Source organism: Mixophyes fleayi, chromosome 4 (genome assembly GCF_038048845.1).
Source record: "Mixophyes fleayi isolate aMixFle1 chromosome 4, aMixFle1.hap1, whole genome shotgun sequence".
Classification (NCBI taxonomy): Eukaryota; Metazoa; Chordata; class Amphibia; order Anura; family Limnodynastidae; genus Mixophyes; species Mixophyes fleayi.
Window position 1 is genome coordinate 160482005 of NC_134405.1, and position 144179 is coordinate 160626183.

At 38.3% G+C, this 144179-nt stretch overlaps 1 protein-coding gene across 3 annotated transcripts; it reads left to right on the forward strand.

The window, feature by feature from the left end:
• The first annotated feature begins 24008 nt into the window (after positions 1 to 24008).
• HGF (hepatocyte growth factor) lies at positions 24009 to 107885 on the forward strand. Of its 3 annotated transcripts, none has more exons than XM_075208706.1 (18): positions 24009 to 24163; positions 40351 to 40516; positions 41531 to 41643; positions 43317 to 43431; positions 46406 to 46548; positions 60694 to 60814; positions 73675 to 73793; positions 77125 to 77290; positions 86278 to 86405; positions 89491 to 89593; positions 89898 to 90031; positions 91442 to 91480; positions 92591 to 92684; positions 93922 to 93996; positions 95160 to 95303; positions 101495 to 101601; positions 103829 to 103974; positions 106389 to 107885. In XM_075208706.1, exons 1-18 carry the CDS (start codon positions 24115 to 24117, stop codon positions 106557 to 106559), a joined length of 2133 nt encoding a protein of 710 aa, XP_075064807.1. In that variant the 5' UTR covers positions 24009 to 24114; the 3' UTR covers positions 106560 to 107885. The 3 variants fall into 3 exon arrangements, with proteins under 3 accessions (XP_075064807.1, XP_075064808.1, XP_075064809.1); XM_075208707.1 differs by having other exon boundaries at positions 46421 to 46548; XM_075208708.1 differs by lacking the exons at positions 101495 to 101601; positions 103829 to 103974; positions 106389 to 107885 and adding an exon at positions 94538 to 94603 and having other exon boundaries at positions 95160 to 95231.
• Positions 107886 to 144179: the final 36294 nt, after the last annotated feature.

The window sequence follows — 144179 nt, forward strand, 5'->3', positions numbered from 1 at the left end:
GTTTGCAGAGAAATGTGAGTCATATGCTTTAATATAGCAGAATGTATACAAAATATTTGCTATATTTGCAATATGTAGTATTTATTAATGCAATGTATATCCATAGACCATGAATATTTTGGTGTATGCCAACATTTGATTCCCCTATTAAAATCCTATTCTTGTAGGATGGGTATTGGAAATAATTCACAGACTGATAGATAGTTTAATGGGCAGTGTGACTGGATCACTCATAAATAACCTATGGTATCAATGTATTTAAGGGAAATAGCGCAGGGCGCATATTTATATAATTGCATATGCACTTATTTTTTGTATTGTATATATTCTGAGATAGGAAATCGATATTTCTGAGACGAGGGTAGAAACTGTTTTTTCCTGTTTTCACCTTACTAAAGGATATGCCTTAATTCTGATGCATATATCTGATACAATAGGCCATGGGGAATGGAGGTCTTGTGTGTATTGGGATGTATTTAGTATGGAAGTGTCATTGATTAGGATTTGTAAGGTTGCTAGTGGAAACCTCAAATTAGGCATATGTGCAAGGGAGTCTGATAGCAGAAAGTGCTAATGAAGTTTTGTGATGAAGTGTCATGCCTGCTCTGGCCAAACTCCCAGCAGAGGGTCGTTGCTGTGTGGCCCTTGTTAGCTTTGCAATGCATGTAAATCCATGTTTGTGTAAATAGAGTATATCCTGATGCTAAAAATAGCATGTGTCTGAAATGTATAAATGCACTGACTTGTACACTGAAATGTGTTCTTCTGATATCAACTGACATGATCACTGGGACTTTTAACCAGTGAGAGCAAATACCTTATTATAGTAATCTAGATCCCCAAAGTGAAGTATTGATTGTGCACTGCTCTTCAAAATGTTCTAGGTGTACTTGTCCAAACCGAGGCGGGCTCAAATATTTGAAAAACAATTTGCGCAGCCCAACAAGCATTTTGCGCTAATTTGGCTCCAGCGTATATAGAGAAAATCACCAATACTGTATATTGTGATTGATATAGATAACACCAGGTCATATTAAAATTACATCAAATCTGTTTTGGTTATAGACACTTTATTTTAAATGTAGCCAGTTTTACAATTATATGAGACCCATTTTCAAAATACTCCTGTAATACATGACAGTCAATTCCAAAATGATAGAAAAAATAAATCAGGTTCCTCTTCTGCCTCTAGTATTTTTAGAGAAAGAAATTGCTAACAGTCATGGAAAGGATCAGGAAAGAGTGTAAACAATAGAGGACAATGAGGACAAAGAGGATACAATTACCACATGACGAAGACCAGATCATGCACTAAGAACTAATGGCAAATATATCTTTCACAAAGTTAACCTTTGAACAACTGAACGTGTTATGAAAAAAGGATTTTATTGTTCTCACCAGTAACAGAGATATTTTAAAATGATGATGAGAACATAATAGAGTACCTTTATTTCCGTTGCCCTGATTTGCCTTTTAGTGAATTAAATAATTTAAGTCAAAATTTAAATATGTTCCCCTGGCTGCTGGAATGTTTTGGATCAGTATATTTCTTTTGTCCAAGGAGAAGCAAATCCTTTCTGTAAACATGTCCAATGAAAAGACATAGAATGTGCTGCTCACATTCATACCTAGTCAAACTTTCGCTATACAATCAGCACATAAATGAGGGGCTATTGTGCTATTTAATGAGGAAGTCTAGGGCAAGTATTAGCCTACGTATTTCAAGACTTTAATTATGCCATGTTTGCTGAAATGCCCTCAATGGAGATAATGCAGCATTACAAAATGGTCATGTTGGATGTGGGACAAATTATACTGTTCACTTGAAAATTACAAATTTTCACCAATGTTGGCTAAGAGACAAAGGTCAGACATGGTCTATACATTTTTACAATTTATATATATATATATATATATATATATACGCATTGAATATGTAATATTCATATTTTATTGACAAAGATAAAAAGAAATTAGCATTTAAAACAAATCTGATAAGTCACATTTTAATACAGTAAACATAAAAAAATAGAAAATGAATATAACTGTTAAATTATTAGTTTACAATTTAGAAAGACAAGTATAAAACAGCATATGTAACAAAAAAAAATGTGCCTTCAAACAATGTATGCTTAATATAAAATATGAGAGTGCCACAAGGACATGAAAAATATGCTCAAAGCCCTCTGGACGTGAAAGTGCATTACATCTACAACACTGAAAATGTTTAACACTACCCCCCTCCCCTCAAAATAATGTGTTGCATTGGCAACACTGTGTGGTAGAAAAAGCAATTGCAGCTGCACCATTACAGACATCATATTCCACCTGAAATGGCAAAAACACCAGACCCTAGGTTTGTAAGATTCAGGGGTATATTTACTAAACTGCAGCTTTGAAAATTGGAGATGTTGCCTATAGCAACCAATCAGTTTCTATCAGTTATCATTTGTTTAGTACATTCTACAAAATGACAGCTAGAGTCTGATTGGTTGCTATAGTCAACATCTCCACTTTTTCAAACTCGCAGTTTAGTAGTACACTTACTGAACTCCATCTAACACAGAATTTTCAGTGTTTGGTAGCGTACTCTTTAAGTTGTCAGGATTACCCAAACAGAGAAAATTCCTAGCTACACTGTGGCTTATCCACTGACATTGTGGGTGTGTGTGGCCCCTACAGCATCTGGAGTAGAGGGACCCAACAATGCCACTCTGCTCTCCTGTCCAATATGCAGTGGCTGCCAGCCCCAGCACATGCTCAAAAGATCAGAAGGTTGCACATTGCTGTCCTCTCCCAATTTGCTATTGGACTCTGTTCATTCATACTCACTATTGAAATGCAGCCAAAACTCCTCATGACTTAAAAATGAAAAATAAATTGGTCTAGGATCGCTGCATATTGATTGTTCAGGTTTCTGTCTTAGGTCAAAATTAATAGCCTGCCACCAGATAAAGGGGACTCATGTTTTGAAACATTAATAGTAAATGTATAAAGCAGAGACATGAATGATTTATATTAGTCACTATCTTGCCTTCCACTCCTTCTTCACAATTGCTTGTTCCCTCTTTCAATAAAGAACAAAATAAAAAGTGTTCAAGCCTGACAAATTAGTGATCAAAACTAAATGAAAACAAAAAAACACATGTCCCAAAAGTCTCTATTTCAATTAGAAATGCTCAGGCTCGGTTCCTTGAGAACCGAACACACCCGAACTTAGGGGATGCGAGTACCAAGCCGAGTCAGCTCGGTACTTTCGCGCTTTTTCAGAATCAAAAATGAGGCAAAACGCCATTGTTACGTTGTCGGATCTCGCGAGTTTTGAAATCTATAAATACAGCCCTCCATGGCAGTCTAGCGCCATTTGAAAGAGAGACACAGAAGGGGTAGCACACTGTGTAGAGCAGTTGGTCAGCCAAATAGATAGAATTGAAAGAGGAGGGTGGTAGCAGTGTTCAACAAAGTCTACAGTGACATTCAGGAGAGCTCCATTGCTCCATGGCTAATTCTCATTGTAGGAAAATACAAATACTAGTGCTGTCAGGGTTGGTGTAATTCTGCAGTCAAATTCTATTGTGTTATATAGGTAACACACAAAGTGGAGAGCTCCATTGGTAATTCTCATTATATAAAAATACAAATACTAGTGATGTCAGGGTTGGTGTAATTCTGCAGTCAAATTTTACTGTGTTATACGGGTAACACACAAAAAGGAGCGCTCCATTGGTAATTCTCAGTGCAGAAAAATACAAATACTAGTGCTGGCAGGGTTGGTGTAATTCTGCAGTCAAATTCTACTGTTTTATATAGGTAACACACAAAGAGGAGAGATCCATTGCTAATTCTCATTGCAGAAAAATACAGATACTAGTACTGGCAGGTTTTTCTTCTGACTTTGCAGTCAAATTGTACGGTGTTATATAGGTGACACACAAAGAGAAGAGCTCCATTGCTCCATTGCTAATTGTCATTGCTGAAATACAAATACTAGGTCTTGCAGGCTTTTCTTCTGACTTTTCTTTTCTGTCACTGCTGTGTGCCAATGTTTTCTAGATGTGCTAGGAACTGCCGTGTGTTTGAGTCATTGCTCTGTCGCTTAGCATCCAGCCAGGAGGCTGCAGTATTTGTCCGAAAGTGTATGAAAATAATAATGTGACCTGTGAGGTGGTCCAAAATTGACTGCAAATGGCTTGAAGTTAGTGTTATCGAGGTTAATAATAATGTAGGATCAAAAAAAGAGCAAAATTATGTGATTTTAGCAATTTTTCTAAAAAAATACAGATCCAAAAGCAAAACCAAAACACATGAGGGCAGTTTTGCCAAAACCAAAACCAAAACACGAAGCTAATCCAGATCCAAAACCAAACCCAAAACCACTTCACAGGGGTCAGTGAGCATATCTAATTTCAATTAGTCCAGTTGGATGTGGGAAATCAAACATACCACAAGTGAGGCAACCTCATCTAGAACATGGCACTCTGAAATGTAATTACAAAGCAGAAAGAGTAAATACCTATTATAATATTGTCAATAGCTCTGTAACATTGTTAAGTAACAGGACATAACTGTACATCATGCTGTGCGGTGCCTTCATGCACTAGGCAGTACAGTTATTTTGTGTCGAATTTCAATAGTGCAATAGTTGCAGTAACATGCCAACAGTACAGGAAACAGGCTGTGATTTAAATCCACTGCTCTTTATGTAATGTCGGGAAAGATCTCCCTATCGGAGATTAAATAAAAAGTTAAAAAGGGTAAATACAGTAAAAATAGCAAACAAACCACACTCGCCATTTATATGTAACATTTATGATGACACTAATTCATTACTCTGTGCAATCTGCAATAAAATACACATATCCTTATAAAAGTTAAAAGTAATAGAATAAATATATTTGTGGGGCCATACAAACTATATAAAAAGGAGCAAAACTATGGTCATGTATATATTTTGTTAATTTTATCCCTGTAGTATCAAAATCATAAAAATATATTTATCCAAATATGCTACCAAAAGAAAGTACAACTTGTCCTGGGAGAAATTGTCTAAAATTACTCTAGGTAGACTACAAAATGAAAAACGCATTATGGTCATTATGGTTAAAAGTGACCTAGAGACAAAATTAAAAAAAATAGTCTGTGCTGAGTTGAAGCACATATGGTCCTAAATGGGTTATTAAAGACAAAAAACAAACAAATCTCAAGCTTAGAGCCTATAGTCAGCCTCTTGGGAATATAAGTCTATAAACAAATATCTCCATACAGGCCATGATCAAGACCCTGGCAATGGCCATGGACAGATCAATGAGGCTTTAGCCAGTCATACTGAATAATTTGACCACACTCACCATATAAATAACTAATCAGAAAAGCGGATTTGTCTTTATGCCTTTCAAATAATCTACTTTCATCCAGTTGTGGAATTTACTTTGAATGATCTAACCTAAATACTTTTCTTAACCTCATAACATACAGATGTACATATAGGAATTTGTTTAAACTGTTAAATAAGAATTTGCACAAAACATATACTGTAATTAACCACTTCATTAACAGGGATCTGGTGTTGGTTAAGACTAAAATTATTTTTAACTACTTTTTAGTTTTTACCTTTTTTCAGAAGAGAGGAGTTAGTTTTAATCAAATAATTAAGTATTTAAATATTTAACATCTTTACTTTAAAATCGTTTTACAGGCAAAAAAATATTTCATATTTATGTTGACTTAAATAGTGCAATTCAAGAAGGTACCCCAAAATGAATTGGCCAATTGTCCTCAGTATAGGGATAGTATATTTCTGTATTTTACGTAAGGTGTGACTCAGTTTAAGAGCCTGTAAAAAAAAACAAAAAAACTTTTTATCTTATTAGTTTTATTTTTAGCTTTATCTTTCTGTGGGCTCCACTATTGCAAGGATTCATAGATCCAGTGTAACCTGGATCTAACCACGGCTGATATGCAAATAAAACTGGCAATGCCTAGTTCACTGGACTTACACTGAAGCTACTGACCAGGGCCTAATTAAGGGTTCAGGCTACCCTAGGCTAATACACTAATACTACCCCCTGACTGAGATCAGGAGCAGGTTAAAGCAGAATAAAAAACAAACACTTTGGAGCAGGTTCAATTCTAAGTGAAGTGCCCCCGGAACCTCGAGTGATGAGACTCTGTGGTCATGACCGGCATGAAATTTCCACTCATAATTGCTTGGACCTTTATATTATGTATACAAAATACAGAGATATTCTGCAAAAGGACTATGTTCAGTTCACAGAATTTAAACAGATATTTGCGAGACTGAGCAAAGGTATTCAAGTTTATTAAACATGATACTAGCTAGATATCCATATAGTTTTAGTGATCTTGATAATAATGTACTTTTTTGATACTTTAACCTGCTCCTGATCCCAGTATTTTAGGCTGGTGTGGTGGTATAGGTGCTTGTTACATATGCACCTATCTCTTGCTGTGGTTACTTTTAGACTAGCTTGTGCTTTTTTTCTAATCTTTTTAAGCTTTTTAAAGTGTAAAAAGACACCTACACAGCAAGTCTAATAACAAGTTCACTAGTTGGGATGACACATGTGTATTAGTGCAACACTAACATAGATATTACAGATATTAGGAGGCAGACTATTTCTCAATAAAATTGCACTACTTTATTTCCTACTCCGGCACTTGTTGTGCAGGTAATAAATAATATTGTCAGTGATTCACAGGTTTACATCAGTTAACTCTAACCGTGGGGATTGTCCCTCTGTCTCTTGATTCCTACACTGTTTCACTCTGTCATGTGGTCTCTTTCTGTTCAGGTGGGCAACACATTTTACAGCTCCCGGGGCTTTGGTCACTTTACTTGGTAATCTGTCTCTGCATTCTCTCGGCAATACATCCTGACATTAGTGGACCGAGCATGTCTGTTAGTGATGATAGCTAATAAATTAATTATTATCAGCTGGAGGCCAGACAGTGCTACTGGTGTCATCATCATTATCACATAGTTACTCAAGGCCTCCAGTACCTTCCAAAAATATGCCACCCAAAAAAGCTTATCTGTTATGTGTCCATGTCTCATTGAGTCACATCTCCAGGGAGAGTGTTATACTTATGTGAACATGCCCTTAATGAAGTCAAATTACACTAGCCTGCTCCTATTGAGCCTCTCTGTTCACAAGTAGCTGCACAAACAAGCTTAGGCATGAACGCATTTGGGTACACATGCACAGAATGGAAATGTGTAAATTTACGCCACAAAAACTCTAAATCAGGCCATATGTTCAGCACACAAGTGTGTGACAGGATTATATATGGGGCTTCCAAGAGGAATTTGGACCCCCCAAACAGCAAATTCATGGGGCCCCCTCAATAAGTAGAAAAGTTGTTCCAAGGGGCATAGCCGGATTAGGGGGGGGCACAGGGGGCACGTGCCACGGGCCCCCTCTCTCCGAGGCCCCCCCGCCGCCGTGCGCATAACTTCTACTGATTTTTTCTTACTTTTTTTTTTTTTTTTTTAATGGCGGCGACGGCGGGGGGCCCTCGGAGAGAGGGGGGATTGCGGGCGGGTTCAGGGCTCCGTTTGTTGGTGGGGGGAGCAGGGTAGTGAAAAAAAATAAAAAAATAGATACACTACTCACCTCATCGCGGCGCCAGCGTCCCTCCTCCTCCTTCCTCTCTGCACTGTTAATACTGAATGACGTCATCAAGTCACGCCTGTCATTCAGTGAGGAGCAGTGCGGAGAGGACAAAGAAAGAAACAAGAAGACAGAAGAGAAGAGAAGAAAAAAGCTAAAAGAAAGGCAAGTAAAAAAAAAGGGGAAGGAAAAAGGGGGAGAAGAGAGGCACTGTATGACGGAAAAAGGGGGAGAAGAGAGGCACAGTATGGAGGAAAAAGGGGAGAAGAGAGGCACAGTATGGAGGAAAAAAGGGGAGAAGAGAGGCACAGTATGGAGGAAAAAGGGAAAAGAGAGGCACAGTATGGAGAAAAAAAGGGGGAGAAGAGAGGCACACTATGGAGGAAAAAGGGGGAGAAGAAGGGCATGCTATGGAGGAAAAAGGGGGAGAAGAAGGGAACACTATGGAGGAAAAAGGGGGAGAAGAAGGGCACGCTATGGAGGAAAAAGGGGGAGAAGAAAGGCACAGTATGGAGGAAAAAGGGGGAGAAGAGAGGCACAGTATGGAGGAAAAAGGGGGAGAAGAGAGGCACAGTATGGAGGAAAAAGGGGGAGAAGAGAGGCACAGTATGGAGGAAAAAGGGAAAAAGAGAGGCACAGTATGGAGGAAAAATGGGGAGAAGAGAGGCACAGTATGGAGAAAAAAGGGGGAGAAGAGAGGCACAGTATGGAGGAAAAAGAGGGAGAAGAGAGGCACAGTATGGAGGAAAAAGGGGGAGAAGAGAGGCACAGTATGGAGGAAAAAGGGGGAGAAGAGAGGCACAGTATGGAGGAAAAAAGGGAGAAGAGAGGCACAGTATGGAGGAAAAAGGAGGAGAAGAGAGGCACGCTATGGAGGAAAAAGGGGGAGAAGAAAGGCACGCTATGGAGGAAAAAGGGGGAGAAGAAAGGCACAGTATGGAGGAAAAAGGGGGAGAAGAGAGGCACAGTATGAAGGAAAAAGGGGGAGAAGAGAGGCACAGTATGGAGGAAAAGGAGGGGAGAAGAGAGGCACAGTATGGAGGAAAAAGGGGGAGAAGAGATGCACAGTATGGAGGAAAAAGGGGGAGAAGAAAGGCACAGTATGGAGGAAAAAGGGGGAGAAGAGAGGCACAGTATGGAGTAAAAGGGGGGAGAAGAGAGGCACACTATGGAGGAAAAAGGGGGAGAAGAAAGGCACACTGTGGGGGGAAAAGGGGGAGAATAGAGGCACACTATGGAGGAAAAAGGGGGAGAAGAGAGGCACAGTATGAAGGAAAAAGGGGTAGAAGAGAGGCACACTATGGAGGAAAAGGGGGGAGAAGAGAGACACACTATGGAGGAAAAAGGGGGAGAAGAAAGGCACACTGTGGGGGGAAAAGGGGGAGAATAGAGGCACACTATGGAGGAAAAAGGGGGAGAAGAGAGGCACAGTATGGAGGAAAAAGGGGGAGAAGAGAGGCACAGTATGGAGGAAAAAGGGAGAAGAGAGGCACAGTATGGAGGAAAAAGGAGGAGAAGAGAGGCACGCTATGGAGGAAAAAGGGGGAGAAGAAAGGCACGCTATGGAGGAAAAAGGGGGAGAAGAGAGGCACAGTATGAAGGAAAAAGGGGGAGAAGAAAGGCACAGTATGGAGGAAAAAGGGGGAGAAGAGAGGCACAGTATGAAGGAAAAAGGGGGAGAAGAGAGGCACAGTATGGAGAAAAAAGGGGGAGAAGAGAGGCACAGTATGGAGAAAAAAGGGGGAGAAGAAAGGCACAGTATGGAGGAAAAAGGGAGAGAAGAGAGGCACAGTATGGAGGAAAAAGGGGGAGAAGAAAGGCACGGTATGGAGGAAAAAGGGGAAGAAGAGAGGCACAGTATGGAGGAGAAAGGGGAGCAGAAAGGCACAGTATGGAGGAAAAGGGGGGAGAAGAAAGGCACAGTATGGAGGAAAAAGGGGGAGAAGAGAGGCACAGTATGGAGGAAAAAGGGGGAGAAGAGAGGCACAGTATGGAGGAAAAAGGGGGAGAAGAGAGGCACACTATGGAGGAAAAAGGGGTAGAAGAGAGGCACACTCTGGAGGAAAAAGGGGGAGAAGAGAGGCACAGTATGGAGGAAAAAGGGGGAGAAGAAAGGCGCAGTATGGAGGAAAAAGGGGTAGAAGAGAGGCACACTCTGGAGGAAAAAGGGGGAGAAGAGAGGCACAGTATGGAGGAAAAAGGGGGAGAAGAAAGGCATAGTATGGAGGAAAAAGGGGGAGAAGAGAGGCACAGTATGGAGGAAAAAGGGGGAGAAGAGAGGCACAGTATGGAGGAAAAAGGGGGAGAAGAAAGGCATGCTATGGAGGAAAAAGGGGGAGAAGAAAGGCACAGTATGGAGGAAAAAGGGGGAGAAGAAAGGCGCAGTATGGAGGAAAAAGGGAGAGAAGAGAGGCACAGTGTGGAGGAAATAGGGGGAGAAGAAAGGCAAAGTATGGAGGAAAAAGGGGGATAAGAAAGGCACACTATGGAGGAAAAAGGGGTAGAAGAGAGGCACACTATGGAGGAAAAAGGGGGAGAAGAAAAGTCACACTATGGAGGAAAAAGGGGGAGAATAGAGGCACGGTATGGAGGAAAAAGGGGTAGAAGAGAGGCACACTCTGGAGGAAAAAGGGGGAGAAGAGAGGCACAGTAAGGAAAAGGGGAGAAGAGAGGCACAGTAAGGAAAAAAGAGGGAGAAGAGAAGCACAGTAAGGAAAAAAGGGGGAGAAGAGAAGCACAGTAAGGAAAAAAGGGGGAGAAGAGAGACACAGTAAGAAAAAAGGGGGAGAAGAGAAGCACAGTAAGGAAAAAGGGGGAGAAGAGAGGCACAATAGTGGAGACAATTAATTAATTTAAGATGGGGTGGTTTGGGCAATACTGAATGTGGGGGTGAGTTTGGGGAGAATGAGGTCCCTTTATTAAATGTGCCTATGAATTATTTAATGGCAGTGACGGTTGCGGGAAATAGGTATATTTCTGAAAAATGTAAATACTATTAATTTATTGCTGGGGCTGTTTGTAGGGAGGGAAATAGGTTTATTTAATAAATGTGAATACTATTATTTTAGTGTTGGGGCTGGAGGAAGGCCTATCTATTAATCATGGGTGGTACTGATTTAAAGCCAGGGGTGGCTGTAATTTTCTAAATGTACCCATTTTTTTTTCCAAATAGGGCCCCTAACATTCCAGGATCCAGACAAGCCGCAACTATAGAAACCTGCAGCACAGGTGGTGAAAGTGAGAAGAACAGTAGGAGAGAGCAGCAAAGTCTGTGAAATGTTGTGATTCTAGTAATTCCAATTTTTGGTGACGTTCAATGGTGTACACAACAATGCAGGTTTTTGTCTGTAGGAGGGTGGCCTGGCCATGCCCAATGATGCATTATCAATGGTATTTTAATTTGCGGTATCATTGCTAGTTTTAATGTGCATTATAAATTTTATTTTTAAAGTTCGGTATCATTGCTAGTTTTAGAGTGTGGTATCATTGCTAGTTTTAGTGTACATTATCAATGGTATTTTTAATGTATGAGATCATTGCTAGTTTTAATGTGTGGTGTCAATACCCATTTTAATGTGGTGTTTTGATGATTGTTTTAATGTGCAGTATTTTAGTTTGTGGAAGCAATAATTTTTTTTATGCAGACAACCTAAGCGAGCCCTATGGGAGAGCTGTAAGTGTCATACTGTGGGCTGTAGGTGATGTAATACAGGATGTGTCACTATGCCCTTAATTTTAGATCTTAGGGGCCCCCCTGTCTTAAGTGCCCTGGCCCCCGAAGCCTTAATCCAGCTCTGCCAAGGGGGTTATGATCAAACCGTTTTAGGGGCTGGCCACACTGGGTAGTGGCTGCTCCTTTTTGGACATGACATATTACATATTTAAACTCTGTTGCTCTCTCCTACCTGTTATTGAAGCTTTAACAAACTGCTACTTGATTCCTGTCTGGTTCCTGGAATGTTGGAGTCTGTTTGGAAAATGTATAGGTACATGAGATATGGAAAGATGAGCAAGAAGTGAACACAGTACATAACACAGGTAATGCAGTATATAATTCATCATAACATCAATTTATTACACATAGTTTGTAGAAGCACACATCTGTGTTTGCTGGCTGACAAGTAGGGGAGGGCTGACAACTTTTGGCCTAGGAGGAAAACACAAGAGAGAAACCCAGGCTCTTCTACCAATACGCTAGTAACAGAAAAAATTAAATAGCGTGTGTGCCACCACTGAAGGGGCATGACCAGCGACAGAGCCATTGAGGACATTGTTATTGCCATATTATATAGTATAGTATAGTAAATAATTATTAGAATCAGAAGTTTGTACTTACCTGTCATCCCCAGGTTCAGTTATGTGGCTAAGTTTGGACACAGTAGTATCTTCATTTATCCACACCACTTTGATTGGCAGCCACCCGGACTCATAAACTTCATCAGAAGAAGAGTAGGGAAGGTAAGTGCTGATAAAGGAGGGGTGGCAGATAAAGTGGGAGACATGAGATGGTGCAGAGCAAGAGGAAAACTGCGTTGTGAGGGCTACAGGGTAAAAGTGTTTGGTGGCAGCAAATAGTAAAAGATGGTGGGTCGATAAATATGATAAAAGGGGTAAAGTAAAAAAGACAGACACATAAACAGTGAGAAAAACAGGACAGACATCAATAATGCAGAGACAGAGACACATCAATACAAAGGGCTGGACAAAGAGAGACAGATGAGGAGACAGAGGTATACATAAAATACAAAGACAGGCACGCAAAGAGAGGGACAGAGGTATACATGGAGAGCAGGGCCGGTGCTAGGGTCCATGGCGCCCTAGTTATTTTTACAAAATCGGCACCCCCCCTGCAAAAATCTGCGCCGCCACCCCCCCTCCCCGCAAAAATCGGCGCCCTCCTCCCTCCTCCCCCCTCACCCCGTCTTTCCTTACCTTGTCTCACCACCGCCGCCTCTCTGCTCCGTCTCCTTCCCTCCACTCACTGACACTAGTGAGTGGAGGGGAGGAGACGGAGCAGAGAGGCGGCGGTGGTGAGCAATAGCCTCTTCCCCCCTCCCCGTGCATCTGAATGCTGTGCGGCGGCCGTGACAGGTATAGTCAGCGGTCGCCGCACAGTTTTAAAGTAATTTACCATTCTGTGGCGCCCTCCAGGAGCCCTCCAGAGCCCGGCGCCCTAGGCAAGTGCCTAACCTTGCCTAATGGGAGCGCCGGGCCTGATGGAGAGACAGACAGAGAGAGAGAGACTGGCATAGACATATCAGCTACATAATTGTGCATTGTGCAGCAAAGTCATGTTAATGCAGTATATAATTGTATTCTTGGTGGTTTTTCTATGTGACATAACAATAAAATCTCTTTTTTAAATTGTCCTTTGCATGGATGTGTAGCTTTACATATGTTTATCACATTATACTGATACTCAATCATCCATGTAAGATGAATAGATGTGATAGTGGCAAATTTATCTTTGGTTCTAAATGACATACAGCCCCAATTTTATTGTATTTTGTTAGTTTATTGTCCACATGGCTTGTTATATCAGTCTCCTCACTTTGACTTGCTTTAACTGCCTCTTGAAAAAAAATGAATTGACTTATTTGTCATACTTTATATTAGCAGCCAATTGTGGTTGAGCTTCTACAGGCACTCTTTTGCTCTGTAAACCAAGGCTTCAAAAAACAAACTGGGCGATTGTATATAAGTACTAGTTCCATTTTTGTTTAAACACTTTCCATTAAATTCCACTATAATGATTTCTTGACTCCTGAGAAAGTAGAGATAACAAGAGAACCTTTATTTTTAAAGCAACACATGGCATCTATTAGTATATCCAATATGTTGTTTTGTCCTTGACACGTATGAAAAAAACGAAAAATATATAAGCCTAAATCTGATCCCATATTTTAGATCAATGTACATGTTTGAAAGTTACTTTTAAATCTAATCAGTCTTGCATTTTTACTGAATGAATCAGTTTCTATAGTTTTCTTCAAATCCAGTTCCAATTTTAAATAAGCTTTTCCAATGGGGATTAGTCTTCAACATCCATGCAATGTGGTATAACCCAAACTTTATTACAGATGACCTGCTGGTAAGGTTAGTAAGTTTAAAAAAATAATAAATAAAAATTGTGTGTCCAATTGCCAATTTTTCCAACAGGGACCAAGTTGCTGGCTTATTTTACATATCCCCACTTTGACAATTGAAAAGTTATATGCTAGATAGGACTAAATTACTATAATTTAAACATTTTGAATTGCTTCAGTGATTTCTGAATAATCCTTTGTAATAAGATTTGAGATAACATGTCGACACAGTCTCTGAAATATTTGGACTGTTTCAAACATGAAAAAAAGACATCACAATTGAGGAAATAATAAACTTGTCTCTTAAGTTGTGCCAATATTAATTTTCAAATAGTAAGTACATCTTACTAATTTTCAAACGCTGTACAGTTTGTAGAATTTAGATGTATTGTGTATTGTCACTAATGCAAAAACAATGACTCCATTTCAGATGTAACTAAGGGGCATATTTAATAATTAATGATTTTTTTTGCCCCATTTATTAAAAAAAATGGGGCCGAAAAACACATTGGATAAGAGGCTGTCCCAGCAATGATTTCACTTACCTTAAAAGTCCTGTTGTCTGGCTCTCCTCTCCAGGCACAAAATGGCCGGGGTGGGGGCAGAGCGGGTAAGCTGCAATGAGGGATTCCTCTACCGCAATGCTCTCCCCATAGCCTTCAATGGATAACATCATCTTCAAATGGCAGTAGCAATTGCAGAAAAGTTAAATTTTGCTAAATCACACAAAATAGGAACCTATGGGGACTGCTTTTGTATAAAACAATAGTGGGACTGCAGCAGGTATAACTAATGCAGCTATAAGGCTAAAGATACCTTAATAAATAGGCCCCATAATACCATATGGGGTAATTACCATTATTTAACAAAAAAACTTGGAGATGCAGTGCAAAAACTATTTCTTCTTTTGTGATATGATTTTTGCAGACAAGTGCATGGTTTAGTTTTGCAATATGGCATTAATTACAAGGGATCAATGGAGTGGAAAAACCTGTCTGGAATCCCATGAAGAATGCAGGCTAGCCAAAGTAATGTGCGAAAATGTAATGTGCACACAGTGCAAAAACAAGATATTGCTTTGCAGGACAATATATTTTAATTCATTTCAAAAGGTTAAGATTGCTGTTTTTTTAATGTACTTTGAATTTAGTGGATCTCTGCGGAGCATTTTAAGTTAAATCACCTTCCCATACCCTGGGTTCATACCCTACCCTCCAGGTTAGAAAGCTATTCCTCCATTTTTCAGCACATGTAGGATGGGTCCCAGCTGCCCAGTGTGCAGAGACCACCTGCAAAGCATGTTGTGAAGCATAATGTATGTTTGACAGGTAGTTGAGACACACTTATAGGGTAGGGGCACATGGTGAACGTACAGCTCAGGGACCCAGATCATCTTACCCCAACAATGCACAGGGGTCATTTAGTGTCATTGGAAGATAGCCAGTACCTTGGAGAAAGATAGCACCAATTCCTGTACGTCTGTAGTAAGACTTGTAGAAGTGCGCATAGTGCTCATAATAGCCATTTGTATTCAGACCTTAATGTGTCTCCAGTGCAAAATCATTGTACAGTTCCTACAAAGCTCAAATTATCATCTTCTTTAGCATAAATGTGAAAGTACAAAATAAATATGGGAAGAGCGACATTAAGTGCACAAAAGAACAATACATTATATTAACTCAGACAACAATATAAAATGAAACGGAATAAGAGCCTGCAGGACCACACAAGGCGTATCTTAGAGATAGTAGAGCACCTACATGGCATTAGAGAAGAAATAAAAGACTTCCATGTAGTTACCACCCAGTGGTCTCCCAGACAGCTATGAAACATTTGTGGCCGCCATTGATGCTTGACCAGACTACAAGCTTGTGTTAGAAAATGTTAAAGGCAAGCTTGAAACAATATTAAGGAAAGCGGGAAACAATGTAAGCAATAAAAATCGAGCAGTTCATTATTGTCACATTTGTTTTCATTATTGTTAACTTGGAGATTATCTTCTTCTTGTCATTTGTACAGACAACTAAATGAAGAACCAAACAAAGAGGATTACATAACCGGGACACAAAGGTCTTGACAAAGGACAACTAGATGTGAGTTGAGTATAAGTTGTATGCACCCTTATGTATAGAAGGTACGTGACTATTTTTTATTTTCCTATGTTTGCTCTTATCATACCTATAATGAGGCATGGGAAGACATAGCAGTTGGGAATGAATTTCGTAACAACATCGTAACAACATAAACATTTTGAAGACCCCTTCCATCACCTCTGCCTGCCATAAGACCACATTATGGAGAACTTGTGCTCTAGAGAGATATCACCTAATCCCTACTCTGTGTTTCTGATTCATTTTGTCACTCAGCCTCTATTATTTCTTACCATTATCCCTAATTCAACAGTCTGTTGCTTACCATTATAGTGATTGCAGTGTTTGATTATTATATACATATACTTTTCCCTAATGTAAGCAATGATAATGTTCCCAGAGCAGAATCAGCATTAAAATACAGACAATTGGGTTAAGAACTATAGTAAGTAGCTTGAAACATGAACATATTTTGTTTGCAAGAAAGCTATCCCCCTACATTTTAATAATCAACACAAAGCTACAAGTGCTATGGAAGAGAATCACAACACTTCAAGTATTGAGGCTGCATTTAACACCAGTGTGGCTGCAATATAAAAGCATTTATTATCTATTGACTCCGGACCTTCAAATCATATGACCAACGATACAAGCTTCTTCTCAAACCTTGACCAAAATAAGATTGAAAGAGTTACTATGGCTAATGGACTGTATGTGACCTCAGAAGGTATGGGAAAGTTTGTCTTCACTGCCCAGTCTCCCGAACACTTCTTAGAAAGATACCAGTAAATAATGTATTATATGACCCTAATCTTGAAAGTAAACAGTTTTCAGTGGAAATCTCACAAATCAAGATAATTGTGTTAGTTGTGACATTTAAGGATGACAGCTGCATCATGAATTATGCCAGCTGAAGTGAAGATCAACACTATTGATGACATGTTGTCCTCTTCAAGTGACTTCAACTTGTGCAGTGTGTTACAACCGGGATCATGTTAAATACAACAAAATACTTTTTAGTGTCGAGTGGCAGGGTACATCCCTTTCAATAACAATTACCAGTAGATTAATTTCTGACAGCATTTAGCTGCCTCTTTTAATCACACTCTCTTAGATTATTAATAAGTTATTGTTGTCTAGAACAATAAACCTGAACTAGTAAGAAAACTAGCTATTAATATCAAATTATATCAAAATTCAGTGTGGGATGGTCCCAAAATCAAACCATTGTGGGCAAAAGTATTCCTTCATCAGATATTTAACATACTGTAGATTAAGATGATTAAGGTAAATCTATTATTTTTATCTGGATATGTTTATTATGAAACACTATCATACAATCCCTGCTGATCGTGACTCAAATACTAATAGCAACAAGATCAGTCATAGAATTAGAGATGTTCACTGACCCCCGTGTTTTGGTTTTGGTTTTGGTTTTGGATCTGGATTAAGTTCGTGCTTTGGTTTTGGCAAAACCGCCCTCCCATGTTTTGATTTTGGCTTTGGTTTTGGATCTGCATTTTTTAGAAAAATAGCTAAAATATGCTAAAATCACATAATTTTGCTCTTTTTTTGTTCCTACATTATTATTATTAACCTCAATAACAGTAATTTCCAGTAATTTCCAGTCAATTTTGACCACCTCACAGGTCAAAATATTATTTTCATCCACTTTCGGACAAAGACTGCTGCGAGCTGGCTGGATGCTAAGCGACAGAGCAACTACGCAAACACACGGCAGTTCGTAGCACATCTAGGTAACAATGCCACACAGTGGCAGAAAAGAAAAGTGGTGCAAGATGGAATTGTACTTGGGCCCTCTCACCCACCATTATGTAAGATATTGAAAAGGACATGTGCAGTTTAACAAAGCAAGCACTCCAGCGACAAGGAGTGCCACTTTTGTGGCTGAAGTGCTTGGTTTGTTTGGGCCCCACAAAACAAGCTGCCAATAGCTTAGCTGCCTCAAGCCAAACAGTGCCGTCAATGAACTCTGCATTATTAAACCATGTCTGCTCGTGCTGCATCTTTAATCTCCTTCTACTCTCTAGATACCTCGCTCTCATTCCTGAAAAACTGCCAAACTTATGTAGACACAGGAATGGATATTACAACTGGAGTGGCATTACATCTGCTTCAGACAGACTGTGACACAGAACATGTGGGCAGCATGGAATCCGTCATGTTGGAATACGCTACATTGAACAGAGATTTAAACTAATATATAAATGCAGTTGAGGAGACCGTAGCTGAAAGGAAAAGTGGTACAACATGGAATTGTCCTTGGTACCCTCCTACCCACCCTTATAATGGATCTTAAAAAGGACATGCACACTTTAACAAACCAAGTACTTCAGCAACAAGGAGTGCCACTTTTGTGGCTGAATGCTTGGTTTGTTTGGGCCCCCCACAAACCAAGCTAACAATGGGCTTAAGACAGCTAAGGTAACAGTGCTGTCAATGAACTCTACAGTGGCAACATGTTGTTGTCATCATCTTCAGCCTCATCCTCACCCTCATCAGTGTGTACATCATCCTAACACAATATTATTTCATCCCCTCAGGAAACCACCATTACAGAAGTCTCTGTAACATAAATGTCAAAAACAAAAATGTAAAAATAAAGCTTTTACTTTTTTAAAGAAAAAAACACATCTCTAATAAAGGTGAAACTTTACTGTAGAAAAACATAAAATTGTCAACATGCCATTTTACCCAAATATTAATAAGCATTCCAGCATCAGCTACCTTCCGTCTCTCAGCTAGATCCCAGCACCTGCAATTTATACTGTCATCATCCTCACCCTCATCAGTGTGTACATCACACAGTGCTAATTAGTCCCTGCTGGAATCCACCATTACAGAAGTCTCTGTACTTTGATCAGTAAAGGCCTTCCTTGTGGAATTTGTAGTTCATTTTTATGAACATCATCTTTTCCTCATTTTTAGGAAGCAGTTCCCTACACCAATCGCCGACAAGGTTTTCGGCTGTGCTGAAAACTCTCCCTGAGTACACACTGGAGGGTGGCCAGTTTAGGTATTGCAAAGCGAGCTTGTACATGGGTCTCCAAATTGTCTTTATTTCCTCACAGTATGTAAAGGGACTGTCTGATGTGTCTATTTCTCTGCTGTCATTAAAATAATCCACCAATTTTTGGATGTTGATAGTAGGATCAGTTGGCGTTACGGCACTGGTGCCATGATTTTTTGGGCAATTCTTTTAGACCAGACCAGATGTCAAAATGTTCTGCTGAATCATTTGCATCATCATTGGGTCTCTTAGAAAACCTTAGTTTTTTTCTTAGCAACAGTAGCCTGAGAAACTGAAGGAGGGGACTCCGTTGTGTCAGGTACCACTTCAGCTGTCAACTTGCTCACCAGGAGCTTTATTTTTTGCATTTTTGTTTCCCTGACTTAAAACCATTATGCACTTGAACATAGGCTTCAGCACATGACGTAGAGTGATTAATATCATCATGACTGAGACTGGAGAGTGAGAAGAACAATGTTACTGAAAACTGAAGAGTGACAAGGACACTGCCATCCCTCCTGCCTCTGTATGAGCTATGGCACAGTAAAATGTCACTGGAGACTTTTAAGAACATTGCTAGACCTATTATCAGAATTTCTGTTTCAGCACTGAACCCTGCCACCTCCCCTGTTTCTGAGTGAGCTATGGCACAGTAGAATGTCACTGGAGACTTTTAAAAACACTGTCAGCCCTATTATTTGAATTTCTGTTTCAGCACTGAACACTGCCACCTCTCCTGTTTGTAGGTGAGCTATGGCACAGTAAAATGTCAAGGTAGACTTTAAAAAATACTGCCAGCCCTATTATGAAAATTTCTGTTTCAGTACTGAACAATGCCACATCTCCTATTTCTGTGGGAGTTGTGGCACAGTAGAATGTCACTGGAGCCTTTGAAGAACACTGCCAGACCTATAATTTGTCTTTCAGCACTAAAAAATGCCACCTCATCTGTTTCTGTGTGAACTATAACTCTGTAGAATGTCACTGGAGACTTTGAAGAACACTGCCACCCCTCCTCTTTCTGTTTAAGCTGTGACGCTGCTCAACTACAATGGAGACTGCCACCAACCCTGCTACCCCTTCTGTGACTCTCTGTGAAATGGCGCAGCATCTCCATGGAGGGTGGTACTTATTGCATCCAAAACTTGCGAGATGCGACGATGCGACAATAACGTTTTGCCTCGTGTTCAGATCGAGGGTGCTCGAACGTATTGAGCCGATCGGGTTCAGGTGGGCTCGGTTTTCCAAAAACCGAGCCCGAGCATTTCTAATTAGAATCAAATGTCTCCACCTGGTATGAATACGGTCAAAGGACAATTGAATCAGATTTACCGGCTGGAGTTTTAACATGCAACTGTCTCTAACACTTTATCAGAGATTGACGTTCAATGGAATAAGTAAAATAGTCAACTACAAATTGATTAGAAACATTGGCATTGAAATGTTATGGGGACAACTGTAACTTTAGTAAAGTGTAATTCAATCTTTTGTAGTATCTGATGTGATGCCATTATTGTTATTTATCATTTTTTATTTATAAAGCACCAAGAGGTATGGGACAATTTAGTACATAAGGTAGCAGAATAGCAAATGTAGCTTCTAGTAGGTATTCATGTTTATGGGTACTGTTCTCAGTGACAGACTAGGGCATGAAGGGCCCACCAAGGGAATGCAATGATAGTGGCCCATGAAATTTGTGGTGTGCACTGCTGAGGGGACATGGCTAGCTGCCAGAGAAGGAGTGTGGATAGTCGCCAAAGACAGGATGTTGCTGACATACAGAAGTCATGGCTAGCGCCATAGTGCAGTATATAAAAAAAACTAGGCTGGATACCAAGCAAATGATGTGACCTTCCTCCAGATGAAATGCACTGGGTAAATGGAACTTGTCAAAACCACACCAGTGCCAAGGTGACTTAATTTTTCAAAAATTTTTTGATTCTTGTGACATCATTGGATAGAAGGTGGGGCCTTTGATTCCGGTGGGCCAGTCTGACCCTAAATGTGCTATGGGCAGTTGATAATTACAAGTACAGGACTAGTTCTTCGCTTCAGGAGGTTGGCGATTACTTGCATTGTGCTAGTTTCTGGTTCAGGCAGCTGGTGATTTAACAATGTATAGCCACCTTATATTGTATCCTTCTGTTTGATGATAAAAATGTAAACTAAAAAGCTGCTGATAAAGAGAAGAAATCTATAAATTCTCTCCAGACCTGGGATCTCATAAGCAGGATGAGACTTAAATGATAAACAGTTTTCAAGTGGGGGCATTGAAGCTATGTTTATTTAGTTACTCACTGCTAAAATTGCTGTACTGTATGTGTTTTTTAATGCTGTTAATAAAGTTAAAAATCAATGATACAGAAGACAGAAAACTCAAAGTCACGGGTGATGTTGCTACAGTGTAAGAAGAAGGAGAGGGCTGGCAAATTTTATCCTGGGGGCAAGACTCGACTCAGCAGTCTATTAGGAACATTTTAAGGAACAAAAATACAGGTGACCCAGTGAGACAGCCTAAGGTAGCCCACTATGGGACTGGCCCGGGGGGGGGAAATGCCGCATGCACTCCAGCCCAGCCTGCCCCTGGTAAATCGGAGCTTGAATATTTGCTATATAATAAAAAAAACTTTTTTTTAACATAAACCTGCGTAGATAATGCCCTTAATTATCTGTTGTTAACAAATACAGTGCACAGACTACAATACTGGTAAGCAAAAGAGGGTGAGCAGCCCAGTGAACCTTCACCTGCGGCTCGACAGCCAACTGCTCCCTATCTGAATGATGCAAAATGGGGACAGTCAACGTCCGTGTCGCGTAGCCTCCTTTGCACAGTGTGTGCAGCACTTCACCTAAAAGAATTTGGTCGTCACTGAACTACAGATTGAAGCAGGTTCAACCAAGGGTTTGTGAAAAAAGTTACAGATAGGGAGGTAGCTTGAGGATCAGTAAACAAAAAGAGATGGTTTCTTTAGGATGAGATTAATCAATGAGTGGTTGAAAAAATAGAAAATACTGTAGATGAGGAGTAGTTATGGACCTCTAGTAGATGATGAATTAAAGCTAAACAATATGTGAGGGGATGATCAAGCTGTGACAAAAGGGGATCAGGAAGATTGGTTATAGTTGGGGACGATATATAAAGGAAAAGGTTTTATCTTCAATGACAGGATAAAATAGAGAGGTTCATGAAGGTGCAGGCTAAGAATAAGAAAGAGTGTTGAGAGCATACCTCAAACAATCTTGATGTTGACTGAGCAGTTCTGATTTCCTATGGCCTTAAGGGATTGGCCTGCCAGGAATCAGAGCATGTACTAGCAGGATCTTGACCTGAGCCGATTGGAGCATGGTCTATGTGGAGATGTGGCTACAATGGTTTAGCACTAGTGAATTTAATTTCTTTAAAGTCTGTGTTAGTGTTACGAATCAATGCAGGAAGACAGCTAAGGAGCTAGGGATAAGGTGAAAACACACAATGTTTATTGCTGGAAGTACAACCTGATGGTGTAGAATTGAGCATTACAGGGAAATGCAGCATTAAATACCCGGTACATGGCTGATACAGGTAAGGTCCCAGGCAACAGGTAAACCACAAGCACAGCAGAATGGAAAGCAACAACAATAACCAGCAATGTATGCTGGGAGTGACAGGTATACATAGGGAAACACCCAGTTGCAAGGGATAATAGTACAACAAGGTTAACTTCTAAAAGACAAGAAGCAGGCACAATAGCAGCACCTCTGGTGATCAAAGTTACTGCTGCTAACACATGAAATGAAATGAATAATGAAGTTCAATAGTCCAGGAGACAGGAGCTGCCAATTCAAAGCAGCAAGCTGTAGGCAGATCATCACAGTTAGTGTGATCATTCATACAGCCCTTCATGTATAGTATATATAAAGTGACACTTGACAAAAGTCCTTATTTGGGAATGTATTATCAACCACAATTTATCCTGACCAATAAATTATTATTTGGTATTATATAGTAAGTGCTTGTTTCATTGCATATATATGATGTCTAGTAAATGTATGAGCTTTTGATGGTCTAGCTCAGCTGCTGCAATTAATAACATGGGTGCACATCTATCTATCTATCTATCTATCATCCTTATTATCAATCTGTGGATATCATTAAAAATAATTTATTTACATAAATCACTGTGGCAGCCTTTAAGAATACTAGTGGTGTTTACCATTTTGCTTGATTTGTTTATTCAGGCTGCTATTAATAATTTATAAATCTGCACAGTGTCAAACAAAGTCACAAGGTATATGATGTAGTGAGCAGAGAGGCTTTGAATGCCCCTCTGAGCTCTGTTTGCTCTATGTACTGTAAAACATTGTGCTTTCTTCTCCCCCCTCAGTCTTCACATAACATGCTGAGAACTGTAAGCCTTTGTCTGTGTCTGTGTAACAGACAGACAAATTTTGCAGCCTCCAGAGAAATTTTGAAAAGGAGATAATGTTTTGTTTAAAGGACAACTATTGAAAAAGGCTATCAGATGCATTTTTAAAAGGTATTTAAGTTGCTAATTAAAGAAATTAAACCTATGTGAGTTTGTTGCTGTAAGTACATAAATGTAAATCTATGCATCTGACAAAATATTTCAAGTATGTTGCTTTAAAATTGGAAAAATGTTAAAAGTGTTGATTGTTATTTCAATGTCTTGATACAGCGTGCCCCTCACTCAAAGATAATTGTGCAACTGTGCAAATCCCAGCCACTGTTTGCACTTTTTTCTTAATCTTATGTTTAGACCGTCAATTATTTCCTTATTGTAGTCAACCACCAATGAAGAGCTTGTTGTACACTTGCTGTCATCCAGGGCTGATTGCTAAGAGCAATCCAGTTTGCTGTTCTCTACTGTGGGTGTGGAGAAATTGAAACAAATACTATCTGGATAAAACACTTCCCTGTTTGAAGTCGAAATGATCAGATTTCAGATAAGATTTCAATACCACTTCCTCAGGGATATATATAACCCTGCAGTACCAGTGGAGCAGCCTTTAGGGGATGCTGCTACTAAGCAAATATTCAATGTATCTGTTACATGCAAATCCCTATAACAACTGACATTGTAACCTACAAGCAACTGAGAACTTTTTTTTACCACTGCTCAGCAAAGAAAACCATTCTTATTATTGCAATGAAAAAGGGGAGGAGGAGCCACTCAGCCACAGCCAGAGTACTAAGAGGAGCAGCTGAGAAGCACATCTCTTTACTGAATGGTGCTCTGCAGTTAGTCAACATCCCTATCACATCTGCCAGGATCAACATGTGGGCAGCAAAACTCCTACTTGTTTTTCTACTGATCCTATGTACAGGTGAGTTACCACTTACATAGTGACTATTATATTTCCTTCTATGCTGCAAAACTGGAAAAACGGCATTCTGTATTTTGTTTTAAATATATTATTGTGTTTCAAAGGGTAATGGTACATGATCTATTTTTTATTTTATTTTTTAACCCTTGCATTTAAAGAGATGTCATTATAACTGAAGCTTTAATCGTGTATTTGTAAAACTGAACTAGTAAACCCATTCATTTATTACTTTAATACCACTTTCATTGAAATTTTAAAAACGGAATAATATTAAATGTTATTCACAAATTATCAAAAAATTGTAGCTGTAATGATTATTGTAATGATCATATTTGCATCGCATTTATTATGCATTTCTGATATCAATGGAACTTGTAATGATTAGCAATTTAAGGCAAATGTTCTGTAGTGTCAGTGATTCACTGTTATCAGACAGATAAATTAGTTCTTACAGGTGTAATGCAGAATTTTCATGAACTTATATGTTGATATAAATCTATTGGTAAATAAGATATGCATTTCATTATATTATCTTAGATCTGGATTGCAGATATTTGCAGTATTTTATTTTAAAAAATATCTGTCGTTTGTTAGATTTTAAACTTCTGTTTCTTAATGTATGATACATTTCATAGTTTTATACTCACAGCAAAACCAAACTTTGTGAAAAGTTGCATGGAATTAATCAGACAGAAAATTCCCCTTTGGCTGGAATATTTCCCCTTAATAAATCTGATGTACATTTCACCATAGTTGTAGAGCAAGTTAAGATTGATACGTTGTTGACCTGCAATAAAAAGAGGTCATTTACTAACTGGGTGAACTAGCGCAACTGAACTGTATACGATTTATCACACTGAATTCTCCCAATTATCAAAATAGAATATTTCTTTATATCATGCTTTTGGCTTTACATCGTTCCAATGTTCCATCAAGAGAAAAAAATGTGTCAAGTTTCTCTACGTCTAAGTTACATGCATGTTTGGAATACCTATCTTGAGGCTATTTTTTCAAATCAATAGAGTGCGTATAGGTGCTATTACCAGCATCAGTACATATTTAACAGCCTGTATAATTTACCTGTGAAAATAATAACACATCAAAGGTGGAATTTAGATATGCTATTTTCTCCGATTAGTTTTGCTGTTAAAACATTATTTTGTTTAACTCTCAGCAGTACACTCTGGCAATAAAAGAGTTGAAAAGAGGTTTCTTTGTGGAAAAAGGCTACATACAGGACTGCATTAACCAGTTAATTTCATCTATGAATACAGATTAATAATGTTATATATGTGATCTATATTTTCTCAATGTATGGCTAAGAAGGAAAAATATACATGATAGTTTATCTCAAAGCAAGGCAATGAATTGCAAATAGAAAATGCAAAATCGTGCCATTTTTTTCTGTTGTGTTTAAACGAAAGTGTACTCTGAATGAGAAATGTGGTTTTGTTCTCTCATTTAACTACCAATTTACATCATGGGGTATTTGCAGCCAGTATGCAGCATTTGAAATTGTTGCCACAGGATTTGCAATGGTGCAAATAAATGTAACTAGATAATAGAACATATTTACTTATTTCATTTCTCTAAGCAACAGGATAACTATATCTTGGTTTTATGTATCCAGTGTGCAATTTATAAGCATAATAGTAAATGCAATATAAGATAAAATATAGTGAAATAAATCCTATGATATTACAGATATCCTATAGAAAACCCATAGCATATATATGTCTGTATATTTACACATACCAATTTTTCATGTTTACATTTATTGCACGTCACACAACATATTTTGATACTTTGTTTTATATTTTCCTCTACAATTTACTGCATAATGCATTTAATTTGCTTAGACATTTGGATAATTTTGGCTTACAGTAATAAATGGACTTTATTATTTTAGATTGCAGTATTATTTATAGGCATGTACACAATAACTAAGCTATGTCTATATAATACATGTTCTGTGGAGGTGACAGCAATTCATTATGATTAATAAATTATTATTATCAAAACTGTTTCCAAATTTGCTAGAAAAAAAATACATCTATCTTCTGTGTTTATAATGTGTCAACATATAGTTAGAGTTAACGGCAGTAATTTAGAGAATCCAGTTAGTTTCACACTTTTCAACAGTACAGATAACCGGAAAAAAAATCTCTTGCAAAAGAAAAGATTAACTTTTTCATGCATGCACAGACAGGCACACACGTCTTTAACGTCCTCAAACGCAAATTACTATACTTAGCTATAACACCACAAAGTACTAAAATACTTAATAGCTTTCAGGAAGGATGGTATTATAATGTTACAGCTCAACTGAGAACTTCATCCATGCAGGTTTGTAACTTAGAAGAATTAATGATGGTTTCTAAATTAAAGAATGTTTGTGTAAAAGATGGAATATGTGGTACCCTTGGCTCATACCCATCTATAATGTGTTACTTTGGGGAGAATGTCTTGTGCTTTAACACATTGCTAGGACCAGATGTTTATGCAAGATAGACATTATTAGTCTTTGAAAAGATGCATCCTTGAACTTGTACATTATTGGAGACAATTCTCATATGTACTTTGGTGTCTTTGTCTTAACCAATTTCGCTACACAACACACTAAGGAACACTTTTAAACTGCCATTCTGGAAGTGGGAGGACTCAATGAAAAAAATAGATAAGGAAAATACAAAACATGATTCTTGTTTTAATAAAACCATTTAAATTCTGCTTACATACTATAAAACCACAGTAATGTATTTTTCTGCTCTAGGATGATTTTTTTGGGTGATACTATATAAAAACTCTTCCAGTGTCAGTGTATATCATTAAGAACTTTTCATATTTTCTATGTAACTTTGGTGACTTGGCTGTTTATGACAATGGAACTGTGCTGCAAATTGTAATGGAATACATTGAATTGTCAGAAAGGATCATTAATTAAGATGGTGTATTTATGAAGGCAGCTTAGCCTTGGTTATGTGTAACGATCCGTGTTGAGCAAATTGACTTGTTCCGAAAAAACAGAATATGGAAGTGCCATTACTGTTAATTGATATGTTATGTGAAATGTATTTGTTGTGAAAATATGCTGAGAGCATTCAGCAGTAAACTATCACATATTAATGTGTCTAAGCTCCATGTAATGAGTAAGAAATGCTCAACATCAGACATTCTGATAATTGTGTGTGTTACACTTAGTGAAGCTAAGCTTGGCATAATGCCAGTGGCTTGGGCTTAGAGCTGTAGTATCTTGTTATCTGTTTAACATATGAATGTAAGTAATGCTATTTATAACATTTTGAGGTTACAGAAATATGGCTTGAAGCTTTAAGAACAGAACATTCCCTATAGAATTAGATCACTGTATAATTCAATTAAAAAAAGACAGAGCATCTTTTTGCATTTTCAGGCATTGTCAATGCACATTTTTGCATAGCACAGTTCACAGCATTTATTGTTAATGAAAGTTAGATTGAATTTTTGAAATATCTATTAACAATAATCTTACTTCCCAACAATCCCTAAAGTCAGACACCGAAAGAGGAGGGAGTCACATGACATAGATATATGACATATGATGATCTAGACATGCTTTAATGGGATTGTGCTTATGCTGGTTTGCTCCAGGTTTGATTGGAACATGGGTGGGGATTATTTTTATTCTGGTTTGCATTGTAAAATGTTGGGTGGTAATATTAATTTTTATGTTTGTTAACAGTCAACCTTGTAATAATAATAATAATAATAATAATAATAATAATAATAATAATAATTATTATTATTAATATTATTATTATTATTATTATCTTTCATCTATAAAGCTCTGAGTTATTACACAGCACTGTACATTGAGGGAATCATGACACAAACAAATCACATACAAAGTGATGAATCAGAAGGCAAAAATGGCCTTGCACAGGTACTTTGGGGGTTATGCGCCAGTTTGACTTTTATTCATTATTATTCTCACTGCTGGAAACAAAGCCAGGACAGTTGTTCCCCATGATTTTTGGAGGGGGCTGCTGTCACCTAGGAGGCAGTAAAGTTCACCAAAGTAAGAAATAGCAATGACAGTTGATCTTCTAAATAATCTTGTCCTTGGAGTGGTGACACTTCCCAATAATCAGGGGCGGGCTGGGCCGGGGGGGCAGGGGGGCATCGGCCCCCCCGGGCCGCTCAGAATCACGGCTGTTAGGGCCGCCCGCTCCCCGGAAGTAATATCAATGTGACGCGGCCGCATCACGTGTCATGTGATGCGGCCGCCTGTGCGGAGTGTGCCCCCTGGGCTGACGGACGTCAGCCCGCGCCTGCCAATACTCATACTTGCCAATTCTCCTGGAATGTCAAGGAGACAACCTGAAATCCGGGTAGGTCTCCCATACTCCCAGGAGAGCAAGCAATTCTCCCACATCCTGCCCACTGCCTAGTGAAGTGGTCAGGATGGGAGCCTCAATGACGCGATTTGTGAAGAATTGCATAAATTTTATCACGGTGGCGGGTCCATAAATGATGCAGTTGACCGCACCCGCCTCTTCTGCCCTCCCATCTCGCCACGCAAGTATGATCCCCTCAATGCCATCTCGGTCTGCAAGTTATGCCAATACTGCCAGATAATGTTCCTTCACAAATATTTAGCTGTTTTAAATATGTGGGAATAAGATTATGTGCGAGATGGAGCACAGAGCGGATCTTAAGTGCTGTTATATCTAACTGCTGGCCGCATGCCAATCAAAAATTCATATTTTGGTGATAAGTTGGGACAACAGTGCTTACATTGGTTGCCTTTTTACTCAATTTCCTATTATTCCTTCTACTTGTTTACTTTTTGAACAATAGAACACTGTGATAAAAACCTTACATGTTGGAAAAATAACTTCCCAATTCCATACATTACTTCAGTGCAACATTGGAATTGTGAGAACAGATGAGTATAGTGAGTCCTTTCACACTACTGGAAAATGCTTTTGAAAGTTTTTCATTTATTTTTTTTGTTTTTATTTTAGGCTTGACATAATACATTTTGTCACGCTGATCAAGCACACAATGTATTACACTGTTTGGAAATAACAAACCCGGCTTGAATACAGATACCGGTATTCTGAAAGTTTCTGATACCTAGTGTTTCTTTAAACGGAACCTGTCACCAGGTTCTGAAATCCCTATCCCAAGACACTATGCAATATATAAATACAATAGGGAGTCCTGAACCAAGTGGCAGGCTCTCCTTAAGTGACAGAATGCAAAGGGAGTCATTTATAAAGATGCCCCACAGTGCTTCCAACCCGAAACTGCTATTATGGTGCCTCTAATCAGCAGAGGGTTGTATGCATAGCTCTACATGACAGCACATGGCTCTGTGTGTAAAGGTAGTGACTATTATGGAACGTGCAAAAATTGCATTTTCTGAGGGTTTGGGGATAAGTTTTCCTTGCTTACAGTCAAATGTGCAATATTTTAATAGTATAATTTTAAAGTTTAAAATAATGAGGTGGTAGTAGGTAGCACTGCGCACTACGGGCCTATTTATTAAGTAGAGAAATTTGCTATGTATCAATGGGGCGGGGTGAATACCTTTTAAATAAAGTAATGTTAAGCAACCTCCTAGAAGGTAAAACTCTTGCATTAAAGTTATGAAGCCAGAATGGCGTGCTCTCCTGGATTTATACATACTATTATACTGAATTGCATACATATTAGTCAATATACTAGTTCATTTACAAAGAGCATATACACATTTACTGCACATGTGTATATGCGTATGTTAATTTTACAAGTACACATATTCATACAATAGTACCGGTCCACATTGAGCAAGATAATAATCAACTTACATCCAGTCGATGTGCAGGATTACAGTGATTTTAAAGGTGGAACTTATAATCAAATGTCTCGCACATGCGAGTGTGTATTTTTACGTCTGGTAGGGAATTATGACTGAATCAATCAATATTTCTCTCATTTTAAATCTCTGTGCAATTTGTTGGTCAAGTAAAACAAATATGATGATGATCATGATGATATTAATAAAAGAAAGCATCACCAGTAAGTATAGCTTATTATCACATGTCATATGATATGAGTTGAAGCTTCCATACAGCTTAATTGTACAGTGACCTTAGTGGCCACAATATAACAATTGTAGTATGCTTGCTTTGCTTACTGGGAGTAACTTTTCTAGGCACCTTCGAGACACATACTATGTCAAGAGGGTCCATAAAGACGAAGGCACTTAAACGACAGACATGTGTGCTTTTCGTTAATTTTACACTAAGGGTTAAATTATCCCTGTGTCCAGGCCGACCAATAAGGGTAAAGTGGAAGTGCCATGGCAGTTTATATAAGTCCCTAGGGAAGAGTAGTCTGTCCCAGTCTGCTTCACAAAATCCCGCCCACCTTCCGTAACTTTAGGATTTCGCCTGCTCCCATTCCACGTATTTTAATCAGAATTTTCCCGCATCTCAGAGCAAGCACAGTTGGTAGGAAGGGCACTGCGAGCAGTGGCTGATAAAAACGGTGCTATCGCTGACTGACCTCAGGTCACTGACCCCCTCGAGATAAAGTGACTCTTGGTCCTTTTTGTGTGAGGGATCCCGTAACTTGCTTAGAAGCACGTCATTCTAAGTTCAGAGGGGGTGGGATCACTTACCGCCAGCGCTGGCCAAGCAGTTAGGGACTATCCCCGGTTTGTTAAGTGGATTCTGGGCCAGTTTGCCATCCACACTTGGTTCCAGTTATCAGTTCGTTAGCTGCCCCGCAGTGCACATTCTCTGCCACCAAGTTCTTTATATATAATAAACTGTGACCTATTTTTGCCACATATATAGTGTCCGTGTCCTTTTATTTTAGTTAAGCATGGTAATGCAAGGTATAGTAAAGGTAAGCGAAAAGGCATTCAGGATATGTTGTTTAAGACATATGAACTATTAAAATAGTGCAAAGTGTGTAAAACCAGACTTGCCTTCTCTCCTAGAATATCCGGGAGGCTCCCAAATTTCCCCGAAAAGTAGGTATCCTCCCGCATCGTTTTAGTGGAGGAGCTTAATGACGTGATTGCGCTGTTAAGCCCCACCCACCGCTATGTAATGCCATGAATTTAGGCATTTCATAGCATGGACGGGGCCAAAATGACGCAATTCATCGAGTACCTCCCCCACATGCCTTCACCTGGAGCTCCTAGAGGCCAGCTTATAATGATTGGCAAGCATATGTAAAGCATGTTGCCACTTATTGTAAAAAATTTTAGAATATATAATATATATATATATATAATGAAGAAAATAGGAAATGAAAAAGGCAATAAAGACAAGTCTACCTTTGATAAAATATATTTAACAGAAATACCTATACTTTGGTGATCTTATAGAATTCTGCGACTCTGCTCAAGCACCAAGATGCGTTTCCAGCTTGCCCACACGTGTGAGTCTGCCAATTGGACATAAGTAGTTTAGTATTCAGACCGAGAGCCTAGACTACATAGGGCCCCATTAGTGCAGACAGCAGGTAACTGCACACACAGAACAACATAGATGATCTATTGAATGGATTGTTCAAAATATCTGAATAATATCTGTTTGGTTGGTCTCAAACATCACATTCATAGCTATACCCATCTACTTTAGTTTTAGAGATACACTCATAGAGATTGTATTGGACGGCTGCATATAATGCACCTATTTTCAATCCTAGCTCAGATGGGTGCTTTCTTGTTAAACTAAATTGTATTCAACAGTTTTCTTAATTTGAAAAATATATATTTTTGTATTAAACTGTCCTAGAGTTATATTTAGAGTGAAGTTTGGGGTATCAATAAATTAGTCATCTCATGGGAAGCATTTTCTATGATAGGGTAGGAAGAACTGATACAAATTATTATTAGCCATAAGATGTGTGTCAGTTCTTTGCTATGAGGAAGTACAAACATTTTTAGCGGTATTTATCTACCATCTTAACTGCACTGAAGGTCAGAAATTGTGAGAAAAATATCCCTAATTCTTCATAAGGTTGCACTGTTAGTAAGGGTGTAATTAGACAATATTGGGCTGCACAGCAAAATTTGGTGACAGCCCCCATGTGCATGAGGGAGTATGACCAGAAGTCAGGCTCTCTCCTTGAAGTGTGAGCAAAAATCAGCCATGTTTTAGTAGCCTAACATCCTGCGAATCTCAGACGGGACTTCACTTATAATAGCGATATTTCTTGTGTGGTCAGTAATCAGATAAGATGTATCAATACGGCCAGCCGGAGAGTTAACGAAACACACAGGTCTGTCGTTTGCAAGAGCTCTGATCTTTAATCAACAAAGACATCACTTTTTGCAGTTCAGATTATAATAGACATATCACAATCGCGCAAGCGTATAATATATGGCATTATATCAATAAATAGAAAAGTACATATCAAGGGTAAGCAAACTAGAGAAAATACATTAGATGTGGGTATAATGATATTTCTATGTATTAAAGAGAAATTTCGCTAATAAGCACGTGCCTTATCTACACACATCATAGTACCTTACCAGGCACTGAACTAATATATCATCTATACAAACCTTAAGACCTTGATTGTAATAAGTGACAAAATAGAGATGCATGCTATGAAACTGAACTGCTAGTAGTTTCATTTCATATTTCTTTTTTTTTTTAAACAAGAAAAACGTTAACTCTTTCACTTAGATTTGAATTCCCCCATTAGTGTGGTGTCTAGTTATATACATTCTCCTTGGTATGCTTAGAGGTTGAGATAACTTAAAAAAAAAACCCCACAAACAAGAAAAGAGTCTAAGGGCTAGATTTACTAAGCTGCGGGTTTGAAAAAGTGGGGATGTTGCCTATAGCAACCAATCAGATTCTAGCTGTCATTTTGAAGAAGGTACTAAATAAATGACAGCTAGAATCTGATTGGTTGCTATAGGCAACATCATCACTTTTTCAAACCCGAAGCTTAGTAAATCTAGCCCTAAGTGTAAAGCATAATAAAGAAGAATCATTTGTATACAGTTATCATTGTCACAAAATAAATACAGGAAATTGCCAAAACCAGTATTTATCTGAGGAACGTGCATCAGTAAGGATGGAAAGGTCACGTAACAGTGAACTCGGAGCTGCTAGGAAGGTTTACATGCTAATTGCTTTTGCTTTTAAATAAATAATAGTATTTGCCAATAAGAGATGAAATCATTTGGGTCTTGCCAACAAGGAACATATGATGTTAATTGATTTGTAATACATTTTTGTAACAAAAAATGTCATGTCATTGCGGTAGCACAATTTAACTCACTGGAAAAAGATGATAATGAATGAATCATATGGTAATGTTAGTACAGTTTATTGGCTTGTCTGCGTAATAGTGTGGTCAGTACAACAATGTCTCCAACAGCTGATTTTTACTAAATAAACCATATTTTACTTTAAGTGCATTTCATGTTGGTACAAAATAACAGTATATAGTCTAAGTATGTAAAATCATAATTGATTGGAAATATGCGCTGTATTGAATTCATACCTTTTCTTTACCATAGAACTGTTTATGATAAATTAACAGAACATTACTTTTAAAAGGGATTGACCTTAATGCTTGTGGCACCATTCTACAATCATGGGTCTTACAAAATGTGAATGTTACAGCATACCAATTATCAGCAATGTTTTGGGTCTCACATATTCTTCTTTATCAAGGAAAAAAATCAGATGGTACTCAGGAATGCAAAAAAAGAAGTAGCAACATTTCAAGACTAATTGAGTCTCTTTCAAAAGGAAACACCTACCCCAAAGTAGCAAACACTGAGTTTGTTCAGACTATGGTAGAGAATATTGGATTTTGCTGGTTGTTCAGATACTACTGACTGGATAAGCTGTGACTTTCCACGGCTGGTCCAAGCAGCAGCACCTTGACAACCTGCTATGTTTTGATTTCTTTTGGTGATGAAACGAGGGGGTCTGCAAGGCTGCTCTTTAGCAGTCAAAGCGACTCCCGCAATTTAGTTTCGGGGTAGGAAATAGTTTTTCTGAATGTTAAGATTGAAAAACTTTTGTTCTATGATGGATGCATAGACAATGGTCACGACACTAGAGAATTGGAAAAATGAAACTGTAAGAGATTATTATTTTATTAAGATAAAGAAAGTGAACATATAGCATGAAAGTGATGGCAGTTTAAAACTGAAAATATTGTCCCAAGGGTTATGTAAACTTTAGCCACACTTCTCCACAAAAAGAAAAAAATTATGAGTAGCGCTGCAGAGTAGGTGTACCTTTAAATAATGCAGGGTGATTGTTTTATCAATTTATTAATAAATTATATAAAACAAACATCTTTAAAAATGCATATTTATAAAGGATCAAATTGCCTCTGTAAAAAATATTTATATCATATATAAATATCAATTCACTCATGATTATAAGACAGCCTCAGGGGCGCACGCAGGATTGTTAGGTCCCCCCCCCACCCAAAAAAAAAAACATGCGAGAGAGCTGCCGCGAATGCTCCGTTTCGGCAGCACTGTACTACACAGCAGCCGCGGCGCTGTCAAAGAAGCGTCCGCGGTGGTGCTGTATACAATATATAGTACAGTGCCGCTAAGTGGGGCACTTCGTTAGCGGAGGGGAGGGGTTTCTGGAGACCCAGAAACCCCCCTGTGTGCACCCCTGAGCCTGCCATCAATAAGTGCCTAGTCTATTGGATATCTGAGAAAACTCACAATTAAACTTTTGGTCCCCTCCAAAGTTAATGGATCCTTCACACATAGTTCAAATGTATCTTGTACACATGAGCATCCAACCTGACGGAATAAAACAATCCCTCCCCTTCTAACCTGAAGAGCTAAACTGAGTTTTACTGGCTTTTATGTATGCAGCTTTGTCAGTACACTTCTCTATTTTGCTGATCTCTGACAGTGTGAGGAGAGAAAATTGTAAAGCCAAGTGGTAGGGATAAATAATGAGGTCATTTTGTAGTGAGTTTGTAATAGTAATCTTTATTCACGTGACACGTTTCTTCTCTGCTCTTATTGCTTACAAATTTATTCCAGTGTGGGGATTTTATATCCATGTGGTCCAATAAGTTAGACTATGATTTAATGATGATCATGCTGAGCCTGTCTCTTCTCTTAAGGGGTAACATATGTTAACCAATTGTGTAACTTTCCACCACCCACTGGAGTCAATTACCTATTAGCACTATTAGAATATAAATATTAGAATATATAAAAATACATTTAAAGTTATGATTACACTGTCTACATTTGCATGTCATCTACACTGTAAAAGCTATATAGATTTACAGTGTAGATGACATGCAAATGTAGACAATATGCTGTAACTTGTAAAGGGTTAGAAAATACGTAAAAGTGAACATACCTAGATAGATAGAGTCTGTGAATCTCAGAAGGCAGAGAGGGCTACTTAGGCTTGAATGTGAGGCACCCCCAGGCTTTTTGCTTTGAGAGGAAGTCAATTGGTTGAGTATGAAAGGGTTAGGGTGGACAATAATCGGACATAGGCTACAGCAAGGGAAGGTGGTCTAGGAGCAATGTCAAAGTCACTGACAGGTCAGGTCTACAGAGAAGCAGTTTAGCTTAAAACAGTTTAGTTATAAGCAGTAACTGGACAGCAAGAACCACAGACAAACTGATGTATAGGTAGAGAGCAGATGAACTGCCCAAGGTTAAATAAATAATCTCAGTGATGCCATTGAAGACACTGTTTTCCCGGGTGTGCAAGTGTCTTTGTCCATGAGCAACCATGCACACGTAAATCATGTAAAAGCATAATGCAACATTTTTTTAGATTCAAACCAGCTTGAGGAGATTTGACAATAAATGTACCAATGTTTTCTTTCATTATTTGGATTTTCTTCATAAATTTAAAACATATTTAGTTTTTTTTCTTGAAAGTTGATCAATTAATATACAACAAACAAAGAAAATAAAAATAGAAAGTTAATCCAAGCAAACAACTGTGTTATTTCATAGTAAATCCCAAGTTTGTCATATTTGTCTTGTTTAAATAACAACATGGTAAATATTCTTAGTAATCTAAATCTTTCTAATCAACAAAGACAGTTATCCCAGCAAATGAAATGTTGACCACAGACTAAATAGAATTTGAGCAAGGTATCTGAGCTGAGAATGTTTTTATTCATTTTAATCATTTAAAGGAAACTAAAAATACTGTAATGACTTTTTGAAAATGTTTTGTTAGGTGATCTCTGAACTAGGCAAAAAAAAAATATTTAATGGTATTTCTGGTAATTGCAAACGAAATTAAATATCACTGCTTATCCTCATCACTTGCCATATCTTTCCTGCAACATGATGTGTTACAGCTGTGCAGCAAGTTCCCATGTACTGCTTGCTGAAGCTGAAAGAAAAATATACATACTATGCAACTGTCACTGTTACAATATGATGTAGTAATATGCTTGTGGGATGGCGTCGGTATTACAGTTCCGAATAATTTAAGATTAAATTTGATCCCTGTCATTCAAGTTTAAAAGGAATTTGATCATTTTTAGTGAATTTCTAAATTCTGTGAAAAAAAAAGCGGGCTGTATATTTTGTTTATCTACCTTCTCTGTTCATATGGTTTCCTGTTCCATGCTGTCAACATACAGTACTAAACTTTTAGGCACGTTGAAGAACAAATCAGGTTCTCCAGAGACTGTAGGCTTGATGAAGATGTGGATTAATGTGTAGTGATTCTGGCTGTAAACTACAACTGCCATCACCTATTGCATGACACACTTGCCAAATTTGAAAACCTCCCCTTTGGGAGATCCATCGTCATCAAGCCCCCTTCCACCCACTTCAGTAGTGAAATGGGTGGAATACGGGAGTCATCCAGACAGTCCCGCACAACAGGCAAGTGCGATGCTTGAATCCATTAGCAGCTCTAAACAGTATCTGGGGGGTATTCAATTGTTAGCGTTAACGGAAAAAAATGAGCGCTCAAAAAATCTTAGCGCTAATACGGTAATTACCGTATTAATGCTTTTCGCGCGCAATATTACCGTATAAACGATAATATTTTTTGAGCGCTCATTTTTTTCCGTTAACGCTAACAATTGAATACTCCCCTTTAAGTCTCATCTGTAATAACATCACCAAGATATATATAGTCTGGGAGGAGCAGCTAGTGTGTAAATCCTACCTGCAGAGAGCTAACAGAGAAGGTAGTCTATAATGAAGTGTGGATAGGGCGGGTTATACACTCTTAGGACTGCAGATCAGTGTTTGTTACCCAAAGCACCAACTAATCGGGATTACTCAACAGAAAGTCAGGTGGTATTATAGCTACAAAACTAAAGTTTGAGACACTATATCATATTAAAAAATATGTCCAGTTCCTTATACCACTAACTTAAAATAAAATACTATAAAAATTCATAAATACATCCAAAAACAATAGGGGTTGCAGTGGGTTAAACATTGATTGACCACAGGTTCCTGAGTCCTCACTAAACCCTGGTTCCATATGCTAAACAGACTGCACATTAACCAACCTATAGAGCAGTGATGACCAACAGACTACCATCCAAGTCTTCACTTGCAACCCAAAGTTCCTTCCTGCTTTATTGTCCTATTTGTTTGTTATGACTGCTGATATGCTATTACATGTAGATGTCTCTTTCTGTTATTACATGCATTGTTTCATCTTATTACTAAGATTAAGGGTCATGTGCGCCCTTTTGAAGGTTAGAGGACCACCCATGCTGCCCCTTACGTGCATCAGGTTGCCTATCATGGAGTAAACCTGTGGAAACAGATAACCAAACGCACCCCACCCGAAGAAAGAAAAATAATATTCACCTCTATTGTGGTTATTGTGCAAAGTTTTTGCAATTGTGAAAGTGTATAGCATTTGTTCACACTCAGGGGAGTGTGTGAGGGAGAGAGTTTTTATTGTGTATTATCTTGCTACATTATGCTTCTTTAGTAGTTTAGTCTGACAATTGTTTACTATAATGTGTAGGAAAAGGACAAAGGGAGTAGAATCATGAGCACACAACAAATATTAATCTAAATTGTATGACCTGGACTATCTGATTCCCTTCACCAATTTATTACCACAGAGCTTACTAAACAAAGCACCCCCAATCACTGTTAGTTTGTACTTTGAAAAATGCTTCTTCACACTGAAAAACAATTTGCAATGTTTAACAATTGGGGGATATAGGCTGAAAATAAACTGAGTTGGTATCTCCTTAATTTGACCATAGGTTTCATTTGTATAGCTTATTCAGCAACCTTAAGACAAAAAGCTGTAATCCTTCATTTACATTACTACTAGTATAGACCATATATGGATTCAGCAACAGCTCACAAAATAGCACAAAGGAAAAGTCAGTCCCAGGGGCACTTCCTATGTTTGTGCTGATAGAAATGCTTCCTGCGTTGTCAATCATTTATTTTACTTTGGTCAGGATTCTCAGAATCCTGCTGTGGCTTTGGTATGTAACAGCTATATATTCAGATACACAGCTCACCCATGTGTACTGTTTAATTTAAATATTTCTACAGTGTAATGTTTACTTTATAACAGTTGTATTTGTTTTTTATAGATAATGAATGAGTAAATTGATTGTTCTGCATTGCCTACAAATGGATGACATTTATCTATGAAGCTCATTCATATTGTTCATTAGCCACAATTAATAGCTTGTTAATATTGTTCTGCTTTATACACACACAGTATACACACCAATCAGCCACGATATTAGAACCACTGACAAGTGAAGTGTATAACATTAATTATCTTATTATAGTTCTTGAAGTTGATGTGTTAGAAGCAGGAAAAATGGGCAAGTGTAAGGATCTGAGAGACTTTAGGGCCAAATTGTGATGGCTAGACGACTGGGTCAGAGCAGCTCCAAAATGGCAGATCTTGTGGGGTGTTCCCACTCTACAGTGGTTAGTACATACCAAAAGTGGTCCAAGGAAGGACAACCGGTGAGCCGACAAAAGGGTCATGGGTGCTCAAGGCTCATTGATTAGCGTGGGAGCAAAAGGTTAGAATGCCTGATCCAAGCCCACAGAAGAGCTATTGTAGCACAAATTGCTGAAAAAGTTAATGTTGGCTATGATAGAAAGGTGTCAAAACACACACTACATCGCAGCTTGCTTAGTATGGGGCTGTGTTGCCACAGACAAGTAAGAGTGCTCATGCTGACCCCTACATACCGTAGAAAGTGCCTACAATAGGCATGTGAGAGCCAGAACTGAACCATGGAGTATTGGAAGACGATGGCCTGGTCTGATGAATCACATTTTATTTTAACTCATGTGAATGGCCGGGTCTGTGTGCTTCTTTTTCCTGTTAAAGAAATGACATCAGGAAGAAGGTAAGCCCATGGAGGCAATGTGATGCTCTGGGCATTGTTCTGCTTGGAAACCTTGGGCCCTGGCATTCATGTGGATGTTACTTTGACACGTACCACCTAGCTAAACATTGTTGCAGACCAAGTACACCCCTTCATGGCAATGGTATTTCCTGATAGCAGTGGCCTCTTTCAGCAGGATAATGGGCCCTGCCACACTGCAAAAAATGTTAAGGAATGGTTTGAGGAACAGGTGTTTACTTGGCCCTCAAATTCCCAATATCTCACTTTGATTGAGCAGCTGTGGGATGTACTGAAAAAACAAGTTAGAGCCATGGTGGCCCCACCTCGCAACTTACAGGACTTAAAGGATCTGCTGCTAACTTCTTGGTGCCAGATATCACAGGACACCTGCAGAGATCTTGGGGGTATATTTACTATGCAGTAGCTCCGTAGTTGTTTTCTTCAAACGTCAATTTTATTAATGACAAAACTTGATGGGCTTTGTCTATCTATCTATCTATGTGTGTATAGTTTATATATATGATGGCCATTACCACTGAGTTTGGAGTGACAATTGAAACAATAATTACTTTGGTTAATTGCATTTCTTCATATGTGTATCAGTCAATCAGGTATGCTTTGACAGACAGGTTTAGCTAGAAGCCAGAGGGGGCCTTAGAAAGAAATGTTAGTGTCTTGTGCACTTTTTCTTCCCAGCTACATACTGAAAATATAGTTATTCTAAATGGGAATTCTTGTACATTATTAATGTTTTGGTCTAGGGTCTGGAGTCTGGTGGTGGGATAAAGCAATTAAAATGATCAATGGTCTATTGATACATTCCCACTTGTGTGATTACATTTCCACAGAGGGCAAGATGAGGAAGCGCAACACCCTTCATGATTATAGAAAGACTTCAGACACCACTTTAACTAGAATCAACAAGGCACTTGAGGTGAAAACAAAACGTTTAAATACCACTGAAAACTGTGCAAAGAGATGTAGTCGTAATAAAGGACTGTCCTTTACTTGCAAGTAAGTAAACCGTCTGTCTGTATCAAGGAAGCTTGTTAGAATAGCTCACCCACCTATATGTGGTGTGGGAAAGACACATTACTATGTCTGCTTCCATTTACATAGGAGATGCAAATTAGGCACTAATGTAAAAGTTCATCTGCTATACATATGTAGGGCTGGATTCAGCCATGCCAGACTTTTAAGCAGAAAGACTTTCATCACTTGGTAAATGTTAACAAATATTTGTTGTTTCCAGCAATTGACTGTCGTTAATATTACTAAAAAGCAGTTATAGTTTCATGTAACTTACTATTTATATAGACCATATCAGCACAACCTCATGTACATTTACCGTATGAAACTCCACATCTCCCATATAATTTTACGATTTTGTGTATGTGGAAAAAAGTCTAGTATATCATGTTTTTGCCTAGTCTTTTATAAAACTCCCAACGTGATAATGTACTAAAGGATAACATATTGATGTAATTTACATGTTTTGAGACTATAACAAGTGTTATATTACAACATATTTTGTATCCATATAAAGGAGTGTTCTTTTGATCTACTGTAATAGTTTCAGACCCCAGACATTTACCTAGGTTAATTTAAGGCTAATCTATGGTAAAAATTTGGGCAGAAACAGAATATAATTTTTTGGCCGTTACTTGACTTGTATTGAGAAATTCCCATGACTTCTTTTATATGTATCAACTTTTTTTTATTTAACTTTGTACAATATGTAGAAATATGGAGGCCTTTTGCATCATGTTTGACCTATTCAATTTGCTTGCAAACAGATAAATAATATGTATTTTGTGTTACATTATGATGAATGCTGGTGCATGAAACATGTCTGAGGTCTTTGATAAATCAATGTACCCTTATACAATTAACTATGTAATGAGTCTGTCTAACATTCTTTTACTGCTGTCGACCTATTTGATTGGAGCACAAAAGACTGTGGTTTGCTAAAATGAGTATTAAATAGAAATCCATGTTTAATGTTAATAAATGCATTATTCTCTCCAGGGCGTTTTCTTTTGATAAAAGTACAAAGAGATGCCACTGGTTCTCTTTTACTAGCTTGTCAACAGGAGTAAAGAAGAAACTTGATCATGCATTTGATCTTTTTGAAAAGAAAGGTAACATTTATTTTTATAAACAAAGGCAATTTTTCACCAAATGGTATTTTAATGTGGCTGCATGTGCAATTTTATCTATTCATGTAGTTATATTCACAGTGCCCTTAATGATCCTTGCTCTACATGATGTAAATACTTTAGTCAACTTAGGCTGGATGTGCCATTGATGCACACAAAGCCCCATGGATTTGTAGCCTAGATAAAATAAACTACCTGTACTGATCAGAAAGGGAAGAGGATTGAGCTGCACTACCACACAGTATATACATTGTACTATCTTGGTGACACCCCTAACAGGAGCAGCTGTTTTTCCAGAGGTTCCCCATGTGAAACTGCAGTTAAAAAAAATTCAAAAATCAAGATATTGTGGCTTATGATTGGTTCTCTCACTTATATGCTTTTGCTGCCAACTTTTTAAAATGGCAAATAAAAAAGATTTCATGGGGCCTGATTCATTAGGGATCTTAACTTGAGAAACTTCTTATTTAAGTCTCCTGGACAAAACCATGTTACAATGCAAGGGGTGCAAATTAGTATTCTGTTTTGCACATAAGTTAAATACTGACTGTTTTTTCATGTAGCACACAAATATCAACTTTAAATTTCAGTGTACAAATAAGCTATCAAATATTTGTGTGCTACATGAAAAACAGTCAGTATTTAACTTATGTGCAAAACAGAATACTAATTTGCACCCCTTGCATTGTAACATGGTTTTGTCCAGGAGACTGAAATAAGAAGTTTCTGAAGTTAAGATCCTTAATGAATCAGGCCCATGGTTCTGTTTTGCTTGTTCTCAAGGCAAAATGGCAGGACAGAGCAGTCCCCTGGAGTTGTTTCTAAGGGAATCATCAAGTTAGTAAAATGTATATACTGGGTGGCAGTGACAGAATGGTATGTTTACTTGCAAATTATAAGCAGTTTTATCTTACGTATTTCCCTTCCTATACCAAACACTGTACAGTTACTCTCTTGTGCTTAATACATATTTGTGCATTTCATGCAAAGATGAAAGGGAAATAACTAGAAGTTCCAAATTTTTAAAGCTGTAAAGTTTCCTTTAACTGTTTTATTAGAATTCAGCAAATAAGTCATAAAACAATTATATCTGTTTGAAATAATAAGAAATAAGATGAAATCCATATGTATTGTATGTATGGCTTTCTATAATTTTCCCCCTAAGTATGTACTTATTTGATGCATGATCAATCTATCTATCTATCTATCTATCTATCTATCTATCTATCTATCTATCTATCTATCTATCTGTCTATCTATCTATCTATCTATGATATTGCCACTTGGGGCCAGATTTACTAAGCTGCGGGTTTGAAAAAGTGGGGATGTTGCCTATAGCAACCAATCAGATTCTAGCTGTCATTTTGTAGAAAGTACTAAATAAATGAAAGCTAGAATCTGATTGGTTGCTATAGGCAACATTCCGACTTTTTCAAACCCGCAGCTTAGTAAATCTAGCCCTTGGTCTGAGTGTAAAGTGACGTGTTCTGTTTACAATTTATGCATACATGAGTGCTTCTGGTCTTAGCCCAAGTGACCAGATCACAGTGGACTATAAGTGAGGTCAACATAAAACACACTTGGACAGTGTTTCTCAAATCTGATCCTCAGGCATTACTAACAGTGCTGTTTTATTATTTTTTTCTAAAAAACAGATTATGTAATAGAATGTATTCATGGAAAAGGCAGTAATTACAAGGGAACAAGGAATATAACAAAGAGCGGCCTTCCCTGCCAGTCATGGAACTCAATGATCCCACATGAACACAGGTAAGAATAAAATATCAACAAGAAAAAATCTTTAACATATTATTTATTCACAATTACTAGGAGTCAATAGTAAGAAATGAAATCTTCAAATTACTGATATTTATGACTTTATGTTGCAAGGTGGATGGGAATACAAAAACATATGAAATTAGATTGGTAGTACATAAGTATTCCTATGTTAATTCACATTTGCTAACAGGGATAGTTTAATATGTTTTCTAAGCTTTAAATTTTCTTATATGATTTAAAAGGGGTTGTAACCCTTAGTACAAACCTCGTCCGGTATCTACCCTTCCTTGGTGGCTCCCGCCACCTGATATCATGGTGCCATATTCCTTTCTACATTTCTATAACAGCAGCATTGCCTCTCCCACCCACCTAGTTCTCCAGAGCTGGAAACTGGATTTTCCCCAGGCTTGAAAATAGTTCTGTTTGGAAAGTCTAGAGAAGGGAGAACTATTCTCACCAGTCTGTTGTACTGCTTACCTATATATTGAGAAATACTGCAAGTAAGTAAACTAATAGTAGTTGCTCGGGGGCTAACAAATTATGATCATAAGATTACAAAGTGCAAAGATCCCATCAGTCCTGTGTGAGAGATGGCCTAAGGATATCATTTTTTAAAATAATTGCCAGTGCCCAGACCTGCTTAAAGTAAAATATAAGACTGACCAGACTGTTCAGGGCAGGGATATTAATGCATTCAGTTACTGGAGACTTAGTGCAGATGTTTTCTCCTATTATTAAACTATGACACTGATGGAGATGAGCAAAATTGTCCAAACTGTTCTGCAGAATATTTTCCTCCTTCTCTATGTAACTATGTGGGATTTGGCTTTAAGTGTTCTAGTCCTGCCCCATCCACACCATACATCAGGATTAATGGGACAGCATTTTCCAGCTCTATTCATTCTACAACATGCTAATTCACAAATGCAATGTGGAATAGTATACCACAGAATAAGGGTATTGAATGCAAAACCTAAGGATTGCACTGCTGGAAAGACACATGTCTGGAAAAAGGACAGCTCCGACATAAAATGCGTTTCCTGTGAAGTTCTTCCACACTTTTGTGCTTTCTAATCACTGGGTAATGTATACTTGAAATAAAGTTGACAATAGAATTAATAGTGGCACTCAGCTTTGTTAAACGTGTTATTGTTTCTACTGTTGTCCTGAAAAGACCCTTGCTATTTAAAAATCATTGTTGCTGTATATATCTACCTGTTCTCTGGTCACAAATGTCCCCGTGAATTAATATTTTGGATTTGATATTGATACTAACTAGAGATTAAGTATATTTGTTGCAAAACTAAATTATTGATGACTATAGATATTACTAAGGGTTAACATGTTGAGCTTACAATTATGCTAGCAAATACACAATGAAGGTAGACTGACTGTACATTAACTCTGAATTAATGCATGTTGCATGCTTTCATTATTAGCGCTTTCACATCATGCTGTACAGTCAGAACTGACAAAGGTCATCTGACAAATGAAGTAGCTGCACGCTAGTTTGTTTGTTAACCCCAAGAAGAAAATGGTGATGTAATCAGTACAGCCTGATGTGCAATGCAATTATGGGAAAGAATTAAACACCCAAACATTTGCTGCTTGTTAATGTGTGGGCTGGAATTCACAGAACAACTTCATCACAACATCTGTTTTTATGAAGGTGGTTTCCATGTTTATGTAAAGGAATATCATCTGCAGAAACTGTAATTTGGGGCTAATTTCTACAGAATCTTTTACCAGGCTGGTTTGTAGTAATGTTCTGTTCTATGTCATTTCCGATCTTGGGAAAACAGAAACGTAAATTTAGTCAGCCTCTTTCTGGTCAGTGACTTACGTCCCTTTGTTCTCGCAATAGTGATATTTTGAGCAAGGTCAAATATATTTATAAGTGTTGTACACTTAGTTTAATGCTACTTTGATATCAGGTGAGGTAAACAGCTGGGATCTGTTTGTTCGGCACAACTGCTAAACAAATGAATCAGTGAGGAATTTGATTCTAGCTTATTTATCTAACTTGCACTTGTCCATTTGCCTTGATGCCAGGTCAGCCAGACCTCATGGGCTCCTGCACTTCTTTACCCTGAATTACTACAATACCAGTTTAAATCCCATGGATCAGATTTTAGTAGGATATGATGAGGACACTCATAAATATGTATAAAGACTAAACTTAAAGTACAAGCTAAAAATATCTTGTAGCTTGTATGTATACATAGTTTTACCTTGAAGAGAAGATACTTAAATTGTATGTGCTCTTGTTAGGTACTGAAGAAGTTGATTGAGTGCAATTATCTTCTGTAATCATTGGGGAAGCTACCAGCATTGCAGGGAATGCAGCGGTTACTATAGAGTCCTGTATATCGCTTCAGTAGCCTACACAAAGAAATATGTAAAAATGTCCTCAATTCTAGGACGTTTCTTAAACGTCTTTCATATTTACTTGTGAATGTACTACTCTTGTAGCTTTCACATATACTTGTATTTTAAGTTCTATGCCCTTCACTTTTACTATAGTAATCTGATATGCAATAACCCAAGAATTGTGTTTCTAACACCTAAATGTTTAGTTAGTATTACGTTTGATTTGTTTACATTGTGTTTACATACTCTATAGTATCTTATTACAGTAAAGTGCATTTCTATGTATGTCCTTATGTTTTACATGATATAAAATGAAATATCTTTTCTAATAATATACATTCAGCTGTCACAAGAAGATTGTTGATTAATGATATTTGCAGAGGCAGCTGCTAATTAATATTGCTAATTCTGGGAGCGATTCTATGGCTAAAGTTACCTCTGACGTATTTGACACATAGCTGATATTAGTTTTTAAAAAAAGTAGAGGGGATTCGTCTGTACGTACTAAAGTGTATTTACAGTAGTATAGTACTTCAAATTAATGGTAGTACTAACACTTACTACAACATTTGCTGTAATGTTATTTTAAAACTAGCTTTTTGCATTCGAGCTATCGAGGTAAAGACCTCAAGGAGAACAACTGTCGGAATCCCAAAGGAGAAGAAGGAGGACCCTGGTGTTTCACAAAAAATCCAAAAGTTCGCCATGAAGTGTGCAACATCCCATCCTGTTCAGAAGGTAATATCTTTATTTCTTAGCAGCACCACTTCCCCATGAATGAAGTATTGTAGCTACTGATATCAATACTACATTACTGTTACTGGTATAAATGACTAAACACAAATCTAGACTTTCATAGTTCAGAATCATGTAGACTTCATAGATTGAAATAGAGCTGTCCTTAAACCAGTTTGGGATGAGCACATAACTATTGGCTTATAGTTTACACATTTGTACAAAAATTACTATGTGCGTAAGTTTTTACCTTGCCTTTTTACTTACTCAAAACACATGCTTATTCATGGTTTATAAATATGCATGCAACAGGGCCTAGGCTCCTGCTTAGGGCCCAGTGGGCACTGAGAGGCCTGGATAACCCAACCAGTATGTATATATGTAGATTTTTTTTGTTTTTACAAACGGAAAGGGGTAATGTGGCCTAAAAACCAGAATCTAGCCTTGGGCTCCATGGGGTCTTAAATAGGCAATGGCATGAAAGGCAACACATTTTTGCTAGTATCACATATTTATGTCTGAATCCTTTAATGTTTGCTGTGAAATTCACCTATTTGTAGAACTTTAAGATGTTGGCAGATAAATCCAGCCCTGTATACAAATGGGGGATTGTAGAGAAAAGGAGTTTTTGTGTACGCAGCACACAAAACATTTGTCAAACCATTAACTATTATTACATGTTCTTTCTTAAGGAATAAACTTGTAAAATGATAAATGGATGGTCATCAAAAAAATTAACCAGGGAACCATTTATTTTCCTTTAGACAATTCTAGTATATTAACTTTGATTATATTTGCCGGGGATGCTACTTAATGACCTGTAGATACTATAGAAACTCCCAACTGCATTCTTTAAGAGAACACACTAACAGTATTTATCTAGACTTTCCTTCACCTCTTTAATCTGATCACAATAACAATGCAACACAAATCTCTGTTTTCAATCATGTAGTGTGAACAGAGATTATAGATTTACAAACAAGAACAGGATGATTTTAGTCTACTTATTTAATTTTATAGCAGTAATGGGTGACAGATTGCTCCAGGGAATTAGCGAAAGAAACTGTGGATGGGGAGATAAGCAGCCATAAACACCTATCACATGAGAGATCAATAAACACATATTTTTATGCAAAGGTTATTCAGGTATTAAAATGAAATAGCCAGTATTGTATTAAATTCTAAAAGTTATATTTTTCTTATATTTGGTGTTAATGGGCCTGATTCATTAATGAATTTAGGCATGAATTTGAGTAAGTTTTTTTGATTAAGTTTTCTGGACAAAACCATGTTGCAATGCAAGGGGTGTAAATTAGTTTAGTATTTTGCACATAAGTTAAATACTGGCTGTTTTTCATGTAGCACATCAACTTTAAATTTCAATGTACAAACAAGCTATCAAGTATTTGTGTGCTAAATGAAAAAACAGCTAGTATTTAACTTATGTGCAAAATAATAAACTAATTCACACCCCTTACACTGCAAAATGGTTTTGTCCAGAAAACATAAGTAAGAAAACTTACTCAAATTCTCAATTAAGTTCCTTAATGAATCAAGCCCAATGTCTCTACAGGTTTATTAATTGAGCCAAGATAGATGCCTTCATTTAGGGTTAGGAGTAAATCCCACTAGAATGTGCAATTGGGCACCTTGGCAAACCTATGTTAGGGTGCAAGGGTCAAATGTAAAGATTTAGGCTTAGGAGGGTGGCACGTCATACGTAAACATTAAATCACAGTGCTAATACAAAGCTGCCCAGTGTTTGTGTACTACAAGCAAAAGCAGGCAGAACAAGGGAACGCAAAAAGTGAGTTTTACAGTACATAGTAGTGAAACAAGTTAAAAGGCATTGATTTCACAGATGCAAATTGTTTTACTAGTAAACCTATTATTCACAAATAAACATCTAAAGATTCTCATATCATGACAAAATAATATGCGTAATAATTGTATTTATTCTTGTTAGCTAACTGATTTCACTTGTATCCTGTGTTTGGTATTTATCCCTCCAAGAGATCTTGGAGAGGACATGAAGTGTGAGGATGGAAGGGGGTAGGGCACGGTGAATCGCATCTTTTTAGACCCTCCATGCAATGTAATGACATGAAAGAGGCGGGACCAAAATTATATGAATCGAGTCTTGGATAGGGATGTGCACCGGCGACTTTTGAGGTCTCGTGTTTTGTGTTTTGGATCCGGATTTTCGTTATTTTTGGGGTTCGGATTTGTCTCGCAAAACACTTGACGAAAGGTCTCGGTTCGGATTTAAGGTTTTGGATTCGGATTTTTTTTGAAAAAAACATAAAAAGTTTAAAAATCAAGTTTTTGGGCTTATTTTCACTCCTAGGCTATTATTAACCTCAATAACATTCAATAACAAGCATTTCCACTAATTTACAGTGTATTCTGAACACCTCACAATATAGTTATTAGTCCAAAACGTTGCAACAAGGTATCTTTCTGGACTGCGTAGAGGAGTGGGTCACCACAATATATATTAAAAACCCTGAACTTTTATGATTCGCACCAATAAATGTACCTGGACTGCGTAGAGGAGTGGGTCACCACAATATATATTAAAAACCCTGAACTTTTATGAATCGCACCAATAAATGTACCTGGACTGCGTAGAGGAGTGGGTCACCACAATATATATTAAAAACCCTGAACTTTTATGATTCGCACCAATAAATGTACCTGGACTGCCTAGAGGAGTGGGTCACCACAATATATATAATAAGAAAACCATCAACTTGTATGATTCGCACCAATAAATGTACCTGGACTGCGTAGAGGAGTGGGTCACCACAATATATTAAAAACCCTGAACTTTTATGAATCGCACCAATAAATGTACCTGGACTGCGTAGAGGAGTGGGTCACCACAATATATTAAAAACCCTGAACTTTTATGAATCGCACCAATAAATGTACCTGGACTGCGTAGAGGAGTGGGTCACCACAATATATATAATAAGAAAACCATCAACTTGTTTTATTCGCACCAATAAATGTACCTGGACTGCGTAGAGGAGTGGGTCACCACAATATATTAAAAACCCTGAACTTTTATGAATCGCACCAATAAATGTACCTGGACTGCGTAGAGGAGTGGTTCACCACAATATATTAAAAACCCTGAACTTTTATGAATCGCACCAATAAATGTACCTGGACTGCGTAGAGGAGTGGGTCACCACAATATATATAATAAGAAAACCATCAACTTGTTTGATTCGCACCAATAAATGTACCTGGACTGCGTAGAGGAGTGGGTCACCACAATATATTAAAAACCCTGAACTTTTATGAATCGCACCAATAAATGTACCTGGACTGCGTAGAGGAGTGGGTCACCACAATATATTAAAAACCCTGAACTTTTATGAATCGCACCAATAAATGTACCTGGACTGCCTAGAGGAGTGGGCACTGGGCACCACAATAAAATATATAAAAAACCTTCAACAGGTCTGCATTACACTACACATACGGCTGCTCCTCCATCCTCTCCATCATATACATGTTGGAGTTTTAGCGTGTGACAACCTCTTGTTTTTGATAATGTCAGTGCATTTTGAATATTTTTCAATTTGCCCCACACCACTGAATGTACTTTATCTATGATACGCATCTATCTATCTTGACTGCGTAGTGTGGTGGCCCCGGTACACAATTTGGTACCGAGGCCACAATATAATTAAAAAACCCTCCACGTGTCAGAATTCCACCAAAAAAGGGTATGGACTGCGTAGTGTGGTGGCCCCGGTACACAATTTGGTACCGAGGCCACAATATAATTAAAAAATTGGGCATCAACTGTCACCGTTGTTTAATATCTGATACACCTAAATATGGACTGCACAGTGGAGTGGCCCCGGTAGTAAATTTGGTGCCGGGGCCACAATAAAATAAATACACCCTCAACTGGTCTGAATTCCACCAAACAAGTATCTGGACTGCGTAGTGGGGTGGCCCCGGTACCCAATTTGATACCGGGGCCACAATACCTCCTCCAAACATGGTACAGACAATTCGTCATTGAGATCCCATCAAGTATGTTAAAGACAGACAGGGTCGAAGTGTTATTAGTTGACTTTCTTAACCCTAAAATTGTCCCTGTTGCAAATATTCGTGCAATGGACAGTTACTTTTTTATTGAAAGACTCAAGCTTTCAAGTGTAGTGTTTATAAAATATAAACAACAATACAGTAGTTTTAGAGCACGTCAATACCTCTTGTTTTAAATTATGACACGGCATTTTACTTTTGGTTTAATTTCTTGTATTTTTTTAAATTTGGTTTTACTTTTTGAACATGGCAAACGACTGTTGATTGGTCATATAATGCAAAAAAAAAAGGTCCAAGATGGAATTGTCCTTGGGCCCTCACACCCACCCTTATGTTGTTGAAATAGGACATGCACACTTTAACAAACCAATCATTTCAGCGACAGGGCCTACCAAACAACTTTGGCTGAAATGATTGGTTTGTTTGGGCCCCCACACCAAAAAAGCTATTCATCTCTCCCTGTACAGACTAAACAGGCTCTACTGAGGCAAGATGTCATCCTCATCCTCAACCTCTGATTCCTCTCCCCCTACAGTGTGTACTTCCTCCTCATTACACATTATCAATTCGTCCCCGCTGGACTCCACAACCACAGGTCCCTCTGTACTATCTGGAGGGCAGTGCTGTACTTCATTGAGGAATTGATTATTCATTTTTATAAACATCATTTTTTCAACGTTCTGAGGAAGCAACCTCCTTCGCCGCTCACTGACCAGGTTCCCCGCTGCACTAAAAACTCTTTCCGAGTACACACTGGAGGGGGGACAACTCAGGTAAAATAGAGCCAGTTTGTACAGGGGCTTCCAAACTGCCTTTTTTTCCTGCCAGTAACAATATGGACTGTCTGACATGTCTACTTGGATGGTGTCAGCAAAGTAATCATCCACAATTTTTTCTATTGTGACAGCATCCAATGCAGCGAGAGTAGACATGTCTGCAATGGTTGGCAGGTCCTTCAGTCCGGACCAAATGTTATCAGCATCCCCGCCAGTGCCTCTTTTGGGAAAACTGAGCTTTTTCCTCGCAGCCATAGATGTGAAAGAAAATGAGGGTGGAGCTGTTGGCATGTCACGGTCCTCTTCAGAGGACAATCTCCTGACCAGCAGGTCTTTGCACCGCTGTAGACTTGTGTCCGCCGGAAACAGAGACACAACATACGCTTTAAACCGAGGATCGAGCACGGTGGCCAGAATGTATTCCTCTGACTTTAAAAGAGTGGCCACCCTCGGATCCTGGCAAAGCGTACGAAGGGCTACATCCACAAGAGCTACATGCTTGGTGTAATCGCAATGGCTTACCAGCTCCTCCCTCACTTTCTCCAGCTGCTTCTGCAACAGCCTGATCAGGGGAATGACCTGACTCAAGCTGGCAGTGTCGGAACTGACTTCTCGTGTGGCAAGTTCAAATGGCTGCAGAACCTTGCACAACACGGAAATCAGTCTCCACTGCGCTTGACTGAGGCGCATCCCCACTCCTTTGCCTATGTCGTAGGTGGCTGTGTAGGCCTGAATGGCCTTTTGCTGCTCCTCCATCCTCTGCAGCATATAGAGGGTGGAGTTCCAGCGCGTCACAACCTCTTGTTTGAGGTGATGGCAGGGCAGGTTCATGCTTTTTTGATGTGCCTCTAGTCTGCGGTAGGCACTGGCTGAATGCCGAAAGTGTCCAGCAATTTTGCGCGCCACCGCAAGCATCTCCTGCACACCCCTGTCACTCTTGAGGTAATGCTGCACCACCAAATTAATGGTGTGGGCAAAACATGGGACGTGCTGGAAATTGCCCATATTTAATGCCCGCACAATGTTACTGGCATTGTCTGACACCACAAATCCCCATGAGAGTCTAAGTGGGGTAAGCCACTGGGAGATAATTTCCCTCATTTTCTCTAATATGTTGTCAGCGTTGTGCCTCTTATTAAAGCCTGTAATACACAATGTTGCCTGCCTTTGCACGAGCCGCCATTTTGTAGTTGCTGCTACTGATGCAGCTGTTGCTGTTGCTGCGGAAGGGGATGCATCTACCCAGTGGGCTGTCACAGTCATATAGTCCTTCGTTTGCCCAGAACCACTTGTCCACATGTCCGTGGTTAAGTGGACAGTGGGTACAACCGCATTTTTTAGAGCACTGAGGACACTTGATCGTACTTCTCTGTACATTTTTGGTATCGCCTGCCTAGTGAAGTGGAATCTCGACGGGATTTGGTACCGGGGACACAATACCTCCATCAACCCTCTAAATCCCACTCCACTGATGGCGGACACCGGGCGCACGTCTAACACCAACATTGCAGTTACAGCCGCAGTTATACGCTTTGCAATAGGGTGACTACTATCGTATTTTGTGGTCATGGCAAACGACTGTTGGACGGTCAATTGTTTTGTGAAAGACTTAGCGGTCTTACGACTTCCCCTCTGGGAAGATGACCGACTAACAGCAGCAACAGCAGCAGTGGCAGTAGTAGGCGTACCGCTGCAGGATTCCTCGGATGAATCCCGTATTGAGGAGGACTCAGTCTGGCTGCTGACTTGGGCTGCAGGACTGAATCTGATGGAGATTGTGGTGGAAGTTGACGAGGAGGGTGTTGCTGGTGTGTATCCAACTGGACCACGGGATTTAAGTGTCCCTGTACCGATGAGGGTCCTAGCCCCAGTTCCTGAACTAACCACTGAACTATGAAGGTTATTCAGGTGACGTATAAGGGAGGATGTTCCTAGGTGGGCAAGATCCTTACCCCTGCTTATTTGAGCTTTACATAAGCTACATATGGCCATACATTGGTTGTCTGGATTTGGATAAAAATAACTCCAGACCGAAGAGGTGCATTTTTTGGTCTTCTGACCAGGCATGACGATGGGCTTTTTCATACCATGGACATCAGCTGTTTCCCCCCCTGGTGCCTCATTTACAATAACCATCCTCATCATCAAGTTCCTCCACAGCGCCAGCTACATCATCAATAGCCTCCTCCCGAGCCACCTCTTCCCGTACAGTGATGGGAAGGTCAGGCTTGACAACCACCAACATCCTTGGACTCGCCTTGTGGATTTGTGATAATTTCTCTTTAGAAGGCAGAGTTGTTTGCTGTTTTGTTGCTGACAGCATAACTCTCTTCAATTTTTTGTAGGGGGGGGGGAGGAGGAGGAGGGCTAAGATCCGTGGGTGAAGCTGAACCACTAGTCATGAACACGGGCCAGGGCCTAAGCCGTTCCTTGCCACTCCGTGTCGTAAATGGCATATTGGCAACTTTACGTTTCTCCTCAGATGATTTTAAGTTTCTCTTTTTGCTACTTTTTCTTAACTTGGGCTTTTTGGATTTTACATGCCCGGTACTACGAGATTGGGCATCGGGCTTGGAAGACGATGTTGATGGCATTTCATCGTCTATGTCATGACTAGTGGCAGCAGCTTCAGCATTAGGAGGAAGTGGGTCTTGATCTTTCCCTACTTTATCCTCCAAATTTTTGGTCTCCATTATATGTAGCACAAGATACTGCAGAATGTGTGAACTTGGTAATATTGCAGTACTAATGGACTTATACTGCTGTATTGGTTTTGCAAATTTGGTTATAATTATTATATATTTTTTTTTTTTTTAAATTTTTTATTTTTTTTTACTTTTTTTTTATTTTTTAAAAACTTGGGAATAATGGGGAAATAACTATGCCCTTAGAAGCACAGAGCACAGGACACAGCACCACTGGACTGAACAGGACACGGCACAGGACCCAGCAGCACTACGGAACTCAGCAGGACAGAGCACAGGACACAGCACCACTGGACTGATACTGCAGAATGTGTGAACTTTGTAATATTGCAGTACCAATGGACTTATACTGCTGGATTGGTTTTGCAAATTTGGTTATAATTATTATATATATTTTTTTTTTTTTAATTTTTTATTTTTTTTTACTTTTTTTTTATTTTTTAAAAACTTGGGAATAATGGGGAAATAACTATGCCCTTAGAAGCACAGAGCACAGGACACAGCACCACTGGACTGAACAGGACACGGCACAGGACCCAGCAGCACTACGGAACTCAGCAGGACAGAGCACAGGACACAGCACCACTGGACTGATACTGCAGAATGTGTAAACTTTGTAATATTGCAGTACCACTGGACTTTTACTGCTGAATGTGTGAACTTGGTAATATTGCAGTACCAATGGGCTTATACTGCAGGATTGGTTGTGCAAATTTTGTGGTAATTAAAAAAAATTAAAGTAGTTTTTGGTATTTTTTTAAATAACATTTTTTTATTTTTTTAAACGCAGGGGAATATTGGGGAAATAACTATGCCCTTAGAAGCACAGAGCACAGGACACAGCACCACTGGACTGAACAGGACACAGCACAGGACCCAGCAGCACCACTGACCTCAGAAGGACAGAGCACAGCACACAGCACCACTGGACTGATACTGCAGAACACAGCACAGCACAGCACAGCACAGAACTAAACAGCACAGCACAGAACTAAACAGCACAGCACGAGATCTACCAGGACAGAGGACCACCTAACACACCCTCCCTCTACCCTGATCAATGCCCGAGTGAAGATGGCGGCGACTAGCGGGGAATTTATAGGATCCGAGTATCGCGAGATCCGACAACGGGATTATGAGTCAGAGCCTCAGTTTCAGATTTGAATTTGGCGCCAATACCCGGATCTGTCTCGGATCCGACTCGGATCCGCAACGTTCGGGTGGGCTCGGATTTCATAAATCCGAGTGCGCTCATCCCTAGTCTTGGAGGCTACCATAATGCCCACTTCACTAGGAAGTGGACAGGATGCGTGAGAATGGCCTGACCATGAGGGTTTAAGAGACCTACTCGGAATTCAGAAGTCTCCCGGACATTCCGGGACAGTGAGCAGATATGCCATAAGTGGCTCCCTTGCTTCTCCTAAACCTTGCCCTGGTATATTATATCAAAAGTGCATTTATAAGGGAACTCTAGAGAGAATAAATAATCTAAGATATGCTTTTAGAATGGAATTTAAGCTTTTATGCATAAACATAACCTACCCCCTTAACAGATAAAACAGTATCATATCTTATGAAAGCAGAACAGTATAAAAACAAAATAAATAGGAAGTACACAAGCCAAACTAATTGGACCATATTCTATCAATACTATTTTCATTTCATAGCACAGTTGAGTTCAATGTTTTTGATTTTTTGTTTTGTTTAATGTATTTTCTAAATTCAAACCAGGTGGCACTGGAGAAATACAATGCTTGTAGACACAAGCTTTTTATAACTTTCTATATCTGAGCAAAAGCTTGATAGTAACTTGTTATAATATCCTTTAATGGCAATATTTTCTGAAAGTAAGAACAAATAATGCTTGCAGTCTGAAGAATTATACTTTTATTTATATTTTCACTTTATTTTTTATGACTGAGGACTGTTAGAGAGGATTGCGGAAAATCTACTGGTATTTTCCCTTTCTATAGCAATACGGAACTTGCAGGATTCTTCTGTTCTGCTTTGAGAGAGTAGGTAAACTTAAATGCCAGTTAACATATCACACTTTTTTGCATTTTCACTGGCAATTGAATCTGACCTATAGTGGCTATAAGGCCTTAAAAGCTTAATCTAATGAGAACTTCACCTGCAGTGCAGTACCGAAGGGCAGACAGGTTTTCTAGAGCACTATGTATTTTTGAGACTTTTCCAAAGTAATTTAAATGCTTCCATATTGTGTCATTAAATTATCTCTGGCTAGCCATACCCTGTCCTGTATGCAATTAGCCAATGACACAACAGTTCTCTGCCCTTCTTTCTGTCCCCAGTTAGGCAAGTGGAATAGCTCTCCCACATCTTTTCCCACCAATGGACCAGTCTTTCCTCTAACAGAAGCCAAAAGCCTGATGCTGGCCTCTAACCATCCACCGCGGGTGTTAGGGCATAGGATAGTGCTTTTATCAAAGTCCTGGCAAAGAAAGCCACTCTGAGTGCCTGCACAGAAATTCAATTGAAACATACAGTTCTGTAAACATTTATTCTTATGGAATACTTTATTGGTCACCAATAATTATGTTACATATGTTTAAAATCATTGAATTGTGTTGTGCCAGAAAACTCGCCAAAGTCTTACTTGATGAAAGCACCTCAATATCACCTCATTGGATGAGAATTTCCAGAAGTGCAAGCAAACAGGGCAGGGAAGCTTGACGTTTGTACATGTAACAGCTAGATATTTAGGGCCTGATTCGTTAAGGAACTTAGGCAACAATTTCAGTAAGTTTTCTTACTTACGTTTTCTGGACAAAACCATGTTGCAATGCAAATGGTATAATTTTAGTTTATTATTTTGCACATAAGTTAAATACTGGTTGCTTTTTCATGTAGCACACAAATACTTGATAGCTTATTTGTACAATGAAATTTAAAGTTAATATTTGTGTGTTACATGACAAAAACAGCCAGTATTTAACTTATGTGCAAAATAATAAACTAATTTATGGTTTTGTCCAGAAAACTTAAGTAAGAAAACTTACTCAAATTCTTGCCTAAGTTCCTTAATGAATCAGGTTCTTAGTCTCTGCTACATCAATATATGAGACTTTCTCTTTCTCACTACTGCTTTGTAGTTGTATTATTAATTTCTATTTCCCGATATGTGAGGCAAAGCATTTATGCATTATATGTATTAGTATGTTATTATTGTATATTACTTTGTTTTATAGGGTCATAAATGTATTTTAAATAGTTTGGTTCCCTCCGATTATTGCCTATATATTATTTTTCTTCCACCACTTTGCTACCTGTTTTGCGCTGGTATTTTTTTTTTGTTGGGCAGGGAAGCTTGCCTAAAGGGATGAAGTGATTATAGTGTATGGGGAGGAAAATAAACAATAAGTATTATACTTACAGAAATTTTCTTTACTTGTTATAAAGCATGATAGTATTGGTGCCGGTGAGGGTTGGTGTCCTCCTCATATTGGTCTTCCAACAGATTGAATTGAAGGCAGTCAAATTAACATTGCTTCATTTAGCTTCAAAGATCCAGGGCAAAGCTGTTGTGATTTACTCTGACAACTCAATGACAGTCAGATGCATTTTGAGGCAAGAAGGACAATTTTCAGGATTATGCTTTCTCTTGTGTTGGAGATTCCCACTTAGGCACAGACCAGTCTCAGCCTATTAACAGAGATCACAGCAAACCTGTATGTTTCTAGCAAAATAAAAACAGGAGGTAATAGTTGATGGTTTGATCAAAACATTTAAACCTGCAGCCCAGTGTCAAGAGTGCCTACATTGACATATATGCTTTAAATACAATTAAATTGCAGTTAAAATCAGATGTACTCACCTCCCATTTAAAGAGGCTTATAGCTAACATAGTCTTTCTTGTAAGCCTTCTACAAAGAGGCTTTATATAGGACTGGCAGACAGCAGTCAAGGCAGCATTAGGCAGTATTTTGAAATAAAAAGAGAAGTAATAAGTCTGTACTCAGTTAACCACATATTATACATGGTACCAGCCGCATGGCAATATAATTGCCCTATATGTGTAGAAAGCAAAAAGATAGTTGGTGTTAAACCACAGACTTTCTCAGTCACTCTGCATTTACCCAGGAGAATAGCAATTAACCAAGAAGTTATTTTGTAGTTGCCTCAGGACTCTTCATCTGTAGATCTCTTGGATAAAAATTTGTGATGCACTGGTTCAGATTTCCCAAGGATGTAGCTCTTGTAACATACACATTTCCCATAACCTGAGCTTTCAGCTTTAGCTCTATTTTCCCTCCAATTCATCTTATTCTGAGAGTACTTCAGAAGATTGTTGAGGACAGGACACAAGTTATTACTGTTCTCCCATGGTGAGAGGATTATTTTCTCACTTCTTCTGCAATTAATGATTAATTCTCCTTACAACTTACTGTTGAGGACCCATGCAAATGCCAATACCTTGTCAAGAGATCGTTAGATTGGCACTCGGTGTGGATATTGAAAAGGGAATATTGCATGAACACCGCCTGTCAAAAAAGGCCTTCTGTACTTTATAGCTATAAGAAGACCTTCTACAACTAGAAACAGTGGTGGAGAATATGAAGACATGAGGACAAAAGAGCATGATATGGGCCTAAGTCTAAACACTATTATGGTTCTAGTGTATGTTTTACCAGAACTTACAGATTGCTAATGAGCAGCAGACCCTTTATTAAAAAGGTTTATTAGTCAGTTAATCAGCCCAAACCTCATACCAAGTCATTTCTTGAAACATGACACCTTCCTTTAGCGTAGCAGGCTCCTCTTTAAAAATCTGCAAGCCTTTGGTGTTGGTTCCATTAGTGACTTGAAATATGACCTTCTTGCTGTCCATAACATCTGTCAGAATAGTTTCTGAGATCCAGGCACTTTAAATCACTGAGCTTTAGCTGTCCTTTCCCCAATATATGGATGTCCTAAAACCCAGGGATTCCTACAGGTCCCAGTTGGTCATTGCCTTCCATGAAAGTCAGCATATATTTCTGAATAAGTTTAATCCTAATCCTCAAAGCAAAGATGAGGAGTTCTGAGATAAGCTTGATGTGGTCAGATGCTTAAGGACTTATTTGGAATAAACTCAGAACCTCAGAAAACCTGAATCTCTCCTTATTGTGATCAATGGGAAGAACAAAGGCGTGTCTGCTTCTAAAAGAATTATATGTAGAGCTATAGGGAAAAGCCTATGCTACTAAGGAACCTCTTAGCTCAGTGGACAGGCAAACGAGACCCTTATGCATATCTAGGGCAAGACATGCACATGTTCCACCAGTGGAACTATGCAGTACAGCAGTGTGGTCCTCATTTAATATGTTTATTAATTATTACAGGGCTGATTAAGTTTCTTCAGCTCAAATTATTGTAAGCATAATGTATTGCAGGCAGTTTGACAATAACATTTTGCTGCAAAATTATGTCTCCCGTCCCTTCTGTTACAAAGGGACTGCTTTGGTGATCCCTGTGTAGGGAAATATAAATATTATACTTATGTATATTTTCTTTACCTGTTCCGAAACATGGCAGTGCCACAATATCCCACCCTTTCTGTTGCCTGGCTCAGGCCAGTTTTATAGGGTCAGGGTAGGATGTGAAGGCAGGCAGATGGTTGGTAACACACATGGCTGGTTATAGTTAACCTATTGATGACCAGTGTCATGCTTCGGAACAGAAAACGAAAATTTCCATAAGTATAATATTAATTTTCTGTTTTCCCTGTCACACAGGATCACTTCAGGCTTTAAAGTGTTAGAAAACTGGAGATTTCCTGAGTGACAGGAAAACTGTGTTTCCCATTCATTGGTAAGTGATACATGAAAAATTTAAGTTTGAAAAAATATGTAAGAGTAGCTTTGAAAAACATATGTGTTATCATGTGCTGCCAATTATCCTTAAGAAAGAAAGAAAACAAAATACTCAAAATGGGGCCAATATTAATCAAGGACAGTTTGATTCTTCAGAAGGCCATTACAACTTGTTCCACTTTCTGTATCTAATTTAATCTAAGGAAGTTAAATAAATGAATTGGCATCCCAAATACTAACCATAATAAGGTATGATGCAAGCAGAATTCCTTAGGGGGCATGTGCAATATCACTGCAGTTATATAAAAATAAAACTGAACTGCTGGATAATGTTTGAAAATCACTAGATCTTAATGTAATAAACTGTAGTATATAATCACCTTACAAAATTTGGGGGAATTCAATACCCCGCAATGTGCCGTGAAATGCTTCCAGAGCCATCACAAAAGGACTCCATAGCGATATATCCTTATCAACTTTTCCTCAACCCCTTAAAGGTGTTCAGGAAAATCAGTGATGTTGGACACCATAATACCCAGAAATGAGCGCAGTCGGACATTGCAGGGAATTGAATCCCCCCTAAAAGATGGCACTGCAAATGTTTGGGTTTTTTTCAGATTTTAGGAAGTCTTGTTTGGCATACTTTTCACAACACTCAATTTCTTTATAGAACTTACATTAAAAACTTGTTAATTTGTACACAAAGTTATTTTACTTTTACATATTTAAATTATACACTTGTTTTTTTTTTTAATAATGAATATACAATATTTTCATTTTTAGTTGAATGTGTGACCTGTAATGGTGAACACTATAGAGGACCGATGGATTCCACAGAGACAGGAAAGCAATGTCAACGCTGGGATATGCAAAAGCCACATAAACACAAGTTCCGTCCAGAGAGGTAAGGATTGCAAACAACCTTTTAAGGATATCAACAATATTTTGTCTAATAAGAGTAATCTGAAAGTGAAAGAATTAAATGCTTATAGGGTGACTAACCTTCCTCTAATCATTCTGGCCCTTGTTTATATAAATCCACCTCGTAAATAACATAAAAAAAGGTTTTGCCTGCACCAATACTCATGTAATTGTCACATGCATCTACAGCCACAATAGTACACCCCACAGAACACCATGCTGCAACCATGATAAACATTTAAAAGCATTGACATTTTGACTGTACTTAACCTGATCTCAGTGAATTCATTGATATAAAACAAGCCTCTTGCATCAATTGATTAATTGAAGTCCATGGTAAGTGATTTAGAAAGTCAGTACTACTGTATGTTAAAGAGCAGACTGGTAGCTGAAAGATGAAATGGGTAAGGTTGATGACTCTGCTTGACACACAATGGAAATCATTTTAGAAAAGCAAATGCAATGTCAACATTTATCTCTCTTTTTTCATGACTGTAGATGGTGTTTTCACTTTGCCCATTTAAACCACAACCCACTCTTGTGAAGGCCATCACCTCCCCTAAACAACAGCGGCATATCATGTTGAGGGAAGAATATGCCTACAGTATTTTTTAAAAAAATCTATTAAGTGTAGGGCATGTCAAGGCAACTCAATGCCACCAGCATCAAGGATGCCGGTCCCAAGCGGCATATCATGCTAAGTAAATCAGCCTGATCCACATACTGCAGGGTCAGAGATACTGTACTGACCCACTGTGGTGACCACACAAGGGGATAACAGTCTAACAGGAGAAGAATCCTTCAGGACTGCCTTAAAGACAGGTCCTGGATGACAATACTTGCTATGACAAGAGAAATCGGCATGCTGACAAAGTATACATAATTATCTTCCTATCTATACCCCTCTCTCATTTTTATCTTCTTTATTTACTATTTTATTTTTTTCCACCCAAATAGAGAGCAGCAGCTTCACCTGGGGCAAGGTTCACCGCTGTAGTCATATTACAGGTCCTTTCTTGCACCTTATACCAATAAATCTGACAGAAATTTCCTACAAGGTGTTGAGGGAACTGTAATATGTTGTGTTATCTGTGGGTATGTCAGGTTTATACTTTTTTTTTGGTCACTATAATTATGGAAGACAATTTCTTGGAAACGGTTTTGCAACAGCAAGTTTGTCACTGTATTATCTGGTGGCACTGTTATCTTCCTCCTGCAGAATTATAGTTGCTGCTTAAGTTCCCTAAAGTAAGCAGTTGGACTATAGTCCTGCAGTGTATAACAGGTTACTGGTCATGTAGCATAAAGTTGGTGAGCCAATCAGGATTATGGTTACAGGCAGAGATAAACTGGGTACACACTACAGAAATTTCAACCAACTTTTTATGCCGAGCGATTTTACATGCGATTGATGTTCCGATCGCTCGGTGCATGGACTGCATACACACTAGCCTTGATTAGGACGATAAAGGGAAGAGCGGACGTCCCTTTAGCGACTTTTTACAGCCATGTTGTCGTGAGCAATGACTGTAATTTCGTACTCACTGTTGTGGATCGGTCGGAAGTTTATACACACTACACAGCGGAAACGAGATTGAAATGAATATATTAAACGGTACGACCAACCAAATGAGGCGACAGTCGTCCATTTGGGCAGATTTTCGACCATCGTGTCACTACACACACTGACCCGACTTTTTGAACGTATGTCGGCTGATTTAGCCGATTATTGGATGAAAACTGTGTAGTGTGTACCCAGCTATACAGATTGCTGGTTCATTGCAGATATCAGGGTTACAAGATCTTTGGTGCAGGTTCATTGAATTTTACCCACAGATCACTCTAGTATAAGCTTTTTGGTGCTTATTAGTGCAAGTAGAACTCATTGACAATTGACCAGTGCAATCTGGCGGAACTGATTTCTACTCACTGTTTTCCAACATCTTCCAAATTAGATGGTTATATAAAGCAAATGAATTTAAATTGTCTGTAGTTTTGTTTAATCTTGTGTAAATTCATGCCTGCAAATCTGCTTTAGTTTTAGCTTTTGAAATGTAATGTCCCCATAGTGTATGCAGTTGCAGATGAAAAGAAAGTATTATTTTCTTTTGGGCATGACCAATTAAAGTGTTTTGGTAAACAGTATTGTGGTTTCCAGTCATAGTTACCCACTTACTTAAAAACATAATCTATAATGACTCCAAGCAAACACAAATGTCGTTTTCTCTTCAACCAAGCGTCCATCAATTCACCTGGTGGATTGAATTTCAAATCAGTGTTGAATTCAATATTGACTTTAAAGCTTTCATACAACCTGAGCAGGAAATGTATCAGTCTCATAATCATCAATATTGTAACTTTTAAATTGACAACAAGATTGATGTGTTATTTCTTGTTTCATATGTTTATCAAAATAAATACATTGAGAGAAAATGGCTATCATGTTTCATGAGCCTTGTCAAATACAACAAATTTTAAAATGAATATGAATTTATCAAATTACATGTGTGCTGGCTAAACCTGGCTTTTAATATTGTGCACATATAAACATTCTTCTTTGGAATGGTTTCACTTGCATGACTTTTGTTATTAAAACATTGTGTATTGACAGGATGAAAGATCTACAAATAGTTGTGTAGTATTATTTTCACTTGAATTATTTGTCTTGGGGGGAATCATAGCAACAGGCAGCAGGTGTATATGCCAGCAACAATTATTGCTTGTCTTTGGAGTTAGAAATTTCTTATGCAACTGGGCTTCCATCAGCATGAATCATTGATGGATGCTGTTCTGTTTCCTTTGGCAGTCAATTGGAGTTGAGTTGGACTGTATTCTGCCTCTGTACTACCCAGCATTATGCGCTAGGCTTGTGTAATAGTCACTATAAAATTATCTGCTTGTATAATAGCCATCAGAATGTATACTACTTGAAAACTGCCCACTAGATTGGTTTGGGTCTTCTTTGTATAATAGTTCCAGAATGTGCTAATTTTTAGAGCAGCCAACAGAAAGGGCTCTGCTTGAACCCCAGTCATTAGAATATAACTCTACATTTTATATTAGTCACCAGAAGATATGTTAAATTGACTCTATTTTGGATAATAGCTACCAGCCATCAGAATGGGCTGTGCTTGTTATAATTTGTCATCATAAAAAGCTCTGCTTTGTTTGCTAGCCTTCAGAAAGGGCTCTGTTTTGTGTGCTGGTCACATATATATATATATATATAAATAAATTAAATAAATATTGAATAAGAATAAAGTGAAATAAAAATGATGAAATGAAAGTACTGGAAGTTAAAAGGAAGCACATGGAAGGGTGAAGTAAATTGCTCAGAGAGGATGAAGGGAACCTAGATGCACTGGGCCCCATAGACCTCTAGTTTTATATCACTGTTGGGGTATTTGTACACTGGTCTAGAGGCAGAGGCGAAACTAGCGAGCTGTGGGGAGGAAGGGGGGTGGGAACTGGGGCCCACAGCTCCCTAGCTCTGACCATTTGCATCTGCCATACAATGCACCTGCTGCACCAACGGTAGTTCCGCCACTTCCTGGAGGTCCCCAAGTTCACTGACAAGTGGATACTTGTGTATAAAAACAATAAAATGAAAAAAAGTAATAAACTAAATAATACATTTTAAGTTTATACTTAACTCAATATTTTGACCATGCTTTGTGATCTACCCATTAGAGAAAATATTGCTTTAAACGGTTGTGCATCTATATTTTTGCAGCTATGTAAGCAAGATATTTTGAGATTGGTAAACAACTCTCCAAAGCAATGCGGGCCTGATTCATCTTGGCACGTATACTGAGCGCAACATGCGCTTGTTTCAAAACACACGTAAACAGGCTCTGCACACTCCCGAAATCAACCAGGAACAGATCTCAAGATACATGCGCTGTTGCATTCAGGTGTAGGCCTGTTGTGCTCTACTACACAGGACGCTGCATGAGACGTCTAAAGCCTATGTGGATTGCAAATTCCCAAATCAATGCATAATAAAAATAATGATTATAGAATTAATGCCACAAGCTAAAAATAAAGTCATTAATAATAAACCAGCAAAATAAAAAAGTTGTTTTTTTAAAATTTATTTTGCTATGAAATACATTTATTAGGATGCGGTTAATGTCTTTTGAAAATTTTTACAATTGCTCCTGTTTACAAACAAATGTTATAGCATGCATGCAAGACTGTCATCACTGCTGATCAGGATTAGAGTAGCTCTACAGTTGGAGCAAGAGATCTGGCACAAAAACAAGTAACTTTACCATGCCTAGAGCTTGATTCTGACGTGGCTGCATGCACTTGAGTTTGACATGCCCTTACTGTAAATTGACTATGGCCAAATGCCTCTTCCCCACCCCGTTCACTTCCTGAAATCGTAGGATGTAGTAAGTATGCTTTGCGTTTGAAGACGGAGCAGACAGGGCTGCGTTTACCGGTGTATGTCCTGGCTCTGGGTGTGCTAACACTGATTTCGCTTACGATACATTCAAATTCCTCAGATTTCTGCCTTGATGAACCAAGCCCTACATGATTGGTGGATTCATACACAGGGACATAGTCAGCAATGCCACAGCAAACCAAATAACATGCTCTGATATACAATTTGAGCTTAATGTCCTGTTTTTAAATCCAATTAAGCTAGTACCTTAAACACTTTTTTTCAACAGGAATCAAGTTCAATAAGACCGAACAGGTTATTTTAACTTGCATCCTGTAAGAAAATGTTCATGTTGGCATTTAAATGACTTTGCTGTTTCACATTAAACATATACCAAATACCATTATTAATTATCAAAACAAAGCTAATATCCCATAATGCAGATCACTGTACTAGATAATATGGATTTAAATAATAGAAATATGCCCACAAAGGAGTTACCCTCACTGAATGGAACTGTCTTATATTTAACACCTCAGTACACCATACTTCTACTTAACATGTTTCAGTGGCAGTACACAGACCTTACAATACAACCACATAAAGCCAATAATATAAAATATGGAGCCTACTACACCATTAGCATACAATACAATCCCAAATATGTTGGCAGTATATACTACACAGTACATGGGCATAGTTGCGCCTAATCACTGTCATTTTGGATCTGTGGGAACAATGGGCTGTCTATTTAAAACATCAGAGTCAGCTACATGGACATTAGGTCATTATTAAGAGTAAGAGTTGCTACCACCGGCTCCAAGGGGCTACTCTCCTGAAGAGGGCAGGTGTGAATATTTCCATTTTCGGGGACTAGACTTGATGTGGCGATGTTTGGCATCCACATAATGTACTGGTCGCATCTGGTGGGAGAACTATTATGTAACTTTATTCTGGTATTTACATTTCATGCATGTAAAAAGTCACATCTATTTGATCCTTTACCCTACTTTGGGGGCATGACCAGGTGCATACAGAGATGGCTAAGGGTACTTTGGATCCAGACCTTAAATATACCCATATGTTACAATAAAACAAAACAGAACTGTAAAGCGAGACAGGTTATTTAATCATGTGCATTTAACAACCAAGGGGATTCCATTGTAAGGCATTTCCCAGATGAATCTTTTATGCTTCATGGTTTCCTTTCAAATACTATCATTATTCAAAAGGACAGATACATTTTTATAATCCATGTGTACTCGTAATTTTCTTTTGCAGACTGCCTTTCAACAAAGAATTTAGCAATATCCTTATATCTGCTAGCAGATTAAAAGCTAAAGAATCTCAAGTGAGGATTTTTCTGCAAAAAAACTGACATCTGATATTAAGCAGTGAACATTCACACACAAGACATGGATCATGGTACAGTGATTGAACCTCTTGTAGTTTAACAGTGAGCACAGATTTATATTTCACGTAACTTTGTAACCTGCTGAATTGAGAAAACGTGTTTTCAGGAGACTGAAACTGATACTGACAAATTGATTAACAATTCAGCTTTTCAATTAACAATCAGAAGTGACATGGTCATTGCCTGGTATGAAGCATAATAGTACACAGTCAAAAGTGATAGATTAAATATGATTACTGCCTACATAGGTGACAACTATCCCTATTATCCCTAGCTGTCCCTAATATTTAAGAATGGCTTTCAAAATATTTGTCCCTGGATATGTACCAGGTGTTCACAACTGAACATCTGCACAGTACAACTTCCATTGTTTTTTACACTGCATGCAATTGTCACAGTTCGCTTGTATTCTCTAGTCTTTAAAGCATAATATTTATTTAATGTCAGCACTGTAAATAAATGACATTTCAGGAAACCTACAGTGTTACTCATAACATACTGAGATGCAGCTGCTTAGCACCAACGCATTCTTGGAAATTATTTTCATATGTTGGCAATAATGTTGCTACGTACAGTACTTCCATGTTTCCAGCTAAGCAATCCTTTGCCAAGCGGTCATGGTGCAATTGCTGCATTACTTCTTGCAGGTGCGGACATACTAGCTTTGCATTCAGTGTACTTACACAGTGGTTTCATGGGCAGAAGGCCCATAGTGCTGTTACTTTATCTTTTTTTTATTTTTATTTTGCTACTATACTACATTAGGATGTTCTATTATATTTTGATGTACACCCCTCCAAATTGGATAAATAATCATACGATAACAACAGTGTACAAACTGTTCTGCGTGTGGTAACATTGGGCCTGATTCATTAAGGATCTTAAATGAAGAGGATCCTTATTTCAGTCTCCTGGACAAAACCATGTTACATTGCAAGGGGTGCAAATGAGTGTTCTGTTTTACACATAAGTTAAATACTGACTGTTTTTTCATGTAACACACAAATAATTGATAGCTTATTTGTACACTGAAATTTAAAGTTGACATGTGTGTGTTACATGAAAAAAAAAGTCAGTATTTAACTTATGTGTAAAACAGAATACTCATTTGCACCCCTTGCAATGTAACATGGTTTTGTCCAGGAGACTGAAATAAGGATCCTCTTCATTTAAGATTCTTAATGAATCAGGCCCATTGTGATTGGGTTGCAGCCTGTCTTGTACATATACTATACATCCTAGTAGATTGGTTATATATAGAAGTGGATCATTATCTATGTATGCTTTATGTAATCATCTTTGAAAATCCACATTTAAACAATGTCACTGGATCTCTGTAAAGACAAGCATTAATGGAGATTCACACCTTGATATCACCAAATACAGCATATGATTGAGGTAATGAACATTCTGTAGAAATACTATCTAAGGCCTGCCATCGCTATTGTGGAGCAGAACATATCCATCCATCTATCTATCTATCTATCTATCTATCTATCTATCTATCTATCTATCTATCTATCTATCTATCCATCTATCTATCTATCTATATATATATATACATATATATATATATATATATATATATATATATATATATATTTATATCTATATATCTATATCTATATATATATCTATATATCATCATCATCAACAACATTTATTTATATAGCGCCACAAATTCCGTAGCGCTCTATATATCTATATCTATATATATATAAGTAATGCTTGCCTACTTTTTAAATCTGTACTCCGGGAGATCGGAGTACAGATCATGTGACAGAGGGTAGAAGAGGCGTGATGATGTCATTACATCACTATAGCCCCACCCCTACCATAAAATACAGAAATTCAAGGTATTGAATAGTGGGGGCGGGGCTTAATGATTAATGATGCAAAGAAGTCCTGCCCCCGCTATTCAATGCAGTGAATTTCAGCATTTTACGGCATTTTTCCTGGAAATTCCTGGAGAGTAGGCAAGTATGGTACATATATAAATATATATATATATATATATATATATATATATATATATATATATGTGTATATAGGTAGATAGATAGATAAATAGATATGTATATATATATATATATATATATATATATGTATATAGATATATATATGTATATATATGGATATGAATATGTGTGGATATATATGTATGTATGTATGTATATATATATATATATATATATATATATATATTTATATAGTGACATACATAGCTGTTGGGTGCAGAGTGGTGGGCTCACTATTCTTACAGCAGGGGTCTTTACGCTTTATTTACCACTGCCTTGCAATTGGTTGTCCTACCAGCCAGTTGAGGTTGTTCTGAGATCTGTACCCCCTTATCTAATTTATCTGTCGCTGATTAAATTAAATAACTCAGAGCTATTGGCTGTAGGCATAGAAATAATATTTAAAATCACTTAAAGGCTATATGGTAAGTTAATTAATTACAGTTAGAAAACTACTTGTCTTCTGGTAGGGTTTTTATGTGAGTACAATCTATTAGCCAAAATTGTCATGGACTATTCACATAGTGTATTTATTGCCAGTTTTTGTAGCCAATAATTTCATTAAATACATCCTAATATAGCATTTTTTTAATTTAAATAAACTATTAGAGTTTATTCTTCATATTCTCCCTTAGGTTTAGTTCACAATTTATTTCCTATCAACAATGTATAAAGCATCTGTACATTTTGTGGTCTGTGCTAGATACACCTTTGGGTTAACTTACAGCTGCATACATTTTTATAGTATTTGAAATCATTTGAAAATAACTGTACAAAAAACAGAAGCCTAAGCCTCCAGATCCATCTTATAATAACTAGCTTATTTTTATAAAGAAAACACATACAGCATATTATTAGTTTTGTAACATTAAAGTCTGCAGCTGCAGGCTCACAAGACTATGCTTCTGACATGATCTGTAGTAGAATGTAGTCATATTAAAGTTTTTTGTTTGTTTACCCACTTCTGTGTAGCATTACACACTATGTTGCTTTACAATTAAAATATAGCTAGTGGTAATAAAATGGTAAATGTGTAGTTGCAATATATGCATCATATAAATATCATAAAGGACACCCTAGTGGCACTGTTTTCATGTACAATGTACAATTACTTGCTGTCCATAGGCTAGCAACAGTCAGTGAAGCTTTCCAAGAGATTACTTGCTGGGTTACAAGCTTTATTCGGCAACACAACGGAAACATGACAGATGTGATTTTACTTGAATAATCATAAACTGCAATACCCTCCTTTGTCTCCCCAGTCACTCCAGAACACCATTCAAGCTGCCTACCCTCATCTATTTAGCCCAATATAATGCTTCCCCGTTCAATCTTGTCAAGAAATGCTCCCCTACTCATGCACTCCATTCTGTTAATGACCTTCATCTCTCCTCTCCTATGACTATCTCTCATACTTGCATATTCAGGACTCTCCCCACCACCGCTATTCTCCAACTTTGGAACTCCCTGTCCGACCTCACCAGACTTACTCCCAACCAACAATCTTTCAAGTGCTCCCTCATATCTCACCTTTAAACACTTGCCTACCCTCCCCCATTTTGCCCCTTCCACTTGCTTCCCTCCATCTCTCAATTTGCCCCCCTCACTCCTCTTGAATGTTAGCTCTCATAAGCATGGCCATCCCTAACGCCTGTCTCCTCGTCCTCTTTGTATGGTTTTCCTTTGTTCTTGTCGTCTAACATAGTTGCTTTTTCTATTGTATTATCTTGTGCCGATTTTTTACTTATGCTATTTCTCTGTTTCTCTTGCCACTAACTTATTTGCATTTTGTTATCTATATTTTGTTGATTGTACAGCACATCATATTCTGTGGCTCATTATAAATAGGCTATGATGATGATCTTACATTTGCCATGACAGTTATTATCCACCTTCAGATGACATTTATTGCTTTTTACACTAATTCATGCAACTTTTTAGCCATGAAATAATGTTATCAGGCATAGTTGTTTATATTTTTTATTTTTGTTTTCCTGGTATACAAGCATTGAATACATTTGTATGTATCTAGAGAGCAGCTTTGTGTCGTACCCATGGGCAGTAAAAATAAACAGCAGTGTTTAGCAATACTTGCCATAAGGCATTGACAAGCCAATAAATGAGAGCTATCTCTTTGCCACCCATATATTGCAAAGAGATGGCAATGATTTATTTATATAGTGGCACTGATTCTGCAGGGAGAACTCACTCACATCAGTCCCTGCCCCATCGGGGCTTACAGTCTAAATTCCCTAACACACACACAGACACACATAGACAGAGACACAGTCTAGGGTCAATTTGTTAGCAGCCAATTAACCTACTAGTATGTTTTTGGAGTGTGGGAGGAAATCGGAGCACCCGAAGGAAACCCACGCAAACACGGGGAGAACATACAAACTTCTCACAGATAAGACCATGGTTAGAATTGAACTCATGACCCCAGTGCTGTGAGGCAGAAGTGCTAGCCACTTAGTCACTGTGCTGCCCACATGAATGGGCATATTAGAGTTATGTCTAGGCATATATGGCCGACAGTGGGGTCACCTTTATGTTTTACATGGCTGGATTCTACATTCTGCTCACAAAAGAATAAATTGTCATATTCCTAGTATCAATTTAAACCTCTAATGATTGCAAAGGGCAAGACTTGCTGTTTATGATGGTTTCCAGGGTATAATGATCTTGACCACTTGCTGAATAAGAAAATAGTGGTCGTTCACTATGTAGGAGAATGGCTGCCATCCTTTTTAAATAATATATATCTCAACTGCATTGGTCTTATGTAAACAAGTGTTATAGGAAAACATATTTGTTAGTGTGCTACTCTTTAAGACCCATACACTGATTACATCTTTCATGATTGACTCTGACCAGATCTCATTTAGGAAATTCTTACTCTATGATCTGCCTTTTTGTTTGACTTCCTTCAAGAAATTGGTTAATTGAAAGTACAGTATTACAGCACATTTACTTTTAGATCCATGACAAATAGCATCCAATGAAACTCTGCACTGCAGCATTTCAAGAATGACTAAGATCTTCAGATACTGTGCTTTATGAATCTATTAAATCACTTTGGGTATTTATGAGTTAAGGAAAATGAGATAGCCTTTGAACTACAGCTTATTTTAATTATAATGAAATTTATATATGAGCTCTTAATAAAAACATCTTCCCTAATCTTATTTCCAGCTCTGTCTGTCTGTCTATGTAATATCTAATGAAATAGTTTTTATTTTTTACCTTTACATTAGAAAATATAATTTTATTGATAGAGTAGTAGGTGCTTGGAATTAAACACCCAGCAGGTATGGATAATAGTGCTTAGAAAAATGTGGGCCCATTCTGGAACATCATTTTTAATAAGTAAAATGGGGAACTATTTGGACCTATTTGAATGTTCTTTTGGAGATTGTGGGGCTCCAGCATATATTGTGATAATCCTGCAAGTATAATACTTTAAATATCTGAGTGAGCGGCAGTTAAATTCAGATGCCAGCATATAAATACAATACCCCTTTTTTATAATGACATAAGAATTACAATTTAGACACAAAACGTGGTAATGTTTATTTGAAATTGGTTCTACACTTGGGGCACAAATGTACCATACCCATACTTGCCCGCTTTCCCAAAATGTCTGGGAGACTCACCAATTTTGGTGTTTCTGCCAGAAGAGCATGCTCACCTCCCGGATCCCACCCACTTCACTATTGAAGTGGCAGAGGTGGGGCTTGATGACTTAATTTGCTTAAACACAGCTCCACCCCCCACTGTGCAATGCAACAGCGAGTGGCAGAGCCATGGTGACTCAATCGCATCATCCTCAGTACTCCAAGAACAAATGTGAAAGCTTTTGCCGGAGAAACCTGGCAAAACCTTTCTTGAGTGGTTGCTACCACCGGTAATAACATTATAATAGATAGGGAGAAGTCGTAACTCCAAGGAAAACACCCATTCTCAACAGAGAAATAGCTTTTCTCCCTTTAATAAACAGGCCCCAAGAGAGCACTTCTCCCTACCCCATTGGTACAGGTTTTTGCTGGACATAGTGTATATGTCATATTAAAATAACTTTGATACTGTTTTCATCATTTATCTTATTATACTCTAAGTTGCATCTCAATCACAGTGAATGGCAGTGTCCTTGGGTTTAATCATTGGGCCATATTGTTTCAGCCCTAGCTATTGTCACTGCAGGAAAAATATTCAGAATAAATAAACTATAATTTAATTTGTTTTACAGTGACATTGTTTATAGTAATCATGTACTATTAGTTGTATACAACTCGGAGGTATTTTAAACTATTTGCTGCCTAAAGGAATATTTTTTTCTGAATACATTTTCTATGCCAAAATTATGCAACCAGTTAAAACATTCAAACATTTATATGATATACAGATCTAATACACGTGATGAGGATATGGGACTTTGGTAATAGAACTGCACAAAAGAGTGATCTTTTACAGTTTCTATGTAAAATTAGCATATAATGGACCAGAGCCCATACTTGTATTGTTCAGCACTTGTGCCATGCTCAATAAATTAATGTGATATTGTTTCCAAAATATGTACAATATAATTTTAAATAAAACATGTTTTAGCGTTATTGTACCCTTATAATTATTAGTACTAATAAAATTTCTAAAATCAGTTTGATGAACATAATCTCAATTGCTCCATATGACATTGACCTTTAAGTCTGCTATTTTGATGCTTAATTGCAATGATTTTAACAAGAAGCAAGATAATAAAAGTAATGATTTAAAAGAAATAATAACCCTAATCCTCTTAATTCTCAAGTAACAAGAAGAACATCACAAATCTCATTACCAGTTGCATGGATGGTCTTTATTCCTGCTATCATCAGCTCTCCTAATGAGTTGGAATACCATGCTGTGTTTATGAAATCCACACCTAATTGGGTGCTTTAAAAATGAAAGGTGATATGGGTCTGTCAGTCTTCTTGGATGACACATGAATGTGTTTTGTGTTTTTTTTTCCCTACCTTTTCCAGATATCCTAACAAGGGACTGAATGATAATTACTGCCGCAACCCTGATGGCAAGGCTAGACCATGGTGTTACACACTTGACCCTGACAGCCCTTGGGAGTTCTGTGCAATTAAACCCTGTGGTGAGTAGTAACCAAATATATCCCTTCTACACCAACCTTCTCTATCTTTATTGGCGTGTCAGACTGTAAATGAATTGAAAATGCTCCAAATTTTCTGATGAATATTTACTTTTAAACACTTTTGTTTCAGCAAATTCGTTTTTCATTTACGCCTTTATGTATTATTATTTTGTATATTATGTATATATAATTTAAAGAACGAATGTAAATATTGCATCAACATCTCTAAGTCTGTTTATTATCAAGTTAAACTAAGTATATGAAAAAAAAATCAATGCTTAGTTTCCTTTCACCATTATTGATAGTTTCTCAAATCCCTAAAATAAAAAGCTCAATAGTTTTGTATTTTCAAATTGTTCATTGTGTCATGATAAAAGTATTGAGTAAGCATTAGCAGTACAATTGTATTGTTTAATCATCATCATCATCATTTATTTATATAGCGCCAGCAAATTCCGTAGCACTTTACAATTGGGAACAAACATTGATAAGACAATACTGGGTAATACATACAGACAGAGAGGTAAGAGAACCCTGCTCCAAGCTTACAATCTATAGGATCTAATGTTTAATATAATACTATATCAATTAGTAGATAATGCAGATGGGGCAGGCTTTGTTGAAGCATTTAATTTACCTGGCTCAACAATTATAGAGATTATTATCAGACATTTTCCACTGGGGCATAGACAGGCCTAGATTGTACTTATCCTACAAGTTTGCAGCTTTCAATGACCACACCCTCCACCATATCTCATTTACCCTGTATTACAAACATGAGTATCAGCAAAACAGCAGTCTATTGCTCTAAAAATGTTTCTGTTGTTGGTCCTGTGTGTAACTGCGAAAAGCTTGGCATGCATAAAGCGGTGCGCGACAAAATAGGACATGGCTGCCAATTGTCAGTAAATTTACTGACAGCGAGGTTAGATAAATGTGTGTAAAAAAATTGAGATTAGCAAAACAATTGTAACCTCTGACTGTAAGAAATTTCATTTTCACCCCACCAATTGTTTTTTTTTTTATCTCAGTAGGATTATAAGCAGCCCTTTCATTTCCGGTCCAGTAGAGATGCAGTTTTTACATTTAGATACATTCTAGAATTACAGAATGTGTCAGTAAAAAATGTTGGCCAATTTCTTAAAAACTATCAAAAGGGGTTAACAAACAGCATGAACAATTGCACTATTTTCGCCTCCAAGCAGATTTTTTCAGTACATTTTTTGTACATTAGTGGCTTATTGGCATCACTGTAATCTGGAGTTGTCCTAAATTAAATATGTATTTAAAGCTGTTGAACAACAACAGTCAGCGGCGCACGGAGGATTGTCGGGGGAAGGGGGGGGGGGGTTCCCCCCGCCGACCCAAAAAAAATAAAAAAACCAGAGAGAGAGCTGCTGCGCATGCGCAGCAGCTCCATTTCGCCAGCGCTGTCCTATACAGCAGCCGCAGCGCTGTCTAAGAAGCACCTGCGGCGGTGCTGTATGCAATACAGCACCGCCACGGACGCTTCTTTGACAGCGCCGCGGCTGCTGTATAGGACAGTGGCCACTTAGTTAGCGCAGGGGGGGTTTCTAGAGACTCAGAAACCCCCCCTGCGTGCGCCACTGACAGTATGAGTCTAGTGGCTACAACAGAAGCATTCTACCATCTGACTCCATGTACCACTAACAGATATTCTGAGCAGTTTTGGTTTAGGGCTTTACATGAGTGGTATGACTACTTTAAGTAGCATTTGTTTTCATATAGAAGGAAAACATTGGTTTACTATACTCTATAGGTATTGTAATACAAAGTAAATGCTGCTTGTTCTACTGCATATTTGATATGTCAAGCTTTTGAAAAAAAAACATCTTGAGTATAAGGGTACGTACACAATGGCATTTGCAATATATTTTTATAATGTATATTAAAACACATTTAATACTATGCAATCCTTATGTGTCTAATATACATTTATTAATATGTTTACCTATTTCAGTAAGTGTGTTTCTCTGGATTTTTGAAAACTATTTTAATGTTATAGTCCATTCTGTGCTGCTCAATGTATCATGGACAGACATTAAACCACCTGGAAATATGCTTTAAAATGTACATGATTATGTTAGTTATTTAGCTAAGTTATTGTCACTTGTTTGTTTTTTCCATAAGAGCCTGTGAGTGTCTGGGTATAGGAAAAACTGACTTCCACAAAAATATGTAAAATTTCATTATGTTCAAATTCCAAAATATTATAATACTAGAAGCTGCTGCATTTAAAGTGATGTTCATCTTAGGCTTAAAGTAGATGTGCCACAGAGTCAGTTTGGTGGAAATTTAGGCATATCAGCGCAAACTGAGGCACGTCACGTCAAAGAAGGTTTTGCTTTGACCCTTGGCTGCTTTGCACTTTAGAAAGTAGGCCCATAGTGTTTAGGTAACAGATCTACTGTAAAGGTCTCTGTTCCATGTAATTAATAAAACTGTAAATATATTACATGTGTACATAGAATCAATGTCTGAAAATAATGTTTGATGGTACATCTCTGAAGACATGCATTGTTATATGTTTCAGTCAAACATTTCCCAGTCTGCCTCGGTGGTCTTCTAGCCACAGCTATACCTCATTCCTGACACTACTAGTCACACCTTATTATACAGTTATGACTTTTACTGTAAACAGCACCTCCTGGAGTTCCTCTAATAAATGAAAACATAAAATTAGCATGCCCTTTAAAATTTGTAAGACCAGTCTAGACATAAAAAAAACTTTCAAATCTGTTCATTAAAGAAGCAGAGATATTAAAATTTAATCTATTTCAATACTGCTAAAATTGCTTGCTAAAGCAATAGCCCAAAAAATTATTACAATATATTGTTTAGACCTTTCCAAAAAAGAATGACACTTGATGTAATATTCAGTAAATGATGTTTGTCTTTATTATATTTACATGCCGTAAAAGGATCTTGCATCTCTGGGAATTAGATTGCCAAACAAAATATCATAATACATCAGAACATAACATGGATTACAATGTGAGCCTGTGGTCCAGATGTTTCAGTCTCAGATATGGGAACAGCTGTCCATTAGCGTAAATGGCACTGTGGCTTCATTTTCATTTATGTGGAAGATATGGGCCCTATTTTTGACCCATTATACAGCAGTGCTGACAGGGATTTGGTCACCTCTGAGGTCACAAAATATAGATTATCTTAATATCGTATTCTCCCATTGCATAACAAAATGAGAATGAGCATATCTCCCATCCTCAGTATTTATATTGAATATGGCTTCATTTGACATAAACAATTCAGATAACCTTTAACTGTTAAATTGTATGTCCTCTTGCAGCACACAGCATAATCAACCACACTGATATTACAACTGATTGCATAAAGAGTCAAGGGGAGGGGTATCGTGGAACTATGAGAACAACATACAATGGAATCCAGTGTCAGAGGTGGGACTCCCAGTTTCCACATCAGCATCATTTTATTCCAGAAAACTACAAATGCAAGTAAGCAATTAACCAAAATAATGATATTATGGAGTTCTTTCTGTTATTTCTACTTGTGCTTTTGAGGCAAAAGGTCAGTGTAGGAATCCACATAATATAGTTGCACCAAGAACTATTGCTGAGAAAATAGTCCATTGAAGACTGATCAGGAGGGCATTGTGGCAGGTTTTGATACCATTAGACCATGTTTAGGTGTTGAATTATAGAAAGTTGCACCTACCAAGATACACTTAAATGAGTTAATACTGATAGATAATATATACCTCATCATTATGTTGTTTTTGTTTATTTTTTCATTAATCCACCTATAAGCATTGGGATTGGCTACATGACTATTTACTTGAAAGAGTTGGCTGACTTTTGCACAACAATTCCTAGTTAAGTCCTATCTCCTTTCATATAGCTAATAGGTGGATTTCTCCCCTGGAAAAATCCTTCTTCACTAACTGACATTGGAAGCAGGATCACTCCGTATGTGTCAATGCAGCTGCTGTACAGCATAGGGCTGAGTCTGTCCGGTCCTATGCAATAGAACTGAATAAGAGACTTTTGAATGCTCCTCTGAGCTGCAGCTGCCTTGACCTATACAGTGTTGTCCTGCTCCTGGCATCAGGGAACTGGGGATCATCCCCTGGTACACCCTATTTACTACAGTACTTAATGAAGGAGGGAGACATTTTTAAGTTGAATATCTGCACCTTCCATTTTAAAATATTTGAATAAAAGTAACATTTTAGCCTGACATATATATTATAAGTAATATGTGGTGCACAATTATTAATTTAAATCATATTCACTTGCCGATGCCTTGGCAGCACCATCCCTAAGTAAGCCTTGAATGGTGCATGCTATTTTATTGTCATTATTAGTATTATCCTTATTTTATATTTGTGTTACATGTAATGATTACAGAAACACATGGAAATCAACATTTAACATAAATTGTTTTTAGCTAAGTCTTGTACATGGATGGATGCCAATAGATCACAAAGATTATGTATTTTAGGTGAAACATTTGTTACAGAGAATATTTATCTCATTGTAGAGCAAAGACAGCTAAAACATACTGCACGCCAGATGTTCTTGCTTAATGTTCACCTTCAATAATGGTATATTCATAGTACATTTCACTGTGTCAAAACATCCGTGACTCATTCCTTTACATTTAGTTTTGTTTCTTTGTCCCTGCATTTTTGATCCTGCTATGTAAAAAACTTCAATAAAAATTTACATGTAAAAAAAAACAAAACACATCAGTGACTCATTCAGTACATGTATGTGTCTGTAGACTTTACAGCAGTACAAGTACATAGACATAGTGTAGCTATAATACTTCATTTCTATGCCAGTAACAGACATTTTTCTCACCGATGCTGTGAACAGTCAATACTATTTCTCTGGAAATCCACTTCAATATAAATTATATTATCTTTAACCCCACAAGTATGAGTTACCTACAGTTTTGCCTGCTCTTTTACCCATTGCATTTAGAACTCTAACATTTAATGGCTGCATTCACTTGGTGGTACTCGTTATTCCGAAGAATCTATTAGCAACAATGAGTATATAGACAGAAAAATTCTGATTACTATAACAGCGACAAGGACATGGGCATGAACATACTGCACGGTGGCACTTCACTTTTATGTCATAAAACAAAGCAACATTGAGATTTCTGAATTTAAAGCTGCAATGGCAGGACCCGGCAACTGGACAATTTAATCTAAGGGTTAGGGTTAAGGTTAGGGTTAGGATTTAGGCTAGGGTTAGGATTAGAGTTAGAGTTAGGCACCTCCTCCTACCATTGCTGCTTTAAATACAGAAATTTCAGTGTCACTCTATTATGTGATGAGAAAGTGAAGTGACAGCACTCTCTTCGCAATTTTTAGCAGTTTGGATGGCAGTATCGTCCGAAATGTCCTCTGTCTATATACTCTTTGTCAGTAATAGACTTGTCGGAATAACGTACCCCACCCCATTCACTGATATCATATCTTTCGCAAATACCCTATGAGGAGTGTGCTTGATAGTATGCAGATTTTCTCTGCAGAAATGCATTGTGTAGATTTGTAGTAGACTCATGTGATGGATCCGCCCCTGTATATGTATCTAGCGCACAAAAATATAACTGACTACTGATCTGCATCAGAATTAATTAGAACAAAGTCCTATAGATATGGTTGGTGGCTTTAGCTGTCTGTATTAAGCTGAAGAAGTAATATTCTTCAGCTTTACTGTATAACCCAGTACTTAAAAATACATGTTTTCAAAAGGGCAGTATTAGATTATTGTTACATAACATGTAAGTAGGGGGAGGGGCAGACCCTTAACTAAAACATTTAGAGCCTGGGGCAAGAAAGAAAACTCACACCCCCTTGACCACATGTTTAACCAAATTAACCTAAAACATTATTTTCCATGTGCCTCCCTTCAGCTTAGCACCATAGGAGGTCGCCACTCCTGCACACCTCAATTTAAAGCCCTGGGAAACAGCAACTACCAGTTTTAACACTATTATCTGAAAATCAATGTGTTCTTGATGTTAGGTTGGTGAGTTACACTGCTTTATAGCTTAGAGAATGGAGAATCCAACCCGTGCCTTTAGAGTGAAATAACGACATGATATTATTGTTAGGGTAGTTTCAATGGTAATGTTTACAGTGTTTTCACCAAGGTGTGTACTGGAAAAATAAAATAGTCACACTAAAACTTGTGAGTCCACAATGGGAATTCAATTTTCAAGGTGCTCACAGCCAGTGAGCTGCTTGATATGCAGGAGGAACATGGTGCAAGGTCAGTGAATGACTGAATCAACAGATCTTGCTTACTGCTTTGGATGATCTTTCTTACTACTCGTATTCCACCCTCATGAGCTCTGTACGTTTACATACCGGAATTTGTGTGTGCTCCCTATGGGCAGCTTTGGTTTCCTCCCACAATCCATGTTGATAATTAGTCAATTGTCTGGTGACAATATGGACCCTACAGTGTGTGTGTGTCTGTGAATAGCTGCCCTGAAAACTACCAAGGGTGTGTATAGTTAACTCTTTGTCATTGAGTGGGTGAAAAAATTCCAAGGGCTGTGTTTTCCCAGTGAAACATACTTTGCTGGGAAATTGGTAAATTTAATTTCTGTGCTTGGTTCTGGGGATTTGCTGTTAGTCTGGGCATTCTTTTCATTCCCTTTATTCCAGTCTAGGTTTTTGGCTAATCTGCAGTCAGCAAAGCTACCTGGGCTTTACTGGTTACTGGCCTTTGTACCGAGTGCTCTGCAAGGGCAGAGAGCAAAAACTTCTGTTAAGGTTACTGCAAGTATTGTTAGTCTGACAAATTTCTTTTTTGTTTGTGTTCCAGGAAAGTCTCAGAGATTCCCGTGTATTGATCGCCAGCTGTTATAAGTTTAGTTAGTTCACAGTTGAGAATGATTATTCTTGGTCATCTTGGTATGTTTGTGTCCCCGTCTCTGAAATTCATTGCCAACAGTTTGTTTAATAGTCAGATTTTGAAACCAGTCACATATCTCTCTATAGATACTTGAGACCTAGGATACCCTAAATGTAACTATAAAAGGTTTTTCCATGTTTGGGGTGGGGAACATTACCTCACATTTCCCAGATTTTGACAATAGTGTGGGTTCTTCATCTGGAGACGCACCATTTGCTTGATGCAGTTGTCCCCAGTACTCACTTGGGACTTCTATAAAACATGTGCATGATTGATGTTGAAAGCCGTTGGTTGGATAAACAGGTAGATATGAATGCCATCTCCTGATTAGATGGCCACATCACTCATATCAGGAACCAGCTCTCAATTCTACAATGTATATCCTCTGGCTTTCAGATAGCTCCTTTGCAGCAGTCCGAGTACAAATTAGTGTAAGTGAAAGATGCATTGTGAATTTGGTGGATGTTCCAGGGATCTACCATGCTGCGGTTGCCTTTGAAAAAGTTGTTATGTTAAACTTCACCATGTTGAAAATGATTTTTAAAGCACATTTCCCTCAACTCTATTATCTATCTTCTGTCTCCCATCTTTGTTGTTAAGAATTCATTTTTATACTTTATAGAAACCCTTTCAAACACTTTCCCCCTTTTATAACTTTGGGGTGCTAGCAGTGTTTGAAGTGGGCCGGTAAACGGTGGTATGCCATAGCGCCACTTCTCCAGCTATTTTCATTGTAATATTATCAAATTTCATTCACATTTTCCATACCGGCACTTCCAAATTGGCACTACCCCTACTTCAACCACTAGGTACTAGCATGTCCTATTTCTTTAAATATATGGAACAAAAAATAGTAACGTTAAATGATCAGTTGCAACAAGGAATTTATTAATGATTGTATGTGCTAATGAGCCCAGCACAAGACTAGCATAACATTATAATAAATTGTGAAATAGTGGAATGCACTTGTGTCAGTATACAGAATATAAACAGGTAGGAAGTTGTGCTTGAGCACAAAGAAACATGAAAACAATGAGCCATATCAAGGCATATCAGCAGGGCACTATGCCACTAGTTCATTTCAGTTTCTCATATTTAAAGCAGTGGTAGAGAGTAGAGAATACATTCTGTTGATGAAGTGTTATGGATTTGTATGCTGGACGCAAAAAGGCACTAATGAGGATCTGAAACATGCATGCTTTAGGGGAGGATAACTGACTTGGAAATTATATGCAGTATTTGTTTTGTTACCATGAAAACATTGGACAAGGTAAAACATATTTTAATTTTTTTGCACAATAAATAAAGTTATCCTATGCTTGGAATCAGCCACTCATTACCTTGGGACCTTTCAGAATCGGTTTACTCAATAAATACATCTCCCTTTAGCTAACCTTTTTGAGTAATTATGTGTATTTGGATCCACAAGAATTTGTGTGTAGAGATTTGTGAAACAAATTTTACCATAAATCCACTAAGGGCTCAGACACACACAACAGTTTAAAGCAACGCCTATAAAAACCCTGCACTTTAAATCATGTTCTCAGTCCCCAATCCCCCTGGCAGTAATGTGTACTAGGTGCTTAATGAGCACTGCAGTAGAACTCCATTTGTATTGTACTTGGCGTTAGCGCTTCTGAATACTGCAGGTAAAATGTGTGCAGGTCAATTTGCTTATACTATTTGTTCAACGTTCAGGCCCTCATTTAGAGTCAGTCGCAAAGTCTGTCTAAGAAATGTAGGAGTGGGAGTGTGCCGCAGCTTGGTAGAGTGGCGAGCAACCCCAGTCGCGTCCCACTCGTAATACCCTACCGAGCTGCGAGCAGCTCCTGCAGGTAGCTAACTGCTTGCGCCACCTAATTCCTGCCGCACAGCTTTAGCACTTTTTTCCGTGTGTTGCGTCTGCGCCTCACTGTGTCTAGGATTTACTTACTGGGTCACACCTTCACAATTCCGAGTTCCTCCCATTCTCTCGTAGTGAGCCGCAAGCAGCCCCAAGTGTAAATTGCGTCCAAGATGCAGGCGGATATGGGGCTTGCTGCACATGCGTGATAGTGTTTTTTGTTCGATGCGCTTAAAACGGACTTTGTGTCCGACTCTAAATGAGGTCCTCAGTGTTAAAATACTTTTACTAGGATATAAGAACGTATTAGCTCTTGTGTGCATAAAGCCTAATTGTATACATGACCACTTTCCAATTGAGTGTTACATGTGTTTATTTTTAACGTGACCAAAAAAAAATCTCTTAATGTTTTCTTTGTAAACATGACTAAACAATTGGACAATTAAAAGTCCAGTGTCTCTACTGCAACACCAAGCATACCTCCCAACCGTCTCAATTTAGACTGGGGCAATCTGGGGCATCCTGATTTTAGGTCTCTGTCCACTGTTCCACCTGAGGACATGTTTGTCTCATGGGTGTGAACGTTGGGATGTAAATTCTGTTCACAGCTGTTGTGCATAGTTCAGCAGTGAACAGGTGCTGTGTCCCAATCCTGAAGTCACCACGCCGCCTGTCCTGATGCCAGGTACTCAAAGGGGAGAATTCAATTCCCCCCGAAGTACCACTTCGTTATGGATATTACCGTTATTACGGTAATATTAACCCGGCTTTCTGCTCGCAGCTCAGGGAGCTGTGAGCAAAAATCCGCGTTAGAACTACCATGATAACGGTAATTACGCGCACTATTACCGTAAAAACGGTAATAGTTTTAGCGCAGCGGTACTTCGGGGGGAATTGAATTCCCCCCAAAGGCTCCAAGTAATACATTTGTTAAAAACCAAAAAGAGTGTGATACAAAACATATATCAGCAGGCACACGTAAGATTATACTCAGTGACTGAGAACGTTAGTGTGCCAGGACAAAGCGGTTCACAGACAGGAAGGGATCAGGCATTCATAAGGATCTTTGTTGATTTTCTCTGCACCAAGGCCATCTTTTCCATTGGGCACGATGGGCAGCTGCTCAGGGGGCCCCACGGGCAAGGGGGCCCCATAGGCACGGCTCTTAATGAGAATAAATAATCCTGCAAAAGAAAAAAACTGCAAAAAAAACCTACAAGGGTCACTGAGCAAGTACATCTATCTATCTCTATATATCTATATCTATATCTGTATCTGTATACATCTATATATCTATATCTATATCTAGGGGCCCCGGTGCACTGCTTTGCCCGGGGGCCCATAATGTTGTTAAGATGGCCCTGCTCTGCGCCAGCCTAAAACACGTGCACATAAAAACAATTATATATAAACTTATTATCACCCGCATACCTAGACAACTCCTGTAATGATGTAAACATACTTGCCAATAGAGATTGCAGAATACATTTAGGGTTATAACAATGGCATTATGTATTACATTTAGATGCAGATTCATGTCTAAATGCAATAATTTCCTATTTCTGTTTTTTTCTTTTACATAATCCAAATAAATTAAAAATATATTAATTCCAACATACTGCTAAAAAGAAGCCCTATTTGGTCACTGGAATACAAAAGCCATTGAAAAGTAATTCTAGCTGTAACCACACTGTTCATTAATGTGAAATTTGGCCTTGCCAAATGAGCTGCAAAAGTTGTGCAGACCTGTGACAGCAAAATGGTTAATAATTTAGAATCTTAAAATTTGGAGAAGGCAGAATCATCAGGCATTCTAGATGTTTAAAAAAACATGCCCACTACGCCTTGGGGAGGGGAAAAGAAAGGGCTATTGCCAAATATGTTTTTAATTTCATCACAGACTTCTATAAAATCTGTATTTGATGTTTTAGACTGGTTTTACGTGGGTGTAACAAGTTTACTTTAATAGTACTCTCCATATTAATGTATCCGTCCAGGTTTGGAAGTCATCTGTTTTCTTGGACATTTCACAGTTTCTTTGTTTCTGAATGGAGCTAGCTGTTGCCTTACTATAAATCATTAAAATGATGAATAGATTCTGATATGCAGACAAAGTTATGGTTTTGTATCACACAAATCTCTTATCATACCATCAGTTTGCAGAATATTTTGACTTTCTGGCTCAACATAAGTAGATTTTGTATGTTTATTATGCAGAGCACATACACCTTATTTTAATATAAAATTCTAGCATTTATAACAATGTTTCTTTGACACAAATGAACGATTATTCATCTTTGACATTTAACATTGTTCTACATTATTTTAATGTATTGTTTTAGAAACAGTTATGTTTTTTATTATAGCATGTATAATGATACATCCTGTGAATTACACCCACTTGGGTTTCAAATAAGCATATCACCTAGTAACAACTTAGGGCTGTTAACAAAAGTAGTATTTATCCAGCTTTAAAGCAATGGATTCAACCATGTGTGAATTCACAGCAAACCCAGCCCTGCATAGGAATTAGAAATGAACGAGAAATTTCAAGCAAATTGACTTTTGTGGCAGAACAGGCTATTTCGCAGATGTGTGGAGTACATTCTCAGAGTACTGCTTCTGCATTGCCATTACGCGGAATGCTATTCTGCCCTGTAATTGTAGAACTGCATTTAGGGGAATTTAAATTCTCTGGGGCTGTTTTAATTCAGCGCTCCATTGCCCTACGTGGAGATGGAAGCAAAAGTGAATGTAATCGAGCTTTGTTTCCAATGAGCATACTGGATCCCAAAATTAAATAGCCCCCCCGGCATTCTGCATGTATAAATGACATGTATCCAGCAACTTCCACTGAATACACTAACCTGGGAGAACAACAGTGAATTTGTTTTGCTGTGTCGCGCACGTAGGGTGGGACTCAAAACCCTTAAGGCCAAATTCCCCAGGCAAAAAATGTAAAGTTTTGCAATCAAATGTTTAAAAATGCAAATATTTTGCAGAACAGGTTTAAAAGGGAATAATTTCTTACCCTGCTGAAATATTTTTATACATACTCTGAATCAATAACCGCAGAAAACCAGGCATGATGTGCAATTGATCTGGTGTATGTTTACTAAAAAACCTGTGTATACTGACCAATGATTTCTGTGCGGAACTAGCAGTCTGTTCACACATGGGTTAACACAGTGCTTCAAAGCTGGATAAATACTGCATAACAGGGCCTTAGGCTGATGTTACAGCACCTGAAATATTCCCCATAACACAGCTTCACAGGTTTTCCTCAGAAGTCGATGCTACAGATTATAAAATATAATACTGTAGATTTCTCGTTTAGGGCCATTCCCACTAAAAAAGATCCTTTAGACTGATTATAGAGAAAAAATAATCTGTCAAACAAATGAGTCAGTTTGTCCATTCTTATAACTCTGTTGCATTTGACGTGAAATGCTTCATGTCATCTCTTTGAGCATTCTTTGAGCACCAGTCAGGGCTGGCCTTGCAATTTGCGAGGCTTTGCGAGAATGCTATTTATGAAATATCTCTCCAGGTGAAAATACTCTTACATATAAGTATGCCCTTGATGTAGCAAAAAATGTTTTGTAGTGAATAACAATAGTAAAATAAATTTGTTCTGGATGTTGTCATTTGTTTCCCAGTATAGTATTACTGTTTATTAAGTATTTTAAATCCTTTGCAGGGATTTGAGTGAAAATTATTGTCGAAATCCTGATGGTTCAGAGTCTCCATGGTGTTTCACTACAGATCCAAATATTCGAATTGGCCACTGCTCACAAATACCAAAATGTGAAGCTTCCAATCATCAAGGTAAATTATGTTTTTTAATTTTTTTATCTGAATATTATAACATTGTACTAAATGAACTAAATGTTAACTAAGGGTATTTCATGTACATGGGTTTTCGGAAACAAAGGCATGCACAGGAAAACTGTTATGGCCTTTTTGAATAATTGCCTTTCAGCAACTGCTCAAAGATGTGGTGAATTATTTGAGATATTGTGGCTCATTTATAATTACACGTCTGTTTTTTTTTGTAAGATCCATATTACTGTTCTGTGCATGCACACAAAAATAAGTTGATATATAGTTCTTTATGTATTGTATTAATTGGTAATATTTAGTTTCCATATTCCTATTTTGTAAAGATCAGTGACTAATCTTACCTGAGGCCTCAAAGTGATGAGATGACACCGTAAATACGATAAGCCTGAGTTACCTGTGTGTGTGTGTGTGTGTGTGTGTGTGTGTGATTGCAATGCATATGACAATGTGCAATAATTTGTTATCTGGTAAGGAAATAATAATTTTAGGTTTTGCTGTGGACTTCTACAGAAGTCCAATAATAGTGAGCCTGATTCATCTTCGGACCTAGATCCCTTTGCGTGCCATATCTTGCATGAAATTGCTCTGCGCATGCACAAGAATGGGGCTTATGCTAATGAACGCAATTTAATGCAATTCACGTCGAAACGCAAATGAGACTTGGGACTACAAACTTCAAGGACGAAACCGGGAAGGTAAGGTTGGACTAATATAGGCAATGTACAGTAAGAATGTGACGAGGTCATGCCAACGCACATTCAACCGATTGAATTTCAGGGCATCTCTTAGGTACATGTATTTAGCCATGTCACTTGCACCACTTACAGGGCAGGTGTAAGTTCTGACTGATACTGATAGTGTTTACTACACATTTACATGCCAGAATATGTGTTTGCAAGAGAAAAAATAAAAATGCATTGTACGTACACTGCGCATTAAGAAAATCCTGATTTATATATCTCATGTCAAAAAAGAAAACAAGTTTTTTTAAATATACATTTTTAATAATGTAGAGTTGTTCATTTATTTTCTAAAAATTTTTTTTGCATGCGTGCTGGAGGGACTTTATATTGCAGATATGTATGTGCCTATATTGCCTTTATATTGCACATATGTATGTGCCTATATTGCCTTTATATTGCACATATGTATGTGCCTTTATATTGCACTCTGTGTCTGTCTGCATATGGCAAGCAATGTATAGCCACAGTATACTTATACCCAGAGTCACATGGAAACATTTCCTGAGATCCGCTTGTACTTGAATATGGGTGCTGCCTTTGTTTTTGTAAAAGTTGCGTTCACATTGCGTTCGAAGATGAATCAGGCCCAGTATGTATACTTTGATATGTAGATGATATGTTATGGAAAACTACTTATTACATTTATTTTCATGTAACTAATATAGTGTCCTGCAGTTTACATCCATCATACGATGAAAATTAATAGAACTGTTGGTGATGTAGCATTTTGCAATGTATAAGTTGGTTGCTACTGTTATAAGTAGCTGGCATGAGTGTGCTGTTTATAAGAATGTTAGTTGGAGAGAAAAGTCTGTTTATTGGATATTTCCTTTAGTATTGGTAATGTGAATGTTAATATGCCAAAAAGAGAGAAGTTTTATCATGGACAAAGGAGCCTATTGCAGCAAAAGAGGGAAACTAAGAAAGGTTGATCACTGGGACAACTAATGGTTTTGAAGAGTGAGACACACAGTTAAAGAATTTAGGATCAATGGTTGGACATGAAGAAGTTCAAGACGGGTTGGGTTTGTTACACCAACTAACATATATAACCGACAAGGAGTAGATAGACAAATAAACACTGATTAGTAAACCAGCGACATGCTGTAAATCTCAACTTACATTAACACAGACAGATGAGAGTTCCCAACAGACTGCGATAAATTCCGAACAACCAGTATACCGGTGTTACGAGTATGGCGGTGCTACAAGTATGCCGGTGTTACGAGTATGCCGGTGTTATGAGTATGGCGGTGCTACGAGTATGGCGGTATTACGAGTATGCCGGTGTTATGAGTATGGCGGTGCTACGAGTATACCGGTGTTACGAGTATGGCGGTGCTACGAGTATGCCGGTGTTACGAGTATAGCGGTGTTACGAGTATGCCGGTGTTACGAGTATGCCGGTGTTACGAGTACTACCGGTTCAGGACACTAAGAGAGAGCAGAGAAATCTTACTTTAAGTGAAAATATCCATAACATGTGTGTTGCTATCAATAACTAACAATACACATCTGAAATACAGTATATATATTAACACACTAGTGTGAATATGTGCTTGAAAGTGTTTTTAGGTCTATACTCAGGAAAAAAAATACATTGAATAGTAATGGCTTTACCATTAAAGTGACTGGGTGTACATTCTTATAAAAAGAAACCCTATGATAAACTTATAGACATACACCCTCAGTATCTGCATCATCTCTGGAGAAATAAAACCGATAACAACCCATATTTACTCCCTCTTTTATAAATGATAAGAATATTAAAAGTCACCAAGGGAGTCAGGGTTGGCATCAAATATCCTGGTAACTTGGGTTAGTGGGTATGTTATGTTTTATATTACACAAGTGTTCCTCCTGAATACTAAGCCGATGGCATGACAAAGCTCTGTTAATATAGTACACAATTATACATGATATTACAAGACTATTTGAAACATGTATTTCCTCCATTTTTAAACATCTTGTAACAAAATCTACTAAAAGAGCTTTTTAAAACTTATTTACACTGTGGTCATATTTCAAAAGAATAAGAAAAAATCAGTGCTGAAATATATATTTTTTTCCAGATGTCTTTTTTTTTTATTTGAATAAAAAACAACTTTAATCCATTTGTGTATTTATTCAGCCTTTTGGTCTTCTTTTCCAATCAAACATTTGTTTGATTTAAGTTTTAAGGCTTTTCTCGCTTCTTTTGTGTAAAGTAGAAAACCACTGGGACAGCTGCTGCTCGCAGTCTCTGCTGTTTGCCTCTGGGTGGGTTGTTTTGTCAGCCTGTGTTGCTTCTGATTTGCCTAGCTTTAACATGTATTTGGTATTTTCAGAGTGTTACTATGGTAATGGCATAGCCTACAGGGGGACTATATCTACAACACGATTCAGGCAACCATGTACCATGTGGGAGAACAATATTAACGACGTACGAAGGTATGTGAATAGTTACTTTTAGTTATGCTATAACAAAAAGTAATCATATTAATAGGTCCTTAAAACTATTAAATGATCTTTTAATTGTAAATTATAATAATTTTTTATTATTATTGGTAGTAGTAGTACTATTTTTATTTCCTGTTAAATTTATAAAGAATTGATTATGTGTGCTTCTACTGCTATTGTCACTACATTTTAGCTACGGTTGTGAAAATTAAATTTGATATATTAAGGTTAAGTAATTGCTGCAGTCATGACATTTTTTTCTAACCCAATGAAGAATTGTATCCTTATACTATAGACATACATTCAAGGAACCAGATATATCTATACTTATAAAAAACTATTGCCGCAATCCTGACAACGATGCCCATGGACCCTGGTGCTATACGGAAAACCCCTCAGTACCCTGGGACTATTGTCAGATTTCTAGATGTAAGTAATGTGTTCACTGTCCTCAGAAAGAATTTAGCAATAATCATATAAACTGTAACATTAAATTACTATTCTAATCTATGAGGTATAAAACCAAATTATCTACCACAATCCACAGCCTGCTTTTGTGGAATGGAACAGAGATTTGCACTATATGTTGAGAACTTTATATGGTCCCTAAAAACATAGAATATATTCCTGAAACCAAGAATTGGGATCAGACACAAAGAAATTATATATATTTATTTCCTCCTCTAATAGATCCAGGTAGACAGCTTAAACACTGCTCTCATAAAATAATGGATACAAATCAAGCAATTCCACACAGATGTTTTTTTTGAAATAGCAAGTTGTGTACCTATTAAGCAGGCATCATTTATCTTAACTGTCCACCTTTTTAAAAACTCTCTGGTTGGCAAAGAGAAATGGCTGCCATACACAGTCAGACTGCTACACAAACAAAGATTCAGAGCTCTCATTGTGTCATGCGATGAGGAGTATGTCACAGGGCAGACAGAGTGTAGAGGGGTTTTCCAAAGTCTTTCTGCTTACTACATCATGTACCATGTGACTGTGGTTGCCATGGTAATTCAGAATGATAAATTACTATTGAACACACAAAAGTTGATTGGGGTTAGTTAAGTAACATGTTCTGGAAGTCTTCGAGAACATATTGCTAGTTCTTCATAAGAAAAAATTAGAACTTGCTAGTCTTCAAACATAAAGAAGGACGTGCTATTTTTCAATAAGAAATAAAAAGCCAAACTCAATTAGGGGCCAAACCTAAGCTTTTTGTCTTCTTTACAGTATTTATTTGCATCACTGTGGTCAGAAGCTGAACAGTGCACCACCGCAGGTCCCCATAGCAAGCTTTGGGTAGGGACCCGGAGATGCCTCTCTAGCATCCCAGGCCTCTTTCGAGCATGTGTGGACCAGTGCATGCTCAGAAGAGGCCTCCACTCTGCTCTTTTGAGACAGGAAATTTATTGTATAAGTAATACATGTAAACATTATTTAGCAATGTAAGACTTTGGGGTTCATTTATCAAGCTGCAGGTTTGTAAAAGTGGAGATGTTGCCTATAGCAATCCATTTGAATTTTGCGGCCGTGATAATTTCAATGACATAGAAAGTTAGTCGGTGGTATCTTTTTAATTGTAGAGTTTATTGCCTTTTTGTAGATTTGCCATTTGATAGCCTACTATAGTGCTCCCTCTTTATACCACCAGCTTACTACAAAGACCAAAACTAGCATTATAGCTAGTGTGGTGTTTTAAATACGGTGAGATATATTGGATTTAATATCTTTTTAATGCATTTTTGTAAACAATAGCCACAAACTGATGTAGAAAGTTGTACCATTTCTGTAGTAAAAATATCATCATAAATTATATGAACTTATTTTTCTTAGGTGAAGGAGATACCACCCCTACAATGACAAATGCAGACAGTAAGTAGTATTCAACCCCCTCTATATGTTCATTTACAATAATGAAAAAGTACAGTGCAGATACTGTTTTGTCAGGTCACACACATATTTCTGTAAAAATGCACCCATTTTATGGGTAAATACATGGACAAGTGGGCACAAAATAGCATCAGTGAGGGTGCAGGTGCATTTACAGGAATAATCCCTATTTTATGCAGTCTCCCTAAGACTCCCACCTCCCTGCTCCCCGATCATGGACCACGCCTGTATGAGGCTTTGGCAGATCCCTTCCCTTTCTCTTTTGAGGAATGGTGGCATTCTTGGACACTTTTGGTTTTGTCTTGTTTTTTAAAGCACTTTTCTGTTTCACTTTGGTGTTTTTGGTGAGAACAGGTATCTATGGCTTTCTAGAAGTAAACAAAAAACAATAATAAACATTTAACTGGACAGTCATGTCAATGGCATTTTCAAGAATCCTTTCACTTTTTGAAGGGACATTTTGTAACATAGATGACAGAAATTTCTAGAGTTGCATTTTACAATTATCCAAATCGTCTCAATACGTCTCAACTGTCATGATTTCAGCAGGACAGTTCCAATAACAGAACACAGTGCCGCTTTCCCGCCTGGGGGTATGTTTGTCCCACGGGTGGGAACGTTGGGGGAAGGGAGATTTCTAATGGGCAGCCTATAATTTTACAGCGCTAGGCAGTGTTCTAGGGGCGTGATCATACCCATATCGTGACATAGCCACACTCACAACATGACATGGCCACGTCCACTTTCCTGCTGCAGGGGACTGAAATATTGGGAACTACTTTGTGCTTTGACAACTCCACATATTTATTGTTCTACTTCTGAATGAAAGTATTTTGGTGGGGGTCCCTCCCCTGTTGTTTTATTTAGCATGATCCCAGCACATTTGTTGCTGCACTCACTCTGGAGCAGGGAAGATGTGACATATGAGCTTTAATAAAAAACCTTGCCAATTACTATCATTGTGAAGGTAGAGGATACCTTAAACAGTTTTAGCAAAAGCAACTTACTGTATATAAATGTTAATAGTAATAGTATTTAAATATATTTTTATAAGAATGTACAAAATTTTTTAATTGTATATTCTGATTTTAGACCCAGGTTCATGTGCATCAAGAAAGCAGCTAAGAGTTGTAAATGGGAGTCCAGTACAGGACAAGAATGGATGGATGGTCAGTTTGAGAGACAGGTAAATCTTGGTGTTTAGAACATATTTTGTCTTAGGGCTAGACTTACTAAACTGCGGTTTTGAAAAAGTGGAGATGTTGCCTATAGCAACCAATCAGATTCTACCTGTCATTTTGCAGAATGTACTAAATAAATGATAGCTAGAATCTGATTGGTTGCTATAGGCAACATCTCCACTTTTTCAATCCTGCCGTTTAGTAAATATCCCCCTAAGTGTCTCAAATTATTCAGTTTTAATATAAAAAAAAAAAATCATAATATAGAAAAGTATTCATACTGAAAATCTACCTGTATAAAGCTTTGAATTCTTCAAACTACAGTGGTCTTTTGTTTTATTTTGATCATAAATTTCATATGCATCATATTATGCACTGCAATTTTACCCAGCATGCAGCCTATTTGTTCACATGCAACATATCCCGTGTAACTGTCATTTGAAATATAAGTATGCAGTGTACTTTACAGAACAAACCAACAATAGGAGAACTTGTGGCAAGTTCTGACATGTAAAACGGTAGGCGTGCCTCCCACTTTCTCATGCTCTTGATTGTGTAGTCTTCGCCCTCCTCTGAGCATATCAAACAAATACACACCAGTGGTTGTAATAATGTTGGCTGTAGCTGTAGGCAGCGGCAATATTTGTAGAATCTTGGCAAGTGAGTCCACTGACTAATACATTGTTTTGCTTTGAGCTATTAAAGATTAGAACGGGGCATAAGTGAATCAGATTTGCTTAGTTTAACCAGATGTTTGATCCCCTGTCGAAAAGCAGACCTACAGGAAACAAAAAAAGGGAAAAGAAACAAGAAAAAACAAACAAGCATTTATATTATCCTGCCGTCTTTCCCTTGCAATAAAGATCAGCCGTAAATTAGTCTGGGATTTATCCAGTCCAGCTCTCTGAAGTTTTAAACATCTGTGTGATTTGGATTAACTGTGCAAAGCTAACCCCTCTCCTTTAATTGCTGCCCTTTTAGAGTCTAGTACTAGAGTAAGAGTAACAAATCTCATGTTAGCCAGAGGTGAACTGAAACAAAATGCTTTTGTGCTCACATAGCATTCACATTCTTGGATAGGGTCCACAACATATCACATAAATGATAACCTTCCCTACACTCCCATATTTCTAAATGGCATTTATAAACTGAAAAATAAGCACACATTCTCTTTCCTTTTCCAATAAATGCTTCAATAATTCAAATTGTATATGTTTATTTAGGCATTATTTTATTTTGTAGGAATGGACATATATGTGGAGGATCTCTTATATATGAGAAGTGGGTTCTAACAGCAAGTCAGTGTTTCCTCTCTGGGTAAATATTTTAAAGCTTATGCAATTCATTTAAAAATGTATCATAAGACATAGGGAACACACTCCAGAAATCTAAAATAAATGTACATCATAATTATTTGAATTGTTGACAAGTATCTGCTTATAATCTGTCCTTAGTCAGTTACTTACAGATGACAGGATGACAGTTTTATCTCTTATAGCTTTGATTGGTCATACAACTTTTGGACATTTAGATGAACACAGAAATGTCCTCTTTGTAATAGTTCTCATCAGACACTTGATTTCACTTACACTGGGCCTGATTCATGTTCAGACATCTATTTGCGTAGTGTATCTTGCGTGAAAAAGCTCTGCGCGGACTTTATACCAATCAACACAATTGCATGCAATTCATGTCTGAATGCAAATGACTCTTACGACTCCCTACGACTTGAGAGGCGGAACAGGGCAGGGAAAGGCAGACTAACGTAGGCCATATACAGTAAGGCCGTTCCAATGCAGATGCGGCTGCATCAAGTCCTGTGTTTATCGTAAGTACTCTTCTTTTCCACCCACTACAGGTCAGGTGTAAATGCTGACTGATAGTGATGACTGACACGGCATAGTATTTGATTTAAAAATTACAGGTATGTGTGTCAGTATCTATCACATATAACAAGTGTATGCAACTAAGATATAATATAAAAAGCTTTGTATGTACAGTACGCATTGAAATATTCTTTATATATGCAATAAATCTAAAAAAATGTAAAACCATTTTTAAATAAACATTTATTTAAATTAATTTACTGTTAACAGTTGTCATTTTATATTTTGATAAAATAAAATGTTTAAGAATTCTGATGTAAACTTTTATTGTACATACGCTTGTACGTATACTGCAGTCTGTTCTGTGTGTCTGTGTATTGCCAGCTCTGTTTAGCCAGAAAGTACTCCCACCCAGATCCAAATTGAAACGTATCTTAAGATACACCTTGATTTGAATACGGATGGAACTCAACTTTTTACACACGTAACTTACGAGTTGCTTCGGACTTTAATCAGGTCCCAAATAGGTATTTATTTACTACATAGGGATGTGAATAATTTGGTGGCTTTTCTTAGTTTATACTAATGTACAGATGTATGTGTAGATTAGACTATAGTCATTGTTATAGATATGCTACCTTTCTTCCTGTGCAGAGATATTGACCTAAAGGATTATGAAGCATTGATGGGAGTCCACAATATCTACAGCAGAACACAGAAACATAAACAAGTCTTTAATATTTCACAGTTGGTGCATGGACCAAAGGGATCAAATCTTGTTCTTCTAAAGCTTTCTAAGTGAGTTCAATTAATTTATTGCTCCACTCATTTGTATTATGCGATAGGGTACAACATCTCATGCCTCGAAATGTTATACAGAAAGGAACCAAGCCGCCTTAGCAGTCATGTGTGAGAATGCTTTACACTAATGTTAGTAAGCATAAAAGTGTTTTCTCTTTTAGTTTAGAATAATTCTAGCCTTCAATACACCCGAGGTCTCTGTCAGTCGTTATAATAGACTAATGAAGACTACAGACAATGACTGCTGAGTTTTCTCTTTCCTTACAATAATAAACATCCCGTCCCACAAAGGTGCTCATGTGGCATCTTCCTTTAATAGTCATAATATGACAAGTTAGGAATTAAGCACACAAAGAATAATGATAGCAATTTGATTAGTTTTCATTTTGCCAATAATAGGGTGTTTTACAGTGTACCTAAAGGATTATGAAGCATTGGCCACTAGCCTACAGTTCCTGATAGACTCCCAAAGCATCTTTACTGTAGCCTATGCCTGCTGTTTCCACACCCCTATACAGTGAACCTGTGGGTTCAGCTCCATATCACACAATTAGATAATAATTTTCACACAAAGGCATTTTGACAACTTAAGGAAATTATAAGTAAATAATTCACTGGGATAATGTCCATTATTGAAGTTCATGTTGACACAATTTTGCTTTAATTTGTATATTGAGTAAAGATGGAAGAAGATTGTACATGCCGGCAAAAGCGCTATTTTACTCGTGATAGCAGCATTATTATTGTTAGTTATAATCAAGCTTTTTTATCAAGTGTAATTTGTTGCTTCATTTAAAATAGCATTGCTAATTTGTGACTTATAAGAACCGCTATGTATGTTTAAGTACAGTGGTTGGATGGCAAATTTTAGCCCTGGGAGGGAGACTCGGTTCAGGAGCCTATTAGAAACGTTTTAAAGATAAAAAAAAAATGTAGGAAGCCCAGTGACCAGGCCCAAGGCAGCCAACTAATTATGAGACCAGCACAGGGGTCAGTTACCCCCCCCCCCCCCCCCAGGGCCCCAGGCCAGTCAGCCCCTGTTTGTGAATCTAAGAAACTCTTGCTAAGATATTTATGGAATCAATTTATTTTCTTAAAGTGTTCCAGTATAGAGAAACATCAATAACATGCAGCCATATTATGTTTATATGTAGATAACATGTGTTTTTCATATAATTGAACTCTTTTGAAGAGATCCCAGTAAGCTGTTTGTTCTTAAATGTACCCTGACTCACACTATACCTTAATGGTGATGATTATTATACTACTGCATCTAACCTACCTCAGCTGCAAAGGATGTGAGTTACCCATAGAAAATGTATTATACAGTCATCTAAAGTTTAAAAAGACATCCAGATGTGTATAAAGAAAATGTTTTAAAATATGCATAAGCATTTATCTAAGTGCTATAATAATATCATATTTGTTGTGGCGCTAAACAACTGAATACAGTAAGTACAGAAGATTCATATTATACAGGATGAAAGAGCTTTTACAATATATATATATATATATATATATATATATATATATATATATATATATATATACACACATATATATACACACATATATATACACACACACACATATACTATGTGGACAAAAGTGTTCGGACTCTTGACCATTACACTAACAGGGACTGTACTGACTATATTCAAATACTTTAATATGGAGTTAGTGCCTCTTTTGCAGCGGTAACAGCTTGCACTCTTATTGGAAAGCTTTCCACAAGATGTTGCAGTGTTTCTGTAGGAATTTTGTGTCATTCATTCTATGAGGCATTTATGAGGTCAGGCACTGATGTTGGACGATAAGGGCTGGCTCACAGTCTCCGTTTGAGTTCTTCCCAAAGGTGTTCGATGAGGTTGAGGTCAGGGCTCAGTGTGGGAGAGTCAAGTTCTTCCACACCAAACTCATCAAACCATGTCTTTGTAGTTATTGCTTTGTGTGCTGGAATACAGTCATGTTGGAATAGAAAAGGGCCTTCCCCAAACTGTTGCCACAAAGTTGGTAGCATAGCATTGTCCAAATTGACTTGGTATGCTGAAGCATGAAGATTGCCCTTCACTGGAGATAAGGGGCCTAGCCCAAACCCTGAAAAACAGCCCCATACCATTATCCCTCCTCCACCAAACATCACAGTTGGCATAATGCAGTCAGGCAGGTAACGTTCTCCCGGCATCCACCAAACCCAGATTTGCCCATCTGACTGTCACACAGAGAAGTGTGATTCGCCATTCCATAGAACACGTTTCCAATTTCCACTGCTCCACAGTCCAGTGTGCTTTACACCACTCCATCCGACAGGGCATTGGTCTTGGTGATTTGAGGCTTGCATTCTGCTGTTCGGCCATAGAAACCCATTTCATTAAGCTCCCGCCACACAGTATTTGTGCTTACATTTCTGCCAGGGAACTTCAGAATTTTTCAGCTATGGAATTAGCAGAGTGTTGGCAACTTTTACGCACCATGCGCCTTATCAGTTGTTGACACTGCTCTGTAATTTTATGGGGTCTTCCGCTTTGTTGAGTAGCTGTTGTTCCTAAACGCTTCCACTTTCTAATAATATCACCTATAGTTGACCGTGGAATATCCAGCAGGGATAAAATTTCATGAACCGTCTTATAGCAAAGGTGGCATCCTATCAGAGTACCACACTTGAAGTCACTGAGCTCTTCAGAATGACCTATTTTGTATCACAAATATTTGCAAATGGAGACCGCATGGCTATGTGCTTGATTTTATACACCTCTGTCAATGGGTCTGGTTGAAACACCTCAAGACAGTCTACTGTCTACTGCTCGTAGACAGTAGACTTAGCAATAGTGCTCAATGTCAAGCAGCAGCTGCAAGGGCAAACAAAGTATTGGCATGCATAAAAAGGGGCATAGATGCAAGGGAAGACAGTGTAATTTTGCCACTGTATAAATCATTGGTAAGACCTCATCTTGAATATGCAGTACAGTTCTGGGCACCACTCTATAAAAAAGATAATTTGGAACTAGAAAGGGTTCAGAGAAGGGCGACAAAATTGATAAAGAGTATGGAGTCATTAAGTTATGAGGAAAGGTTAGCCAGTTTAGGCATGTTTACTTTAGAAAAGAGGCGTCTAAGGGGAGATATGATTACTATGTACAAATACATTAGGGGTCAATACAGAGAGCTTTCATGGAAATTTTTTACCCCAAGGACCATACACAGGACACGTGGTCATCCCCTAAGGTTAGAGGAGAGGAAATTTCACAACCAGCAAAGGAAGGGGTTCTTTACAGTAAGGGCAGTCAAGATATGGAATTCATTGCCAGGGAAGGTTGGGATGGCAGATTCAATAGATATGTTTAAGAAAGGGTTAGACAAATTTTTAGCGGAAAGGTGTATCCAGGGATACGACCGTTAATTTAAAATGAAGGATAGTAGTGGATATAGGGTTAAAATATAGGACTGCAATATTGAGTCTGGGGGGATTTTCACAATTGAAACAGATTGGCGGTTGCTTACTCTGGATTAATTTCAAATATAAGTGCAGGATCGCAGGAGATCCAAAATAGGTTGAACTTGATGGACTGGTGTCTTTTTTTAACCTCATCAACTATGTTACTATGTTACTATGTTAATTCAATAATTGACTGGTGTGGCCAAATACTTTTGTCCATATAGTGTAAGTTCGGTATTTAATGTATTCCTGCTAAAACCTATTCTCCCAAATCCATATCCAGGCTGGATTCTGATGAAAAAATTAATAGGATTTGAGTTTAAGATGTTTTTCTACTCCTGATCATCAAAGGCCACCTGTCAGAATATGACCTTGTTTAAATGTTGTCGTACTCTTGACCACCAGAGGCCACAATTTGCTCTTTAACCAATGGTTCCCAAACTGTGTGCCGTGGCTCCCTGGGGGTGTCGTGGCGATCTCACAGGGGTGCCTCGGTCAGGGCTGTTTGTAAGACTTCTTGGTATATATTTTGGCTTAGGGGAGCCTTGAAAAAATTATGGAGACTCTAAGGGTGCCTTGAACTTAGAAAGTTTGGGATCCACTGTCTTAAACATTGTCCTCAGTCAAGAAGCTAACATTGCATCAATGGAATCCATTTTGCTTTGCTTCCTGTTTGGAGCTTTAAATAGTCACATTTTGTTATATACATTGCTTAAGTATTCTGAGTTATTTATTCCAGGTTTATTCTATTAAACCCCTTTGCCCCTTCCTCTTGACTCCTGTATTCCTTGTGTGCCATTGAATTCCAGCATTCCCAGACTACTATTATAACACTAACTGTTCACTATAGCAGTGAATCAGTCAGCAGAAGAATAGCTTGTTTTATGTCAGAACAAAGTAAAGGCTTAATTAAAGTATGTAAATCTCAACAATGTTGGCCTATTGAGTGTATAACTAAACATTTATACTTGTAAAAAAAATAGGCTTATATTAATCTATAATTGATGATTTTTAAACTATTATTTTCTAAACCTAATTGCTTATTTTAGTTGGATTTCAAAACTATTACATTTTCCTTGTTCTTTAGCTACTTGAAGGCAAAGCAAATGTTTAAATGACTGGAATGTACAACTGTTTAAATTAGCACACAGGGATTGTACCTATTTCTTAGGAAGACTACTATAAATAGTAACACAACTTTCTAAAACAAATACTGATAAATTGCTGACAAAACTCCATCAACACTTGACATTATAGTATTAAATTGGTGTGGCATATTTGTTTTACTTTGCTCAACTCATTCCAGTTTATTTCTAGACTATATTTAGATATTTCAATTTCCTAAAAAGGAGACATAATTGTGGTTAATCTACCATAGCACATGCATCCTGTATATGGTGTTTCAGACAGGCATGAAGAGTCTTGTAATAGTAAAGCTCATTAATCCGTATGCAATAAACACCTTCAAAGCTAGAGAGTGAAAGGAATAGCGGAGTACATGGTGCATTAATTTCCCAACATATATTGCAACAGGCAAACTCAGAAATACATTTATCATACCGATTTGCATAAACAAATGTGACACCCATGCCAGTGGTAAATAGGCATTAGCAGTGCCGTAACTAGATATTTTAGTGCCCCGGGCGAGACAGGGCACCGGCGCCCCCATCTAAGTGGGAGTGACATTTGCCAAGTGGGTGTGGCCAACCTAATATGGGGGTGTAGCTAGCACTTTACTGAAAGAAGTCCGTTACACATATTTGCAAATGCATGATATATATATATATATATATATATATATATATATATATATATATATATATTTATTTATATATATACAGAGTGAGAGAGAGAGAGAGAGAGAGAGATCTATAGCTCTATCTATATCTCTGATGCATTTGGCTTATAATGCATTTGCAAGTATGTGTAGCCGAGAATTGTATGTATGTACGTGTATGTATGTATGTGTATATATATCTATCTATCTATCTATCTATATATATATATATATATATATATATATATATATATAGATAGATAGATAGAGATATATATATATATATATATATATATATATATATATATATATATATATAAATATATATATGGCAGGAACAAGTTGTTTGACTTCACTGACAAGAAGCCAAACTTCCTGTCAGTGGAACGCATGTGCTTTACACCGACGGGAACAAGTTTCCAATGCCAGGAACAAGTTTCTTGTGGGGGAAGCTGTGTGGAGTGATTGAGCCAGGGCACAGAGGCAGGCGGCTGCTGCACCCCCTTGGGCTTGCACCCTGGGCGACGGCCCCGCCCGCACCTGCCTAGCTACAGCTCTGGGCATTAGGTAGAATTAAGCTGTTGCCCAAAAAAATTAGCTTGAATAATTTAGCAATTACCAATGAGTAAACACAAAAAATACAATTAAAACAATGCCATTGATAATGTTACCAGGCCAAATCCTGTTCCCAAAGTACTTTTTGCCCCAATATACCCACCCTAATTGAGGCACATGCATTGTATGCATACCTGACTTGTTTGCATTTTCATAGAGCAGTCATGGTGGACAGAGATTATTATTACCGCATCTCTGAGAGAGATTCATGCAGCTCAATTATAGTACTATTACTTCTTACTATACATCTTGTGACCTGTTAAATCAGAATCATGGATTGAAGGAAAGCCATAATTGTTCAATAAACAATTTACCATTTATTCATACTCACGTCTTTTTGTTTGTTAAATATTTCCATAGATCGGCAGTACTTAATGAATATGTAAGAGAAATCAGATTGCCAAATTATGGATGCACAATTCCAGAAAAAACAGTATGCGCTGTGTATGGATGGGGACACACAGGAAGTAAGATATTTTATATGTACTTATATTTTGCAATAATAGAATTTTATCATAGTATTTCAATTATACTGATACTAATTTTAAATAATTTTAAAGTATCTCTACTATTACATGTAAATGTATTGAAGAATGAATAATTTATGAAGCATGTTATTGCATTTCAAATTAAATTTAAAGTCTGGGCCCGTGCCACCTCTAAAGTCAGAGCAGGCCTTGTTTGCTGAGTTTGTCAAAGAAATATTATACGTGTTAAAACAGATGTCCTCCCAAACTCATATTTAATAGTAATACCCCCCCCCCCCCCCACAAGTAGGAGAACCATGCAGCTAGGATAGGAGAATTGTGTCCTTTTTCTGACCCATAGAGCATTTAATGTGTCCAGAATACTGATTGGTCTGTGCTCTGGACAGATGACCAGCAACTATCAGGGCCATCTTTTCCATTTGGCACGATGGGCAGGTGCACGGGGGCCCCACAGGCAAGGGGGCCCCATAGACAGGGCTCTTAAGTAAAATAAATAATCCTGTAAAAAAATCCTGCAAATATATCTATATCTATATATCTATATCTATATATATCTATATATATGATACACATATATAGAGGTAGGGGCCCCCGCTGCACTGCTTTGCCCGGGGGCCCATAATGTTGTTAAGGTGGCCCTGGCAACTATGTGTCCAAAGGGCTGAATTTAAATATTATTTTGCCATTGATGATTGCTGTCAACCTTTTATAAAGTGTCATATGGGATGAGTATGCCCCAATTACAGGGATCTTGTGCATTGGATCTTTTCTTTCTGATACCTGGGTGAAGGGGTTTACTATTAAGATTTGTGTTTTGGGTGGATATCTCCTTTTATTTGTTAGCATTTTGAAAGCAATTAATTGCCTTGAAATTCTGTGTTCAAATATTTGTTCTATAATCTAAAAATCTTACACTAGATATAAGGTTTTCTATGCATTGTACATTATACCCATATATCCGGAGCATGATTAGGGGCTCAGGCTGCCCTAGGCTAATAGAGCCCTTGTCTTCCGTACCAGGCTAATACCCAGTAGGTAAAAATTAACTCTTAATTTAAAATCTGACTTAACTCCCACCACCCACCAATGTTTCTGTTCCTGTGTTTTTGAAACTCAGCTCCACTTGGCTTTTTAAAAGAGTGACAACATTTCATTTTAATTAAAATCAGAACAGTATAGCAGAACGGAGACATGATTGAGTGCTGCGGAGCGGGTGGGGGATGTCACCTGCACCTGTTGCCATCCCTGTCTCTCCTACATGCTTATGCTCGAGTGCACATCCAAACATGACTCATTGTCTGCAGTCTATACCATGGAAATACATCAAGATTAAAATTATACATTATATATATTTATTATATTTTATTAATATATTATTATATTATATTTTTATTTATTTCATGTTTTCTTCTCACTTTGGAGAACAACTATTCTATTACATTTTAAAATGAATTTTTGTTCATACCTTCCCCTGTTACAATTTTGCACCCCCCCCCCCCCTCCACAACCTAGGCTGCAACCTAGTCAGTCTTTTGGATAATCAGGCGCTGCATATATATCTATTTAGCAGGCTGCAGCAATAGGAGCAATGCATTCTGATTAAGCAAAACCTTTAGACATCAATGTGGTCATCAAATCGGAATTTAAAGTGTGGCTTAAATCTGATATTCAATTTTAAACAAACCTAAATGATCATTCGCACCAAATAGCTGCCAATGTCAGCCCAATTTGGTAGACAAATAATGAAGTGAAATATGCAACAAATATAAAGTTTAAACAATGCAAATTATATAAATTAACAAACAGATAAACATATTTAAACGCTGTAGTTCAGTACTGTCCCTAAATACAAGAGTATACAGGAAAATGTTGTGTAATGCAGAATTCATATTCTATAATCCTAAACCATTTAGTAAACTGGCCCCTTAGCTCATCCTATTTAAGTTTATTTTGCTTCCTCTAACATATACATTGCAACATGGAACACAAGAATGAGTCTTGCAACATAAGTAGACAGGACCTACTTACTGAGTACATACGAAAGACAGATGGACTGAATGAGAACAAAAGGTTTTTCTTGTTCTTGGCAAAACACCACTTAAATATAAAAAATTTACTGTAACTCATAAAACTGTTTTATACATGTGAAAAATAGCAGGCAGGTTTTAATTTTGTGGAAAAATTGTAACTTTTATTTTTCTTCAAGCAAACCATTATGACGGCCAGCTTCATCATGGCAAAATGATTATTGTTGGAAAAGAAAAATGCAATGAATATCACAAGGGGAGGATTATCATCAATGAGTCTCAAATTTGTGCCATAAATGAGACTGCTAAGATAGCACCCTGTGAGGTAAGACAAAGAAGCTCATCATATTAGAATAATGAAATGCATTTGATTAATCTTGATGTTCATCTAAAAAACACTATTTGCCACAAGCAGATGTTCTTATTCTATAATCATTAAGCAAAAAACGTTGATCTGAAAATATTATTTTTTATATATCAATAACAGACAATTTCTTAAATCTTAGCTCAGTGTTTTGTCGATTTTATGCTCTAAAACTCAGACATTTGACAGCTTCAACCACATATACAAATAATGGGCCTGTTTCAGCAAGGCACCAAAATGAACGTATTGAGAACAATACACTGCAGAATACGTCCAATACATATGGGGAATATAAGGTCACAAAAGAATGTACAGAAAAAAATAAATAAATAATTATTAAAACAATTAAAAAAAATATTCAATTAATTCCACCTGTTAATAATACAGTCATTAATGACTAAATTGTGTTTTTTCTCCCCCTCCTATAAAATATATTTATTAGGATGTAATGAATGTCTACTGTAGATAATGCATTTTTACAGTTGCTTCTGATTGCAAACACATGTTCTAGCATACATAGCCGTCATCACTAGTAATTGGCACTTACACCAGACCTGTAGCTGGTGCAAGTGATATGACTGAAAATCATGTACCTTTGAGATACCCAAAGCTTGAATCGGACGCTGCTCAACTTTGGCACACCCTTACTGTATATTAATTATATGTATATGCCCATTCTCCTCCCCTTTCCAGGCTGTATTAAGGGTCCATTACGCTCAAAGATGAATTAAACGTTGCTGCGTTCTCTTGCGTGTGATTTGTTTCTGGGCATGCGCAGAGCGATTTTATGCAAAATACGGCATATATCAGCATTTGTGTTCCTTAATGAATCAGGCCCTTTATGTTTAATAAAAAGACAGTGCAGATGAAGTAATATAAAAGAGAAGAAATAGTTTAAAAGATTATATATTATTTAATGAATATTTAAGTCAAAGGAATACAATGGTTAGCCCCAAAATAGAAGCCACAAAATAAGGTTTCTTGAGGTAAAGTTATTATATTTTTGTGTACTTAAGATTCGAATAATATTTTGCCAATAAGAGTTTTAAGCAGTTATCTTTTTTGCCCATATATTACATTTTAATACATGGATTTTATAAAATCACAAGGAATTGGACGCACATGACAATCATAAATTAGTATCTTCTTTTTTTCAAAAGAGCACAAGGCCTTAATTGAAATAAATAGCATTATTATCATTAGCACAGTAATTTTAACATAGATTTTTGCTCACGGCTCACAGAGCTGCGAGGAAAAAAATCAGTGTTGAAATTATCGTATAAACGGTAATAATGCACATCTATTACCGTAGTAATAGTATGTGGTCCTCTTTGTCCTAAAGAACAATGCGGGGAATTTAATATGCCCCTAAGAGTTTATCATTTTCTTTCTGTACACATCAAAATATTTTTCTGTAAGTTCTTCTCTGAGCCATTTCTTATCATAATGTCTGAAAACCCAATAGCTTGCAGTGAGATTAATAACAAGATTATATCCAATGTCAGTAATCATCATCATACCATTTATTTATATAGCGCAACTAATTCCGCAGCGCTATGGAGAACTCACACACATCAGTCCCTGCCCCATTGGGGCTTACAGTCTAAATTTCCTGGCACACACACACACACACACACACACACACACTAGGGTCAATTTGTTAGCAGCCAATTAACCTACCAGTATATTTTTGGAGGGTGAGAGGAAACCGGAGCACCCGGAGGAAACCTACGCAAACACGGGGAGAACATACAAACTCCTCACAGATAAGGCCATGGTCAGGAATTGAACTCATGACCCCAGTGCTGTAAGGCAGAAGTGCCAACCCCTTAGCCACTGTGCTGCCCATGTCAAACCCCTCAACCCCTATCATAGTATGGAAACTTTCATGTAAATAAATATATGGTTGGGGGCATAATTTTGGTAATTCTAGACACACAAGTGCCTACCACTGGCGATTTATCTTTAAACAAGGCTATAAGTTTCTGGGGGCGAAAATAAGCACAAAATTGATCAGATCATTTCATACATAAATCTAGTCTGCAGACAGCTGCTTACAGCATTTATTTCCCAAGCACAATAACTCTCAGGATTAAGCAAATGTATGGTATTTTGAATTGACAGGGATAATAAAAGTTTAAATATTTTTGTTACAGCATATGTCCTCCTTTGTGGACATGGTTTCTTTATAAATAGATACACTATAAAAATATAGTATATTTTGAAAATATAATGCCCATCCTATCTTTCACCATTGGTTAGGTACAATCTCTACTAGAGTGTGCAAAAGGTGATAAATACATGCAAAGTATACTATTTATTAATAAAGCACTGTGATATTGATTTACATTATATCTTGATTTCTATTCCTATAGCGTGATTATGGTGGGCCCCTCGTCTGTGAGGAAAACAGGACAGATCTAGTACAAGGAGTAATTATACCAGGACGTGGTTGTAGTTCTCAAACCAAACCGGTGATTTTTGTCAGAGTGGCTTACTATGCAAAATGGATACACAAGATAATTTTAACTTACAAGACTCCATAGTTGTAAAAAGAAATACGATATGAAGACTGATTATTATTATAGTAATTATGTTTGCCTAAACTTTACTTGATAATCAAGTTTTGTCTTTCATTGTTTTAATTAATTTATTGTCATGTTTTCTTTTTGCTGAGATAATGTTGGATGAACAATGATTTGTAAAAAAAATGTAGTGACAAATTTCCTGAGTATACTTGAATAACATATCTGTGGACAAAAGGAGTTACATGTACTTACACAGATTTCTATGCTGCTCCAGTGGCTCTTTTAATTTAAGCAAAATACTAGGTGCCATTCCTACATTTCATTTATTGACTTAGTGCCCTAAATGACAATTAGAAATAATCCTATATTTTAAAAAAATACCCTCAAGTAAAAGTTACATTACATTTTTGTGGAATGGTGTCTAGTTCTGCAAGCCACCAAAGTTAGACTGAAGAAAAAACAATTCCTTGAAACAAATCTTCACATCATTTGAAACAATAATTAAGTAAATATTATCATGTTAGAGATAATAAATGCATACACAAGGGTGGAACTACAGGGGTTGGAGCCACTACGGAGCCTGCAGTTGGGGGAGGCCCAGCAATGTCACGTCGCCCCCACACTCTGGGTTCCAACTCCCCCTAGGATCTACGTTGCTCCACCCTCTGATCTTCCACTCTGCTCTCAGAGCAGAGTGATCGCATGCAGCACGCGGTCTGGCGCACACACCCACTAATCATGCAACCACTAACAAGAGGCCACAGCTCTGCTCTTTTGAGCAGCATTGCGCCTACCTACATTTTGCTATGGGGTCGGGCTATGCACTGTTCTGCCTCTGTGCATGCATACTTTATTTTAATGCTTTAGGAGATAACAATGTGATAAATACATTGAACGCTGTAATTTATATTCACTATGGTAGATTAATTAATGTAATGTCAAGAATTCAATCTTAATAGTATAGAATACAAATGAGGTTAGTAATGTTCAGAACACCCCAGAACAATCAGTTATGCAGCGCACTTGTTCTGCTCAGTATTGCAAATATACACAGTTTAAAAATAGTGTCTTAATGATAAGAAATACACATATGCACACATCCAGTTGAATCACATGCAATCAAACCAGTTTTCTTATCAGGGTTCTTAATGAAGTTGATATGAAGAAAAAACCCATAAGGTTTAGTAGCCCTTCAATGCAACCTAGTCGATCATGTCACAAATTAATTATATTGCAAGTTATGTGTAGCAAGGTTGTTTTATGATAATCCTATTATAACAATACAAAAATGGAAGCAAAGTCCTAAAAAATGTTAAAGGACATTAATAAAATAAAATAATAACATTTGCAAATACCTCTAAGTATAATTTCAGTTGCAGAACCTCTACTCTTGAGGCTATGTCCTGCTTTGTGATTTCCATTTGTGATTTATATAAAATAGTGAAGACTGTATCTGTATAGTCACAATAACATCACAAATTCAAGACACAATGGGCCTTATTTAGAGTTTGAAGCATTTTGTGTCCTGAACGTAGTTTTTATTTTATGAATGGGAAAATCACATGACTCTATTTGTAAACAATATAATGTAATGACATATACATTGGAGCCAGCTCTGTGAGTACTGCCAGTGCTTGAGAACTCAAGCACCCACAGGACTCACAGTAATGTGTGGTAATTGAGTTCTTCGTGTGTGGGGGAGGGTATCTGAACACCCCCAATCATTTCAAAAAGTTGTCTCCACTGTAATGAAGTGTCATCTACATAAGAAAAAATAGTGTATTGAGAGTATATATATATATATATATATATATATATATATGAAGTGTAGGTAAAAACAAGCACTTCCACATCACTTTAGAAATCCTAGAATTCCTGCAGTAGAGCAACTGGCCAATGTGAAATCCAAATAAACTATCACAACTAAATGTAATATAGCCACAAGGCTAATGTATGAAGTACTCAGCTGGAGGGGTCAATAAGGAAATAGTCAATTAGACATAGCTAGATAGTTCTGCTGCTGTCATCGTCTTCAGCATGTGTTTTTACACTAGGCCTCTGGTACCTGCAAAAAATATGACTCCTAAGAAGCGCATTTGGTATCTAAGTCTCATTAAGTTCCATATCCAGGAGATATGCCACACCTAGGTTTACATGCCCATTCTGTGCTTATCTAATGCTTTTCTGCCCCTGTTCCTACTCTCAATATACACATAAATCTACGTACTGATGCATTTTCTTGTACATACACAGTGTGGAAATGCATATATTTATGCCACAAAAATGGATGTATGTCCAACTCTAAATGAGGCCCAATATGAGTAGCTCTTTAAGGTATGCGCTATAATATTATAGCTATATATATACTTTTTATAACTAAAAAGTATAGGATATTTGAGGATTGCTTTTCACATTTATGTATGTTGAAAACATACAGACAAAATAAGTGTACAATGTCTGTATACAAAGTCTTCATAAACTTCTCTAACAAGAGGCTGCCATTCCCATATATAGTATTATCACATGTATTGTAACATCTAATAAGAATTGGACTAGCTAATTGTATGATAAAATCAGAAAGGATGCTCTACAATAGCAGCACTGTGGCAGAGTCAGCCTTTCTTTTCAGTCTACCTGAATGTGTGCTAAATCGCATATGGGTTTAATAACAGTAGCAAACTAAGTGTGGAATAAGATTAAAAAAATATTAATGGTAGATCCATGTTAATATTGATACAGGAATGACCAACATTAAGATAACATTCATAGACACTTCTGTAAAACATACAAACATGAATTTCAATTGAACTCTTCTTTATAAACAATTTAATCACTAAAATAATTGTACACACGAACACATAAAAATGTAATATTATATACATATAGAACTTTGAGCATGCACTGAGAATAAAACATAGAGACACATGTACACAAAATATACTTCTTTGCAATTGATGGGTGATCCAAATTATCTAAGTTGAGCAATCATATTTTTGAAAGCTCTCTTGACATACAGATTCTTATCAAAATCCATTCTGATCGACGGCCTCGAAAGTTGGGGGGTCGTCTTGCTATTGTTTTACTAACCCTCCCAGTAAATAGAAAATATATTGCACTGCAGCACAATTAGGATGATAGAGCAGATGGACACACTGTGTTAAAGGTGCTCGATTGTGCTGTTTGTCCAAAAGAAACACATTCCATCGGTAGTTCACATAATTTTTTAATCATCGATGTGACACAAGCAGTGATCATAAAAATGAGTACTTGTTAATTATACAGATACAGGTAATCAAGTGCTTGGCTGCAAAGAGCATTGGTCCTTGAGATGCAACTCTTGTAAAATATCTATTTTGTGTATGATTGATTCTGAAGTCTGAGAATTGAAAATATGTAATGCTCTCACTAAACTATATATTACTTTAGGCATTGCTTTACTTTACCACAAGAGAAAATGCTATAAGGAAAATTCAGAAAAAAACATCCTTTTAAAAAAAAAAAAATACCATATTTTCCCAAAAACAAAGTATTTAGACAATAGGATTTTAATATATAATTTTTAAAATGTATTACATATAATATAGCGCACACAGTAGCAGATTTAAACTACAATACTACCAAGTTCCTTTTAAGTAATGCAGCATATTTTCAGTCTATTTAATATTAAAACTACATTTATTTCTATAGTGAATTTCTTGGCAGTATTATGTAAATAGTCAAATAAAATGGTTAATTATTTAATCTGACTTCTCCTGCTGTGCAAGAGACTGTCAACTGCTGGTTGGTACTATATTGTGTTAATGTGTAGTAAAATTATTCTGTGTAAAATGTACATACTTGTTCCAAAAAAACAAACAAACAATGAAGTGAAATATTCAGTTGTAATAGTAAAAAAACATAAAAACAAAACATTAACAAACACATCAATATCTATTATATTAACAGTTGTGCTATAAAGGTCAAAGCACACTCCATACAGTAAGTATAGCTTATATGGAAAAGGTGTTAGAATATTTTATATAACATGCTTCATATATGGGCAAGTCCAATTATTATTTCCACACATGCTCACTTCTGTGAGCCTAGAAAAGAGAGTGAGCCTAGAAAATTTCCAAACATGTTGTAAACACTCCCTGCACATGCATGGCTATAACAGTTACATTACCCTTCTGTGGGCTCTTTTCTTGTTCCTGTCAAAGAAGACCATGGGGTAAATGTATTAACCTGCGGTTTTGTCAAGTCCCGCAAGTTCGGCGTCTTCGGCGCTTAAATTTAAAGCGGCGCTGCCTTGTAAAGGGAAGTTTCCCTTTATAAGGCAGTGCCGCTTTAAATTTAAGCGCCGAAGACGCCGAACTCGCGGGACTTGACAAAACCGGGATATGATACATTTACCCCCATGTCACACTGAAAGTGATATAACAAGAGGGGGGATTGGAAGGGACAAGTTAGTGAAGAGTCAAAATTTCATTCTGTTTACATGGTGTCCATGCACAATGACACTACTTGATACCCCTACAGTACAGCTAAGGCTGTTCCACATACTAACTGTACATTACAATACTATGATCTCTCTCTTAATGTATGAAGAAAAACCTCAACTAGAAAACTGTCTGCTTTAAAGCACAAGTGATGCTAAATGATAAACCTAGAGATAATAGTCTAGAATGATTATAAAGTGTTTTATTTGAAATATACCTGTCGATAAAAAACAAATATTAACAGTTTAAACCAACTGGGGAACAAATTAACCTTACACTTATAAATGATCATAAATCCAATGTTTCTTCTACAATAAGTCTCCAAAAATATTTCTTACATACACAATAAACCACCCAACAATGACATAGTCATTCATTTAGTATACAGGATAGCTAGATAACAAGCACGGTGTACTGTATACTGTACTATGGAATGCCAATTTTCGACAAGTCTCTAGTCCACATTAATATACCTATAGCTAATTCCTATAAAGTGGAAAAAGAACACACTATGGGGCATATTCAATTCTCGTCGGAAACGCCTAAAATCTCGCGGTCCGCGCATTATTACCATCATTACGGTAATAATGCGCGTAAAAACAGTTAATACGGTAATTTTCTCGCTGGATTTCAGCCCGCAGCTCCCTGAGCCGCGGAAAAACTACAATTGAATATGCCCCTATGAATGTTTCAGATTGCTACATACTTACTGTGTGTAGAATAATATTGAAGAACTGACAACAGAAATGTATCATTATATTCCTGTGGATGTCTCTTGTTAGTACCAATGGTACCAATACTGCTAACTGTGTTTTACATTTTTATGCTTTCTTTTTGAAATCATGGGTGAGTTATGAATAGCATTACATAAATAAAAGAGGACTTTTTTTATTAATTGAAATTTATGTGGCAAGATTTGTATCATGTACATGCTGTAAAGAGATGTACAATCTCTTAATAATATTTGTAATAATATTTGTATTTTTGTAATCTTATTCTTTTTCATTTTAATAAAGTATTTTAATATGAAAGAGAATGGGTGGTGGCTGTATTTGTATTTGTTTGGTACCTATTTTATTTGTGACTGTACACCACATTGGTGGTTTATGTGGGAGCTTATGTGTTAGTGTATACACGCATGTCATCATAAAGCCGGAAGGGGTACCAATTAGAGAGGAGCATAATTGCTTTTTATTTTAGGTTTTGCATTAACAGTTATACCTGATGCTGGAGCCGGGTGGTCGCATTGCCCCCTTAAGAGCAGGAATCTCACTGTCGGAAAGATAAATGATGAGAATTAAATTTACGCCATTCAAACCTGTTGCAAGTCTCTGCTTTCACTTTCTCTGTCAGTCTATATTTACTACATGTCGCTCTAACAGCTATCGGCATTGTAGAGGCTACATGTCTCTTGTGGGACGTATGCTCGTCGTGAAGATGAATATCAACGATCAAGGGTATATTATAATTTTTCATTGCAGGTAGAATACATGTAGCTGAGCTACTGCTCCCATTGCTTGCCTAAGTTTTAACTCATTTTTTACATTCATATTAAGTAGGGATTATTTATAGTCTGTGGTGTGTTTGCAGTTTTGAGCCCACAGCGCAAAATCCCTCAACCTCTATGTAATTTTACAGAACAGTGTCAAAGGGCCCTATTTAAGTAGCACCGCATATTATGAAATATTATTATCATTGCAAAGATGAGGATTGAAAGATATCTCATAATTATTTCGAAAAACGGCTGTTCCTGTGAAGTGTATTACTTACTTTACACATCTTCTTCTCTTGCGGTCCTGTTACGATGTGTTTTCCGGATTGATCGAATCCCTGTGCGCATGCACCGACCGAAAAGCTTGGGCATTCGCACAGAGAAACCTACCATACTGCAATAAACAAAGTGGATTCATGTGACATGGAGGGTTCACATGATCCCTCCACACATGCGCTGTGCTCTGCTCTTCAGTGATCATTTTCAATTATGTTAATGTATGCCAGCTTGAGCTGGCGTACAATAACATGATTGAAAACTTAATTTCGGTCATTGCTAAATAACGTTATTGAGCACTCCCCATACACTGTTATGGGGAGTTCTCATTAAAACGAAGAGAGATGCAAAGCAGCAGATATCGGCTGTGATAATATGCTTTCGGGGATTTAATTGGGAATTTAGGTTTGATAAATAGGCCCCTAAATGTGTAAGGTATCACACTGAAGCATACAGTAGTACACTACAGTAACGGTCATGTGTTTTGCTCCCTGTGTCCTAGGCACTATCATTAGATTGTTAGCTTGATTGGTCTATTGTATACATTTGCATTTGTTTGCTAAATATAATAATCATTATTATCCAAATTATGAAAAAAGTCAGACAATTAAACCTGAAAAGTACATAAATCTAATAAAAACATACAAAAAGGAAATATTTCAAAAACATGAAAGTATAAACAGTTCTAGAATGTTAACTACTGTATGTTAGTCTGCAAGACTAATGTAAAAATTAAAGGCCTTTTTCAAGGTGGAACGCAAAATGAGTGAAGTTTTTGTGTTTAAAAAGAGTACACATTTTTTTGTAGTTCTGCCGGTATTTAAATCCAGAAGTATATTAAGGTACATTGCAATTTGTGTAGGGGTGGACATACGCTCCAAGAACAAACATACAGGCTGAAGTATTTTTTAAGACTATTTGCACTATGTTTATCAGAACGCACATAACTTTTATATGATCATAAACTACAATAGCAACTAGTAACAACATAATAACAAACCAACTAAAAAAAAACAAAAACAAATTTAAATTCAGTTTGTTTCAATATAATCCATATATAATAGGTTTTCTTTAATTCCATCTCAATTTAAATAACAAACTAAATAATCAAAGCTTAATTGCGTACAGTGCAAACAATGCGTTGTGCTAGGTACTGAGACGCATATTTGAAAGGTAATACAAAAGACAATGCCCTGTCGGTCATCACCATCATCCTGCGTTTACACCTAAACTGTAGCAGATGCACAAGATATGGCAGAAACCATAAGTATGTGTGCTAAACACAGGATTTGAGTTAACCACACACCCCCTTATGACTTATGGCCCTTCCCTCCCTCGTTCTGCCTATCAAGTCGTAAGGGGTCGTAAATATCAGATGTGTTCTGGGAATGCGAAATCATGCAAGATACGCTATGCCAATGGGCATACGATTTCGTATGTCTGGACTTGAATTAGGCCAAAGGTGTTGTAAATACATTTTCATGTAATGTTGTCTTGAATAAACAACTCTCAGCAGAAGCTCATTTGACATAGCAAATGAGATCAGTATGCAATATGATGCCCTGTATTTGGTCTTATTCAGATCAGCCAATCATAAGAATCAAGTTTATGTTTTATAGCTACTTCCTATTTATTTTATTTATTTTAACTTATATTCGCACAATATGTGATTTTTGTGTTTTTTATTACTTAACCTTCCAAGGAAGGAAAAAAAAAACTGCCGCTGGGTAACCATAAATATAGAATGGATATTAACTAGAAGGAGTCACAGCTGTAATAAAAAGACCTTGCCAAGTCCTTCACAAATGAAAAAGAATGGATTATTATACCAATACAGCGCTGACAGTAATATATTCAGTGGAATCAATAATATTATTAGTTATGATGATGCAATAGACGGTGTCATTTTTAGGTATTCATGATGTAATAAATTGTTTGCATTTAGCCACTCTGGTGTCATACAGTTTTCTGCCTATTGCATCGTCATAACTAATAACATTATTGATTCCACCGAATATATTACTGTCAGCGCTGTATTGGTATAATTCATTCTTAACCTTCTAAGGCCCCATTTTGTTTTAGGCTCTTGTTTTTGTTGAGCCAGTCCTGGCACATGGTACGCCTATTATGTGCTCTTTCCGTTTAATGAATAGAAGTGTGATTTGAATTAACATGTGGGTTCTGTTCTGTGTTTATGCGTGCATTCATTTTTAGGAATCTGAAATGCTAAATATCATGCAATTATAATTTCTTATTGAATTAAGAACTTCCGGACAATGATGCAAACATGATTTGGGATGAGTCATACATATTTTCATGTATTTATTGATGCAGTATGGAAGTTAATTTGACAGTAATCATGTACAGAACACATTTTCTGCAAACTCACCCATGAAAATAGGTTACGTTTTTGACTACATGACAGTTATACAATAGTTCCTAGAACAATACCCTGTCTGGAACAATACACAGGAGGTTATTAATGTCATTAAAAACGATCTACTGAGCAGTGCAAACAGGGGTGCAGAGAGGAAAGGGATGGATACAAGTTACCTAAGTCTCTCTTCAAGACCCAACAGGGGTGATAATGGGGACAGATGGGGCTTTGGTCCCATCCACCTATTCACAGAACCATCTGAGCTAAACTGCTTCCTTTTTGCGTCACTCTTACACCCTTCCCATTCTGCATGCAAAAAGAGCGGCTTTTATCAAGCAAATACAGCTTTGGACCTGCGGTGCACATTGATTTGCAGATAGTTTTCTGTCCATGTTATTAAAGTAATTCTATCATTTTAAAATAAGCATTGCCCAATCATTTGTATATGTTTCCATAGCACATGGTGGTTTATTTTAGCAGATGTAAATAATCAACAATTTCAATACATTATTATATTATGATAAAGTACAGTACAGCACAGCCAATACCAAAAGATAAGTACATACCAATGCAATCGCTTGCGCACGCTGCGCACCCACGGGACCCGGTGGACAGTATATCTGCTTAGAATACTGTGTCAAAAGTGACTGAGGGCCAGGGTGTGTGCAGCTATGATTATATACAGTACAGTGTTACACTTGAACAATAGAGATGACGTAGATTGTTTCTATAGGTCCAGGCACAGGGTGGCTTCAGGGTAAACAGTTCATAGGCTGATTCAATCTAAGGAATCCAAAGGAGGGGGTCATCTCTCCAGGGGGTCGGCTCCTTTCATAGCCAGCATCATACAAAGGTTTATTCCCTAATATCAATAACTAAAGTATGCAATGTGCGATCTCTTCGCCGACTGCACCGGACAGCTGCTGATGAGTAGGGCTTCAATATGATATCAGGCATGACACCTTTCCTATAACCTAAACCTTTAATAACACTAAAATGTACATATAATCATATTATATAAACTAATAATAAACCAAATGCTATCTGCTCATAAATTACAGTGTAACGGAACCAATATGAATTGTATAAATAACTAAATGTTGTAATGCTAGTGTGTGCGTGTGTATTTTACCGTGCGATCGCATCATGCCACGTGTTACCTGGCGTACGCTTCGCAATACGCACGGCAAACCAATATTAAACCAATATACTTTCGTTCATCCAATTATACGACTTCAACAATGTACAGAGGTTTGCAGAACAAGAGAGTAGCGTTTGCACAGGCCACGCGGAAGTGTTGGGTATAGGGAAGTATCTTTGTGAAATAAATCTAAGCGCCTGCGGGGAACAGGACAGACGCAACACAGAAGAACTTACTTTTTAAACAATGGTCACCTCCAGTCCGCTTCCGATGTCCCAGCTGCGATTCGATCCCAGCAGATCAACAACCGCAACCCTTGTCACCTCCAACCACGTCCCTCTAAGGAAGAGACAGAGATTACGGCCGTGACTACCAGGAAAGGGCTGTCCAAGAACACGGCAATGAACAAAGACACTCTCAGTCCAAGCTCACTTGCCGCCTCCTCACTTTGCTCTCGCCAAGGCACGGGGGACTACAGGCACTTGAGACCAGGAATAGTCCCGGCTCAAGTACCTCGCACACCACTCGGTGAGGGCCCAACCGAAAGGGGGAATCGAGCGTGATACTCACTGGGACACTCCCACTTCTGATCCTGTTCTCCTGCACCTTCCCGACACCTGCGGATGACATGGAACACACAGCCTCCCTCTGCACTCTCAGTGAGACTAAGATGTGCACCCACATCGGTAAACTAACTACAACAGCGACCCGACCCTAACAACGCTCTAATGGTCGGCAACGCAACTAGACTACAGAACTATATGCTAACTAGGTGTAGTGCACTAACGGAACTACTCACTAAGCACTACGGGGAACACCAGCCGGTGTTCACGGACTAACCCGGAGGGCGGTTCCTAACCCCCTCACCCACGTCTAAACAAGGAGACTGTCTCCTTACTATGGAGTCACCCACGGACCTTAAGGACCGGCTGCACAAGGCCCGGCTGAGGCTCAATGGAACAGCCCACTAACCCGGGAGCCGACTGCCGCACAGAACAGCCGATCGAAACTGAACCATCCGACTGCCTGCACCCAGGTATCGAACACGTGTCCTTACACACGAAACCACAAGATAACCTGCACAGAACTCGGGCTTGGGGACCCTCAACCAGAACCACGGGCCGCCCCTGGAACTGCGTTGAGCTGTGCTGCACTGCCACTGACTCAGTCACCCCCTCTGGGAACCAGCGTGACCCCAGGGACCTAAGGGACGGTAAAACTACGTGTGTTCTTCCCTGACTATGTGTAAGCTGGTAACTACACCTGTCCCCACAGTGCGGGTTAGTACAGAGTAACACAGGAAACAAGAGCCTACCTTTATTGGGGGCCTGACGTCTTGCACCTGGAAACAATTATGTAGCACACCCCAAAATACAGTAATACAGACAATACTCACTGCACAGACAGAATAAATACAGTAATACAGTACTTTGCACGCTACTCACCAGAGCACACAGCTGCTAGCCAACCAGCCGGTTGCTACAGCACCCACAGGAGCCTCCGCTCTACTGTTCCTTCTAGCGTTAGTGTGCTCACCTCACCTCGGACCGCGCCTACACTCACAAGGCTCTCACTCCTCTGTCACACCACCAGGGCCTTATGCCCTACACACCATGGGCCTCCGCCCAGCTACATACAGAGCCTTGTGCTCTGTCTATGGGCCTTAGCCCCCTTTCTAACTCAGGGCTCTGAGCCCACTAACTAGGGCCCTGTGCCCTGCTACTTAGGGGCACTAGCCACTGCCTACTTAGGCCTTGAGGCCTCCCTATCTAACTAAGGGCCTTGTGCCCTTCACAGTCTATGGGCTATCAACCCCCTGTCTTGCCCTGTGGCCTCTCCTATGGCCTCTAGGCCGCTAACTAACTAAGGGCCTTGTGCCCTTATACACCTGGGCTCTAAGCCCCCCTGCCTTACTAACTACTAAGGCCTTGCGCCCTATAAACACTTTATGGCCTACTGGTACACTACTTAACAAGGGCCTATTGCCCAGTTCCCTGGGCCTTGTGCCCCTAATTTAATGCTGCACGGGCCAGGAAACTCAGCTTGCCACACCAAATTCTTCCTTCTCCGAGTCTTCCAGACGCCTCCAGCCGGCGGCGTATCTTCTCGTTTTCGGCGCTAACCTTCCTGCTGCTCCGGAGGTGGGGGCGCTCTTAGCCTAGACAAGAGCTCCCCGCTGATGATCTCTGCTCCGGCAGCTTCTTCTGTTCTTGGTCCGCCGCTCCGGACGTCCCACGACGTCCTTCTCTCTTCGCCGCCGACTAACTTCTGCCAAAATGGCACCAGCCGGCGACTTATATAGAGCGCTGATTGGCCCGCTGCGGTGCCAATCTTTCAAACGGCCGGGCGCGAGCCACGATTGACTCGCGTATCCGGCCGCTGATTGGCCAGCGGAGAAAGGTGAGCCCTGATTGGTTCATCCTTCCTCCGCTGACAGGACTTGCAAGGAAGAAGACATACTCACCGCTGGAAGGCTGGATAGGTGAGTAGGATCCCCTCTTCTTCTTCTTCACCCGCTTGTAAGGCACAGCCATCAGGAACATCTTCAGCCCCTCCAGGGGCGCAGCAACGCTGGGCATCTTCGCCCTCTTCTCGGGCACCGGCTCCGGGGTCATCTCCACATAAACACTTAAATTCTTATAACAAAACGACAAGTTAGGCGCTAAACGGACCTATGCAGCATAAATAACAGTGCCTGTTCAAGCTGCAGCTCTCATAGAACGGGTTCTGGGGCCCGTAAAAAACATGAATAACGTAAAAAACAGAAGAGAGCGCTAAGCTTGAAACACAGATATAATCATTTATTACAATTCATCTTTAAAATCAACATTAAACATTGGTGGAAAGTTAATGTTCAGAAAATTTACATTTAACATTATATTGTATGCAACCCTGATAATATGATGAGGGCAATTAAAACAACTATAATAAAAAGTCTATAACATAGACTAAAGAATTGCAAGAGCCACTACTATCAGTTTTAATATAGAAGATCTCCTGTATTTTAGCATCAACATGTCACAGCTATGTGTGACTCCAAACAGTGCTGTAAGACTATTGAGGAAGAAACTCCTGTGTTATGGTATCCACGTGTCACAGCTGCGTGTGATTCCAAACCAGTGCGGGCACATTTTTGAGCCCTTAAATTCATAACAACATTATGGACACAAAATACATCAGATTTATTTGCAGTGAAGTTTCTGCAATTACCCTTAAAGGTGTACACATAGAACTAAACGTGAACCTTGTCATTTTGATGCTTAAAGCAGCAAATTATATGGTGGCTTTCTCATATTTTGCCGAAGCTTACATGAGCTCTTGAATTAGTGTGGTGAACACTAAAAAGATACATTATCCATTTGACTCTTAGATCATACTTACCTACTATTGACAGGCTCCCTCCGGAAGATCACTGAAGAGGGGTGTAATGAGTGGCGGAATGGGGCGGGGCTTCACAATTTGCATCAATTTGCCCCCCCCTCCACTGATGTATGCCTGTTTGGGGTCTTTTTACAGTGGTAAAAAGACCCAAAGTAGGCATTATGTCTCTTGGGATGGGGTCAAAATGATGCAAATTGCGAGGAGCCTCCCCCTTCCACCTATACACGCCTCCATGCCAGCAAATGCGGGAGAATTGCCAGATCTCCCGGGAGACCTACCCAGAATTTGGGAGTCTCCCGGACATTCCGGGAGAGTTGGCATGTATGTGTCGAAGTCGTATAATTGGATGAACGAAAGTATATTGGTTTAATATTGGTTTGCCGTGCAATTGCGAAGCGTACGCCACGTAACGCGTGGCTTGATGCGATCGCAACGGTAAAATACGCACACACTTGCATTACAACATTTAGTTATTTATATAATTCATATTCATATTGGTTTCGTTACACTGTAACTTCTGAGCAGATAATAGTTGGTTTATTATTAGTCTATATATATATATATATATATATATATATATATATATATATATATATATTATGATTATATGTACATTTTTGGTGTTATTAAAGGTTTAGGTTATAGAAAAGGTGTCATGCCTGATATCATATTGATCCCCTAATCATCAGCAGCTGTCCGGTGCAGTCGGCGAAGAGATCGCACATTGCATACTTTAGGGAATAATCCTTTGTATGATGCTGGCTATGAAAGGAGCAGACCCCCTGGAGAGACGACCCCCACCTTTGGATTCCTTAGATAGAATCAACCTATGATCTGTTTACCCTGGACCCACCCAACGTCTGGACCTATAGAAACAATCTACGTCATCTCTATTGTTGGAAACACATACAATTGATTGGGCAATGCTTATTTTATAACGATAGAGTTACTTTAATATATGCCTTAGTTTGAAAGTTCTCACTAGCAGGGCCCTCTCTCCCCCTATACAGCTTTGCACCCTTATATTATGAATCTTGAAAGTTCTGTACTATGCTCTTTGTTTGTTCTGTACATTACCTATTATATTTTACGGATTCTACTTACTTATTTGGTATTATTGCATTTATGCATCTTGAATGTTCTTCAATGGTTTGCATTTTATCTTTGCTTGTTCTGTTTTTTTCTGTTTTGACCTTTACCTTTTATGTCCCATGCTTTATTTCCCCACTGTACGGTGCAGCAGAGTTTGTCCAAAAAGCTTAAACATTACTTACCTGATTCTCTGGATGTTGAGCTTTGCTAGGTCTCTTAACAATGGTTAATTTTTGTCTGCCTCAACCTCACCCTGTTCTAGAATTTTATGTTACTGCTGTCTTCTCATGACATTTTGACTAGCCCTTGGAACTTAGTTTGCTATTGATTTATTTATGTTTGTAGTAAGAAGCTGCCTAATCAGGGCCGTTGCTACTATTAGGTGAACATAGGTGGTTGCCTGTCATGGTTTGGTATTCTGGACTCTGGATCCGTTCAATAGGTGTTATAGAAGGGGAGTGAGAGTATGGTAACACACTGGCAAGTGGTAGTAGTAGCCCGAAGGTCAACAGATGACAGATGCAGGATAAAAGTACAATCAGTGGTTTAATGATGACTGGATGAATTAACAAGATTCAGACAAGATGCTAGTAGAGGCCAGGGGATGAACACCTGAAAGACAATTTTTAAAGCAATTAGAACTCCAGGATAACACTTGTGAAGTGGTCCAATCCATCTGAGGAGAGTGTTGTTGGAGCCAGGGTAATCCCAGAATGACATGACTAGTGGAAGATGGTGAACATGGAAGGATATGTAATGCTCATATTTGTAGAAGAATAGGCGGAGTGCATTTCTTAATGAGACCATTGGAGATACGAGATCCATCAATTGCAGAAATAGATACAGGATGCTCTAGGGAGGATACGGGTAAGGACCCTTGGGACACGAGAGAAGAAGAAATAAAGTTCCCAGCAGCTCCTGAATCCAGCAAGGCATAGGAGTGAACAGGGCCAGAAGGGCCATATAATATAATTGGAAATGAGCACACAGTGGGTAACGATGATTGAGGAGAAGATTTGACATTGCCTAATTTGACTTCCCCGGAACAAATTAGACTTTGGCGTTTCCCAATTTCTTGGGACACTTATTAAGGATATACCCTGGATCGGCACAGTAAATACACAATTTATTTTTAAATTTTCGATCGGAGTCAAACGCGATCGTCCTAGTTGCATTGATTCCTCTTCAGAAGCAGGAGAGATAGCGAGTTAATGTTCTGGATACAGGACGATGGGAGTTATCCTTTTCAGCAGATCTTTCTCTGAAATGTAAGTCCACACGATTGCACAATGAAATTAGAGCATCCAAAGTAGCAGGTAGTTCCTGGGAGGCAAGAGCATCCTTGATCTTATCAGATAACCCGTGCCAGAAAGTAGCCACTAGAACATCATTATTCCAACATAGTTCTGATGATAAAGTGTGGAAGGAGATCACATATTGCGCCACTGATCGTGACCCTTGATGAAGCCTGAGAATACTTGAAGCTGCAGAGGTAACACGACCAGGTTCATCAAAATTTTTACGGAATGTGGCTATAAAGGCAGAGCTGTCTGAAAGGAGAAGATCATCACGCTCCCAGAGGGGGGAGGCCCAGGCCAAAGCCTGACCAGACAATAATGATATTAAGTAAGCAACTCTTGTTCTTTGATTAGGAAAGCTCTGATGTTGTAATTCGAATTGAATCGAACACTGATTGAGGAAACCTCTACAGGCTTTAGGGTTGCCATCAAACTTAGTAGGAGATGGAATCCGGAGAGTAGAATGAGAATTACTGGGTAGCTCTGGTACAGGAGGTTCCGATGGAGAAACGAACGGAAGAAGTGAGGATATAGCGCATTGAATAGAATCCACTCTAGAAGCCAATGTCTGGAAACATTGAAGGAGTTGGTGTTGAATTTTATCCTGTTGTTCTACCCTATGGAGTAACAGCGGCAGAGTCTGTTTAGCCGACGGTTCCCCAGGGGAGTCCATTGTGGCCTGTTGATACTGTCACGGTTTGGTTTTCTGGACTCTGGATCCATTCAATAGGTGTTATAGGAACGGATCCCCAGGGAGTGAGAGTATGGTAACACACTGGCAAGTGGTAGTAGTAGCCCGAAGGTCAACAGATGACAGATGCAGGATAAAAGTACAATCAGAGGTTTAATGATGACTGGATGAATTAACAGGAAAGTCTTGATATATATATATATATATATATATATATATAGACACTAGGAGCGTAGTACAAGGTGGGCGGAACCACCGGCAATATCATATGCAATGTGAACAATCAGCATGTAATATAGATATGGCATAGAATGAACAGTCCAGCAATAAGGTGGAAAGAATAAGGCAGCAGGTTTATGGTATCACAATAGAGCAGCACACATCAAAGGGAAGAGTAACAATCCAGGTAGCAATATAATCACAATAGATGCGGCAGGGATCCGGTACCATACAATGCCTTAATATTTTCATTAATAGATGAACAGTTCAGCCAGAGAAGAGAACAACAAGCAGCTTGAACGGTATAGCCCATGGAATACACACAGCAGAGACAGGTGCAGCTTGAGCTGTATAGTCCGTGGAGCAGCACACAGCAGAGGCAGGTGCAGCTTGAGTTGTATAGTCCGTGGAGTAGCACACAGCAGAGACAGGTGCAGCTTGAGCTGTATAGCCCGTGGAGTATCACACAGCAGAGACAGGTGCAGCTGGAGGTGTATAGTCCTTAACAGCAACACAGCAAAGGCACTGACAATCCAGGTGAGAGCTCATAGAATAGGTAGGAACCTAACCAGGCAGGTAACTTGATCAACAGGCCCAGAGGAAAGGGAGGAAGTGCATTTTCAAGTCTGGAGCCAAAACAGGAACCAATAGGAATCTTAATTAGAAGTAGCCAGGTAATCAGTCTGCACATGCACAGAACAGAACTTAGAGGTTTGAAGTCTGTTAATGAGACACAGGTGAATGCTTCAGTCTTTGTCTATGGAAGCCGAATGAGCAGCGTGTGACACTGCTTATGGTTGCAATGGTTAGGGGGTGCCTAAAATACTGAGGGACATAAAATCACTTATACATAGCTTTTAATGCCCCTGTGGCTTGTCGCCTCAAAAAACTGAATGAATGATATAATCACAAGGATTGCAGGTTGGTGACCGCTTCTTACCTGTGATTTGCTGGGAGTGTGATGCTGGCTATGATGTCACAGTCTAGCGACACACTCTCAGTCTGAGGAACAGTAGAAGCTGCCATCCACCTCCTGCTTGTTAATGTAAGAATCAGAGAGGGGGCACAATGCCGAGGGAGGGTGTGCAGACTCCAAGGGCTGCTGCTTTTAAGGATGGGGTGATGCCGCCGAGGAAGGGAGGGCCTCATCTATGCCACTCACAGAGCATCCACCGGCCATGCTCATAAAGAAATTCTTTTGGGGTTGCAAGCTGCAGAGCTCAGGTTCCTTGTGGGATCCTCTGTGAGAAAAGAGGGTGTGGCAGTCACAGAGAGGATCAGAGGTTCTACATTCTTCCCCACCCCGTTCCCAAGATTTTTAAATAATATCAATCCTAAATACAAATGGAGCACATTTCACTTAGGTAAACAGTACAATGTAGCAATCCCCAAGGAGCGGAGGATGGACTTACAATGCCCCTATATTTCCATCCTTTTCATTATATTTCAATGGCCAAGGAGTGAGGTAAGGTGCAAATGGCGCTATTTATATGCTGTGGGACTGGCATTTGAGTGCACCATCCATTCCCCTAAAAGAAACATGCCTTATCTTTAATTAAAGAGATTCTGATTGATTTCATGTTTGGCACATTTCAGAAAAAAGAGAGATGTGCAATCGGATTCAAGTCTGGACTCTGGCTGAGCCACTCAAGGACATTCACAAAGTTGTCCTAAAGCCACTCCTTTGATATCTTGGCCGTGTGCCTTGGGTCGTTGTCCTGCTGAAAGATGAACCATCACCCCAGTCTGAGGTCAAGAGCGCTCTGGAGCAGGTTTTCATCAAGGATGTCTTTGTACAGTACTGAATTCATCTTTCCCTCTATCCTGACTAGTCTCCCAGTTCCAGCTGCTGAAAAACATCCCCACAGAATGATACTGCAACCACCATGTTTCACTGTAGGGATAGATTTGGCCTGGTGATGAGCAGTGCCTGGTTTCCTCCAAACATGACGCCTGGAATTATGCCAAAGAGTTCAATCTTTGTCTCATCAGACTAGAGAATTTTGTTTCTCATGGTCTGAGAGTCCTTCAGATGCATTTTGGCAAACTTCATGTGCCATGTGCTTTTTACTAAGGAGTGGCTTCCTTCTGGCCACTCTACCATACAGGCCTGATTGGTGGATTGCTGCAGAGATCGTTGTCCTTCTGGAAGATTCTCCTCTCTCCACAGAGAAAAGCTGTAGCTGTGACAGAGTGACCATCGGGTACTTGGTCCCCTCCCTGACTAGGGCCCTTCTTCCCGATCGCTCAGTTTAGATGGCCGGCCAGGTCTAGGAAGAATCCTGGTGGTTCCGAACTTCTTCAATTTAATGATGATGGAGGCCACTGTGCTCATTGGGACCTTCAAGGAAGCAGATATTTTTCTGTACTCTTTCCCAGATTTGTGCCTCGAGACAATCCTGTCTCGGAGGTCTAAAGAAAATTCCTTTCACTTCATACTTGGTCTGTGCTCTGACATGCAATGTCAAGTGTGGGGTCTTATATAAACAGGAGTGTGCCTTTGCAAATCATGTCCAATCAACTGAATTCACCACAGGTGGACTCCAATTAAGCTGTAGGAACATCTCAGGGATGATCAGTGGAAACAGGATGCACCTGAGCTCAATTTTGAGCTTCATTGCAAAGGTTGTGAATACTTATGTACATGTCATTTCTTAGTTTTTTATTTTCAATAAATTTGCAAACATCTCCAAAAAACTTTTTTCACGTTGTCATTATGGGGTTTTGTGTGTAGAATTTTGAGGTAAAAAAAGAATTTATTCAATTTTTTGGAATAGGCGCTGTGAATACTTTCCAGATGCACCATATATATATATATATATATATATATATATATATATATATATATATATATGTATATATATATATATATATATATATACACACACATATAGATGGGTAGGTGTCTCTGTTGCAAAATAGAATACAAAACATACTTTTATAGCACAAAACTAAACGTTGAGAGGAAGAGAATAAGTTGCTAACTTACTTTCAACTCTATAATTGAGATTACCACTTTTAATAATAAACATAAAAATGTCAACTTTTTTTGTTCCCCTTTGCTTGTGCCAGGAATTTAATGTTCGCTTCCAGGTTTGATGTTTTTAGCTGCAGTTCATCTTCCAAATGTTGGTTTGTTAACCTTAGACTGTTGTCTCAAAGTAAGAGAGCAACCACTGAACATAATGTCATAATACAGGATATTCTATAACATTTCTCCATATTTCTACAGTCTTCCTTGTTAGATTAGCTCCATCTGTAAGTTCCCAGGTGCATGTGAGATGTCCACCAGATGTGACTGAAAAGCTAAACTTAGCTTGATATCATGTCTTTCTAAATCTTTAAATTTCTCATTATACTTTTCAATGAGAATCCAAAACACCTAGATATCTGTTGATATCCCTATTTTGCACATTATGTATATTCCGTTCCTTTAAATTTGTTTTAAAATGTTTGGGAGAAACAGCTGACTTAGGCTGGGCACACACTACAGGTTTTTCAGCCAAACATCTGGCCACCCGATAAATGACCGTTTGGGACAATATCGTACTAGTGTGTATACTTGCACAATAAATGACAGTTGTTCCAAAGTACAGATCATCGTATATTTTTTTTGTGTGTATGTAAATCTGACAATATATATGGGGTTTTTTTTCTTAGAAAATAATTAGCCATGGCATCTGGCAGAAATATAGAGCTTATGAGAGTTCATTGAGGCCTACAGGTCCCATACTTGCTAGTGGAAAACACAATTCAAAGAATACACAAACAGGCAGAAGAGGAGTGCAGCTTTGAAAGATGTTGTGAAAGTGTGCCTACTATTACGTCCATAGCTATAATTTAAAATAAAAATTCTCTGATGCAATCACTGTGGTTCCAAAGCACATGGGTTTATTCGTGAATAGAATATAAGGCAAAGCTTGGTATGCATAAGCATGTGCCTGCTAGCACTAGCACAAGCTTGTATCAGAACTTCCTGGTTTCCAAAGCCAGAGCGTAACAATTTATACACTCTGCAGTTGTAAAAAGCAGTGACATCACAGAGATACACAGTTACAGTATTAAGGTCTTCATTCATAGATTGCCGGGTCATAACCTCCCAAAAACTCGACGTGGCATTGGTGGATTCCTCTGGTCATTGTTCCTTGAAACTGCCAGCTGCCCTTCTTCAGTTATCTGCCTCTAGACCTGTATAAACTGTTTTTTTTACTCCTGTGAGCGGGCTTTTTAGTGTATGAGAAAGTGATGTTATTTATAACTAGCGTTCAAAAAGTGTGAACGCTACGCCAATAATACCGCAAAAGTTCTCAGGCAATTGCAAACAGAAAGATAATTTGTAAGTTGGAAACATATTTTAAACTCTTTACCACTTTATTTTCTATAAAAAATTAGTAAACACCAAGCTTAATAAAAGCATATAGATCGCATCGCTACTGATTGTAGTGTACAAAAAATATTGATTACCACCTTCACCAATTATTTAACTTTAACACCGCCACAGAGCAATTGTCTAGTGGGCAAAGGGGAAGACACAGAGCTTTATGACTGTATTTAAAATATAAGTCAACAAGATTGAGGTCACCAAAAAAATCTGGGGCAGGGGCTGATGATGTGTATGTGCCCTAGTTGTGGTATTTTGACCTCTTGAGCTTCACCTGTTATGAGGAAATTGCTAGACAGTCCACCAGCAACATGGAGATGGACAGTAGTTCCACACCTGAACTTATACAAACAGATGACATACCACCAAGTGGAACAGTAAGTGAAACATACAACATTGTAAATGCGTAAAATAGTTATTTACTTATATGTACCTCACAATACAGTTTACAAGAATACAATATTACTGGCCATACATTATACAATGTCATTCTGCCATGGCACAGCACCCTCACCATTAAAATATTGTAAATAGGCCTCCCTGTTTCATTTTGCCATGTGACTGGCATTTCTAACCTGGGATGACTCCAGTGGCGTCAACCCTACAACTTCTGCAGTGTTCTCTATATTGCTAAGCTTGCAGTGCACACTGGGGCTTCTACGCCTAAGGAAGTTGTGTAGGACACAGCAAGCTAGCACCACTTTGTCAACTTTGTCTAGGCTTAGATTTATAGCAGAATGAAAAATGCTAAACCTGTTGCTCAAAAAACCAAACGTATTTTCTACAACGTGCCTAGCTCTTGACAATCTATAATTAAAGATCCTCCTTTCTGTTGACAGATTTTGCTGTGGATAAGATTTTATACATTGGTGTGTAATGCAAACACTTCATCAGCTACAAATACAAAATTTAGTCCACATTTCATATCACTTTGTGTTGGCAAATTAAGTTCATTGTTTTTAAGTTTGGCATGGAAAGAATTCTGCTCCAATGCCCCACCTTCTGACCTCTTCCCATTTTTTCCAATACCCACAAATAGGAATTTATATTTGACATCTACTATGGCCATCAGAATAATGCTGAAGAATTCTTTAAAGTTGTAGTAATAGGATCCACTTTTTGAGGGTGGCATAATTTTAATATGTTTGCCATCAATGGCACCGCCACAGTTTGGGAAGTTTCAGTGACTTTCAAAATCTTTATCAAATAACTTGTCATTGCTCATCTGTTGCAGGAAACTGAAAGATAAAGATTGTTCAAATGTTACATTGGTGCATTCATGCAATGTTATACTAACTACTTTTCTATCTGTTTTAATTACACAATTGGCTCTCTTATCTGAAACCACAAATGATGTGGCAGAACACCAATGCACACCAAGGCATGCCAGCCAGCTGATAGTAGACAGTCAGGACATAACATATCTACCTACACAGCCACAAGGACATTTCATTCAGCCCAAACATATACCTTTTGGCCACTACCACTACACATGAAACAATTCGTCATAGGAGGACAACCTGTTACCCCGGCAGCCTACAGGACTTTTACACCTATGGGTAGCACGAGTATGTTACAGTATACAGTACAAGAAGTCTGTCACCATTTGAAAACAGGAAACATTTTCAATACGAACTGTGATATCTATTTTTTGGATTTTTTTTTAGGGATGTGCACCGGCGACTTTTGAGGTCTCGTGTTTTGTGTTTTGGATCCGGATTTTCGTTATTTTTGGGGTTCGGATTTGTCTCGCAAAACACTTGACGAAAGGTCTCGGTTCGGATTTAAGGTTTTGGATTCGGATTTTTTATGAAAAAAACATAAAAAGTTTAAAAATCAAGTTTTTGGGCTTATTTTCACTCCTAGGCTATTATTAACCTCAATAACATTCAATAACAAGCATTTCCACTAATTTACAGTGTATTCTGAACACCTCACAATATAGTTATTAGTCCAAAACGTTGCAACAAGGTATCTTTCTGGACTGCGTAGAGGAGTGGGTCACCACAATATATATTAAAAACCCTGAACTTTTATGATTCGCACCAATAAATGTACCTGGACTGCGTAGAGGAGTGGGTCACCACAATATATATTAAAAACCCTGAACTTTTATGAATCGCACCAATAAATGTACCTGGACTGCGTAGAGGAGTGGGTCACCACAATATATTAAAAACCCTGAACTTTTATGAATCGCACCAATAAATGTACCTGGACTGCGTAGAGGAGTGGGTCACCACAATATATATTAAAAACCCTGAACTTTTATGAATCGCACCAATAAATGTACCTGGACTGCGTAGAGGAGTGGGTCACCACAATATATTAAAAACCCTGAACTTTTATGAATCGCACCAATAAATGTACCTGGACTGCGTAGAGGAGTGGGTCACCACAATATATATTAAAAACCCTGAACTTTTATGAATCGCACCAATAAATGTACCTGGACTGCGTAGAGGAGTGGGTCACCACAATATATTAAAAACCCTGAACTTTTATGAATCGCACCAATAAATGTACCTGGACTGCGTAGAGGAGTGGGTCACCACAATATCTTAAAAACCCTGAACTTTTATGAATCGCACCAATAAATGTACCTGGACTGCGTAGAGGAGTGGGTCACCACAATATCTTAAAAACCCTGAACTTTTATGAATCGCACCAATAAATGTACCTGGACTGCGTAGAGGAGTGGGCACTGGGCACCACAATAAAATATATAAAAAACCTTCAACAGGTCTGCATTACACTACACATACGGCTGCTCCTCCATCCTCTCCATCATATACATGTTGGAGTTTTAGCGTGTGACAACCTCTTGTTTTTGATAATGTCAGTGCATTTTGAATATTTTTCAATTTGCCCCACACCACTGAATGTACTTTATCTATGATACGCATCTATCTATCTTGACTGCGTAGTGTGGTGGCCCCGGTACACAATTTGATACCGGGGCCACAATACCTCCTCCAAACATGGTACAGACAATTCGTCATTGAGATCCCAGACAGACAGGGTCGAAGTGTTATTGTTTGACTTTGTAAACCCAAAAAACTGTCCCTGTTGCACATAGTCGTGCAATGGACAGTTACTTTTTTATTGAAAGACTCAAGCTTTCAAGTGTAGTGTTTATAAAATATAAACAACAATACAGTAGTTTTAGAGCACGTCAATACCTCTTGTTTTAAATTATGACACGGCATTTTACTTTTGGTTTAATTTCTTGTATTTTTTTAAATTTGGTTTTACTTTTTGAACATGGCAAACGACTGTTGATTGGTCATATAATGCAAAAAAAAAAGGTCCAAGATGGAATTGTCCTTGGGCCCTCACACCCACCCTTATGTTGTTGAAATAGGACATGCACACTTTAACAAACCAATCATTTCAGCGACAGGGCCTACCAAACAACTTTGGCTGAAATGATTGGTTTGTTTGGGCCCCCACACCAAAAAAAGCTATTCATCTCTCCCTGTACAGACTAAACAGGCTCTACTGAGGCAAGATGTCGTCCTCATCCTCAACCTCTGATTCCTCTCCCCCTACAGTGTGTACTTCCTCCTCATCACACATTATCAATTCGTCCCCGCTGGACTCCACAACCACAGGTCCCTCTGTACTGTCTGGAGGGCAGTGCTGTACTTCATTGAGGAATTGATTATTCATTTTTATAAACATAATTTTTTCAACGTTCTGAGGAAGCAACCTCCTTCGCCGCTCACTGACCAGGTTCCCCGCTGCACTAAAAACTCTTTCCGAGTACACACTGGAGGGGGGACAACTCAGGTAAAATAGAGCCAGTTTGTACAGGGGCTTCCAAACTGCCTTTTTTTCCTGCCAGTAACAATATGGACTGTCTGACATGTCTACTTGGATGGTGTCAGCAAAGTAATCATCCACAATTTTTTCTATTGTGACAGCATCCAATGCTGCGAGAGTAGACATGTCTGCAATGGTTGGCAGGTCCTTCAGTCCGGACCAGATGTTATCAGCATCCCCGCCAGCGCCTCTTTTGGGAAAACTGAGCTTTTTCCTCGCAGCCATAGATGTGGAAGAAAATGAAGGTGGAGCTGTTGGCATGTCACGGTCCTCTTCAGAGGACAATCTCCTGACCAGCAGGTCTTTGCACCGCTGTAGACTTGTGTCCGCCGGAAACAGAGACACAACATACGCTTTAAACCGAGGATCGAGCACGGTGGCCAGAATGTATTCCTCTGACTTTAAAAGAGTGACCACCCTCGGATCCTGGCAAAGCGTACGAAGGGCTACATCCACAAGAGCTACATGCTTGGTGTAATCGCAATGGCTTACCAGCTCCTCCCTCACTTTCTCCAGCTGCTTCTGCAACAGCCTGATCAGGGGAATCACCTGACTCAAGCTGGCAGTGTCGGAACTGACTTCTCGTGTGGCAAGTTCAAATGGCTGCAGAACCTTGCACAACACGGAAATCAGTCTCCACTGCGCTTGACTCAGGCGCATCCCCACTCCTTTGCCTATGTCGTAGGTGGCTGTGTAGGCCTGAATGGCCTTTTGCTGCTCCTCCATCCTCTGCAGCATATAGAGGGTGGAGTTCCAGCGCGTCACAACCTCTTGTTTGAGGTGATGGCAGGGCAGTTTCATGCTTTTTTGATGTGCCTCTAGTCTGCGGTAGGCACTGGCTGAATGCCGAAAGTGTCCAGCAATTTTGCGCGCCACCGCAAGCATCTCCTGCACACCCCTGTCACTCTTGAGGTAATGCTGCACCACCAAATTAATGGTGTGGGCAAAACATGGGACGTGCTGGAAATTGCCCATATTTAATGCCCGCACAATGTTACTGGCATTGTCTGACACCACAAATCCCCATGAGAGTCTAAGTGGGGTAAGCCACTGGGAGATAATTTCCCTCATTTTCTCTAATATGTTGTCAGCATTGTGCCTCTTATTAAAGCCTGTAATGCACAATGTTGCCTGCCTTTGCACGAGCCGCCATTTTGTAGTTGCTGCTACTGATGCAGCTGTTGCTGTTGCTGCGGAAGGGGATGCATCTACCCAGTGGGCTGTCACAGTCATATAGTCCTTCGTTTGCCCAGAACCACTTGTTCACATGTCCGTGGTTAAGTGGACAGTGGGTACAACCGCATTTTTTAGAGCACTGAGGACACTTGATCGTACTTCTCTGTACATTTTTGGTATCGCCTGCCTAGTGAAGTGGAATCTCGACGGGATTTGGTACCGGGGACACAATACCTCCATCAACCCTCTAAATCCCACTCCACTGATGGCGGACACCGGGCACACGTCTAACACCAACATTGCAGTTACAGCCGCAGTTATACGCTTTGCAATAGGGTGACTACTATCGTATTTTGTGGTCATGGCAAACGACTGTTGGACGGTCAATTGTTTTGTGAAAGACTTAGCGGTCTTACGACTTCCCCTCTGGGAAGATGACCGACTAACAGCAGCAACAGCAGCAGTGGCAGTAGTAGGCGTACCGCTGCAGGATTCCTCGGATGAATCCCGTATTGAGGAGGACTCAGTCTGGCTGCTGACTTGGGCTGCAGGACTGAATCTGATGGAGATTGTGGAGGAAGTTGACGAGGAGGGTGTTGCTGGTGTGTATCCAACTGGACCACGGGATTTAGGTGTCCCTGTACCGATGAGGGTCCTAGCCCCAGTTCCTGAACTAACCACTGAACTATGAAGGTTATTCAGGTGACGTATAAGGGAGGATGTTCCTAGGTGGGCAAGATCCTTTCCCCTGCTTATTTGAGCTTTACATAAGCTACATATGGCCATACATTGGTTGTCTGGATTTGGATAAAAATAACTCCAGACCGAAGAGGTGCATTTTTTGGTCTTCTGACCAGGCATGACGATGGGCTTTTTCATCCCATGGACATCAGCTGTTTCCCCCCCTGGTGCCTCATTTACAATAACCACATCACCATCCTCATCATCAAGTTCCTCCACAGCGCCAGCTACATCATCAATAGCCTCCTCCCGAGCCACCTCTTCCCGTACAGTGATGGGAAGGTCAGGCTTGACAACCACCAACACCCTTGGACTCGCCTTGTGGATTTGTGATAATTTCTCTTTAGAAGGCAGAGTTGTTTGCTGTTTTGTTGCTGACAGCATAACTCTCTAGTCATGAACACGGGCCAGGGCCTAAGCCGTTCCTTGCCACTCCGTGTCGTAAATGGCATTTTGGCAACTTTACGTTTCTCCTCAGATGATTTTAAGTTTCTCTTTTTGCTACTTTTTCTTAACTTGGGCTTTTTGGATTTTACATGCCCGGTACTACGAGATTGGGCATCGGGCTTGGAAGACGACGTTGATGGCATTTCATCGTCTATGTCATGACTAGTGGCAGCAGCTTCAGCATTAGGAGGAAGTGGGTCTTGATCTTTCCCTACTTTATCCTCCAAATTTTTGGTCTCCATTATATGTAGCACAAGATACTGCAGAATGTGTGAACTTGGTAATATTGCAGTACCAATGGACTTATACTGCTGTATTGGTTTTGCAAATTTGGTTATAATAATTATTATATATTTTTTTTTTTTTAAATTTTTTATTTTTTTTAAATTTTTTTTATTTTTTAAAAACTTGGGAATAATGGGGAAATAACTATGCCCTTAGAAGCACAGAGCACAGGACACAGCACCACTGGACTGAACAGGACACGGCACAGGACCCAGCAGCACTACGGAACTCAGCAGGACAGAGCACAGGACACAGCACCACTGGACTGATACTGCAGAATGTGTGAACTTTGTAATATTGCAGTACCAATGGACTTATACTGCTGTATTGGTTTTGCAAATTTGGTTATAATAAATTAATAATTATTATATATTTTTTTTTTTTTAATTTTTTATTTTTTTTTACTTTTTTTTAATTTTTTAAAAACTTGGGAATAATGGGGAAATAACTATGCCCTTAGAAGCACAGAGCACAGGACACAGCACCACTGGACTGAACAGGACACGGCACAGGACCCAGCAGCACTACGGAACTCAGCAGGACAGAGCACAGGACACAGCACCACTGGACTGATACTGCAGAATGTGTGAACTTTGTAATATTGCAGTACCAATGGACTTATACTGCTGTATTGGTTTTGCAAATTTGGTTATAATAAATTAATAATTATTATATATTTTTTTTTTTTGAAATTTTTAATTTTTTTTTACTTTTTTTTTATTTTTTAAAAACTTGGGAATAATGGGGAAATAACTATGCCCTTAGAAGCACAGAGCACAGGACACAGCACCACTGGACTGAACAGGACACGGCACAGGACCCAGCAGCACTACGGAACTCAGCAGGACAGAGCACAGGACACAGCACCACTGGACTGATACTGCAGAATGTGTGAACTTTGTAATATTGCAGTACCAATGGACTTATACTGCTGGATTGGTTTTGCAAATTTGGTTATAATTATATATTATTTTTTTTAATTTTTAATTGTAATTTTTTTTTTACTTTTTTTTTATTTTTTAAAAACTTGGGAATAATGGGGAAATAACTATGCCCTTAGAAGCACAGAGCACAGGACACAGCACCACTGGACTGAACAGGACACGGCACAGGACCCAGCAGCACTACGGAACTCAGCAGGACAGAGCACAGGACACAGCACCACTGGACTGATACTGCAGAATGTGTAAACTTTGTAATATTGCAGTACCACTGGACTTTTACTGCTGAATGTGTGAACTTGGTAATATTGCAGTACCAATGGGCTTATACTGCAGGATTGGTTGTGCAAATTTTGTGGTAATTAAAAAAAATTAAATTAGTTTTTGGTATTTTTTTAAATAACTTTTTTTAATTTTTTTAAACACAGGGGAATATTGGGGAAATAACTATGCCCTTAGAAGCACAGAGCACAGGACACAGCACCACTGGACTGAACAGGACACAGCACTGGACCCAGCAGCACCACTGACCTCAGAAGGACAGAGCACAGCACACAGCACCACTGGACTGATACTGCAGAACACAGCACAGCACAGCACAGCACAGCACAGCACAGCACAGAACTAAACAGCACAGCACAGCACAGCACGAGATCTACCAGGACAGAGGACCACCTAACACACCCTCCCTCTACCCTGATCAATGCCCGAGTGAAGATGGCGGCGACTAGCGGGGAATTTATAGGATCCGAGTATCGCGAGATCCGACAACGGGATTATGAGTCAGAGCCTCAGTTTCATATTTGAATTTGGCGCCAATACCCGGATCTGTCTCGGATCCGACTCGGATCGGCAATGTTCGGGTGGGCTCGGATTTCAGATATCCGAGCCCGCTCATCTCTAATTTTTTTCTAATAATCTTTTTTAAAAATATTCATTCTTCTTTCCCTTCTTCTCCCCATCTCTGGTCTGCACACCAGAGAAGGGGCTCATACCCCTGTAGACCCAAATCAATATTTACCTTCAAGTCTCATAAATATTCATTCCACTTTGTCGTCTTCAACCCATCTCTGCCCATCTCTGAAGGACATATAGGTAAAAAGCAGTGCTTATACATCTCTACAGTTTTTGTGCTGTATATTTTGTTTGTGTGGTTTATAATATTTTAATATGTTTAGTTATTTTTTAAAGTGACAATTTCTTTTACCAACCTTCATATATTGTCCACACAGAACTTGTATGATAGCATCACAGGTCTCAGGTATGATCAAGCCCAGAGCTTGGTGTGAAATAGCTGTGCTGTATTTGAGATCAGCCAGTGAGTGTCCTTCCAGTGGCCAAAACTCTCAGGATAGCAACCAGTCTCTGCTCTGCTGATATGGGTCTCCTTAAATGGATGTCCTCCTTCTGGATTAGTGGGGTGACAAGTTTTAGCAGCTCCTGGAATGAGGGTTCATTCATCCGCGGGATATTCCTGAAGTCATCAGGGTTGTTGTCCCATATCTTCTGTAGCAGGGACATTTGAGAAAAGCAGTCTCTCCTCTGGAACCACTCTTTGGTCTAACAGGTCCAATTCTTTCTTCTTCTTTCCCTCCGGGTCTGTGCTTACAATGTTCTTGCCATAGCGAGTAGCAAAAGACCACAAGTTTGTTGTTGCTCATATGTGTATAGTATATTAAAATAAATTGTAAATGTTCAGTTAGGAATGAACATAGACTATAAACAATGTGTTATAGAATGAATGGCGATGACGTATTTCCTTTTCCTGTACCTGTTCAGCCCTATATTTCAATTTCTTCGGCTATGCTGAAGGGAGGCTATATATGGTTTCAGTGTGTACGAAATTACAATCTTTTGAGACAACATTATGCCTGTCAAAAATCACTGGCTGGACAGTTAGTTGGAAAATCGTTTAAAACGTTTATATAGTGTATATGCCTGAATCTACTGACCGATCAGGATTTCAGTCGTAGGTAAAATTGCTGTAGATAACACATTGGTCAGATAACTATGTAGTGTATATTCAGCCTTAACCAGTGCAGATTTAAGAAAATTATTCAATAAAGCAAATGTTGAAAAATAGTGCTTCCCTTATGAAATATAACTGCTGCTGCCTTACACTAATAAGTAGATAATATACCACAGGTACAATCCACTGATCAATGTTGGGGTTATAAAACAGTATCCGTACTGTTCAAATAAAATCAAATGGTAATAGTCAGTACCCCTGGCGCTACATATGAACTTTCTGCTCCTGAGGAACTTTACAACACATACCAATTTTTACACATCGTGGAGGTCTTCATCCCAGTTAAAGATCATTGTGAGTACTCACTCAATTATTATGGACTAGCACATATAATTGATGGACTGAGGACTGATTAGATCAAACATAATATGTTGTTGTTTTTAAAGGTTTAAAGGAATAATAGATGTTCTATTTAGAATAAATATTTTTTTGGACCTTAAGAAAATTATTGTTTTTATGGAAACAACTGAATTCTCTCCCACAGTTCCTGTATGGTTTTATTTTGTCATGCTTCTTCATCAGTCAGAAGACTCGAAAAGTAGGAAGGTGTAAAACATTTGCTTTAATGTAGTTTACATTCAATACAAATAAATTTATGAAGTGTATCAATTAACAGTGAAATTAAAACAATGCATCAGATATGGGGATTAAAACAAAATTTTTCTTTATACATTTTTGGACATTCCTCCTACACTGCTTTTGTCCTCCTCTGCTTCTTCTGTATGATCCTAGGCTGCTCACAGAAAAAGTTCCTTCTATCTGAGCAGCCAAGCTCTCTGATTGGTGCTCCCATCTGTTGATCCCTAACACCGCATTCCAAGGCAGTTTTCTGCACACATATTAACCTCCTGCATAAAGGCCACACTGAAAGCTGGTCTCAAGGTCTCAAGGTCGCAGGTTCCCCACCGCTGTTTTAAACAGTGACTTTGGCATAGAAGGTGGTATATCTTTTTTCCTCTCAACTATAAGGTGTTTTTTGGCCTCTATAGCTTACATGGTGTTTTTTCAAGACCAGGCTGTTACTGGGATACTATGGATACTCTTTCTAACTCTCAACAAGCTGATAACCAGATACTTGCTCTTATCGTATTATTCTTGTAACAATTCCCATATTCTCAAATACTTGACTGCTACCTGATATTATTATACAAAGATCCTGGAGTATCAGACAGTGTAGGAACCTTGACAGATGAAGTAGGAAAAGATCTATCGGGCTGTTGGCTGGTAGGAAGATGCAATACACAATTGACAGTATACATAATGTACAATGAAACTTGAAAAAGAACTCAAACAAAAAAAAAAAAATTACGTAGAGAGATAGGGCATATCAGAGAAAATATTGTTTGCCTCCGGCCCCCTCCAAAAAAATATAAGAATAATGTAACACTCCAAAAAAATAAAGGAAACCATTACAATTTGGACTAGTGCAGGAAAGATGATTCCTTTAGGTTGTTTTTAAAGGGGTAAACATTGGATGTGGATATTTTATAATTTAATTACATTTTATACAGAAAATGTGATTTCCATATTTATTAATAACTATCAAGACACTATTGCCTATTGTGTATTTGACACTATATTATTATATAGTGTATAAATAGGGTAATGTGACTTTTGCATTTGATACTAACATTCTTAAGCCTCATCTCTATGCTTTGGTTACGCGCAAGTATACACACTTAGACGTCTGACATATGTCTGGTGCAAATACTGCTTTTATTGAGTTGTATGTATCATGAGATATGTCCGACCCAACATACACATGTATGTACACTTTTTTGTACCTATTTTTGTGTCTAACTGTAAATGAGGCCCATTTTGTCTACCTGGAATGCCCATTTTATAAGTGTGCTTTGTTTTCCCCTCAGTCTGATGCTATGGCACCAAACAAATCAACAAAAATAATAATAAAATAATAATAATATATGATAGTATTTTCATTGTTCTTTTTCTTATTATTGGTGTGAATATTTTGCTGCTCCCAAATTTTTCTTAGCTTTTTTAATAACTGTATAGGGTAATGATGTGCTAGTAATTGACTTGTAAATCATTTAAATGAAAAATCTGCAGGATTAGCACATATCCTGGGAATTCTTTACATTTTACTATAACAAACAAAAAATACATAAAAGTCAGTAATTGCTATAATTACTTACACTCTAAAGGTATCCACAAATTGTAAGAATTGAATCATTTGTACACACAGAATGATCTAAATCTAATATACTTGACATATTGAGTATTGCTTAACATTGTTCATTCTGAATGCACACATAGTGATACAATTGTATTCAATTCAAACATGCATATTTCTAAAAGATCTTCTTCTTCTTGATGATTAAGATCTTTTGCACTATACAAATGGTATATAGCAATAATTATAAGATCTCATCTGAGGAAAAAAAACTATTGTGCGTATGGGCACTTTCAAACACACAGGGTCTGGCAGGATGGATGCAATTTACGTCCAGGTGAGTTTCAGGCATCTCAAGCTGTGCACCTGTATCATATGCACCAGGTTTATGTCAGACATACATACACCCACATATACATACACACAAGGGGAAAATTAACAGAAGAAAAGGCTTAATTGCACTAAAAATTATTATTAATATAATATTCCATCTCATGTTTGAATGAAAGTAGCAAAGAAATATTTTTTTTAAATATTTACCCAAAATCTATTAAAATATGCACAATCAATGAAGCACATATCCTCTTTGGAAGTGACTTTGCAATCAGCCAAGCAGCTAACTAATGCTGGCGACTGTCATCATCATCAGCATATATTTGAGCCAGCCCTCTAGCCGGTGCAGCTGCTGGTGCCAGATTTCTTTAATGGACACATCATCCAGTGGGAGAAAATTGAACACCAATAGCTGCATAGTTAGAATTCTAAAGCCCAATATGTTGTGTGTAATGAGTCTATGAGTTTATAGCAATCGGATGTATAGCTTTTTTATTTGTGATATGCAATATTGAACACATTGAAATATTTACTATGTTGCTGTAATAGATTGATTATTAGCTCGTTTTTTTTCTTAATAGTTTCATAATAGTTTTTCTGTCCTATCAGTATATTGTAGAATTCAGCAATCCCCAATACATCAGCTTTTAGATTAGAGTAAGAAGTGATGCTCTGATGTTGAAAGACTGAAAGCATGTTTTAGTTTTGAACTTTCTGCAGATTTTTTTATTATTATTTATTTACGGTTTTTCTTTTATAGATGGACTGCTATTGTCTCTTATGCCACATAGTACAATGGGGTTGGTAGACAATATCCAACGAGCCAATCCAGCCAGAAGAAATTACCCCTGTGGGATTCCTATATGTTTCATCCTGGGGACTTCTTCAGCTGGTGTGGTCCTCAGTTTATATAGGCATGGATGGAGTTATCCTCCTTAGACATCATCAAGGCACATGATTTACATAACAACAGTTATTCACTTCAGTGCTAAGGACAAGTAGCACTCCTTAGCAGACTTAACGGCCAAAGAAATTAAAAGTATACTTACCTGTCTACCTAAGGTATTTACTGTTGGTGATCAATAGGGGGGGGGGGCTTAATTATATCATCATAATGACACATTAATCCTCACCTCCTCACCCACTGGCTACAGAAAAATAAATGAACAGCCAGGGAATGGGGAGAGGGAACTAAAAGTGCTCTATGTTCTCCATCCTGACATCTAGAAACTCTTGGGCACCCTTGTTTAAAAGAGGGGAGTCTCAGATGAGTTTTCCCTTTAATAGTTATTATCTAGTGATAACTAGGCAATAATACCCCACACTAGAGAAATAATTAAGAAGTTCAGGTGTGGGGGAGGAGGGCACAGATCTCCCCTATCTTGGCTTAAAGAAAAATGGCACACTGATTTGAAAGACTGGAGACCCTCTTTCAAACGATATTGCCCCTTAGTAGTTATAGTTTGGTGATTACATGTAATCACTAGACAATAACACCCTACACTACAGAAAACATTAAAGAGCCCAAGATAGGGGAGAGGTGTTGTAATGCACAGATCTCCCCCATCCTGGCACCTTGAGACTCAGGGGCACCCACATTTGTAGTTACTGCCTGGTGATCACTAGACAATAATACCTACACTATAGAAAGCATTAAGAAGCCCAGAGAGAGGAGGTAATAATGTCCACATCTCCCGCATCCTGGCTTCAATAATCTCAGGAGTACCCTCATTAGATGTGGCGGGTTATCTAGTTTTCAAAATGGTATGCCTTGTAGAGCTACCCATATTGTTCATTCAAATTGTATGCATTTCATTCAAGACTATGCCAAAAAGTAGCAGATTTTATTAAGAAAAACTGCGCAGAATCCTACCTTTTGCTTTTTTGAAAAGATGGATTGATGCCAAAGAAAGAACCACAAAATATTTCTTGGTGGTGTTTAGAAAAATAATACATACATTCACGGTCTTGCAATTTCAATTAAAAACACTTTTTTGGGGGGGAGATTTTGTTTAGCAGTAACAGAAGTTATAAGCAAACTAAGGTATAAATTGGACCACACAAACAAATTACTGATATTGATGTTGGAATGTGATCAACCCAAAAAGTATCAAAAGAGGTGAAAGAGTTAATAACAAATGAAAATTATCAAAATAAATATAATGTATAAAATTCATACAGCTTGTTTAAAATATTATAAACAACATATATAAATAGCAACAGAAAATGGAAAAATGGAAAGCACCAAATATACAATGCTTCCATGTTAGCCCCAAAAATGAAGACTGAATCTTCCAATATAATGTGTGAGATATTTTTACCGCTGTCTGAATAGGTGCTTGTACGTGCATGCTCAGTAGCATATCGATGGATGTATTATAATAAAGTGGCCACTGAGTGCATATGCACTATATAATATCAGCAAGTTTGTACAAAGGCCAACTTACATAAAAAAGCATTAAAGCCGTAATGACGAATATGCTAATGAATTCCAAAACATTGTAGTTGTATAATACAAATAGGCATATCTTATGTATTAATACAAATAAATTATGGATGGGTTAGAGTGCTTGCAGGCAAATATTGCATTACAAACAATAATTTTTGCAATAAGTTAAGCTAGGTACACACTACAGAATTTTTCACCAACTTTTTATGCTGATCGATTTTACATCCAATCGATGGTCCGATCGCTTGGTCCGTGGACTGCATACACACTAGCCTTGTTTTAGACGATAAAGGGAATAGCAGCTGTCCCGTTTGCGACTTTTCACAGCTGTGTTGTCGTGAGCAATGACTGTAATTTCGTACCCACTGTCGTGGATCGGTTGGAAACTTATACACACTACACAACGGAAATGAGATTGGAACGAAAATATTTAACGGTACAATCAATATTTAACGGTACTTCCAGGTTCTGACGTCACCCATGATGTCAGAACCTGGAAGTGAGAGCTGGCAGTGGCGGTTTATCTGCAGACGCCTATGATTCCTCACGAGCCCTGTTTGTTATGTTTCTTACCGCCGCAGTTACAAGCGGTGAGCAGGGACCTTGATAAGTGACTATCCTTCACTCATGTCTCAGATGTCCATGCGTAATAGGCGGCTATGTGTTGGGTACGCTTGAACACTAACAATAAATCCGACAAAGAGAAGACCTACAAAAATAAAAACGATTTCATCAAAAAACTATTGCAATATACACAGATTTACCAGAATTGCGATTCTGCAGATATCTGATGGCACCAGAAGGCTGACAGGAACTCTTTCCGAATGGACAGCTTTCCGGTAGTAGAGTCTCAGGTTAAGTGTTTAAACACTTAACCTGCGGGGTCCCGACATTGCCGCTTTAAATTAACATTGATGGAGGTCGCACTGACATCAAACTGTACTGCCGGAGAGCTGTCCATTCGGATGGAGTTCCTTATGTGCTATAATTACACAGTATTTTATTAGGACTAAAATGTCAATAGCCTGTAAACAACATCTTTGAATGTGGTAATTAGGCTATTTACACACTGAAGAATTTTCCTGCAGATCTGTGCTCTTCATCTGGTCCTCTAGTCTTCAGAGAATGACAGCACAATATTCATTCATTCATTCTTGTCACATTGTCACACTGATTAAAATGCCTTGCTATAGCTATACACAAGTCCTAATGAATTTTGTTAGCCTCTGTTACTCTGAAACGAAACATTCTGTCTCAGAACGAACAAATGAATTATTCCTTTTACAGCACTCTCTACACTTATTCACTGGGACCTTCATCGCTAGCATTGGCTGAAATGAACACGACTCTGTAAACTCTATGGAGATCATGAGCATGAGTGCATACACATTACATGATCGGTAGGTGATTGGTCGGAAACTATTAAACAGTACGACCAACCAAATGAAACGATGATCGGCACTTTGGGACAACTTTAGATCATTGTGTCACTATACACACTCACACGATTTCGGCTGATTGTAGGTTTTTTGTGCAATCATCGGGCCAGTGTGTATCTAGCCTTATATTCTCCCCATAAGATATTTATTGATAGAGAGATCCAGAGGTATAGCTACAGATGAGTGCTCAAATAAAATTTATGACACAGGTCGTAAAAGTTAAATCATCTTGAAATCTCCCTTTAAGGTTATATCAATATAATCAATAATATAAAAAAACAGATCCCTCTTTGTGATTATGTGAAATCTCAGGACATCTCAACTGGGTGATAGGAGGCTGATCAGCTGGGCTAAGTTTCAATAAATGTAAAATAAGGGCACAGGAAAATGCCATCATTTCTCAAATATTATTAAAGGAGTCATGTCTGGTATGTAAATGGAGAAAACTTATGAGTAAAAGCATGAACTTGCTCCCCCCTCACAGCAGGTGCGTTCATATTCGTATACTTGTATTTTCTAAATGTCTTTATTACATTGGTGCAACTGTTTCCTGCATGAAATATTCCTAAATGGTGCAAAATGAGTCCCCTGAAAGTAAAGACAGACACCTGAATACAGACACTTCTAAGGATGTTTCAAAGACAAAAAATAGTATCTTTCCAGGGTGGAAGAAGCTTTGTGGCCTCCAACAAACATCTCCTTCGCTCCCTGCAGCTCTTTGAATTATCTTGTCCCACAACATGAAATTTTGCTTTCCATATGGTCAAAATGTGAGGTGCACTCTTACCCCTAGAATGAATTTAACATGAGCTGCCTAGCATATCCCATCTGTAGGAGCTTATGTACCCAACACGTTGTCACCATTTTATGGGCTAATCCATGCTCTTTCCAAATAAATTGGTGCTTTTGGCATTTGTGTTGTGGGCCTTCATTTTTGCTGTTTTAATGGCCCTTGTTTTAGTGAAATTATATTTTGCAGTATGTGTTGTAAACAAAGATATCAACTTTTAAAC

Excerpts from the sequence above, each read along its gene's own strand:
- HGF (XM_075208706.1), top strand. The coding sequence starts at position 24,115 with ATGTGGGCAGCAAAACTCCTACTTGTTTTTCTACTGATCCTATGTACA. Across the intron at positions 40,517-41,530 it reads GGACTGTCCTTTACTTGCAA|GGCGTTTTCTTTTGATAAAA; the intron begins GTAAGTAAACCG and ends TATTCTCTCCAG. Across the intron at positions 41,644-43,316 it reads TGATCTTTTTGAAAAGAAAG|ATTATGTAATAGAATGTATT; the intron begins GTAACATTTATT and ends TCTAAAAAACAG.